The sequence below is a fragment of the Rhipicephalus sanguineus genome, chromosome 3 (genome assembly GCF_013339695.2).
Source record: "Rhipicephalus sanguineus isolate Rsan-2018 chromosome 3, BIME_Rsan_1.4, whole genome shotgun sequence".
In the NCBI taxonomy this organism is placed as follows: domain Eukaryota; kingdom Metazoa; phylum Arthropoda; class Arachnida; order Ixodida; family Ixodidae; genus Rhipicephalus; species Rhipicephalus sanguineus.
This window is the reverse complement of record NC_051178.1, coordinates 11,586,986-11,731,164: the sequence shown is the minus strand read 5'-3', so window position 1 is coordinate 11,731,164 and position 144,179 is coordinate 11,586,986. Positions and strand designations below refer to the sequence as shown.

The window sequence follows — 144,179 nt, the reverse complement described above, 5'->3', positions numbered from 1 at the left end:
ATATACCTAATTCTCAGCGCACTGGTGTTATTGCATGTCGACCCCATCGAAACGCGGCCGCTGCGGCCTCGCAAGCTCCTTTCGTCTCAACACTACGATAGGTACAATTTTTTAACACTCCCGTCAAATTAAACACCGTGCATTCACAGCAAAGTGCCAGCGGTGCCAGTTGTAAACATAGGCAGAAATACGAACTGTTACACCCCCATTCATGTGGCTACGATGCGGTATAAACAGGGCTTCGGCGATGCTTAGAGCTCTTCACAGGACGACTCACGTGGTCGTTTGCATGGTGGTCGCATTGTCGATGAGCGAGATCGAGGTTTGCGCTTCGTGAGATACGAAGGAAGTCCTTCAAAAATCCTTGGAACTGCCACCGCCTTCAGCGTTGGTTTGTCGCATCTCATTAACACGCAGTCGCCTTTGATGTTAAAGTTATACGCAGTGACGATGTCCGAGGCGTGGAAATGGTTCGCACATACACGTGTATACTTCGACTCCAAATTAAAATCGCCACTTTCCTGCAGCGGTATGGCCCGCTTTCCTTTCTCGCGCTGCTGCTTGTCTAACGGTAAAGAAAAGAACGACACCTTTCTGGTTCCATTGTAGCCGGAACGGCACCCCGGCACGCAACATCTGTTAGGCATCCTAGTCCTGAGACAACGTTTCCGCTAACTTAAACATATCATATCCAGGAGCTTGTCTCGCACTGCGCGAGTATTTCAATACGCGGACAGCGCAGACGATCGCCTCTGTGGCGCAGCGGCGGCGCGTTGCGGCATTTTCGAGCAGCGTATGAAGCTCGCCCATAGCATGACGGTGCAGTTTCGTGACCATAAAGATAATCCAATGACTCTGGTTATACCTTACGCTATTCCGTTATTTATGCCCCAGCGTAGGGTAGCCAACCGGAAGTCTTTCTCGTTAACCCTTCCTGCCTTCTTCCTTTCTGTTTGCTTCCTTCCTATGCCTCTCATTAAGCTTTATTCATGCCGGTTCGTGTCACCAGAAAACTATCATCATCAGGAACGGGTATAAGCCACAGAAAGCCGGGAATCGAAGTCGAATTCCCTATGAGGCCAGTGAAGCCCAGCTCAGGAGGATACTAATTGCTACTGACTGATTCGAGATTACTTAAGCCTAGTGTCACTGATCCCGTTAATGGGGATGGCAATCGCCGGGCGGATTCTAAGGGCTCGCGTCACGGCCCTCCGAAAACGCACCACGAAAGTGCGGACAATTTAGAGTTGGTCCTTTGGTGCGCCAGCGAACGCCGGTTGTGGTCCAAAGACCGAGTCAGAGCCGAGAGTCGATAACACAAACGAAAACGAAATATATTCTCAGTTAAGGCAATACAAATAACACAAACACATGCACACTCGGCTGGTACCAGTTACAACTTCACAATATAATTCAGATGGTGTTTACACAACGGGAGCCAAACATACAGATCACACGCTACAAATGCAATCACATGCATTACGACTATTCAACGACAGTTAAAGTCCTGAATAGATAATGGCGTATCCAGTCCACAATACTTGGACGGTAATCGAATGCTTCTCTTCAAGGAAACACTCTCGCCAGCTCCAGCGTTGATCGTCGTAGCTCAACCGTCGTCGTGACTTGTCACGGCTCACACGGTGTCGTCATCGGATTCTTCCAGATCGACGATCGACTGACCGCACACCATCATAACCACGTCTTTGGCTAACGGAGCCACACTCAGCATAGCTTCACCATATCCGGGCCGACGGACTCACTCCTGTCTCGACTTTTCCACTGTGTGTTTCGTCGTCGCACGCTTTTATCCCTTCTCCCCCGGTTTCTAGAAGCGTCGGGAGAGTTCTTCGGTGTGCAGTACAGCTGAGGCTAGAGAAAGGGCGAGAGCTTTCTCGTAGGTTCGAATCGCGGCGGCATCGCTCGGGGACGCGTCCCCCCTTCCTTCTAGAAACATCCAGGTTTTGCCGGGTGTTTGATCGCGTTGTCTGCGTCTGGCTCCAGTGGGTGAGGAGAATGCGGCGCGCCGGCGTCTTTTGATGCTTGTTTTTTCGTTTCTCGCGCTTCTTGGGCGCGCGGCTCGCGCCGTTCTGTCTCGCAGCTGCTTTAAAGCGGCCGCGCGTGCGCTTCATAACACGCTCGTTTGTGACACTGCCCCCCACTTCAAGAATATTATCACATAATATTCAAACAACACAAACGAGCGCGCACATCTACAAAAAAACGTCCCACATACAGAGTCGATAACTCAGTCCACACACAATGCGCGTCGTATTCATAATAGAACTCTCGATACAATTCACAGGGCATCTCAATGTCACGACATATGAAAGATAAACTCAAGTACCTAAGTACAACACACCATCATACCTTTCATATCAACAATGCAAAAGCACAAAACAAAGCTCTTCGTTTACAGCGCTTATACAATTATATCCATAACATTGTACTCATATTGTTACGCAATCGACACTTAGGCTCACTAGCCATACGCACAGGACACAGGGTATAATAACACAACATATTCAAACTCAAAAACAATTCAAACAAATTCAATTCCAACACCCTATCCTGTCATCATGGCGTCGCGCTTGCGCCCCTTCTTTCGGTGCTCGCTCGCTCTCTTTTTGTTCCTCTTCTTTTTCTTTTGAGCCGTTCCATTTGACGGTGCCGAAAAGGGCGTCTCTGCTGCCGTCGGCACATTCGACACCGGCAAGGCGTGGTCGCGTTCATTAGAACGTTCTCGGTGTTTCGTCAACTTCTGCGCGTCGTGGTGCTTTGCCTGGACGACCACCTTCGTCATCTTTTGAGCCGCAGATGATGGTGGCCGCTTAGTTGCAATGTCACCTGCTCGGCGCGTCTTCACAGGCGGTACAGCGACCGTAGGTGCCTCATTGATATTCTGTGATACCTCGGCCTCAATTTGAGCTCGGGCGGCATCCTTCATGGGATTACCTTCCGCGCTTCCTTTTTGTCGCGGTTCCCGAACTGACGAGGGCTCCATCTTCGGGGCTTCTCCCAAACGTTCAGGATCGTATGGCCCTCGAGCTCCGTCAATGTTTCCCACGATTAGGTCGAACAGGGGATTATTCATGCACAGGGCAGTAACTCTCCCGCTGAAGTAAGGGGTCTCAACCTCAATCTTGGCTTCAGGAAGCATTCGAATAGAACTATCAAGCAGGCGAACCGGTTGGGTATCGCCTGTGAAATCACTCTCTCGGACCAATTTCTTTCGTACGATAACAGTGGTGCACCCACTATCTCCTAATACCGTGGCTTCCTTTCCACCAACCTTCCCCTTAAGTGTCGGCATTCCTTTCGTTGTGTCTGTTGTCATTGCAGCACCAATGAAATGCATCTTCTTCCCGCTTTTCAGTTCGGCCAATTCATCATTGGTCGCTTCTGTTTCCTCGTTTGGCTGGGCATATGCACAAGCTGCTTGGTGGACTTTACTCACATCGCTTCGACATGCGTCGGCTTTGTGCCCAGTCTGACCACATTTAAAATACTTCATCACACTGGGGCGTGAGAAGTTGGTCCGACAACTGTTAGCGCGATGGCCCACCCGGTTACACAGAAAGCATCGCGGGACACTCTCCGGTGCATGCTTCTTTTCTTCAGGTGCCGATTTCTTCGACTCCTCGTGAACCTCCTTTTTTACTTTGGCCAAATTCGTGCCACCTTGCGCTTCTAAGAATTGATCGGCCAATTCAAGCATGTCCTCAAGCGATTTAGCTTTCCTCTCTTTCAGATACAGCGACAGGCTCGGGTGGCAACTGGTGAGAAATTGCTCTCTGATTAAAAGCTCTCTAAGCTCACCGTACTCCTGTGCCGTCTCTGAAATTTCGATCCACCTGTCAAAATAATGGCTGAGCCGCGCGGCATACTGCGTTGCCGTCTCGCCATCAGCTGGCTTTCCCGTACGGAACCGATCTCGGAAGCCCTCCACGGTGAATCTAAATCGCTTCAGCAAAGCAGCTTTCACTTTCGTGTAATTAGCTGTATCGGTAGGTGTCATCCTACCGTACACACTGAGCGCTTCGCCACTCAAACAAGTGCTCAAAGCTGTTGCCCATTGCTGCTCCGGCCAATTTTGGCTTCTAGCTATTGTCTCAAACCTGTGCAGGTATGCATCAAGGTCATCCTTCCTCTCATCAAACGCCACAAGCAGTTTGCTTGGGTTCAGTCGGAAGCTATGATCTTCCCTTTCACTGCTCTCGGCTCTAGACTGGACGGGAGTTTCTGCGCGCTGCTGCAAACGGAGCCGTTCGAGTTCCAATTCGTGCTGCCGTTGCCTTTCTCTTTCAGCCATCTCAGCTTGCATCTGTCTCCCTTGCTTTCTTCCTTCAACTGTCGCTCCTTCGCCTCTCGCTCTTCTTTCTCCCTCTCAGCTGCTAGCCTCTCTCTTTCAAGCTCTAGTTTCAATTGTTGCTCTCTTTCTTCCTTCGCCCTCTCAGCCGCCAACATCTCTCTTTCAAGTTCTGCTGCTTTTTCTTCCTTCATCTGTCGCTCTCTCGCCTCTCTTCCTTCCTTGGCCCTTTCAGCTGCCAACCTCTCTCTTTCAACCGCCTCCTTTTCCTTTTGGCTCACCCACTTTCGAAGTTCGGCGCCAGAAAGACCCATCTTCTCACCAAGAGCAACTAACTTCTCGAGATCCATGATGCCAGTCAACAAACCCTAGCCGCGTGCACAAAACCTCTGCCTAACTTCGAATTCCAGAACACTCTATGCACACAGATTCGCGAGAACGCGGTGCAACACTCAAAAATCGTTCGCGAGCACTATCAGCGTCTCAAGGCTCTTTCTCCCTACTTTGGACACACTTTTGCACCAAAAGTCCTGTGTCGCGGACGCCAGAATAATTGTCACTTGTCCCGTTAATGGGGATGGCAATCGCCGGGCGGATTCTAAGGGCTGGCGTCACGGCCTTCCGAAAACGCACCACGAAAGCGCGGACAATTTAGAGTTGGTCCTTTGGTGCGCCAGCGAACGCCGGTGGTGGTCCAAAGACCGAGTCAGAGCCGAGAGTCGATAACACAAACGAAAACGAAATATATTTTCAGTTAAGGCAATACAAATAACACAAACACATGCACACTCGGCTAGTACCAGTTACAACTTCACAATATAATTCAGATGGTGTTTACACAACGGGAGCCAAACATACAGATCACACGCTACAAATGCAATCACATGCATTACGACTATTCAACGACAGTTAAAGTCCTGAATAGATAATGGCGTATCCAGTCCACAATACTTGGACGGTAATCGAATGCTTCTCTTCAAGGAAACACTCACGCCAGCTCCAGCGTTGATCGTCGTAGCTCAACCGTCGTCGTGACTTGTCACGGCTCACACGGTGTCGTCATCGGATTCTTCCAGATCGACGATCGACTGACCGCACACCATCATAACCACGTCTTTGGCTAACGGAGCCACACTCAGCATAGCTTCACCATATCCGGGCCGACGGACTCACTCCTGTCTCGACTTTTCCACTGTGTGTTTCGTCGTCGCACGCTTTTATCCCTTCTCCCCCGGTTTCTAGAAGCGTCGGGAGAGTTCTTCGGCGTGCAGTACAGCTGAGGCTAGAGAAAGGGCGAGAGCTTTCTCGTAGGTTCGAATCACGGCGGCATCGCTCGGGGACGCGTCCCCCCTTCCTTCTAGAAACATCCAGGTTTTGCCGGGTGTTTGATCGCGTTGTCTGCGTCTGGCTCCAGTGGGTGAGGAGAATGCGGCGCGCCGGCGTCTTTTGATGCTTGTTTTTTCGTTTTTCGCGCTTCTTGGGCGCGCGGCTCGCGCCGTTCTGTCTCGCAGCTGCTTGAAAGCGGCCGCGCGTGCGCTTTATGACACGCTCGTTTGTGACACCTAGCCAAGTCTAATTACTGCTAATTCAAAGTAAGCATCATTAAGACTCATCAAGCTGAGTGTGATCGAACCAAGCCTACCTGAGATACTTGAGTTTCATGTGGTCTAATCATGTTAATTAATCCTAATAATCTAGTTAAGCTGGGCTAAGGTAAGTATATTCAAATCTAGATAAGCATAGCTGAGCAGGATGTAGTCTAAAGTCAGGCAAAATTAGGTGTAATTAGGCCAAATCTAATTAGCCTAATTAATCCAATTAATCCCCGTCGAATTCATAATGAGATTAGTGAAGCCAAGCTCAGGAAAATTATTAATGACCGAGTCGAAACTAATTAAGCCAGGTTACGTCTAATTGGCGCTAATATTTTAAGTCGGTGTGATCGAAACAAGCTCGCCCGAGTATCATCTGGCCTAATTCCGCGAATTGAGATTGAGCCGAGCCGGAACCAGGTAGGAAACGACCAGCTCCGCTGTCACAGCTTTTTGCCTCTAGCGCAAGCTGTCCACATTTTTTTGTTTGACACGAAGCGCCACTAACCTCAGACAGATACACTTTTTTTCATATATTGCTGTGGTTAATAACTGACGGCTACTACTGCTACAACAAGTTGCTAGTATATCACGGTCATCTATCATAGAATCAAAATAATTGCATTCATATCTTTTCTCTGTATAAGTGTTCCTTCACACCGACCGCTTTCACCCGCAATATTTACACGATTTTTTTAAATTCATAAGTACATTTGATTACTTATGCCCTATAGAGCAAAGTTCGCATGAGCTCAACTGTCGCTAGTTATTACTTATTCGCTTTCAATTACGAGGAGCCACAATTCTAACTTTAAATCATTTGCTTCGATTACACTACTACTAATTGTTGTTAAAAGGACACTAAAGGCAAATATTAAGTTGACGTTGATTGTTGAAATAGGGGTCCAGAAACCTGGTAGTGCTACTTTAGTGCCAAGGAAGTGCTTATTTTGAAATAAAATGACTTTTTAGTAGTCCGCATCGCGTTAGTGCACTTCAAATCACCAACCTGAAAGCGGTCTTTGCCGTGCCAAACGTTTCCCACCTTTACTGCGTGGCGGCGTGCACTGGCGGCGAGCACCATTCGGGCATCCAGCAACATCAAATGCATGCGGCATTTTGTCGAACTTTCTGTCAAAGCGACTTTCACGAGCGCTCAAAACATACGCGGCACTACGCGATACCGAAACTACCACTGAGACGCGACCGCGTGAGCGAAGCAGGGCGCCGGGCGAAGCGCAGTTCGGCGAAAACGGAACCTTAGAACCACGCGCGCCGTTCCCCATGGCAACGCCAAAGAGGTTCTTTTTTTCATGAATCAGACAGAAACGAAGAAGCAGCATTTTATTACGTCTCTTGATGCACGGAAGGTTCTTTTTTATTGCAGCTAGTTTGATTACGAGTGAATAATTGTAGTCGGACTCTCGCACGTCACCGGGATCATTTCCAAAATGTCCCACTCGTGGCGCTCATCGTGTGATACATTTAGCTTAATTTCTCGGTAAGTAGGGCACTGCTGTTGATGATATTGCCGTTTTAGACGTTGTCCATTGAGCTTTCACTCTGACATAAATTGTTATTTGCATTTAGTGTCCCTTTAAGTATCAATTTTAGACTTCCACAGGATTCATACCATCTCTTTCTTTTGCACCTTCCTGAAAAAGCAACCTTGTAAAAAACTATGCCATTTTCACGCGATTTGGGACAACGGAAAGCACCATAAGTGCTGGCGCCCCTACACGGTGGTTTCACTACAGGGCGCCTTCCTACAAAAGCACCCGTCGAACCTCAGAAACTTTGCCGACAAAAGCCAAACTTCACACCTACGAAGAATGGGTCATCGAGATTATGTCGCTTCAGTGATTTAAGCGGGTGACGCCGCATCCTTTTAGATGCGAAGTATCTTAAGGCGGAGCTCAATCCGGTGGCGGTGTGCGGCGTGACCACCCTTACTGCGCATGCGCATACCCTCTCCACACACCTCCTCTCCACTCCCCCTCACCATTCCCCCTCTCTTCTACGATCTCCCATTTCCCCTCTCCACTCACCCTCTCCCCTTCCCATCTCCACTTTCCCTCTCCCCTCTCCCACACCCCTCTCCGCTTCCCCTCTCCCCTCCCCCTTTCCACTCTTCCTCTGAAACGCGGGCTAGACATGCCGAAATTGTCTCCTGCGCAACACCGCGATGAGCTCGAGCGCATGCGCGTCCCCTCCCCTTCTCTCTCCTCTCCTACGCTGCCCCCTCTCGCCCGCCTGTCGACCGCGTTCCCCGCTCGCCCTGTGAGAATTAACGGCCAGGCTAGATGGAAGATACGACGCGCGTAGCGTCGCTCTTCGCGTTCCACGACGCGAGCTCGGTAGCATGCCCAACGAACGCCAACGGAACGCGATCGTGCAAGTGCTCCGGCTTCGCATCTACTCACGGTCCCCTTTAGCGGGAGATGGTGTAATTTTTATATAAACTTCTAAATTATCCCCTATGAAGCTTCACATAGAACGTAAAAATGGTTTCGAACCCAGGAATTTTAAACGAATGGAACAAAACATCTCACATGGTGAGGTAATGACGCCCAGATTACATAGGCGAAGTTATTTAAGCGAATAATGGAGCGTTGCACAGCAATATATGATTAAACGCAGTTTCCTATTGAGTGACGATAGCCACTCAGCAGCCACGCAACAGAGGGCGCTAGTTGTCGATGTCTCGAATTCCTGGACATGCAAACCAACTAGCCCACCGACAAGCGATAGCTCAATAGGTCTAAGTGGCACATTTGAGACTTGGTCTCGATTAGCTTGCATCCCAAGTCAGAGTAGCCTTAATTATAACTTAATTAGCTTAATTAGCCAAACGCGCGCATTCGAGGCTCGGTCTCGACTGGCTTGCATTCAAAGTCAATCTAAGCTTAATTACCTAATTAGCCTAATTAAAGATAATTAGGTTCAGTATTATTTATTCTTAATTAGATTTGCTCGGCACATCTTGCCGAGCGTGGCATGACTACGCACACCAGAATCTCAACTCGGCTTAACTATGGCTAATTAGCTCTTGACTTAATAATGGCTGGCTAATTAGGTATTGCCCTGCTCAACTAGGCTTAATTAGGGATGGCTATGATTCACTTGGCTTAACTAGGCACAGTTATGCTGAACACGCCGGCATGATGATTGTTTGTCTACATCGCGAGTCGGGCAAAAGGTGGGCATAACAGCTCTGCTGTAAAAATAAATATTGTAATTGTGCTGCACAGCAACATTCTAATTGTGCTGCAGAGCAACTGAATACATTTAGAATGCGTTGCCAATTAGCAACACATTCTAAATGTATTCAGCCTCTCCCTCTATGCTTTTGTTTGATGCATTACAATGATATCGTCCTATTATTTATTGACCACCTACCCCCACTTAACTGCCTACAACGATCACTAATAAGCTGTAAAATATGTTTCTCTTGCATAAAATTTCATTTGACAGCTTTAATCACTCACTTCCATAGTTTTTCCACCAAATCATCCCTGACTACCAATCATCGATCGCTACCACTAAAGATAATTGCGTGTTATTATCTATCTCTGATCGTAATTTCATTCTAAAAAGACGGGGCGTGCAAACAAGGACACAAGAAAGAAGTCAGGACACCACAAACGCCGTAATTTCATACGTTGAATTCCCTATATATTTCATGCACGTATGCTTCTATAGTGAAAGCGTTCTATTATCAGCTTAAAATTGGTGATTTCATAATTACAAGTGATGACTTATATCGTCAGGGTGCAAATATGCATAATGTTGCTGAGTAAAACTCAGTGTGAATTCTTGCGGGTCATTGTCAATATTGTTAATTGTTCATAATAATTAAGCTAATAGACCCCTAATCACAAATTAGCAACTTAAGATTCTCATATCTAATTAAGCTAAAAGACCCCTAATCACTAACTAGCAACTTAAGATTCTGATATCTTTCAACCTCTTCGTCTCCACTGCATGTGATACATTACAACGCGATCCTCCGATTAGTTGATTCTTATTTACCTCTTTCCTATTTAACACTAAGTGTAATTATCAATAATTCCACAGTACAATTACCATATCTTTAATACCTTTGGTTAGTAATTAGCTATAACCGTAGCTACTGCTAGTTACATGCGATAGCCATCTAGTATCAATGATGTACATTGCAACACTCTCTATAAATATATATATTATACACGTCCTTCTATGCAGACCGCTTTCACCAATTAGTTTTAAATAAATTGTGAAATTCATTAGCACTTTTGATTACATATACTCAATAGAGGAAGATTCGCATGCGTATCAATGTCTCCTGTTATTTATTACTTGCTTTGAATTACGAGGAGCTATTCTCGTTTTTCATCATCTGCTCTAATTAACCTACCATTTCTCATTGCTAATTATCAACTGAAGACCTCCACAGTATTCATACCCTCCATATCTTGAGCAGCTTCAAGAAAAACAAACTTGTATAAAAACACTGACATTTTCACGTGTTTTGGGGCCACCGAAAACACTATGAAGCGCATGCACCCCTGTAAGGTGGTTTCGCTGCAATGCACCTTTCTACGAAAGTTCTCGTCGAATCTCAGAAACTTCGCCAACATGAGCCAAACTCTAAAGGTACGAAGATGAATAATGGAGATTGGGTCACTTCAGTGATTTAAGCAGGTGAGGGCGCATTGTTTTTATATAAATTTTTAAATTCTCTCCTATGGAGTTTCACATAGCACATAAAAGTGGTTCTCGAACCCAGGAAGTTTACGGAAATAAAGCAAAACTTCTCGCACTGTGAGATGATGACTCCCAGACTATATGGACGAAGTGATTTAACCGTTTATTGAAGCGTTGCGCTACAATAAGTGTTTAAAGGTCGTTTCCCGCTCAGTGACGCTGCCACTCAGCAGCCAACGCAACAGATGGCGCTAGTTGTCGATGTCCCGAATTCCTGGACATGGTCATGTGGTGGAGTCACGTCATGTGACGTCATCATGCCGTCATAATTACGTGATTTTGGGAATGTGTGACGTCGTAATAACGTCCCGTCGTGATGTCATCACGTGATGATTTTTTGTTGACGCCGCCAACGCCGTGGAAGCAATTGGCTGATAAAGTGTGGCGCTGTTGAGTAGCGAGGTCGCGTGTTCTATTCCCTGCCACGGCGGTCGTATTCCGGCGGGGACGAAATGCAAGAACACATGCTTACTTAGGTCTATTAGATGCACGTTCTAGACGCCCGGGTGTTTAAACCTATCACAGAATCTCCAATTGCGGCTTGGCGATAATGACAATGGGCTTATGGCACGTAAAGCCCCTTAAATTATTATTGTTTACGTAGGCTGCTTGGGGGCAACAAAAATAATACATGAAAAACAACCCCGTACACACGCGTCATCATTAATGCGGGAGTGTCACGCACAGAGTTCTGCCTAAATTATTATTCTGCATGTTCCATCACAAGCATCTGCTTATCAATAATTCGGAAGTATCCATGTGAATGCGCACATGGATACTTTGGAATTACGCATCCTCTTGTCGCAGCATAAAAAAAGTCGAGATAGAAAGGGCTATGATATCCCCCTAGTCTTGCTTGCTTTATTCGCTAGGCCATCTTCTGGGGCTGCTGTCGCATCCGAAAAGCTACAGCGCAGTGTGTCTGTATTTTGGCGGTGTACAAGTAAAGAAATGGCTTCTCCTGGTCTCTGTATATATATTTTTTTGCAGTGAGATTGCAAGTTGTGATATCCACAACCCGACTAGACGCTTAATACGAGTGCGGTTTAAACCGATGCACCGTGGAGAAAATAAAACAGGTTGAATATAAATGCTTCAAGCTTTCATTTGTGGTAATTCAATTTACATAAACCAACACTCTACCAGTTTCATCATCATCATCATCATCATCAGCCTGTCTACGCCCACTGCAGGGCAAAGGCCTCTCCCATGTTCCGCCAATCAACCCGGTCCTGTGCTTTCTGTTGCCACGTTATACCTACAAACTTCTTAATCTCATCTACCCACCTAATTTTCTGTCTTCCCCTCACGCGTTTGCCCTCTCTTGGAATCCAGTCAGTTACCCTTAATGACCACCGGTTATCCTGCCGACGTGCTACGTGGCCGGCCCACATCCATTTTTTCTTCTTAATTTCAACTATGATATCCTTAACCCCCGTTTGTTCCCTGACCCACTCTGCTCTCTTCCTGTCTCTTAAGGTTACACCTCTCATTTTCCTTTCCATCGCTCGCTGCGTCGTCCTCAATTTAAGTTGAACCCTGGAAGTTGTAAAGGAATACGTCTACTTAGGACAGGTAGTAACCGCGGAGCCGAACCATGAGAGTGAAATAACTAGAAGAATAAGGATGGGATGGGGCTCATTTGGCAAGCATTATCAAATCATGAATGGTAGTCTACCACTATCTCTCAAGAGGAAGGTATATAACAGCTGCATCTTACCGGTACTTACCTACGGAGCAGAAACCTGGAGACTACCAGTTTCACGCCTTATTAATTCTACTACTACTACTACTACTACTACTACTTCTACTTCTACTACTACTACTACTACTACTACTACTACTAATAATAATAATAATATTAATAATAATTGTTATTATTGTTATTAGTAGTAATAGTAGTACTAGTGGCGTTTAATGTCCCAAAACCACGATATGATTATGTGAGACGCCGTATTGGAGTGCTGCAGTATTATTGACCACTTAGGGTTCTTTAACGAGCACCAAAATCTAAGATTTCTTCCAGTATTTTTATATACGGTTCGTCGACGCCCAGATTCCGTGTGGCTGAATGACTGCTGCCATCTCGACCGAATCAAATACCTTCTCGTAATCTCTGACGGCTATATATAGGGGTTGGTTATATTCCGCGCATTTCTCTATCACTTGATTGATAGATACTAGTGTGAATGTGTTTATTGTCGAGTAGCCTGTACAGAATCCTGCTTGGTCCTTTGGTTGATTGAATTCTAATGTGGTCATAATTGTATTAGCTATTATATTTTTAAATCACCTGTAGACAACTGACACTAAGCAGATCGGCATGTAATATTTCAAGCCCTTCACGTCGTCGTTGTTATGAATTAAGGTGATTTCAAAATTATTGCAAGATTCTCGTACCTTCATCGTCAAGAGACACTTTCTATAGATGGTGGCCAGTTTTTTTAAAACAATCTGTCCACCGTCTTTCAACAGATCTGATGTTACCTGATCCTAACCAGCGCCAATTGCCTCTTTGCGTTCCCTCTAAGGATTTCTTTACTTCCCATGTCGTTACTGGTGGGTTGTCCGATTCCTCTGGCCTACTAATATACTTCTTACCTTATCGTCTTCGTTGTCCCGGCTACTGTACAGATATTTGTAAAGCTCCTCAGCTATTTTAACTTTCCTATCCATATTGACAGTGACTTTGCCTTCCTCATCCCTTAGTGCATACGTCCGGTTTTTGCCTGTGCGCAGTTTTCTCTTGACCCCTTTGAGGTTTCGTCCGTTCTAGAGATGACCAATAAAAGGATGGGACGAAGTCAGTCACGTGCGAGCCGGGCCGCATGTTTGAGACCCCTGCCCTGCAGCAAAAATTAAATAAAACGATACAACGTGCCTTCCTAGATGAAGTCCAGAAGCGGTCTATACAATTCGCGCATCTATTTGGAATCAACGTCCATCGACACTGTCGAAGAGCGCAAGGTGAGGTTGTGATATTTACAGAGTACTCAAGAGTACTCGAGAGACTGATTAGACCGCGTGGGCGTTGCTCGCACCGCATATACATGTATACAGCAAATGATAAGATTCTAGCGTCCTTCGTTGACACTAACTGCAGTTGTTGCATTTTAGAAACGCTGGTTGTACCTTCACGTGTTTGCTCGCAGGTGAATGCATGCCATAGATATGTGTAGTCATGCGCAAGATGAGTCTCTAACACTGAAACTATCTTTGAAGTAACCATAACGCATAACCATAACGGCTAAACGCAGTGGGCAAGCGCAAAAGTGTTCATGACACCAAATGCTGAGGCGGAAAATTCTATGGCATTTCAATACGACACATTCGCATTAGTACCTTACAAGTACTCATACACTAAACATGAATTCGGTGTTCCGCTCACATTATTGACAAGAGAACGTCGTGACGTCATCGGAACGCGATAACGCACATATCGCTTAACTGCTACGTCGGATATACTTACGCTCGGCAATACCTACACTGAGTGTGTTATTCCTTTCACATTTCATGCGTAGATATACAGGCAGATGCGTTTGGATAAGTGTAGTCTTTTACGATGTAAGAATATTCAACAAGCCGCGACGTGTACCTTCCTTTCGTTTCGTGCTCCCACGGCACCAACGAGCCGCGGGCGACCGAACGGCCGGCTCGCTCGATGTACAAACTTTTCCCATAGTGCCCCACGCTCCCGCGGGGCTTTCTGGGATTGCCTGAAAAGGTTCATTAGCAAGAATATCGCAATGCATTCACCCTGTCTCTTTAGACTATCATCTCATGCTTTGGAATCATATGCCTCAATTTATTTTTATCATATATCTGCACTTTATTATTATTTTCCTAAAACTATCAGCAGATTTAATTACTCCTTTAAATTGCAGAAGGGTGTCTTGAAGGGTCAGCTGGTACATGTTAATGCGTTGCAAACAGCGCAAAAACGGGGCGAAGGCTAAGGAACAAACAACAGAAGCGCTGTTCCCTTGTTCGTTAGCCTTCGTGCCGTTTTCGCGCGGTTTTCAGTGGAGTAACATGTAGCAACTGGCCCTTGAAGACACCCTTCTGCAATTTGTTTCTCTTACATCAGGCTCTTTTGCACTCAGTGTTTTGCAATGTGCGAGCGCTTGTGTTGTTTTTTCCTTAGCCTTCGTCCAATTTTCGCGCCGTTTTCAACGCAGTACTCCTTTAAATCGTCATCTCTCGTAAACGTTTCTCCTGACACTTGTCGGTGATACATGGTATCTATATTAAACGAATAATTATAATTGATTACGAATAATGATATTTATGACTGCTAATAATGAATGATATTCTACTACTTCCCACCATTGTACTGTAACTGCATAGATTGAGATCTACAGCTGCATAGATTAGATACTATCTATCTATTTTACTGATGTCCTACACTGACAGCTTTCACCCCTAAATTGAACATATGTTGAATTCATTGTCGCCATTCATTAGTAATGCACTGTGTACCAAGGTGCGAATGTAATGAACATTAGTAAGATGACGTAATTTTAAAAATTTGCGCAGCTTGCACTGAGTCGCGCAAACCTGGGCTAGAGCAGAGCTGGTCGGCACTTGGCTGGTCCTGGCTTGACTAGACACACGTGCATTCCCGCACCGATGCACGAAGTGTCACATTGGTAATCACGAGTATAGACTAGGTGTTGATCGGGTTCGATTGGGTATCGCTCGGCACTCACAACACCGAATAGGTTAATTAGCTTAATCAGATTAATTGGAATAAATAGCGTAATATGTCTAATGTGCACATTTGGAACTTAGTATAGCTTAACTTGCATCCCTCGTCAAGCTAGCAATAACTATATCTTAATTAGCTTAATTACGCTAATGAGCTTAATTAGTATAATCTACATACTCGAGGCTTCATCTCGACGAGCTTTCACGACAAGTCAGTCTAGACCTAATGAGCTAATTAACGTAATTAACACTAATTAGGCTCATTTATAATGGTTATATCGGTATCGCTCGGCATCTCTTGCCGAGCTCGGCATGACTACGCACACTAGAATCTCAACTAGGCTTAATTAGGGATAATTAGCCTTCTGGCTGTATTATGCTTGGCTAATTAGTTTTCGCCGTGCTCAACTAAACTTAATTACAATTGGCTATGATTAACATGGCTTAACTAGGCACAACTATGCTGAGTGCGCCGGCATAATGATGATTGTGTTTTGTCTACATCGCGAGTAGTACAAAGCGTGGGCACAACATTGCTGTAAAAAAATATTAATATTAATTACGCTGCAGAACCCCTAAATGCCAATTAGCAAACATTCTAAATGTGTTCAGCCTCTTCCTATATGCTTTCATTTGACGCATTACAATGTTATCGTCTTATTAATTTATTGACCATATACCCGCACTTGGCAACTGCCTACAACGATCACCAATAAAGTATAATCGTCATCTCTGGCATATCTTTTATGTGATACTTTTAATTGCTAGGTTTAATAAATTTTCCCTCAAATTATCCCTGATTACTAATTATCGATAACTATCCCTAAAGATAACTGCATGTTACTATCTATCTTGAATGGTAATTTCATACATGGAATACCCTATATATATCATGTAACTACATATCCTTCTACACTGAAAGATTTCTATTATAACCTTAAAATTGGTGAATTCATTACAAGTGATTACTTATATGGTCAGGGTGCAAATGTGCATAATGTTGCTGAGTAAATCTCAGTCAGTGTGAATTCTTGGGAGTCATTGTCAACTCTGTTAATTTTCCATAGTAGTTAAGCTAAAAGACCCCTAATCACTAATTAGCAACCTAAGATTCTCATATCTTTGATCCTCTTCCTCTCCACTTCCATGTGATACATTACAACGCAATCCTCCGATTAGTTGATTCTTATTCACCCCTTTTCTATTTACCTCAAAGTGTAAGTATTAATAATGACAGCGTACAATTACCATATCTCTTATACCTCTGATTACTAATTAGCTATAACAGTATCTACTGCTAGTTACTTGCATGCGACAGGCATCTAATATTAATGGCGTGCATTGCAATGCTATATCTAAATATATATATATATATATATATATATATATATATATATATATATATATATATATATATATATATATATATATATATATATATATATATATATATATATATATATATATTGTTAAGGCGTTTATTGACGGCGGGATTGACGGCGACGATGCACAACGACAGAGCGCTGACTCGCAGACTCTCACGAGCACGAGCACGAGGGTCGTGCTCCCCGAGAAGAGGCGAAGAGGGCGACCCACTAGGAGGCGCTCGAGAGGATGACCCATTAGAGCGTTCCAATGCTTCTCTACAATTACCCCGGGTACGAAAAGGGAGCCGCCTGGCGACCTAACAGCTGGTCACTATGAGCGGGTCATGGTAGGGCTTGAGGCGCTCCACGTTGACAATGTCGCGCCCTCGACGGCGCATGTCCGAAGATGGTTCAATAGGTTCAATCAGGTAGTTGACCGGGGATGTGCGTTCGACGACACGGTAGGGGCCTTCGTATTTGGGTAGTAGTTTGGAAGAGAGGCCAGTTCCAGTGGTAGGAACCGAGAGCCATATGAGCGCTCCAGGGAGGAACGTGAGTGCAGAAGTGTTGGTGCCACTGCGAATGCTCATCTGACGCTCTTGGTCCTGCGTAGTAAAGGTCCTGGCGAGCTCGCGACACTCCTCAGCAAGTCTGGCTGTGGCAGAAATAGGTGCACACTCAGATCGATCCGGCTTGTATGGAAGGATTGTGTCGATTGTGTGCGACGGGTGCCTGCCGTACAATAAGAAAAAGGGTGAGAAACCAATGGTGCTTTGAGGGGCGGTATTGTAGGCGTAGGTGACGAAAGGCAGAATCGAATCCCAATTTGTGTGATCGGCGGCGACGTACATCGAGAGCATGTCGCCGAGCGTGCGGTTAAAGCGTTCGGTGAGGCCATTCGTCTGCGGGTGGTAGGCAGTAGTTTTGCGGTGAACAACGTTGCACTCTTTGAGGATGGCTTCGACGACTTCCGACAGGAAGACACGGCCTCGATCGCTGAGCAGCTCCTGGGGTGGACCGTGGCGCAGCATGAACCGGTGGAGCAGGAAGGAGGCTACATCGCGCGCTATAGCCGCTGGGAGGGCGGCAGTTTCGGCGTATCGCGTAAGTTGGTCTACAGCGACGATGGCCCAGCGGTTACCAGCCGACGTCAGAGGAAGTGGCCCATACAAATCGATGCCAACGCGCCCAAACGGCCGGTCAGGGCAAGGTGAAGGTTGTAGACATGCTGGTGACTGATGCGTTGAAGTCTAACGGCGCTGACAATCGATGCACGAGCGAACGAACTTCTGCACGTAGCGGTACATCCCTCGCCAAAAGTACCGTTGGCGAATGCGGTGGTATGTTTTCGATACCCCAGAGTGCGCACACTGCGGATCAGCGTGGAATGATTCGCATATGTCAGAACGGAGACTGCGGGGTATTACTAGTAGCCACTGGCGGCCATCGGCGTTGTAATTGCGTCGGTGAAGGAGGTCGTCGCGAATGGCGAAATGATGGGCTTGACGACGCAACGCGCGAGTGGATGGTGTTGCCGATGGATCAGTGAGCAAGTCTATCAGTGAAGCGATCCACTGATCCTTGCGCTGTTCGGTAGCGATGGTGTGAATGTCGATGGAAGAAACGGCATTGTGAGACATTGAGCTGTGGGTATTGTCGTCAGGCAAGGGGAGCGCGAGAGTGCGTCGGCGTCAGCATGCTGGCGTCCGCTGCGGTACAGCACGCGGATGTCGTAGTCCTGTAGGCGAAGTGCCCAGCGGGCGAGGCGGCCTGATGGATCCTTCAATGATGACAACCAGCATAGTGCATGGTGGTCGGTGATGACATCAAATGGGCGACCATACAAATAAGGTCGGAACTTCGTAAGGGCCCAGATGATCGCCAGGCATTCCTTTTCGGTGACGGTGTAATTGGTCTCGGCTTTGGTAAGCGTACGACTTGCATATGCCACGACATATTCAGGGAACCCTGGCTTGCGCTGCGCAAGGACAGCGCCAAGACCAACACCGCTGGCGTCTGTGTGTACCTCAGTAGGGGCCGTAGGGTCGTAATGGCGTAGTATGGGAGGCGACGTCAACAAACGACGGAGCTTCGCGAAAGCTTCGTCACACTCTGACGACCACGAATTGAGCGGCCCAGTACTTCCGAGGAGCTTCGTCAGCGGCGATATGATATACTCGGCGACAACTTATCTTGGCATTGGAGCGAAGGCTACGGAGGCGGGACATCCGCACATTTGTGTTACTACGCAAGTAGTTCGGCATCTTGCAGCCGTTTTGAGTTCCAGTTTCGGTTTCACTTGCTCGCATCGCTAGAGCGTTTAGCACCACGTCTACATGCAGAATCGGAACATCAGTGTGCGTAGATGCATCTACCTACTGTACTGCGGCCGCACACGGTTCAGGCCAACGGTTCAGGGGGCATCGCGGACGCCATGTTTACTGAGACTCTGAGAGAGCGGGCGTGAGGAAAATGTGGTGCAGGCGTGAGGAAAACGTGGTGCTGTCCAAAAAATGAAGACAGAAACAAACTTGAAGTTTACAGTAACATTTTTTCACGAATGGCTTCCAATACTCGTTCTCTTTTTATAATGAAGAAATCTTTATTTATTCGAGCTAGGTAACTTTTCGAATTAGAAAATAAATATAGGTACTATTTCTTGGCGCGCGCGCATGCAGGCACTTTGGCTCTGTAGCTTCCACAGTGGTGCCAAGAAAAGTTGTCGCGGAGTATAGTCGCGAAGTTTTGAATGAAGCGCCGAAAGTAGGAACACAGTCCTACGAAACTGCGCAGTTCTTTGACGGACGTAGGTTTGGGGAACTCGGTCACGGCCCGAAGCTTGGCGGGATCGGGGAGAATACCGTCCTTGGACACGACGTAACCGAGTATTGTCAGCTGCCGTGCTGCAAATCGGCACTTCTTGAGATTCAATTGTAGACCGGCCTCGCTCAAACGCGTCAAAACATGCCGCAGGCGTTGAAGATGTGTGGGGAAGTCCGGAGCGAAAACAACGACGTCGTCGAGCAGGGGCGTAGCGAGAAATTTTTTTCGGGGGGGGTTCAACCATACATTATGTATGTTCGGGCGTGCGTTTGTATGTGTGCGTGTATATATACGCAAGCAAAACTGAAAGATTTCGAGGGGGTTTGAACCCCCCCAACCCCCCCCCTTGGCTACGCCCCTGTCGTCGAGGTAGCATAAGCATGTGTGCCATTTCAGGTTGCGCAGAACGGTATCCATCATGCGCTCAAAGGTGGCGGGCGCATTACACAGCCCAAACGGCATGACGTTGAATTCGTACAAGCCGTCGGGCGTGACAAAGGCGGTCTTCGGTCGAGCGTCATCAGCCATAGGTACTTGCCAGTACCCTGAGCGCAAATCGAGAGATGAAAAGAACTCTGCTCCTTGCAGGCTGTCAATCGCGTCGTCTATTCGTGGTAGTGGATACACGTCCTTGCGAGTGATCTTGTTAAGTCGTCGGTAGTCCACACAGAACCGCACAGAACCGTCCTTCTTCGCAACAAGAACGACAGGAGACGCCCAGGGGCTGTTAGAAGGTCGAATAACATCGCGGCGAAGCATCTCGTCGACTTGCTCGTTGATTACACGGCGTTCTGAGGGAGATACGCGATATGGACGTTGCCGCAGTGGCGGCTGGGTGCCAGTGTCGATGCGATGCGTAACGGCGGACGTGCGGCCGAGAGAAGTTTGAGCGACATCGAAGGAAGAGCGAAATTCTTCCAACAGGCCCAGAAGCTGGGAACGCTGGACTGGCGTAAGGTTGTCAGCAATGGAGGAACCAAATGCATCAGCGGGTGATGAACCAGACGTGGAAACAGCACCGAGCGTACTGGAACTGTGGCAGTGCATTTCATCTGGTTCGTCCATAACTTGTGCGTCATCGAGGGGTTCCACGCTACCGAGACATTCCCCTTGCACCAACGTGACACTGTACGGTGATGGATTGATAACAAAAATAGAGGTGCTGCCCTGAGTGACTTGCACGGTCGCGAAAGGCACCAGCAAGCCTTTCCTCGTGCAAACACGGTCAGATTGGCGAGAGGAGCGCAACGGAGTCGGAGAGACTTGCGCAGTAGACTGACACCGCCGTTGACGAGTTTGCAGGCACCTTGGTGTCGTCTTTGACATGTGCCTTGCCCGCAGCCGATGAATTGTCTGCCGGCGTCCAATCAGAGAACGGTGCGAGCTCTATTTCGGCTGGTGCGCAATGAATGACGGCGTCGTGGAGGGAGAGAAAATCCCATCCTAGGATGACGTCGTGAGAGCAGGCAGGAATTATGATCAATTCGACGGCGTAGAGAGCATCCTGAATAATGACGCGGGCGGTGCACACCGCTGTAGGGTGGATACTTTGGGCGCTGGCTGTACGGAGGGAGAGACCGGAAAGTGGCGTCGTCACTTTTCGCAGTAATCGGCTAAGTTTGGCGTCCATGACGGATACGGCGGCTCCAGTGTCGATAAGGGCAGATGCGCGAACACCGTCCACAAACACGTCTATCACGTTCGATGGGCTTCGCTGAGGGCTTTCGCAGTTCGACAGCGTCGCAGCCCTTGCCTCGTGGACTGCGACGACTAGTTTTCCTGGTCACGTGAGACCGGACGTGGCCGCATCGGCGACAGTGAGCGACGTCGTGGAGACGGTGACCGGCGGGTAGATGTTGCGGGGCGGGACGTCGGTGACATAGGCGGCGCTTGGTCCTAATAAGGTCGGCTTGATTGGCTGGGGAGGGCTGATGCGACCCGAGGCGGCTCCATGCGATTGCAGTAGCGTGCGACGTGACCGGCGTAACCGCACGCGAAGCAGATGGGGCGGTTGTCGGAAGTGCGCCAGCGGTTCGCGGGCCCCATCCATGTCGCAGAACGGGATGGACGAGACGGCTGCTGATACGAGGGCATTGTGGGCAGAAGTCGGGGCCTGGGGACGACGTCGACGTACGTAGGCGGCACAGCCGCGTCGAAAGCCTGGGGTCCGACGACGGCTTCGGCGTAACTTTGCGGTGCAGCCACAGGAATCGCTGGGGGCGGCCTGGCTACAGCTTGCGCGTAGCTTAGTGGCGCATGCACTGGAGGCGGTTGGTGGTATTCAGGAATGACCTCTGCGATTTCTTGCTGAATCGCTCGGCGGAGAGGAGGCAGAAGGGCAGTTGGCGGCTGGTCAACATGCTGCGGTGGAGCGAAAGCAAGGAGAGAGACCTGACGGGCAATTTCCTCACGCACGAACGACTTGATTTCGGTGAGCAAGGTGGAGTGGTCGGGAATGGCCGACAAGCCCACGAGATCAGCATCGCGTGATGGCGGTCGACGGGTCATCAAGCGCTGCCGGCGCAGCTCCTCGTAGCTTTGGCACAGCGTGATGACCTCTGCCACTGTGCGAGGGTTTTTGGCCAGCAGCATGGTGAAGGCATCGTCGTCGATGCCTTTCATAACATTGCTGATTCTGTCAGACTCCGGCATGCTCGCGTCGGCTTTTTTGCACAAGTCAAGGATGTCTTCAATGTAGCTCGTGAAAGATTCACCGGCCTGTTGTGCCCGTTCACGTAACCGCTGTTCGGCTTGCAGCTTACGGACGGCATGGCGGCCAAACACGTCGACGATGGCGGTCTTGAAATCGGACCACGTCGGGAAATCGGATGCATGGTTGTTGTACCACATGCCTGCCACACCCGCGAGGTAGAAAACCAAGTTGCTCAGCTTGCCTCCTTCGTCCCATTTATTGGGGACACTCACCCGTTCGTAAATCGCGAGCCAGTACTCCACGTCGGTGCCATCCGCGCCGGTGAAGATAGGAGGGTCGCGGATGCGGGGGACACCGGGACAAGCGGTCGGAGCAGGAGGCGGCGTTTGCTGAGCGGCGTCTTGCGGCATGTTAGATGGCACGGTACGGGATCAAAGCTCCAGGGGCATCGAATGGAGACCGAAGTTTTGGTGACGGTACAGCACTCTCCACCACTTTGTTAAGGCGTTTATTGACGGCGCGATGGACGGCGACGATGCACAACGACAGAGCGCTGACTCGCAGACTCTCACGAGCACGAGCACGTGGGGCGTGCTCCCCGAGAAGAGGCGAAGAGGGCGACCCACTAGGAGGCGCTCGAAAGGACGACCCATTAGAGCGTTCCAATGCTTCTGTACAATATATATATATATATATATATATATATATATATATATATATATATATATATATATATATATATATATATATATATATATAATATACATGACTTTCTATACTAACCGCTTTCACCAATAAGTTTTAAGTAAATTGTTAAATTCATTAGTACCCTTGATTACTTACACCCAGTGGAGCAAAATTCGTATCCGTATCAATATATCTTGTTAATTCTTACTTCCTTTGAATTACGAGGAGCTATTCTCATTTTTGACCATCTGCTCTAATTAACCTAAGACTTCTCATTGCTAATTATCAACTTAAGACCTCCACAGTATTCATACCCTCCATATCTTTAGCAGCTTGAAGAAAAACAAGCTTATATAAAAACACTGACATTTTCACCTGTTTTAGGACAACCGTAAACACTATGAAGCGTATGCACCCCTATAAGGTGGTTTCGCTGCAATGCACCTTCGACAAAAGTTCCCGTCGAACCTCAGAAACTTCGCCGACATCCGCCAAACTTCACAGATACGAATATTGAATCATCGAGATTGGGTCACTTCAGTGATTTAAGCAGGTGAGGGCGCATTGTTTTTATATAAATATTTAAATTATCTCCTATGGAGTTTCACATAGCACATAAAAGTGGCTCTCGAACCCAGCAAGTTAATGGGAATAAAGCAAAATTTCTCGCACTGTGGCATAATGAGTCCCAGATTATATGGACGAAGTGATTTAAGCGTATATTGAAGCGTTACACTACAATAAATGTTTAAAGGTCGGTTCCCATTGAGTGACGCTGCCACTTAGCAGCCAACACAACAGATGGCGCTAGTTGTCGATGTCCCGAATTCCTGGACATGTATTTATTTAGGTTAGTCCGGGTATGAGAAAACCATACGCTATTTCCGTATTCGGGGATCGGCCTGACAAATGTTTTGTAAGCTAGTAGCTTTATTGACAAGGGTGCCAGCTGAAGTGATCTGCGAAAATAATTTTTGCATGGCAGATGAAGTAATATAAATAACAACTAACAGACAATAATGCCAAGGAAAGTATAGGAGATGTTATTTGTAATTTAAATCTGGTGATTAATATTGCTACGTACCAGCGGCATTGCGGCCAAGGAGACGAAGAGAAGGACGAAACAGACGGACTGGTGCGTGCTGTTCGCGTCGGTTGCGCTGCTCGCCTATTGCTGTAAACAATACTGGGATACGTATCCCTCTGAGCTGGTGTCTTTTTCCGTAAGATATTTGGTGGAGTGGTGCGATCCCCTACCTCGCCACGGAACTCCGCAGCGGACGTTGTCTCGAGGATTTCCCCATGGCCTCGCAAGACTCGGCTACATCCCCGCCGCCCGCATTACCTCCTGCCCTACCTGCCAACCCACCGGCCGCACCCACTTTCGTCACGCTTCCCGCCGTGAAAGAGCCTGGCGTCTTCTCAGGCCTCGAAGGTTCTGACGTCGACCAATGGCTGCGCCTGTACGAACGCGTCAGCGCCAGTTACAGGTGGGACCCCACCCTTATGCTCGCGAATGTCATATTTTACCTGGACGGAACCCCTCGCCTCTGGTTTGACACCCATGAGCATGAGATTACCAGCTGGGACAGCTTTAAGGAAAAGATTCGCGAACTTTTTGGCAACTCTCTTGGACGTCGCCTCGCCGCAAAGACTGAATTATCGACTCGCACGCAAAGCTCCACTGAGTCCTACCTCAGTTATATTCAACATGTCCTGGCCCTCTGCCGCAAAGCTGACGAAACCATGTCTGAGCAAGAACAAGTTGCGCACATACTCAAGGGTATCGCCGACGACGCGTTCAACTTGTTGTTGTGCACTAACGTGTCCTCCGTCGATGCGGTACTTCAACAATGTCGTCGCTTGGAACAGGCTAAAAGTAGGCGTGTCTCCCCACTGTTCCCGCGCCTTCCGAATACCGCAGTGACGTCTTCTTGCCTCGCTACATACCGGCAACCGGACGCCTGCGATAACTTGACCCGACTCGTTAGGCGTGAACTTGAAGCAGCCGCCCCTGTTACCGTGGCACCACCATCCTCTGACACACCTCCTTCCGTCCCTTTACCCCTTCTTCAAGCAGTAAACCGACAGGAAATTGCCAGCGTGGGTGTCTGCTCTATTTCGACGCCTCCCCGTACCGACTTCCCGCCGCACTTCACGCCCCCACGTCGACCCCCGTCTGGCTCGCCACCAGCGTTCCGTAATCCGTCCGAATGGAGAACACCTGATGACAAGCCCATATGCTTCTACTGTCACCGAATAGGACACATATCTCGTCATTGCCGAAGTCGCTGGGGTCCTCCTGCACAAAATTTCCCGCCTTCCTTCAATAATCGTCCCGCTCCTCGTTCTGCAACCAGCCCAGACCACTCTGCCCCTCCTGCCCACTTCGCCCCTCCAGCCCACTTCGCCCCTCCGGCCCACTACGCCCCTCCGGCCCACTTTGCCCCTCAGGCCTACTCTTCCCATCAGGACCACTTTGCCCCCCACGATCCCCACTACTCCCGCTCTCCCTCACCCCACCGTCGCCAGTCCCGTTCGCCTCAGCCCCGACGGCCACCTTCCCCCGCTCCCCCACGACGTTCGCCGACGGAAAACTAAATGCTGCAGCCCCTGGAGGTGGCGCTGCATCAATCGGACCAAGCGAAAATCCTCTACTGACCATACCGACGAAACGGAACCTTATTGACGTACAAGTCGACGGAGTGCCTGTGACAGCTCTAGTCGACACTGGCGCTCGAGTTTCCGTTATGAACACTGATTTTAGACGCAAGCTCAAGAAAGTTCTCACACCTGCGACGACTCCATTTGTCCGTGTTGCCGACGGCGGAACAGCATCTGTCGTGGGAATGTGCTCCGCTCATGTAAGCATTGCTGATCGCCACACAGTTGTCCTCTTCGCCGTCCTTGAGCAATGTCCCCATGATGTCATTCTAGGCCACGACTTCTTGTCTGCGCATTCTGCCCTCATTGTCTGCTCGGCCAGTACGCTCCGTCTCCACTTGCCCATGATCGACCCTCCTGTGCCCCGGCCGAGTCGCCTCTGCACTGCCGGATACGCTCGCCTCTCACCCCAAACACTGACCTATGTCGAATTTGTCGCAACACCACCAGTTCCCGACGGCGACTATGTACTGACCCCTATCACCGATGTCCTGATAAGTCGTGGTATTACGCTACCACACACAGGGTTCTTTCTGTCACAGGGAACTCCACGTGCCTTCCCGTTGTCAATTTTAGTTTGACACCGCAAGTGCTCCCGCAAGGCATCTCTTTGGCATTACTTTCGACCTTAGAAGACAGCGTGATGGCTGCTCTCACGGTGACCGCTCCGTCCGATCCCCATGCCCAGCAACAATCTAATCCTTGTCCCGACAGCGCCATGCGGTCGATGATTGCTTGCACCTTAACGCCGCAGCAGACTGAGGAGCTCCACCAGCTTCTGCTGTCCTACGTCGACGTTTTCGATCTCAGCGGCCGTCCATTGGGAAAAGCTACTGGTGTAACCCACCGCATCAACACAGCTGACCAGCCTCCTATTCATAGGCGCCCATATCGCGTGTCGGCGACTGAGCGTCAAATTATCCAAGCTGAAGTCGACAAAATGCTCGCCAAGAACATCATTGAGCCGTCCTGCAGTCCTTGGGCATCCCCTGTCGTGCTAGTGTGCAAAAAGGACGGCACATGGCGTTTCTGTGTCGATTATCGCCACCTAAACAGAATTACAAAAAAAAGACGTCTACCCTCTGCCACGTATAGATGATGCCCTTGACTGCCTCTATGGTGCCCGCTATTTTAAATGCGAAGCATTTCTTAGCGAACCTCTGGCACTTTGAGCGTTTCTATCTACGTATCTATCTATCTATCTATCTATCTATCTAGCCGCCTACGTCTGGGGGCTCTCATGATCGCCTCGTTAACTTGGTGCCGACCAAAATTTGCATGGGAGGGTAACATGATTTCACGAATACGACTGTCGGGTCATGACATGAATAAAGTGAAAATCCTGTCGCGTACGTCGTCAAACCCCTTCCTCCAGACACGTGTGGCACATACCCGCTTACCACCGGCCGCGGTGCATGGGTATGCACCACAGGTGATTGACAGTTTATATCTACCCAGGAACGGCGAGAGCACACATTAAATGCGAGAGCGTTAAGAAAAACCGACATCGGCAGCGTTGACCCGTCGAATGGAAAGAATGAAAATTAGGATCCCAGCAGGAATCGAACCCAAGCATTCTGCGTGGCAATCAGGTATTCTACCACAGAGCCACGCCTGGTCTATAAACTGGTTTGGAAAAACAGCCTCTGCAGGCGTAATGGCAGTGCAGCGTCAGTTGTAGTTGTGGTGCTTGCTATCTAATTTTACAAGAAAGCAATAAACACTATACATGATACTCCTACGATGCGTATACACCTACGATACAGACGTCATATCAGATTAACGTCTGTGGTTCCAATGTTAGCTCCGCTTTTATAGCAGTCTAATAAACATTACATTTGTATTCCTATGATTCAGCGAGCTATATTCAAGCATTGCTCGACTCCGGACGAATACATTAACGAAAGTTACGTATGATATTCACATCATTGCACCGTAAAGTGCACTTAGTCCGCCAGAACGACGCAGTGTCCTCTTCATTTGTTACGAGGCTGGGCGATGGCCTCATGCTGACCAAGGATGACGTCAGATTGATTGACAGCCGCTTTGTAGACTAGGCTACGTAGGCCACATACGCCCAGGTAGTCTACGAATACGACAAGCGCCATCCACTGTTGTTGGTCTACGTAGCACTATCCAGGCCTACCAGCCTCGACGGCCCCTACCTCACGAACGCGAAGGGTGACTTCAGATTCCAACATGTCGCCGGCTCTATCTATAGACAATTTGTCGACGAAATGACCGAGACATCCACGATTTCCAACGGCTGTACTATACCTCATACTTCACTACACATTGACCCCTCGTCACCGCGATCACGACCTGATCCGATAACAAGTCATGACCAGCTGCTGGTGCTCACTGATCACGGGGATGATGACCTTGTTCAAGAACTGCCAGGAACGTCTTCCACACATGCACACGGGTTCGTGAAACGTGCGTTCTCTATCACAAGGGACAAGTATAAGCACTGCATACCAGCTTACGGCTTCTGGTGTTGGTATAATACCCACGTTACCGTTGTCAGCGTTACCCAACTGTAAACAACTGGTTATATAACACATATGCGGCTCTTCAACATATATGTGTGCGGATAAAATTTATACAAATCTCTAGCGTCTTTTTGCAAGGTTACGCTCAGTAAAAAAATTACACCACAGTCACCTTCCCACCGCATGCTTCGCATCACATCGACTCCCCCGGTACGTGGGATCTGCCGAATTTTTTTCTTCCATCGACCTCCGTTCCGGGTACTGGCAGATTGAGGTGGACGATATGGATCGTGAAAAGACGGCATTTATCACCCCCGATGGCCTATATCAATTCAAGGTCATGCCCTTTGGCCTTTGTAACGCCCCAGCCACCTTTGAACGAATGATGGACTCTTTGCTCCGAGGATTTAAATGGCCCACCTGTTTGTGCTACTTGGACGATGTCGTTGTTTTTTCCCCAACATTTGAAACTCATATAGAACGTCTCTCAGCCGTCTTAGCCATCTTCCGTCGTGCTGGCCTGCAGCTGAACTCATCAAAATGTCATTTTGGCCGCGACCAAATTACAGTACTTGGCCATTTAGTGGACGCTAACTGAGTACAGCCAGACCCAGCGAAAATCAGCGCAGTCAAGAACTTTCCCGTTCCACGATCTGTGAAGGATGTCCGCAGCTTTCTCGGACTATGTTCGTATTTTCGACGCTTCGTGAAAAATTTTGCGGATATAGCGAGACCTCTTACGCAGCTCCTCAAGCAAGACGTCCCGTTTACATGGGGCTCAGAAGAGGCTTCTGCGTTCTCCAATCTCATCGCGCTCCTCACTACTCCTCCAATTTTGGTCCACTTTGACCCTGCTGCCCCTACTGAGATCCGCACGGATGCAAGTGGTCATGGCATCGGCGCCGTGCTTGCTCAACGTCAACGTGGCCACGACTGCGTTATTGCATACGCCAGCCGCCTCTAATCCGCCCCAGAACGCAATTATTCAATCACAGAGCGTGAGTGTTTGGCTCTCGTTTGGGCGGTCGCCAAGTTCAGGCCATACCTATACGGGCGCCCGTTTTCGGTCGTTACCGACCACCACGCGCTCTGCTGGCTGAACTCTCTTAAAGACCCCTCAGGGCGGCTTGGTCGCTGGGCTTTGCGCCTCCAAGAGTTCTCCTACTCAGTCGTGTACAAATCTGGCCGCATGCACCAGGATGCCGACTGCCTCTCCCGGTACCCTGTCGACGATCCTGATGACACTGACGCCAACACGATCTGCTCCATATTCTCAGTGTCCAACTTGGTTCACATTGGGGAAGAACAGAAACGGGATCCCGTGCTCCTTGACCTCATCATCCGCAAGAAATCTTTCCCAAACGACGCCTCTGTTCGCCACTTTGTGCTTCAAGAGGGCGTCCTCTACCATCGAAATTTCCGACCTGACGGACCTGACCTTCAAATTGTCGTGCCTAAGCATTTACGACGCAGTGTCCTCGCTGAACTTCACGATGCGCCGACAGCTGGACACCTCGGCGTATCTCGCACATACGAGCGCGTACGCAGCCGTTTCTTTTGGCCAGGCCTTGCTCGCTCAGTACGCCGCTATGTCGCCACGTGCGAGTTATGTCAACGCCGCAAAACACCGTCGCTGCTACCCGCTGGCCATCTTCAACCACTGGACATACCCACAGAACCCTTTCACCGCGTTGGATTAGACCTTCTTGGACCTTTTTCCCGTCTCAACCATAGAAAACAAATGGATCGCAGTGGCTACAGATTACGCTACACGCTATGCGATCACGCGAGCTCTACCGACAAGTTGTGCAACCGACGTTGCTGACTTTCTGCTACGGGACGTTATCTTGGTTCACGGTGCCCCAAGACAACTGATCACAGACCGTGGCCGTCAATTCCTGTCTCAAGTTATCGCCGACATCTTACGTTCCTGTTCTACGCAGCACAAACTGACCACTGCATACCACCCTCAATCCAATGGGCTAACAGAACGCTTTAATCGCACGCTTACGGACATGCTCGCTATGTATGTGTCGCCGGACCACCGAGACTGGGATGTTGCCCTACCCTAAGCAACTTTTGCGTACAATTCATCGCGTCACGACACGGCAGGCTTTTCCCCTTTTTATCTCCTGTACGGAAGAGAGCCGACTTTACCGCTGGACACGATCATTCCTACCTCCACCTCGTCCACCAGCGAGTATGCCCGAGACGCAATCGCGCGAGCCGACGAAGCCCGACAGCTCGCCCGCGCTCGGCTGACGGCGTCGCAAACCAAACAACGACGCCGGTACGATGCTACTCATCGAGACGCACATTTCGTTCCCGGTGCCGTTGTGCTACTCTGGTCCCCTCATCGTCGGGTGGGCCTATCCGAAAAACTTTTGTCTCGTTACACTGGACCTTACCGTGTACTGCGTCAGGTAACACCTGTTACCTGTGAGATTGGCCCCATCTGTCCATCGCCATCTGTTCGGTTCACCGATATTGTTCACGTTTCACGGCTCAAGCCCTACAACACCGCTTCCGAAAACGACCTTTAAAGCTCCGGGACGGTGCTTCGGCCGCCGGGGGTAATGCTACGTACCAGCGGCATTGCGGCCAAGGAGACGGAGAGACGGACGAAACAGACAGACTGGCGCGTGCTGTTCGCGTCGGTTGCGCTGCTCGCCTATTGCTGTAAACAATACTGGGATACGTATCCCTCTGAGCTGGTGTCTTTTTCCGTAACAATATACACGTCCGACCTTAAGTCTGACGTTATCGTTAAACCTAGATATTTATGTATGTGTACTCTGGTCAAAGCTGTGTCATTTATAGTGTAGCAAAAATTTCAAGGGTCTCTCTTCCTCATTATTGATTGCTGATTGATTGATTGCTTTATATCCTTCGTCACAGTACAGTGTAACAGGAGGCGGAGGGAAAAGCCGTAATGACGGCTTGAGGGATCCTCCGCCCCCTTTGTGAACAATGGCAGCAGCTGAAGGACATCACAATATCATACACTTCATAACATAGCATAGCATAACATATAACATAGCTTATACAACAAAGAAACCTGCTGCAATCTTCTGGACCTAAATAAGTTGCTACATAGTTTATACAACAAAAAGAGCCGCTAATTCTACGACACTTAAATGAGACACATCTATACCTTTGCTAATGTAATTATTTAGAATTCGCGGAAGAGTACATTGAAGCATCTGAAAACAATAATTCGTACGAAAGTAAGGAACGTTCCACATTTCTGCATTTCTTGTGTCATACGCCTTTTCCTTTAAGCAAAGATTCGCCATCTCTGTAAAAATGAGTTTGAGTGTTCACAGCCAATGGCGAATTCCACTGGGAGATCCGCAGCGGCCGCCGAAATCCTAGAGCGAGCACTCGGATTGCACCAAGCCAAATCTGCCAGTGGAACACGTGAATGCTCCACGCGAGGTAGCTCTGGAAGTTGTCTATGCATACGTCACGTAACCGGTTCCGAAAACGATTTCTTCTTCCGCTCTTTACGTTTCCATGGCAACTTCGGTCGCCACTGCAAAGCGCGCATTTCGACCACGCAGTCGCGGAAAGCATGGATACCGTTTTCTTGTGTTGCGCTGACAAATATGGACGAGCACATGGAAATCTCTCCGGCTGTGCGTCGGCTGCTGCTGGGCGTGCTTACGAATGGTAGGGATAAGTTCAGAGGTCAGTGCCACGTACCTGACACTGGTCATAAATTCTGCACCAAATGATAATAATTCTGCACCAAATGATAAAGGAGTACGTCCACTTAGGACAGGTAGTAACCGCGGAGCCGAACCGTGAGAGTGAAATAACTAGAAGAATAAGGATGGGATGGGGCTCATTCGGCAAGGATTATCAAATCATGAATGGTAGTCTACCACTATCCCTCAAGAGGAAGGTATATGCCAGCTGCATCTTACCGGTACTTACCTACGGAGCATAAACCTGGAGACTTACAAAGAGGGTTCAACTTAAATTGAGGACGACGCAGCGAGCGATGGGAAGGAAAATTATAGGTACAACCTTAATAGACAGGAAGATAGCAGAGTGGGTCAGGGAACAAACGGGGGTTAAGGATATCATAGTTGAAATCAAGAAGAAGAAATGGATATGGGCCGGGCACGTAGCACGTCGGCAGGATAACCGGTGGCCATTAAGGGTAACTGACTGGATTTCAAGAGATGGCAAACGTGTGAGGGAGAGACAGAAAATTAGGTGGGTAGATGAGATTAAGAAATTTGTAGTTATAACGTGGCAGCAGAAAGCACAGGACCGGATTGATTGGCGAAACATGGGAGAGGCCTTTGCCCCGCAGTGGGCGTAGACAGGCTGATGATGTTGATGATAATGATGATGATAATAATAACAATTGTTTATGACGGCTGGCCACATAACTGGCCGGTATTATGTGCACGTAACAGCAGCCGCAATCGGCGCCTGCAAAAATGCGGCATGTTCTGAGAATAATTTTTTAGGAGCTGGCTCGCCAGGTTCTTAAGCTGGGGCGAAGTTTTGCGCCGTAACCTGCATCCATCCATTAAAGCGTCGTGGAACGCGAAGAGGAACGCTACGCGCGTCGCGTCTTCCCTCTAGCCTGGCCGTTAATTATCGCAGGGCGAGTAGGGAACGCGGTCGACCGCCAGGCGAGCGTCGGACAGTTATTTTTAGGGCCATTTTGTCGTGCGCGTTTCGAGGGCAGTTTTCAGATTGAAAGAACATTAGGAGTGTTGCGTCTGCAAGTGTCGACAATGGAGAATCAGAAGCTCTTAGATATTTCTTGTATGTATACTCGCTATCGCTTAGAGCAAGAAGCAGACCATCAGCTCGTCTAGCAGAGTTGAACAATGCCATTTTTGAAATGTAAACAAGTGCACGGGGTGATCAGATACCGCCTCAAAAAGCGCTGAAGACAACCGTCACGGCCGCTACATAAAAAAACAGGTGCGGCCTGCTGCGTCGCGTCGCCGTCAATGGGCGAGCGCGGGTCGGCTGAGCCGCAGCTGTTTTGGGTGAGGGCGCCACTAGTACGGTACTGAAGGCAAACGCTGGTTCGTGTTACTATGTGGTCGCCTCAGAATTTATGCGTGTCCGTGTGCTTTTTCGTGTGCTTTCTCCTGTCTTTCTTGTGTGCGACCGCGCGTGTGAGCAGCTTGCCTCATCTTTCCTGCGCCTGAGTACGGTTTTTTGGTGCGCGCGTGTGTGGCAGACGGTTTTTTCGAGCGGTGTGATGACGCGAAGCTGTTGTGTGCCGCTGTGCAATTCGAACGTGTGAAAAGACGCTACTGTGAAGTACCACGTTTTCCCATGCGATCTACAGTGTCGGTAAGCGTAATATTCGTAACAGAGCACTTCTTCCAGTCACAAACGAGCGCTAAAACAGGCGCACGCCGCCGCATACAGACGACAGCATCAAGCCACTGCGCCGGCTGTTACCTCCAACGGGTGCGCGCAAAGAAAAAAAAAAGACAAGCATCAAAAGACGCCCAGGGCGAGCCCCTAACCTCTCCACCGAAGACGCCGTCGCGGTCGCGACCGCCTAACACCCGCGCGCAGATCGGGAGAATTCAAGAAATCAAAGTGGAACCGACCGATTCCGCAGACGAACCGGCGAGACGAATCCCTTTCCCCTAGCTGTCGCTGCGCTACGTACGAGCCGAGCAATCACTTGGAATGTTCGCGAAACCGGGAAGGATCCAAACGAGAGACGACGGAGGGTAGGGGGGCGATCGGAGATCTGTTCGTTCCGCGTTCGTTCTGCGGGTAGCTGACGTCACAGGAGCGGGCGGGGTCAGCTCTCTCTCGCCGACAACCGCCGAGAGAAAGAGGACAGCCAATCGTCAAGCGGCGAGCTTTCCGGAAGTAGACGCGCATCGTTTGGGGGACCGTATACTTGAAAACGAAGTGTTTCTCGTCTTCTAATAAATGCGATTGTTATACTAAAAGGTATTGTTTTTCCTTCTCAAGCTCAAACACTCTCTGAAATTGCAATAAATTTGAGTACAGACATTTATTAATGTTAGTTTTCCGGATGCTGTCGCTAGGTGGTGTCGCGAACAAAAAACAAAGAGAAAAGTAGCGGGTAGCGCAGTTTTCAAAATGTCGTCGCGCAGGCGAAACGTGTGTGGTCCGTCCGGTCCGCGGGTGTCCGACCGCCAACGCGAGCTGGCTTTTATGGAAGAGCACCCCCAGGTCGCGACGCCCTCGTACCCCTTGGACTCCTCCTTCACCCGCGAAGTCCGGGACGACCTCTGGAAGCAGCTGAAAACGCTGCTCAACGAGGCCGGCCCGGCGGTAAGGTCTGTCGCTCAGTGGCAGGCCTTCTGGCGGAAGGAGAAGTTCAACGCGGAACAAGAACTCATCCGCCTGCGCGAACAGCAGAGGTGAGTGCAAGCAGTTATATCTCAGTAGGTCATTTTACACTTCCTGTTTGTGCTTTACAGGGGCACCGGAGGCGGCCAGGTGACGGGCTACCGTGGTCGCATCCTCCAGCTGACCGGGACCTCACGGATCGACGGTGCGAGGGGCCCCGTCTTCGAGCGGTCGGAAGCGGTAATAAGCACTGCTTTGGAATATCACTGTTACTTCTTTGCTGCGAACTAGTGTGCTCATTAGCTTCTAGAAATTACGCGCAGTTTTTTACTTTTTGAAAAAATTTCGAGTGGATCATTCGGCCTCTGCTGTGGTTGAGATACTAACATGTTGCGCCGTCGAGAACAGTGTGCGAGGCAGTTACATTCACGGTGATCACGAAAGAACAGTCGCGAACTGTATTTTGAAGCTCATTAAAGGACTGTACGTGTTCCAAATCATTTCTCAGACCCTGCAGTCGACTGAGGGGCATGGCCAGTGGGTTTGCCTTCTCTTCTCCCCAAAGTTTCAGTGGCATAGTATGCCACTGTTGAAACAGCCGTTAAAGAAGCATCATTGTTATGCTAATTGCAGCATAAGTACATGTTAGCACAATACTCACGAATGTTTGTGGCTCTCGGTTGCTGCACTGTTGGCGTTACTGGAGACAAGATTGCAATGTAGCCTTTGTTTAACGTATGCTTACAGTTGGTTCCCCCAGAGCAGAGCCTGCAGGAGGCTCGTGCGCTCTCTGGAGACTTCCGCCGCCCTCAGCCGTTGCCTGCACCGCCAAGGGTCTCGGTCGGGGACAGGCCGGGCACCAGCGGCTTGCAGGTACCTTTCACACCTTGCACTTTATGTTTCTTATTGCACTCAATGTGTCACTAAAGAAACTTCTTACTATAACAGGCCTTCGTGAGCTCTGCTCCGGCTGCCGCTGGTATGGCCGAGGAGGATGCGGCCCCAGCGTGTAAGTTTGATGTTTTCCTGTTAACAGTATAAGTCGTTTAATAATCCATTTCAGAGCTTTAAAACACTTGTTTCATAGGTGTCTGCTGTGAAGTAAAGTAATGTTTTTGTTTTCAGTACCCCAGCGCCAACCTCGGAGGCGCCAGCCATCAGCCGTCCGCGCTGTGCTACCGAGTTTAATGGAGCAGCAGCAGCAGACCAACACGGTTCGTGAATACCAACTTCATTAACTGCAGATGACATTACAGGCTCATAGGTGATGCTCATGCGTGCAGGTGTATGTTAGTACCACGACCTCCTCTATAAACTTCCGACCTGCTCATGCCGCCGCTCCCCGTGTCGCCAGTTTTTTGTAGTTCCCCAAACTGCCACCGCACGCCGCGGCGCCACAACTGACCCCCATCTATGCCCTCATGGCATCGCCAGCTTGCGACTTTGCGGGCTTCGCTATCGGTTGCTGCCTCCGCAGAGTGTGCTTGTTCGGCGCGTATAGTAGGCGCTCGCCTTTGCGACATTCCGAAGTTATTGCATGACATCAGTGACACGCGATAACCTCGCAGTGACTGCGCAATCAGAAGCAACGTTATAGGCAACGGTAGCAGTACATTCCCCCAATGGTGCGCTGCTGCGTTTTCAAAGGTTTATGGTTTTTTTTTTAACTCGTACCAGCTATGTACGCAGAGTTCCCGGTGCATCATTAGGCGACATCCCGATTTTCCTATGTATATATTTGTACGAGATACTACGAAAGCCGTCATTTCTGAAGAACGGGGTGTCGAGCGCTTTTCAGCAATGATAGCGACGAATTGCAAAACAAATATATCGCAGACCTAAACTGAGAACGCGTTAAAGTAGCGTCGAAGATGAATATGCAGCAGACAAAATAATGCTACATGTTCAGCGAAAGAGTGTTCGCGACAGACAACTCGATACGAGAACATGTAGAAGACTCTATACGTCAAATATACTGGAGCCTACTCATGTCTAGCAAATTTACCAAAGAATAAGAATGGGTGCATTCTTAACCCATGGGTGACAACACCACTGTCACAGAAGGGGAAAGTGTACAACTATTCCAGTTTGCCAGTTCAAACATACATTGAAGAAACTTGGAGAGTGACAATGAAACCACAGAAGTAGGGCGGGGTGTGCGAATAGTGAATATTGGAACCGAATCGAATACGAATCGAATAGTGATGACACCGAATCGACTACGAATACTAATCGAATACTTTTCGAATAGTTTTCGAATAGTAAGACAACCATTCTCAAAACGGTCCTAGAACTCCGCAGCGTCTTTTTTTCTTTTTTTTTTTTTGAAAGAAATATTCACGAACTTTCACCAAAGAGCGTTGCGCTTACTTTTAACAGACACAAAATACCACAGTTATGAAATCTGAGGTAAGCTCGTATACAGCAGCGACCACAACCTTCGAAATATTTTCTAACTGTAGGTTGAAATAAAGCAGTGACTGCAGATGCTTTGTCGCCTGCTTTTAAATAAAACTGAGACATAATATCTAAACAATTTTGAGCCGAAGACTACGCATACAGCTAAGGCGGTAATGAAACACATAAACCTGCCATCGCAACATGGTCCTCGGCACTGAAGGCATGTAGACATCGATGTTGAAAGCTGTATCTGCAAAAACAATTTACGCAAACACACCCCTTGCATCTATTGCTATTCATGAAGCTGAATGCAGGTGCACCTTCAGTTCTTACAAGATGAAGACAGGAACTGATTAATGCGATGCAGGGGCAGCATAGTAAAAACTGAGCGAGTATGGAGCTTTCATAAAAAAAAAAAACGCATTCATCCGGTAATCAATATAGCATTCTAAAAAGACAGGGCGTGCAAACACGGACACAAGAAAGAAGTCAGGACACCACAAACGCCGTTTGTGGTGTCCTGACTTCTTTCTTGTGTCCGTGTTTGCACGCCCTGTCTTTTTAGAATGAATACTTACCAACTAGCTCAGCTCTCTGTTATTCTAAAAATCAATATAGCGTCGGTAGTTTCGTAAAAGCTTGGGCTGCATGCATGCTGGTAATTTAGATATTAACAGAAGAAGAATGGCCTTTAACTATTCCAAAGTTTCATTGTTTTGGGGTTCTCCCGTCGGCGCTAATTATTCGAAAACTATTCGAAAAATATTCGGTATTTTGAGTATGTACTATTCGATTCGAGTACCGAATCGAATAGAATGCTATTCGATTCGTTATTCGAAATTTTCGAATATTCGCACACCCCTACACAGAAGTTAAGAACCACGCATGCAATGGAACGAAAAATGATAGGAGCAAAACCAGGGCTAGCGCAGCAAGAGTATTTCAATAGTATTTTAGAGATACTTTTGAGTATCTGTATCCCTGTATCGACATGGATTTGCAAAATATGGTATTTGTATCTCAGTAGTGAAGTATACTTTTACGATATGTACGTATCGATCATATCGCGATACAGCGCAGGACACGGGTATCATATATCGTTACTTTTTTTTTTTGTCGGAACTGAACTCAATGCGTTCAAAAGGGGAAAGGAAGACTTTTATTGTCCTAATCCAAGGAAAGGCACGCCGCCGGTCTGTGACACAGTGCGGGCGGCGAAGGGTTCCCCACGCGTGTTTTGTGTTGAGGTTTAACCGATGCTGCATAAATTACAGCCTATTTGAGTATAGCTGCTGTTCTAAAGTGCAATTACCGCACCAACATTTTCAGCAAAACAGATCTGATGTCTAGAATAAATGTACACTCTAGTATTTGCATTCTTGTATCTGAATTCCTGTAACTGTATCCTGGTATACTTTTTTTCGTCTTTTTGCGAAAGCATTTCGGAAATATCCCGTTATGTCAAAAACACATGTATCTCAGAACCTGTGCTTGAGGCTCCCAGCCCATGTATTTCCATATGTGTATTTAGGAATACTTTTCTGTGTATCTCTGCCCAGCCCTGAGTAAAACTAAAATACAGGAAGACGGGAGAGTAGATAAAAAAAAATATGTGTAACTGATATACTAGTTAATATTCGGGCGACCGCTTGCGTCGAATACAGCCTTTCGTAGTCCTGCAGAAACTCGGCTTTAAGATGAACCCACCATCAGCCCTTGGACGAATTATTTTTGCACATACAGAGAGAACGATAAGGTAGGGCACCATTGCACGAAATAACGCCAGTAATATAAGGACTGCATTCTGCAGGCCATTCCTTGTATATTGTGTTTGGATTTTTTGTTGCCTACCCGTTCCCGCTGCTCGCACGTAGACGGATACAAAATGCAAAGGCCTTCGCGCACTTAGATTTTGGGTCAGGTGGTCGACATTATTCAGGAGCCCTCCACGTACGGTGCTTCGCATAGCCGGAGTGTTGCTTTGAGACGGGTAAAACTCTGTGAATCAGTCAGTCTAGACGCTAGAAACTCGAAAAAATACGACAATTACGCGCTCACTAGTGCGCCAGGAACCCAAGACCAGCGTGCGCTCAATGTAAACGAAGCCGCCGCATCGTCTGCTATGGGGGTAAGTGCTGGCGGCACCTGGCGGCACTTTCGGTCCCTATCCGCAAGCTTTCAGGACCGCGCGCCGCCGTAGGGGGAGCGCCGATGAGCAGGTCGTAAGTTTATAGAGGAGGTCGTGGTTAGTACTAAAGAAGGGTTGAAGGTGAGCTAATTGTTTACATAACTGTCAGACTGAATAAGCAGGTATTCTGCTTTGTAGTTAAGGTGAAACAGTAAATTTACATGAAGAATGTGTAACGTCTCGAGATGGTTCCCTGTAGTGTCATATGCTTCTAAAGCATTATATATGAAAATGTGCTATTGCCTAAGGTTCTGTACAAAAAACGAACTTATGTAACTTATCATACACTACTGCACATTGTGTACCTGTGTCACATCTGCTTGCTGCATGTTTTGCATACTGCAGCAAGTGAGGGTTCGGAAGGAGGTTGTGATTATGTCGGTCATCTCGTAAGGCCGAGCAACGGTTGTGTAGCCCTAAAAAGGGCTGTTTGGTTTCTTCTCGTGCAGAGGTGGTTGGAGGTGCGAGATGCGTTTGACGAGTTGAGCAAAAATGAATTCCGGCACCGTTTCGGTCTGTCCAAACGAAGTGCATTGGTTGTGCGGTGAACCGGCACCATTCATGGATGCCGTTGGGCCAGTGGATTTTCAACAAAGAGGAAATTGTTGTGCACACTGAGACTCTTCACGAACAGAAGCTTCCTGCGAAGAGTCCATAGCGAGAAATGCACGGATGATAATGGCAACACATTTCTTGGTTTCCAGCTCCTGGCACAGCTGCGCGATGTTGGCGATCGGCAGGCCGCGGCGCTGGAGCTGCTCGCTGACAACGCCAGGCGGCAGGGCGAGGCACTGCAGCAGCTCGCTGATGAGGCCAGGCGTCATCGAGCAGCCGCTGAACGTCAGGCTCGGAGTCTTGATGACGTCGTGGGCGAGCTGCAGGGCATCGGTGCCCTCGTCCGGGCCCTCACTGCGGCGCTCCAACGGCAGCCACCTGCGCCATAATTTGTCTTTTGCAGTGGTGTTTTTTTTATCCTATGTATTCTTTTTCTTTCCCTGCATATCACAAGCTGTGATATGTAGGTTTGTTACTGCAGTGCCGTGTTTTTTTATGTATTATTTCTGTTCATTTCATACCACGAGCTGTGATATAATGTCTTACGTATTCTTTTTTTTTCTTTCCCTGCATGTCACAAGCTGTGATATGTAGGTTTCTTACTGCAGTGCCGTGTTTTTTTATGTATTATTTCTGTTAATTTCATACCACGAGCTGTGATATTTTGTCTTACGCATTCTTTTTTTTCTTTCCTTACATACCACAAGCTGTGGTATGTAGGATTGTTACTGCAGTGCCCTGTGTTTTTTTATATATTATTTCTGTTCATTTCATACCACAAGCTGTGGTACGTTGGTTTCTTTTTGAAGCACCCTGCAAATGTTCTCTGTAAATTTTCTTTTCCTGCATATGAGAAGCACGGATGTGCTGTTTTATTGTACATAGCACAGTGCAGTTGCAGTGGTGAATCATGTCATGCCACGTCACTGTCTCTTCAATCTCATCATGTGAGGTTATACATTCAGCAGTTTTGTAGTAAATGAGCATAGCGCAATGAGATTGCATTTAGAATCGTGTTTTTGCAATGTGATTTTTTAAATCTCAACATACGATGTAATGCAATAAGAAATTTTGTAATATATGCTCACAGTGTAGTGTATTTTTATATTTACAGTCTGCAGTAAGTGTTTTCTAGTCATGTTGATACATCCGGATTGCAGCTCGATTTTCTTGCACCTTTTTGCGAGCTTTATACATGCCATAAAATGGAAAAACGATGCTGATATCCGCAAAGTTGGTGATATTAATATTGCCAAAGATGGGGCAAAAAGCGTTACGTCTCGATCAACATCCCAAGAAGCATGCATTGTATGATTCTTAGGAACAAGACTGACAATAGGGCCAAGGCAGACTAGATGCTTTCAGCGCCTGAGGAGTACACACAGCTGTCATTTATATCCACATCATGTCCTCATGTGTACAACCCACCCTTGCATATAACAGTGCATAGCTGACTCTAAACCATGCAAAATGCAAAACAAAAAAGATCCCTACGCAGTGCCGTGACGGCATCTTTCTAACATTATTGCAAAGCAGTTCCGTGAAGCCAACGTACCACTTAGGAGGCAATAAATTCTCCAACAGTTTTGTGTCGAATAGCTCAATATATCGAACCAGTTATAGTCTTTTAGTCAATTCGATATATGTGGGTTCAACTGTACTTTGTTTTCATGAACTGCAATGACGTTTGTGTTGCAAAGTGCACGTGTTGATGCAAAGTAGCTTTATTTTGCCTTATATGTGCATTGCTTGTGATATGTCTTGTGAATGTTTACTTCATGTGTAAAAGCACAATCCTTGTTTCAGTAAAACTAGCCCCTGTTGCTGCGCTAATTGAGGCTGCCTTTTCAGGTTACCACTTTGGCTGTGAATGGCATCGTGTGCCATTTACAGTTGAGCTCTCACTTGTGCTTAGTGTGAAGCACCATATTGTGACAAGCTGGTCAAAGTATTTCATTCAGATGGCATTGCTTGGCAAAGGGGTCATTCATTGTAAAGACAACCCTGTTTCATTAAAAATGTTGCAGCAAGTTGTCAATGTTGTTTCATTAAAAGAGTGCATTAAAATAAAGTGAGCTTTTCTTCAACATGCCAGTGACTAACATAGGAACAAAGAGAAACACGCACCACGCAACGCTGCCGAGGTCGTTGCAGGCGGCTGCGTACCCTACGCAGGTGCGCAGCATGTGGGGTCCGCGGTCCACGGAACAGGTTGACCACGCGGCTGCGCTGCTGCTGGCCCTTGAGATGCAACAGCCGTGGTGCTGGACCTTGTTCTTGTGGCGGCGGTGGCTCATCAGCTGCTGGTGGCACCTCAGAGTCGTCATCGTCGTCGGTGTCGTCATCGTCCCCTTCAGGAACAGGCTCACGTGCCGCCATCGCAATGTTGTGAAGAGCTGCGCAAGCAGCAATGATGGTGGCTGCTTTGTCGGGGTTGTAGAGCAGAGTCCGGTAACGCTGCAAGCAGAATGCGTCTTTAATAAAGCAGTTATAGAACCTTCCAGCGTTATCGCTGGTGCTTGCATAAGCTCTCGAAACTTGACTGTTTGCGTTCTGCGTGTGATCACAACAGATTGATCGAAAAAAAAAAAGATCACGAAGAAGCTTTCCAGACATTGAGGCAGTCTGCACCAAGCATTAACAATTGGTGTGGCTGAAACATGAATACATCAACATAAGGGAATAAACGAACGTGGAAATATCGTCTTGAATGTGGCAAAGATTGCCAGCACTTACCAAGCAAGCATTCGCCAAGCCGCAGTTCAGCTCCCACGTGCCGCCGAAGAGAGCTCCTCCGCCACACCCACGAGTCATGGCACGACCCCGGGAAACATGGATTGATATCCAGAATCCAGAGGTCGGCATCACAGGTCTGCGGAATTTAATTGAGCCAAAATTGTAGTCACAAAAGACCTCGCAAAAGCTGTTATGTTAATGTAACTACATATGCCTGCATTGTTACCTACCATTCAAACATAGCTATGAACACATCGTCGACAAGGTAGGACTTATACCATAAGCGCTAACACATTCACTTGGCTTGATCAAGACAGTGAGAAATGGTATATAGTCTGCATGCTTATTGTTTGGACCAACCCAGCTTCTGGCCACAGCAGGCTTTACCCCAAATTACTACTGTATGTTTAAGCAACTGTATCACAAACTACTTAGAGCATAAAAAGACTCGCGAGTGAAAAAGGGTGATGAAACAATACGTAGGTAATTAAAGCAACGCCCATGACGACAATCAACAATGAGGACACACATTATGCATGGAGCGCTACTCTCAAGAAATACACATCGAGAATCATGGTTGAGGGTACATTTGGCGATCGATCAGCGATAATTTTATGCACCGTCGAGGCCACTGAAGCACAGCGAACTGCGCGTCGCAAGATTTCATCGCTTATACTAAGCGAGGTGCCCCGAGACGAACCCATTACCGTTCTGGATAGTCGATTCAAAATCCCGCTCCCAGAACACTGTCGCAAGTCTCAGTAAAGCGGAAAACTAAAAATGAAACGATGCGTGTTGTGTCGGCGAGCGGTGACCGACGGCGAGGGCCCGACGACTGGTACGAGACGCGCCGCGCGCCGGCACGGCCCGCGACACGAGTGGGAGAAGTGAGAGTCCGGAGCCCGCGGAAGCCCAACAACGACTGAGCCGGCCAGCGGCCGTTTATTCAAAAGATGACACAACGGACACGCGTGCACCCGTGATTGGCCATATGCCATCACGTGTGCCGATACAAGACGGCCTCTGCCGACAACACAGCACAATAAGGCGCACTCTAAGTGCGCACGCCATTCGCAGATGGCGCCACTACACTACATCATCCCCCCCGTCGATAGCGTGGGCGATATCACCGGCGATATCACTAAAGCCACTCCCAGGATCCATACTATGGGTAACACTGAAGCAAGTCCCAGGATCCACACTAAGGGTAACACTGAAGCAAGTCCCTGGATCCACACAGGTAACACTGAAGCAAGTCCAAGGATCCACCTAATAATGCACGCACCACACGAGCGGCGGGGATGAGGTTAGTTGCGCACACCTATAAGTGGCACTAACACAAAACACAACATGTGAAACGAAAAGACAACAGAGCAAGACCGCTGCAACACTTTCACTGGAGCTTGGAAGGAGCCCATGATCCCGATGCCGACTGGAGAAGTTGCACAAGTCATCTACAGCCGTGGACAGGCTGTGCTTTCTGCCGAAATGACGCAGGGAATCCTCTTCAGCATCGAGGACGCATGCTCCGATATCCACCAGTAGTTGCAGGGTACCACCATCGACCACAGCGTGGACGACTAAGTCTTTTCTAGACGAGGTGCTAACTCAGCACGTATGACGAAGGACGATCCGAAGATAACACTGACGAGGTCGAAGCTACGTTCAACTGTGTGGAAACCTACTGTTCTGGTACGACGTCGACAGCTCCCCTCGAAGTGACACGCTGTACAGGAGCAGTCTTGCGGCACATGGACGCGAAATGTCCCCAAGCATTGCACGTATTGCAACGCCGACTTCGGGCTGGACAATTTCGGAAATTTGACTGGTGCCGTCTGCTTCCGCAGCGGTCGCACGATTGAGGTTGGAAGTCGCCTTGGAACTTCTCATTCGGAACTGGAGCACGGAGCCCCGTCGACGGCTTCGGCGAAAAGTCGCCATCTTGGCTTGCCGGAACTTAGTGGCGTTGTAGCCTCCCGGAAGCGTTGGCGTGACGTCACGGCTACGTCACGGCCTCCCCGTCTACACCGGCCATGTTCTCTTCTTCACAAGCCGCCATATTGGGCGCCTTGCCCTACGGCTTGAACAAACGCTAGGTTGGCCAACGACAACGCTTCGAGCGTCCGACCTATTTCTTCCGCTTTTTCCAAGGTCAACTCTTCGCCGTATGCCAGCAGCTTCTCCCGCACCCGCAAGTTGGACGTGCCGAGGATAATCTGGTCGCGGACGCGTTCCGCGTACATCAGCCCAAACTTGCATCGTACGGCTTTCTCTTTCAGAACGGTCACGTACTCCAGGAAACTCTCACCAGGGAGTTGACGCCGACTTGTGAACTCGTGACGCTCAACCAGCGGATTCGTGGACGCGGCGAAAAGCCGGTCAAGCTGCTTGACGAGACTGTCAAACTTGGAAGCGGCCGGAGCCGAGGAATCGGGGGCAAACGCCGGCGCGGACGCCGCGTTGCTTGGAGTCGTGCGGGCTTCTTCTAGTTCTGCTGACGCAAAATATTTCTTCTGTCCTTCCCGTCCCAGCATGCTGACGAGCACGGACGCGCGACGCGCGTCGTTCCAGTCGATGCCGCCGGCCGCCTCAAGGTAGGCATGAAACATTTTCTTCCAGTCAGTCCACGGAACCGGGGGTGGCCCTGACAGCTCGAGGAACACAGGGAGGTGCCCGAAGAGAGCCATGCCGACAGGAGAGGCACAGCGAGGTGCAGCTGGCGGAGCAAGGGCGAAGACCTAGGCGAACGCTTCACAGAGCGCACACAAAGAGAGCGCTAGGCCTCGCGACGCCAGACGCGTCAGACAGGACAGAAAAAGGCGGGAGTCACGGAAACTCACGGGTTCTCTCTGCCGCGGTGGAAACCGAGGCGAAAAACATCCTCGTCGCCATGGTGTTGTGTCGGCGAGCGGTGACCGACGGCGAGGGCCCGACGACTGGTACGAGACGCGCCGCGCGCCGGCACGGCCCGCGACACGAGTGGGAGAAGTGAGAGTCCGGAGCCCGCGGAAGCCCAACAACGACTGAGCCGGCCAGCGGCCGTTTATTCAAAAGATGACACAACGGACACGCGTGCACCCGTGATTGGCCATATGCCATCACGGATGGATGGATGGATGCTATGAGCGTCCCCTTTAAAACGGGGCGGTGACATGTCTGCCAGCAGGCTCGGGAAAAAAAAAAAAAAACTTCCTTGTTTCATGTTGGCCTAATACCTTATCTACATTGATTAAATCTATGTTATTATACCAAAAAATATAAATTCACGGTCCATCTCTCTGCCTCTTAAGGCAGAATGACCTTATTTTTCCCCCATTATTTATTTTTGTTCTTTATCTCTACTTTTCTGCCACCAATACTCTAACCGTCTCTTACTTATTTCTATCGCGGACGTGTTCAGCTTTCCATTGTTGTCCCTAAAACCCAAGGCTTCATGTAGACTCGTGCCCACACGTATACCTGGGTGAATATCGCCACATTCAATCAGTACATGTTCCATCGTTTCCTTAGTTCCCCCGCAGCATGTACATTGTTCTTCTTCGTTACTAAATCTCGCTTTATAACTACGCGTTCTAAGGCAGCCCGACCTTGCTTCAAACAGTAAAGCGCTTCCCCTTGAATTATCATAAAACCTTTCCCTCCTTATTTCGTTTTTTCCTTTTCGGTAGTTACTCAGAGCCGGCTTCTTTTCCATCGCTGCCATCCAATAAGTCCTCTCCGCCTCTCTGACCTTCCGCTTAATGCTCCTTGTTGCCATATCGCCAGCGAGGTGCAGCTGTGCCGATACAAGACGGCCTCTGCCGTCTTGTCACGTGTGCCGATACAAGACGGCCTCTGCCGACAACACAGCACAATAAGGCGCACTCTAAGTGCGCGCGCCATTCGCAGATGGCGCCACTACACTACAATGCGCTACGCTTACAATGCATGAATACTCACGATCATGGTGTTCGAGGCGTAGAAGCCCTTCCGCGACATGTAATTCGCCGTGTCGCCGGGGCTCAGGCCGTTGGGCTTCTGGATGGCGATGAGCGTGCCGTCGACGCACCCCAGCACACCGGGAATCCGCCCGAGCCGCGCCAACGACGCCTTTGTTCGCTCCTTCGCTTGTGATGTTTCGGGAAACGCCACCCACCGTTTTTGTCCGCCAACGACAGCGATGACGTGTGCCACCTCGTGGATCGTGTCGCTGATGGACGGCTGCGACAGGCCGATGAACTCCTCACTGCCGACAGCTCGCTGGAAGCACCCGGTCGCGAAAAATCTCAGCACACACAACACCTTCCGCTCCGTTGAAATTCCACTGGCTCGTCGGCACCCGATGATGGGGTCCAGTTCGCCGCACAACCAGCGTACCGTTCGTTTCGAGAAACGAAAACGGCGCCGGAATTCACACTCGCTCAACTCTTCAAAAGCATTCCGCACCTCCAACACCTCTTCCTCTTCGTCGAGAATCGCCAACGCTGCGACAACACCCGCGGCGAGCGCCATTTTCTCAAAAACTACGCCGTTGCGGCAGCCGAAGCCGCCATATCAATCCAATCTACGCCGTGCAAAGCCGCTTTTACGCGCCGGAGCGCGCGTGCGATCCCCGCGCGAACGGTCTCGCTCGGCGTTCCGTTGTAGCAGACGAAATTCTCATTATGACGCGGCATGACGTCACCAAAAAAGAAAACCTCAAACAAAAAAAAGAAATGGTGACACCCCCCGGCCTTGAGTGGCATCTCCCGCTTCAGCCAATCAGCGCGCTTGTTCTCCCCCAGGAGAACGAACAAGCGGAACGAACAGATCTCCGATCGCCCCCTAGGACGGTATGGTGAAGTCGGCGAAGAAGTTATCTTGTTCGTGGGAGTCGTGTAGTGCGGTCAGTCAATCTTGGATGATCGAGTGATGACACCGTGGGAGCACAGTTTAGAAGAGTGTCGCCGAATGACGGTGACCAGAGCTCAAGTTCGTTTGAGCGTTTCTGGAAGAGAAAAAAAATTGGCCGCGTATCTGCGTGCTTCGCTGCAAATGTCGTGTAAAGACGATAGAAGAGGCGCTGTGTGAGATATGGAAGCCATCTGGCAATACGTCGGGAAACATGAGTGCTGTGTTGCGTGCTGGTAGTCCCGGCGCAGCAGCAGGCAAAGACCGGCGGTGACCAACGCGACCGGCGGGGACGCCAGCCAGCCCGAAAACGCGGTTTGGCGCGAATCGCTGAAGCAGTGAAACGTCCGCACTCAACGAGTACTCTCCACACACTCTTTTATTTACACGTCGCCTGGGTAAAACAGGAACGCCAGAGCGGCGCCCACAACCGGCAGCCTGAAGGCCGCCCACAACGCTGCTCTTTCATTTTTTAAATATTTTTTTTCACCTTCTTGGCCTTCTCAAAACTAAAGTTTTTCAACACCAACCCATGGCGTTCGTACAGTGCAATACAGAACCGAAACCGAAACACAACAATGAGCTCGTGCGAAGGGCACGGAGGCAGGCAAATTTCAGCGCCATCGCATTTTCAGCTTTGTTGAAACAGCGCTCACTAGACGACGACGAAGTAAAAGAAGGCACACGACAGGCAGCGCCTGTCCTGTGCCTTCTTTTACTTCGTCGTCGTCTAGTGAGCGCTGTTTCAACAAAGATGAACGCATACCAACTCGCTCAAGCTTCCATTCTTATGCATTTTCAGCGCAGCTTAAGAAACTAGGGTCCTTAAAATTACGTATGTATGCATTTTCTATTAAAGGAACACGCCACCTAATACTTAACTAGTGATGTTGCACCTCAGATATGCATGATATTTACTTTTTGATCGACAACGTTCACAAGTATGAACAGCCGTACCAGTTCAAGACGGCTGGCCCTTGGGCAAGTGGTTCAACTTTGGCCGAGTGGCTGAATCGAGGGACGTGCCGACAAACAGAAAGACAGACAGACAGAAAGACAGACCAAAATTTCTGCGTTTAAGTTCCCCAAGAAAGACTATCGTCTTTAATATTCCAGAAACGTTCGAATAATTGTGGGCTGCACACGCTTGGTGCATATTCAAGGCCTTTAAGTGTTCTTGGATAGTTTCCAATGGATGAGAGTGCATTTGTAGCACGGTAAGTTTGTTCGCGTTGTTTTAAACACCATCTAAGCGATATTGTGAGTTGTAATTGATACCTGCTGAGTGTGGATGTTTGCGTGATGCTTGTACTGCCTTAAGTGAGAATATATTTTGTTTGTGTTGTCAACTCTTGACTAACTATTGCTTTGGACCACAACCGGCATTTGTTGGCGCACTAACAGGACCTACATTTAAATTTTGTGTGCTTTCGTGGGGCGTTTTGGTGGGTCGATAAGTCAGCCCTTGGAATCCGCCCGGCGACTGCCTGCCCATTAACGGGATCAGTGATTGAGTGACACTTTTCATTTCAGGTGAGTCAAACGGGCAGCATTCATGGAGAGTATTGAGGCCCACTCTACAAAACACTGGTACTCCTAGGGCAAACTGTTCACATATGTGGGGTAATCGGCAGTTCAAATAACGACTTCAATATTCAACCTGTAATGTGCAACTATAAAACGCGTTATCTACGGCCTGATTGGATTAAGTGTCGGGCGTACAAACATGGCTGTCGAAGCGCTTCTCCGTGAACAGCTGTACCAGTGTGGTGGCGCCAGAGCGGGCGCAAGGAGAACTAGGCCCCGGACGCCGTTTCGGCGCCACGCAGCCGGCCGCGCCTGTTTTTTTTTTTTTTTTTAACACGAAAGTGTTTTATGCCGGGGTCCACCAAGACTTTCATGACGTATTTCCGTCACGGAAGTCAGCAAAATGAACGCCATAAGATGGTAAATAAAAAACTATAAGAAAAAGTTCCGTTGACGGGAATCGAACCCATGACCTCTGGTTCCGCGCCGATGGCTGGCGGGCGTTTAGCCCACTGAGCTACCGTCAAACACATTACGGCGGCGACATGAAAGCGCCTTTAATCTTTCACACTTGCCTCTCACAGTGCTCTTGGATAGATATATGCTATGAGCGTCCCCTTTATAACGGGGCGGTGACATCTGCGCCACCAGGCTCGAAAAAAAAAAGAAACAAAAAAACGAGCCGTTGCAACGACCGTCCCATTCGGCGCGTTTCCAATACAAGTTTAATTTCATCAACGCTTTAACACCCCGTGAGGTGGTAGCTTTATCACAAGCCTCGCTCATAGCATCCATCCATATCGACAAATAGCTCTCCGACGCTCGCCTGGCTGTCGCACCGCGTTCCCCGCTCGCCCTGTGAGAAGTAATGGCCAGGCTAGAGGGAAGACACGACGCGCGTAGCGTTTCTCTTCGCATTTCACGACGCTTTTAATGAGTGCATATCGAGCATTAGTGTTTTTTATGTGCTTGTTGATGCCGTCTGTGCGCGAGATTCACCATATGCGGTATGCACGCATGTGTTAAGAACTTCAGCTACCGCAAGGGTTAAATCATGATCATGGGCGTTTATCGTCGGTACGGATATGTGCCACTAGGCGTCAACGTGAGTGCGATGCGTGCACATCAAGCGATGCTATATCTGCCAAACAACAGTAGACATTGTACAAGCTCTCATATACCAATGCACTATAAACAATAATCTACTTCTGTGGCTACACGTTTCACTTTCGTGTTATACCGATTCCTATGAAGGAGGGATCAACCATCTTTTCTTTTTTTATGTAGCGGCCGTGCAACCGTGTTGCCTGACTCCACCGGAGATGACGGCATCGCGTTGTCGGAGTTCCGGCGAAATCCACCTCTGCAAGACTACCACAGCAAGACGGAGCAACGCGGAACGCTCCGTCGTGGAGTTGGCTGCTCTGAAGCTGCCAGTGGAAAACGCGAACTTGCTCCGAATCGACCAGTGGAACGAAGATTCTCGACCGCGGAGCAAGACAACTTGCTCCAGCGAGACCAGTGGAATTCGCCATAAAAGAGTACTATCGTAGTCTCTATTGATATAGGTCATTCACTTTGATTGTCTTATATTTTTTAAACAGTGGGTCGCTAGGTGCTAGAACTATAGCGTTGTCTATCAGCCTCAGTATTTTCTTCTCTATTCTCAGTAATTTTGCTAAGCATGTTTCTTTAGTTGTTCGCCAAACCAAACAGCAATAGTAAAGATAAGAACTAAACAGCGATTTGTATATCAATAACTTCACCGTGTTAGGGATGAGGTACCGGATACGGCTGAATATTCCAGTAATGCGGCTTAATTTTATTTGAATATTGTTACGTGAGTAACGAGTCGCACTGTAGGCTATTCACAAGATATATTTGCAAGAGCGGTTGCAGCGCTGACCAGTCCGGCTCCGAGATCGAGCAGCGAGCGACCTTCGTCCTCTTCGTCGAGCGCACACACGCGTCCAAATATGCATTCCGGCAGCCTACATGTAGCATAACCCCCGGCGGCAAAGGCGCCGTCTCAGCGCATCTAGACGTCAACGTCACTGTGCGAGTGGTACTGCTTCAGGCGTGCGACGTGTACGATGTCGGTGGCCTGCGCAGTGGATGAAGACGACGAGGCAGCAGGAGCGATTCATAAGTGACGGGAGTCACCGCACGAAGCACTCGGTATGGCCCTGTGTACCGAGAGAGCAGTTTGTCGGATAGGCCAACGTACCGGGTCGGCGACCACAGGAGTACCAAAAAACCAGGCGAAAAGTGCACGTCGCGGTGTCGTTGATCATACCGACGGCGTTGGTTCTCTTGGGAGGTCAGAAGGCGAGTACGAGCGGCTTCGCGTGCATGGGCGGCCCGGGTGATGGCGTCCAGGGCATATTCAGTGGGCGGAGCTGCTGGCAACGGAATGACTGCATCGAGGGGCAATGTGGGTTCGCGGCCGAACAACAGGACAAATGGGGAGTAACCAGCCGTGTCATGGCGCGAAGAATTGTAAGCAAATGTCACGTACGGTATAGAAAGGTCCCAGTCGGAGTGGTCTGAGGAAACATACTTTGAAAGCAAGTAAAGTGTGGGATTGGGCTAGTTGGTATTCCATTATTAAACTGCTCAGCGCAAAAAAATTAACACGGTACACATACAAACGACGAGGACATGTCGGTTAGGGTTCGGTTCAGACGCACCGTGAGCCCATTTGTTTGCGGATGGTACGACGTAGTGAGCTTGTGCCGCGTTTCACATGAACGCAGGATGTCCGCTATGACTCTGGATAGAAATGTGCCGCCACGGTCCGTGAGCAGCTGGCGTGGAGCACCATGTTGCAAGATCACGTCCCGGAGAAGGAAATCGGCGACATCTGTGGCGCAGCTTGTTGGAAGAGCTCGTGTGATGGCGTAGCATGTGGCGTAGTCTGTGGCCACAGCTATCCACCTGTTGACAGCAGAAGACAGGGGAAAAGGGCCGAGTAGGTCCAAGCCGACGCAAAAGAAGGGTTCGGACGAAATGGCGAGTGGTTGAAGGCACCCAGCCGGAAGCGTCGACGGTGTTTTGCGGCGCTGACATTTCTCACACGCCGCGACGCATCTTCTGACGGAGCGCACGAGACCTCGCCAATAGAAGCGACGGCGGATCGGGTCCTACGTGCGGGACACACCAAGGTGACCAGCAGTTGGAACGTCGTGAAGTTCGTGGAGTACAGACGAGCGGAGGTGTTTGGGCATCAAAACCAGCAGGGATGGGCCGTCAGGATGAAAGTTGTGGCGGTATAGTGCACCATTCTGGAGTACGAACGAGCGATGAGATCGGTCCGAAGGTGAGGATTCGAGGCGCTCGACGATAGCCCGCAAGGATGCATCACGGCGTTGCTCGTCGGCTTTTTGGGTCAGTTGGGAAACGGAGCACACGCAAGCGTCGGTGTCAGGGACGGTACGCGACTCGCCAACTGGATGGCGAGATAGGCAGTCGGCGTCCTGATGCAAGCGTCCAGGCTTGTACGTCACTGCAGAAGTGTACTCTTGCAGTCGCAGAGCCCAGCGACCAAGTCGACCTGTAGGATCCCTTAAAGGGGTGGTGCCATCAAATTTCGAGGCTATAACAAGCCTGTTGTGGGTTTCCTCTGTATGCAAGGACACTCCATACGAAGGGTCGGACACAGCAAACGTTTAGAATATATTTTAATTCACTTCCAAAGTGTACCTAAATGCCCATTCTCCCGATCGAAACCCATCGCTAGCGCGCCAACACTGACGTAGATCTGTAGGACAGGCAACGAAAGTTGTAGTGACGTCACACCATATCTGCTGTAGTAACGTGAGTGGCCTCCGGACCTCCGCCACTTCCGCAACGTACGTACCGGCTGTAGTGAACTAGAATATATTCCAGTTCACTATAGTACAGGCAAAGCATCGGTTGCTACATCACTCGCTGAGTTTCGATCGATTCCTGGCTATGTGCGTCACAGCCTTGTGTGGTCACGTGACCACGCCTCCTACACTTCTACGTCACTGCCCAACCTCGGCGCCCAGAAACCGAAACCAAAAGTTGTCCACATCAAAAGGCGATATTAAATTATTTAGTGAGAATACATGAATCTTGGTGCGTGCATCATGCTTCCTGGAGCTATAGGAAACGCTTATAGCAAAGAACGCGCAAGCCACAAATTTGGTGGCACCACCCCTTTAATGATGAAAGCCAGCAGAGGGCGTGGTGGTCAGTGACTACGGAGAAGTGAGTGCCATATAAATATGGATGGAACTTGGAGACCGCCCAGACAAGAGCAAGGCATTCTCGCTCTGTGATGGAATAGTTGCGCTTTGCAGGTGTAAGAGGCGGCTAGCGTAGGCGATAACGCGGTCCTGTCCCTGTTGGCGCTGGGCAAGGACGGCTCCAATCCCGTGACCACTGGCATCAGTTCGGACCTCAGTCGGGGCGGATCGGTCAAAGTAGGCCAATATAGGTGGCGTCGTCAAATTTGTGATGAGGTGAGAGAAAGCGGCAGCTTGAGTGGACCCCCACGAAAATGGGACGTCTTTCTGTAGAAGATCAGTAAGTGGTTGAGCGATTGCTGCAGTCTTTCACGAACCGCCTAAAGTAGGAACAGAGTCCCACAAAACGCCGGACATCTTTGGCGGATTGGGGTACTGGGAAACTGGTGACGGCTCGAATTTTCTCAGGGTCCGGCCGCACAACAGAAGCGTCAACGAGGTGGCCCAGCACTGTAATCTGTCGGCGGCCGAAGTGACTAATGGATCATATACAGGGTGTTTCAAGAAATGTGTCCAGTATTTTTAAAAAAATCACAGAAAGGAGGTATCTGCGTGCTACCTGCGGCGTTACCTTTACTGTGGGAGAGGGCATTTTGAGATGCGTACAAACATTAATTACGGCAGTAATTATAGAAATTAAGAAAATTAACTTTTTAACCAGTGGAACTAAGTGGTCGAGTCAAATGGGCGAATGGAAGCCCTTCCTGAGAATAGCCCATAGCCGCTTTGAAGTTTCTGAAAGGCGACCACTGGTAATCACCGCGGAGCGATGAAATCTGGCTCATTTTGCTGGCGATACCGAAACCTACGCACCAAAAAGCGCGTCTGCCATTCACTGCGGAAACGCCCTCCGTGACGACACTGTTTCCCTCGCACGGGGAGAGGGGGAGGAGGATAAGCGAGCGCCGTTATCATCCGTTGATCTAGATACTTCGTTTCGTGGCAACGCTTATCCTTCTCCCCCCCCTCCCCGTGCGAGGGAAACAGTGTCGTCACTTAAGACGCTGAAGTAGCTGGCTAAGGTCATCGTACCCATTTTCATCGCTTTTTCTGAGTTCCCGAAAAGCATCCCAATCAACAATTTTGAAAACCCGCGGCCGCGGTGCATTAATGTCGAGGGAGATAGACGCGATGAAATGGTCGCTTCCCAAGTTCTCATGCAAGTTCTGCCAGAAAGGGCACTCAATGTTCCTGACAAAAGCCAGGTCCGGCGTGGTGTCCCTTGCTACAGAATTGCCGAGACGTGTTGGAAAGTTGTGCCCATGAAGAGTGGTAAGCGCGACTAGACAGGGACAAAGAAAGAAAACAGACAAGGACACAGCGCTACTTTCAACTGATTTTATTTTCGCTCGAACCGATGCAAACCAACTAGCCCGCCAACGTGTTTTAGGAAAGTTGTGATCAGTAACTATTAACATGTTAAGGTTGGTAGTATGCTGCAGAAGCGCCCGCCCCTTAACCGTATTATTGATATAGCCCCATGTCTGATGCTGCGCATTGGAGTCGCCAGCAAGTGTCAACGGAGCCGAGCCCGCGATTTTGGAGGCTTTGCAGAGAAGCGCATTGCAAGTCTCCCGAGTAACAGATGGTGAGCTATAAACGTTGAGTATGAATAGGCGCTCCATAAGCCGAGAGTTTGGGATTAACTCAGTTAATATGTCTTCCACCTTTAGATCTGAGCGTACATCGCGAACTTCAAAGGCGAACTCTTTGGATATGAGGGTGGCGACCCCGCGTTTTCCTTCCCCCGAGCAGGCCACGGAGCGATAACCCTGGAGGGCCACCTCTCCTTTAGGGGTCTCCTGCAGGAGTATTACGGCTGGCTTATTCGCCTGTGAGCTAACGAACTGCTGCAAGACTGCCTTCTTCCTGTGGAAGCTCGCGCAATTCCATTGCCAAATGAAAAATTCCTTATTTAGCTTCGCCATGATCGCTACTTAGGTTTTGCTCCACCACCACCACCCTTGCAGAAAGGGACTGAATGACAGAGCTGACGCCAGCGATGGCCTCCTTAATTTCACGGACCACCTCCGTAATTTCCTGTTTAAAGTCACTGAACTCCTTCTCGATATCTACCGGAGGGTCAGCGGCTTTTCGCTTACCGCGTCTAGGTTGTGCCTCGGCCTGCTGCACTTTTACCGCCCCTTCCGGCGTGCGTTCGCGCTGCCTAAGCTCCTCAACTAATGCTTTAATCTCCTGAAGCTTACTCCTCAGAGTTGCATTCTCACGCTCTATCTGCTGTATTCTAGCCGTAGCTTGCTCTGGCAACTGGCGCTGCACGATATTGCGGGACTCACGTTTTGAGCCCACTCGTTCAGCCCAGGTAGGTTCCTGCTGAGTCAGGACACAGGAAGCAGACCTATCCCTAGAGCGAGAGCGGTGACCCGCACCCCGTTCAGGGGTGTCAAGGCCACCCCCTGGTTGAACCCAAGCCCGGCAGCTTGCTGGGGCACAAACTCCGCAAGCTGCTTGTTTGCTTTTCTGCGTCGTCGCCTTCTACGCCCAACGATGTAGGGGACCTGGTACCTGCTTTTGCAGGCCCGATCCGCCGTCGGATACGCTCCTCCACAGATGGAGCACTTCGGCTGGCACATGTGATTCTCAGGGGGCGATGAGACCCCACAGTCCGGGCAGGTGATGACTGTAGGAGTGGTGCAAACGTCTGAGCGATGTCCCAGCTTTCCGCGGGTTCGACAGGCGTCGATTTGTCGTCAGTAGAGCGTGCACCGGATCATGTTCGTCCCACACATGACGTAGTTTGGAACTTTCATACCGTCCAACAGGACGATCACCGTCGGCGTTTGCTTGATACGCCGTACTCCAAGAAGCTCAGGATTTCTTGCGTGCACGAAGAGCTCACCAAGACGGTCATCAGTGAGCTCAGGGTCGATACCCCGAACAACTCCTCTGCGCGTATCCCAGGGTGGTGTTACGTAAGTAAAGACTTCATGAAGCGTTCCTCCCACCCGAATTTGCTTCACTTTAGCGTAGGCTTCCGCGTTCCTAACGTATGGCGTGCTGATCACAAAAATGTTCTGCATTTCATTGGTACAAACAATATCCTCCTCAGCCTGCGGCGAGCCGAGACAAGCAGCCATCACCAAAGCTTGGATAACCTTGATTCGACTGACCTTGCGCACATCCATGCCTCCCTTGGGACATACGACAACCCGGTAGTGATCTTTAGGCAATCGCGGCAGGCGCGACGCGGCGATGAGCTTGTTTATCGGCCCCTTCAGGTGCGCTGGACGGGCGGTACTATAACCGGCACTGGGCTGTCGCCGGGCGTAAAATCCTGGCTTCTTCCGAGAGTGGGCAACAATCCATCCGGAGGCTTCATCCTCCTGCCTGGAGACTTCTTGGCCGAACACCATCTCCTCGAGCGGCATCCTCGAAGCGTCTCGCTCGGCAGGCCGAGCTGAGCGCCAACGTGGCACGGGGTGAAACACCCCAATAAATGGTCGAAAACTTGACCTACCCGGAAAAGTCGGGTATCCACTCGATCTTTGAAACTCTTCCGCTCTCTTTCTTTACTCTTCTTTCAATCTCCCCCATCTCTTCCCCTTGTGCAAAGTAGCATACCGGTTCTGCCAAACTGGTTAACATCCCTGTCTTTTCTTTCTCTCGTTTTCTTCTTTTTCGTTTTTCTCCTGGCCGTTTCGTTATTGGGATGTATACCGAAGTTGTTACGGCATATGACCGTACGACGAACATAAATGACAGGGAATAGCACGAAAACATGACGGGTATGTCATTATCGGCATGAATTACATGCCACAGTCTTGGTGCTCTTGCGGCCGTTTCGTTAACTTGATATATACCAAAATTGGTATGGCGAGACAAGAGTGTATGACGAAGAGAAGTGACAGATTCCAACATGCAAATCATGACACGCATGTCATGTACAGCATGATTAACCTGACATAGTCTCGGGGCGGTCGCCACTGGTATATACCAAAACTGGTGTGACAAAATAATTCAGTATTACGAACCTAAAGGACAGGTGGTAATACATGCACGTCGTGTTCGGCATGACATATGTACCTGCCAAGTTCATGATGCGCTCGCAGCCGTTTCGCTAGCTTGACATGTACCAAATTCGGTATTGCGTGACGTGACTGTATAACGAATATAAATGACTGGTGGTAACATGAAAGCAATGACATGCATGTCATGTAGGGCATGATTTACATGCCACGCTGATGGTGCGCTCGCCACCGGTTCGTTAGTTTGATATAAACCAAAATTATTATTGCGTGACGTGACTGTACGAAGAGCATAAATGACAGGTGGCAACACGACAATCACGGCATGCCTGTCAAGTAGAGCATGATTTACATGCCACGCTCATCGTACTCTCGTGGCCGGTTCGTTACCCTGAGATACACCAAAATTGGTATTGCGTGAAGTGACTGTACGACGAACATAAATGACAGGTTTACCATGACCATCGTGACATGCATGTCAAGTAGGGCATGATGTACATGCCACGCTCATGGTGCGCTCGCGACTTCACTTACCTGTGAGTGTAGTTCCATGGGGCAGCCGACTCCATCATCATCAGCAGTGTCCCTGTAGGAATCGATGGCCAGGAAAGCAAATAATCTTTGCCGCCATGACAGGAATTCAGCCAGTTTCGAGTGAACTGCCACATTTCTATATGCACAGAGCACTCAAGCTTAGTTCAGATTGCTTTGTACCGTCGAGTACCACGATATGATACCTTAAACATTGCTAATACCTCTCTGTGGCTTCCAAAGGGGGCAGTGGTTACGTCATCCTGCGACCTCTCGGTCTGTGCAACGCAACTGTCCTGGAAAGCAGAACCAATTATCTGTCGCACACACGAAACGTTTGAATTGTTTCACATTGTTGGACGTCAAACACTCGTTCGGACCTTCGTACAGTTTTGTAATGCACAAAATCTCTTACTGCACTTCATCCCTGCAATAGACTAGTGCAGCTCATGAGGTCGACCTCAACTAACCCCAGTTTGGATTTCCACAGTTACACCAGCCGCGTCGCCCTCGATCGCGGTCTCGGCAAGAGCAACCTGAAAAAACGCCAGGCCTGAGCTGAAACCGCAGCACAGTCACAGCGAAAGCTGGAAGAGCGGCGTTTCTAGAGCCCGTTAAGCTCTCCTGGGGCTACAATACAAGTACATTAGAAAGGTACCCACTACGCCATTAATCACAATTTTTGTGAAGTTGGGAAGCACCTACTAAGCCATTATTCGTCATTCTGCGGAGAAGCGAGGCACCAGCTACACGTCTCTAAGGCATTATGTGCACTTCGTTGACGCGACGACTGATGACGATGAAGAATTATGGCTCATCCCTTTGTAATGGGTTGGAATCTTTAAACGGCCCACCAGTTATGTAATTTGCATTGGGTGACGCCCGGTCGCTATGTCCCTCTCCCGTCATGCTGTATAACATACGTTGACGTGGGAGAGAGACGGAGGGTGGGTGGCGAAGAACTTTGCTGAGACCCCGAGGAAATGGATCGTGCGCTTATGGGCTTCCTTGGCAACCAATACATGTGCACTTGCGAGGAACCCACTACGCTATAAACTACGCTACGCTATCTCCTATCTATCACGCTATCATTGTAATTTTTGAGAAGTAGGGCAGCAGGCACTGTGCCATTTTTCGTCATTCTACAGAGAGCGTTGGTACCTGCTAAACGCATGTAAGGCATTATGCGCACTTTGTTGATGCTGTGCCTGATGACGATGAAAAATTATGGCAGAGCCCTTTGTAATGGGTTGGAAGCATTGAACAACCTACTCGTTGCGCAATTCGCATTGTGTGACGCCTGGTTACAGAATTCGCGTTGTGCGACGCTTGGTGCTTATTTTACTCTTCTACCACGCTATATTGCATATGCTAATGTGGTTCCTTCCCGACATGAAGCCTGTATATGACCTTTTTGCAAAGCAGTTTCAAGCACCGGCATGGCTCAGAGGTTGAATACTGGGCTCCCACGCAGAGGGCCCAGGTTCGAACCTCATTTCTTTCTGGAATTTTTTTCTTATTTCGTTTTTTTTTTCTTATTTCGAGCGATACTGGTTACGGACACCGGCGGCGGCGGCGGCAGTGGCGGCGGCGGCGGACAACTACGGCGCCAAAAACGGCCGGTGAAATCTCATAACAGCTTTCGCTGTAAAAGCAAACAAGAGGAAAACATGGCGCGCCTACTCGGAATACGTTTACGGTGGCCATCATATGTGGGATTCGACACTCACCGAGACGCTGGTTTGCTCCTGCAAGGACACCTGTGGAGGGAATGACTGCACGGCACAGCTGATTGGGAGAGGACTCCCCTTTTGGGCACGCCGAGAGCAGGATTGTACACATAATCCGATGGCGAGAATTGCAGAGACGATAGGATCGGTTTCTCTGGCTCCTTCTGCCGTCTAATCATGGGCACAGCGTTGAGCCATTGCGAACGACGGGGCTCATCGCGCGGCACCACATGAAACGATACAGTTGGGTCGACACGGCCGCTGCCCTTGAGCAGACGCCTTGGGCCGTTCGTACAGCCGGCTCACGTCGTCGTCCACATCGTTTGCCGATATTTGCAGAGAGGAGAACACGTTAGCGTATCATCCGATGTTCAGCATGGACGAGGTGCCCAATGGGCTCTACAAATGCACGACGCCATGCCGATGTACAAGTCCCACGCTTTCGCGACTTGATTCCGAGAACCCCCGCCGGCGAGGTACGCGTTGAGTCCAGACAGTGGTCCGGATGGTCGTTGACTTCGGAGATTGTGCATGACGGCCACTGCCTCGAGCACCTGGAAACGCTTGTCCTTGCGTTCATGTGAAGACGGGCCCTGGCGTGATGAGAACCCTTCCAGCGGCTCCGCCTGACGTTCACAACGCCGCGCAGAAAGAGCCGCTCGCGACTGGCCCGTCAGGCTTCCGCGACGACAGGCCGCCTCGCTCACTCAACCAGGTTTACCAAGCGCCTTCAAGGCAAATGGCGGCCTCGATGTTTCCGTGCAGTGCTAACATCAGTGAAAAAGGTTTCCGGCCGACACGTCAACGCACGCCGGTGTCTGTCAATTGCTATTTTCAATCTAAACTTGACAAGCCACGCAACGAAACCAACGAAACTGCAACGCTGGATCGCGACGCTGGCGAAGTGGGCGAAACATGCGCGCTCTGCGCGGAGCTAAACCAAAACCATCACGGCCGCACGCAGCGCCATGCCGTTTTAGATGCGAAGTATCTTATGGCGGAGCTCAATCCGGTGGTGGTGGTGGTGGTGTGCGGCGTGACCACCCTTACTGCGCATGCGCATACCCTCTCTACTCACCCACTCCACTTCCCCTCTCCCCTTTCACCTTCTCCACTATCCCTCTCCCCCTTTCCACTTCCCCTCTCCCTCCTGTCCACTTCCCCTCTCCCCTCCCCCTTTCCACTCTTCCTCTGAACGCGGGCTTGACATGCCGAAATTCTCTCCTGCGCAACACCGCGATGAGCACCAGCGCATGCGCGTCCCCTCCCCCTCTCTCTCCTCTCCTACGCTGCCTCCCTCTCGCACGCCTGCCAACCGCGTTCTCGCTCACCCTGTGAGAATTAACGGCCAGGCTAGATGGAAGATACGACGCGCGTAGCGTCCCTCTTCGCGTTCCACGACGCGAGGAAGGTAGCATGCCCAACGAACGCCAACGGAACGCGATCGTACAAGTGCTCCGGCTTCGCATCGCCTCATGGTCTCCTTTAGCGGGAGATGGTGTAATTTTTTTCTTTATTTACTTATTTTAGTTGCGTTAAATTTGTACTTCCTTGAGTGCCACGGCTTAAATAGGTGCCGAGCACTCTTTATGGACGTTTAGGAGAAATGTCATCGGGCGTTTCTATTAGCAGCATTAAATCCCTGTCGATCAATCGCGGCCCGTCTGGGTTTGTGATTTTCTACGTCGCGAGCGCCTAGTGCGGGAAAGCCGAAGGAGCGTCAGCACCCATCCTTCGGTTTTTTCGCTATTTTCTCGCTTACTTATTTATCTGTGCTGATAAGTGCTGGCGCGCAGTTATCGCGTCTAAGTGGCAATGCTCTGCCTTATCTTTTGTATCTGTGCTCACGGAAGCCCCCGGGCAGTGACGTCAGTGCGTCACATATACGAGTGGAAATAAACGCCGGGGGCTTTTTTTCGGTTGGCAGCCTCCCGGGAACTGCGTATAACCGGCGTGATCTTTTATCGCGCGAGGGGCGTTGGTCGCTGGGTTGCCGCAGCCCGCGCCAACAAGACATGGTGTCAGAAAGTTAACGAGTCGAGACACCCACGTGGGAAAACGAGACGTCGTGAAGCGGGAAGTGCCATGGCTTCTGCATCGCATGGCCTTTTGCAACCTCCGCAGCAGGACTTCGACAACGCGTCGGAGTGGCCGGCGTGGATACAGACGTTCGACGACTATCGCTACGCGTCGGGCCTGAACGAGCGCTCGGAGGAGGCACAAGTGCGCGCCTTGCTCTATACCATGGGCCGGCAAGCACGGGACATCTTTTCAACGTTTCACCTCTCGGAGGACGATGCGAAGAAGTTCGACGTCGTCAAGAAGAGGTTTGACGAGTACTTCGTCAAAGACCGCAACGTGGTGCATGAGAGCGCTCGCTTCCACAGGAGACAGCAGATGCCCGGAGGAACCGTCGACCACTTCATGACAGCGCTACATGTTCTGGCGGACCGGTGCGACTTCGGCGACAGCGAGGAACGCCTCGTGAGGGACCGGTTCGTCGTCGGCCTTCGAGACGAGAAGCTCTCAGAGGCTCGTCAAATGGACGGTAAGCTGAATCTGGCAACGGCTCTAGCGAAAGCGCGACTGAAGGAAACTGTACAGATGCAACAAGAAGAGCTTGGTGGCCCGGAAGGCGCCGGCAACGCTTCCTTGTTCCAGGAGTGCGGCGAGCTGGGAGTTAACGCCGTCGGGCATCAAAGAAGCCAGCAGAAAATAGTCACCGGAAATCAAGGTTCACGCTCCATCTTCTGCGGGGGCCGCTACCACGCGAGGACTGCCTGCACCGCAAAGGCACAGAAGTGCCACAACTGCGGTATCAAAAACCATTTCAGCAAGGCGTGTCTCAAGAAGGCTTCACAACGGCGACAGGTACGGGTCTCTTCAGTACACACTGACTCTAGTGATGTTTTCTTGGGAACTGTCAGTGCATCCAGCCCGAAGTGCCGATTTGTCCTAGTACGAGTTAACGACGCGCCAGTTATGGCCAAGGTGGATACGGGCGCCGAAGGTTCAGTCGTACCGCAGTCTTTTCCAGGTTTACCCACCAGACTAAATAAGGCAGACGAGGTACTCACGGGAGCCAGTGGGGCCCGTCTTGATGTGTTCGGCAAGTTCGAGGCAGAAGTTCAGTCGAAAGGGAAAACTTCTCGCCAGGTGTTCCATGTTGTTAGTGCTTTGCGCAACATTCTGCTCGGTTTGCCTGTTCTTGAAGCATTACGCATAATCAAGTTTGTGGAACCTGTTTGCAAACAGACTAATTATGAGGCCTTCCTCTCACGAGCTTTCAGCAGTCTAGGCACAAAGCCAGGTGAATACTGCATCAGGTTGAAGCCGGAAGCAGTCCCATTTGCTATATGCGCGCCGCCCAGGATACCGATTCCGCTAAGAGAACAGGTGAAAAAAGAAATTGAGAAAATGGAGCACATCGGCGTGATTCGGAAAGTCGAGAGAGAGAGAGAGAGAGAGACATAATTTTATTTGTGTCCTTGCTGGGGTCAAGGGAGGCGGGGGCCGGGAGACTAGCCCTACCGGAGCCCCCCTTCCTCAGGCGGCGGCCAGACCTTGGGTCTTGGCGGCATCTTCGGCCAGCCGGGCTGCCCAGAGTTGGTCATCCGGGCACGCGCTGAGCAGCATAGCCTCCCACTGCTCGGGCGTGGTTATCTTAAGTTTAGGGTTCTTGCTGTGTTTGGTGGTGTGTGTCGCTGCGGGACATACCCAGATAATGTGGTCGAGGTTGGCGCGAGCCATCCCGCAAGCTTTGCACTTTGGTGTGTAAACGTCCGGGTATATGCGACTGTACAGCGTGGGTGTAGGGAATGTTCACGTCTGTAATAATCGCCATGTTGTCGACTGTTGCTTATTTAGCGACATGTCAGGGGTTGGGTACTTCAATCTTGCCCTACGGTAATGCATGACAATTTCACCATACGTGACCATTCTTTCTTTCGCGTGGCCGCACCAGGACTCGACTTCTTCGTCCTCAGCCTGCTGGGCTCGTCGGGAGGGTAGCTGCTCTGATGACGGGTGACGCGCCCGGTGGACGATTTCTCGGGCAGCGTCGTGAGCGGCTTCGTTCCCGGCAAGGCCCGAATGGCCCGGAGCCCAGATTAAATGAACTTGGCGGCGACGAGATGGGGATGTGCTTGCAAGTATGCGGTTCGCTTGCGGTGAAATGAGGCCCTTGGTGAAGTTGCGGATAGCTGTCTTGCTTTCACTAACAATGCAAGAGGCGGTAGTCGTCGCGTAGGCTAAAGGGATGGCAGCTTCTTCGCCCTCTTCGGGTTGTGTGGTGAGTAGGGAGCTGGTGGTGGTAGTTACATGATTCTGTCCCGTGACGACAGCGAGCGCCATGGCCGGTTGTTGCCGGTACTCTGCTGCGTCGACATAAGCTACATGCGCGGCCCCCTTGTAACTCTTGCTGAGATGTTTAGCACGGTCGTCGCGCCGTTCTGCGTTGTAGACGGGGTGCATATTGCGAGGGATGGGGGGAATCAGGAACGTTTCTCGGATGTCCTCGGACAATGGGACTTTGGGTCCGGTCTGCGTAACGTATTCAATGTCAAGGGTACGGAGGATGTGCCGCCCGGTCTGTGTTTGCGAGAGCCGCTCGTAGTGTGAAATGCGCTGAGCCTCAATTAACTCCTCAATTGTGTTATGTAGGCCTAATTCCATGAGCTTTTGATTCTCCGTAGACTGAGGGACGTGCAGGGCTTGCTTGTATGCTTTCTTGATAATTATGTTAATCTTGTGTTTCTCGGCGTTGGAGAGGTATAGGAAGGGCGCGACGTACACGAGGCGGCTGATAATAAAGGCTTGCACCAACCGTAAAAGGTTGTCCTCTTTCATTCCCATGTCCTTGTTGGCGATGCGGGCTATGAGCCTTCCTATTTGAGTAGCGTGGGTCTTGAGGCACCGAATGGTGCGCCGGTATCGTGCCAGTCGTAAAACGCTCCGGGGAAGTCAGGGTGTGCGTCGACTTGACGCAGCTAAAAAAGTACGTTTTGAGGGAAAGGTTTGCGCTACCTACTGTTGATCAAACGTTAGGTTCCTTGGCGGAGGCCAAGTGGTTCTTAAAACTAGACGCAAATTCAGGCTTTCACCAGGTTCGACTAGCAAAGGACTCGGAGGAATCAACCACGTTTATAACGCCATTTCGGCGGTATTGTTTCACAAGGCTGCCTTTTGGAATTACGTCAGCGCCGGAGTACTTCCAAAAGCGCATGGCCGAAATACTGCAGGGCCTCCCCGGGATGGTAAACCTAATGGACGACATCCTTATCTTTGGTGACACTAAAGAGCAGCACGACGCGAGGCTCACAGGTGCTCTTGCTAGGTTGGTTCAAACTAACATCACCTTAAACGAAGCAAAGTGTGTCTTCGGGGTGAATGAAATCTCCTTCTTAGGCCATCTCCTGAGCATAGACGGAGTAAACCCCGAACCTGCAAAGATTGAGGCCGTGAAGAAACTGGAGCCTCCCTGTAACGTAACCGAGTTACGCAGTGTTTTGGGCATGGCCAACCGTCTCGGAAGATTGTTGCCTAATTTGGCGCATGTAACGGCCCCTCTAAGGGCGCTGTTGGCGAAGGAAACCGAATGGGTTTGGGGCCCTGCACAGAACACAGCCTTCGAAAACCTGAAGGGCCTCATTTGCTCAGCTAAGTGTATGGCCTTTTACGATCCTCGACTTCCAACGATTCTTTGAGCAGACGCCCCATCTTACGGACTAGGGGCTGCCCTTTTCCAGACGCAACGTAATGGTGAGCGACAACCCGTAGCTTTTGCCTCTCGAGCGCTCACGAAAGCTGAGCAGCGATATGCTCAAGTGGAAAAGGAGGCACTGACATTGACGTGAGCTGCTGAAAGATTCGATGAATACATTAGAGAACTCGGGGCTGTTTTTGGAACTGATGACAAACCTCTGGTATCCAGAGGAAAGCTTCCTCTGGATGTGCATCCGCCACGTGTACAACGCTTTAGGCGTTGTACACGTGGAAAATCCATCATCACACGGCACCGCTCGCAAAATGCAGGCGCTTATGCGGAAATCTTTCAGTGGCAGAAGTGTCGTCATACGCTAAATCGTGCATTCAAGGCCTGAAAACCGGTAGCGACCTCTTCCAACGAGTGAAAACAGCTCAAGATGCCGATCCTCTCTGTAAATAATTGCGCGAGTTCTGCCGCAAGGGCTGGCCAGCAAAACCAAACCTTCCTTATCATCTTACGCCGTACTGGCAAGATAGAGGGACGATATCCGAGTATGAAAGCTCGCTCGTAAAAGGTACGAGGCTCTACATCCCTCCGTGCTTGCAAAAAGAAATTTTAACAAAGCTGCGCGATGGGCATCCAGGCATTTCGAGAAGCCGAGCGCTGGCGAAGGAGTTGGTTTGGTGGCCAGGCCTAAGCGAACAACTATCACGCCAAGTGAAAGAGTGTGACACATGTGTGCGGTATGCGTCGCAAAATTCTCAGCCTTTGATTTCAGCCAAGCTTCGCATGGGAGAGAGTAGGGGCAGATCTTTGCTTTATCAACAATCGTCACTATCTCGTTGTGGTAGAGTATCTGTCACGCTATCCCGAAGTGGCATTGCTTTCGTCCACTAATGCGGCTGCCGTAATCGAGAGAATGAAAAGTATTTTTGCACGCCACGGCATTCCGGAAACAGTGTTGACAGATAATGGCCCACAATTCTCATGTTCCCAATTTGAGCAATTTGCCAATGATTATGGCTTTGGTCACATCACCGTAAGCGCGAGGTATCCGCAACGGGGACATTGAAAGAATGGTGCAGACGATTAAGCGCCTTGTGCTCAAATCCGAGGACCCATACTTGGCTCTTCTTGCCTACAGGGCGACACCCGGCATTTTTGGGCTCAGCCCGGCAGAAATTCTGATGGGCCGACGCCTTCGAACCCGCGTGGCAATGGTACCACAATTGCGTGACCCAGTCGAGTGTAGTCTTTTGCACGTTAAAGCCAAAGACTGCGCTGAAAAGAAGCGGCAAGCGCGGTATTTTAACAAACGCCACCGAGCGAGACGACTAGAGAAACGAGATCCTGGCGATGCGGTCTGGGTGACCGACATGCAAACGAGAGCCATGGTAATTGCAGCGGCAGCTACACGAGGGCATCACGCTTAGACGTAACAGAAGGATGCTGAACCGTCTGCAAAAACGGGGAAAACCCGAAGGAAGCTACGAGATTCCAGACTCCGTTGATCAGGCTGACCCGCGAGGTGACAATACGGCCCCATCATTAGCGGCTACTCAGGTTTCCTCGGCAACAGGATATGTGACCAGAGCGGGCAGACTGGTCAACTGTCCAATGCGTTGGGGTATTGATGAAGGAGTTGGTTGAACGCATTGTTTGTTGTGCCACGCATTATAGTTGCTCTTTGTAATGCCCGATACAACCCTCAACCTTCCGCGTTCCTCGAAATCACGCGAATTAGTTTGCAAATAAAAAAAGGGGGATGTGCTAAGTGCTTGCGCGCACTTATCGCGTCTAAGTCTCAATGCACTGCCCACTTTTGTATCTGTGCTCACGGAAGCCCCCGGGCGGTGACGTCAATGCGTGTACATATACGAGTGGAAATAAACGCCGGGGGCTTTTTTCTGTTGGGAGCCTACCGGGAACTGCGTATCACCGGCGTGATCTTTTATCGCGCGAGGGGCGTTGGTCGCTGGGTTGCTGTAGCCCGCGCCAACACGACATTATCTGCTCGCCGTAACATTGGTACTGTTGTATTCGTAATAAGGTCATCTACCATCGAAGCATAACTTCCGGTTTCTCATTATTGTCCCTTTAACGCAGACACGGTAGCCGAAGCCCGAACGCTGAAATCAGTGATCCATAATGGGCCGGAAAGTCATTTTCAGTGCCCCACAGCCGTAGGACAGCCGCGACAAGAAATCGTCGCCAAACATGCAGATGTACACATTGATGGCTAGCAGACGACACCAGGAGCAATCAGCACTGAACGTGCTACTGACTGCAACTCCGCTCGATTTCCCTGGGCATTTTGTTTGAACATTCAGTACAAATTGCTTTATGAACTTGCCCACTAATATTTCAATAACTCGAGCAGGAGAGACTCGCCGGTAGCGTCGAGCAGCCTTCACGTAGCGAACGCGCGCGCCGAGAGCGGCATCCGAGTCCCCTTTCTGACGTCACACGTGAGAGGGCGCCACTCAGAGATCTAGAGGCGAATACGGTCACCTTACTTTTTTTATTGCGATAGCAATTATATGTTTTCTTCAAAATTGGCTAGCGTGAAAATCGACAAGGACTAAGAAGGCACACTGATGTACAGGACAGGCGCTACTCGCAACTAAACTTTATTCAGAAACGTCTTCCTACATATATACACAGCCGAGTGGCGCGCGCAGGCGCAATGCACATGACAGTCGACATGCTAATCAGGACCGGGATACCAAAACATATTCGCATTATAACCAAGTGTCTAAGAACAGTCTTTCCTTACTGCGCAGAACAACAGAAGTGTCACTGATACATTCACGGTCTTTCTTTTTAATGTGATAAGCCTCCATTAGTTCTCTGGCCAGCGCATTTTAGATCTTAATATGCTTTTAAGGGGGCAGCATATTTGCTGGAAGTACTCTCCGCGAGCCCAAAAAGAGCTTTTACCCTTTGATTCTGCTCATAGTAAGGTTGTAAAACGAGCTATTGCCTCACAATGCCTTGAATCGGTGCTGGCAAAGTCCTGCGTTCACTTGGCTCAGGATAGTTTTAATAGCCAGATTGAGCGCCTACAGGCGGCTGGGTTCCCCTGCTCGAACTTGACTGCTGTGTCCGAAACCCTCCTTCAGAAACTGAAGGGGAAGAAGAGGCCTGGCTCTGCTCGTGCAGAAAATAGGCCGGAAGTGGTGCCGTATGTGCACAAAGTGGCACACAATTTAAAAAATGTGGCAAATAGGTACAATGTACCTATAGTTTTTTCAGCGCCGCATAAACTGGCTGGGCTATGCCCTCGCATTTCGGGACCACTTAAAAAACCGACGTGCGGAAAAAAGCACGTCCGGCCCTACGTCACATGCGCCGTACGTGTCGTGTACGAAATCCCACTCACTTGTGGCAAGGTTTATATCGGACAAACTGGTCGTTGCGTCAACGATCGAGCACGGGAACACGAGCGCTCTGTTAAGAATAATTTGAATTTTCATCTGCCTACGCATTGTAGGACCTGTGCCTGTGAGCCAGTGCTGTCTAGCATTCGAATTCTGGGCAGAAGTGGGAATGCGCTGGCCAGAGAACTAATGGAGGCTTATCATATTAAAAAGAAAGACCGTGAATGTATCAGTGACACTTCTGTTGTTCTGCGCAGTAAGGAAAGACTGTTCTTAGACACTTGGTTATTATGCGAATATGTTTTGGTATCCCAGTCCTGATTAGCATGTCGACTGTCATGTGCATTGCGCCTGCGCGCGCCACTCGGCTGTGTATATATGTAGGAAGACGTTTCTGAATAAAGTTTAGTTGCGAGTAGCGCCTGTCCTGTACATCAGTGTTCCTTCTTAGTCCTTGTCGATTTTCGCGCTAGCCAATTTTGAAGATTATGAACCAACTAGCCCAACAACGTATACTCTTAAGCAATTATATGGACAGTCTCGGCTGGTTTTTGCGGCCGCCGTCATGCACCGTATATATATATATATATATATATATATATATATAAAGTCCCAAAGAAAAATGATTCAGAAAAATGCTTCCGAAGCGCGGAATTGAACCAGCGATCTCTCGTTCCGCAGCGCGTGGCGCCAATCACTACGCCACAAAACGCAGATCTTTCAGGTAGCTAACGGCGAGCGTTATATACACACCCTTTACCGCATTACTACGAGACGGCAGGCGCTTATAGGCGTTTCTTCATTACCAGCGAGATGGCGCGAGGAGCGCAATGGGCGCACGTAAAGGCGTTGGCCAGCGCGCTCGCTTCTTCTAATATTTGAGCAGGGAGAACCTTGCCCTTCCGCTGTCAGCGTGCCAGTACTCAGAGACGGCAGGCGCTTATAAGCGTTTCTTAATTACCAGCGAGATGGCGCGAGGAGCGCAACGGACGCATTTAACGTCGGCCAGCTCGCTCGCTTCTTCAAATATTTGCGCAGGGAAAACCTTGCTCTTCCGATGTATGCTCGCGCGGTGGTTGCTGCCGGCGGGGAGATCGTTCTGCATCGTAGCAGCGCGTCCATCGCGCCTTTCGCGTCCATCCGCTTTTCTTGCTATCGCATTCATTGCTTCGCCCTTGCGGCGAAACTGTGACTTTTCTTCGTATATTTCCTTGAAATTGCTATTTGACGTCACTGTTATTTCTTTTGATTTGATAGCCTGCTATACTATGGTGCAGCATGCAGGGCGTAGTTTGTTGTTCTATTTTGACACGAAAGTGTTTCATGCCGGGGTCCACCAAGACTTCACTGACGTATTTCCGTCACGGAAATGACGCCGAAAAATTTACACGATCAGATCGCAAAGAAAAAAGTTCCGTCAACGGGCATCGAACCCACGACTGCTCGGTCCGCAACAACAGATGCCGGGCGCGCTATCCACTGTGCCACGGTCACAGACGCTGGAGGCTTCACGAACGCGCCTTTTATATTTACCAGTCTCCCGGTCGGCGAGGTGGTGTTGCCCTCTGGGAGCGGCAAACTAAAGTAATTCGTAATTACTGTGGCCTCCGCGATTAACACCTGCAACGCGTTACACGTCCGTCCCATTCGGCGCGTTTTCAATATAATTTCAATTTGGTCAATGCCTTAACACACCGCGAGGTGGCGATCTTAGCCCAAGCGTCGTAGAGCTACTGTATATGCTACCTTTAGGTAGCAGAGTTGCGCATCTGACTTCCAAACGCTGCTAGCAACCATGTGTTGCGGAGAAGCTGACGCTCGGGCCAATTTTTGTAGTTCTCGATGGCGCCGCTGCAGCGAACTGGATTTACACTAGTCATTCACAGTAAAGCTAAACACCGGTCTTCGACACGCCAAAGATGTCGATCGGTGACCAGGCAGGCATGTCGCCTGAAAAAACGGAGTGCGTATTCACGGCATGGCTGTGGTTACTAGCAAGACCTATGCGCAACTCTGTTACCTAAAGGTAGCATATACAGTAACTCTAAAGCGACGTAAAAGCGTCGGCCTCGCTCATAGCATCACGCTAATCGAAATCAAAAATAGTTCTGCGACGCGCGCCTGACTCACCTGGCTGTTACGCCACGTTCCCCGCTCACGCGCTCGCCCCGAGAAAAATCGCGGCCGGGGGGCGGCACGACGCGCTTTGCGTTTCCCTCTAGTCCGGCCGTGGTGATCAATGACATTTTAACATGCCGCGGGATGGCGACCAAGTTCTGCGTCCAATATGCGACATTCTTCTGGCTATCACATCTCGTTCTCTGATTACGCTTTCACCGTTTACTACAGCTACCACAAGGTTTTGTGCAATCATTTAACATGGACGTTAGTTACCGGGATGGAGATGTACCACCAATCATCAAAGTGGGGGGCATCCACGTTAAACGGTGCTATAGCTGCCAGACATCAATATACATTTTACAAACTCTCTTATATCAATGTACAGTAAATATTCAGTTACTTCTGTAAGGGCACGCTTTACTTTCGTGTTATTCCGATTCCTATGACGGAGGGATCAACCATCTTTTTAGGGGCGAAGCTCCTTAAGGCGGCACCCGTTCGTCCCTCGTAGTCGTAGTCGTAGTGCGTAACCAGTCTTACGCTTTGACCTCCAAGGTGGTGCCGGTGGGAGATTTTTCCTGTGCGTTGTTGAACAATAAAAAATTCGCAGCGTTAGCTAAAAGCCGACTTCTTCTGTCTCTCATTCCCATTAGCAGCCATTCTTTACCTCCAAGGTAGTGCCTGGTGAGATTTCTCCTGTGCGTGATTAAACAATAAAAATTTTGTTCTAAACGCCGTTGATTGATGAAATAAACCAACGAAAGACGCCAGATCTTTTCTAAAAGCAAAACGAAAAGACGCCAGATGTTTCAAAGCAAAACGAAAAGACGCCAGCTGCTTAACGAAAGACGCCAGATGTTTTCTAAAGCAATGGTTTTCTAAACAATGAAAATTCACAGCGTACATGTAAAATTAAAGTGAGCTGCAAGTCGTCATAACTCATCGAACCTTTAGTATAAACGCGCCCGATCTCACGTCGGTGATGATGTACTGGGCAGAATTCACGGAAGATTCACGGTTTACCGATGAACCTCCGCAGCTTCGCCCACTCATCATCATTCACTCCGTGGATATGCTGTGATTTTTATTTTATTCATTCATAACTACTTTCTGCCCGCACAACTCTTTCTGATGAGAGCTCACGAATGCGTTCAGAGCGCTAAACACGCATCCCACCCACGATATGCACGCTCCACGTGCAGACGCTCTCGAAAGCTTCAGCCGCTCCAGTCCCACGCAGTAAAAGCTACGCCGCAGCTACGATAGGCCTGACTGGCTGCCCAGGCGGCGCTGCGGAAACGGTGCTAAAAAGCGCCCCCTACGATAAGTTCTTTGGTTTCGAGTAGTCAGACTGGCGGCCGCATGCAGCACTAAGCTCAGATGCGCAATGGAGCCGCCGCTGTCGGTTGTGCTGCGCTTTGGATCTCGGCCAATTTCTGGCGTGGCTGAGTTCTTCAGGCCAAGCAATCTGCGTAAACGCAAGAAGCTCGTCAACGTCAAGTATGTTTACGACGTGCAGGAGATTGAAGGAACCGTTTCGGCGCGCTGCAACTCGAAGAGCAGCGAATCTCATACGACGCTGAACTCGAGTTAAGTTTTACGAGGCATGCTCGCGCGATTAACGACAGTGCATAAACGAAAAGATTGCTGTTAAGAAAGGCGAAATGATTTGCATTACACGACGAAACGGAATCAAGAAAGGTCCAGTGACGAAGGCTAGCCGTCGGCGGCCCGAATGAGCGCATTCGCGCCGTGTGCCGTTTTCTGCCGCATTCAGTCGCAAACACACTTTTTCCCCATGCACGGTCGTAATTTTCAACATTTGCTTCTAGGGAATTCGTCAAAATCTGTCAGCGTGCGGAGGCACTGGAGAAGCGACGGCGCGCAATGTTTACAGCCGGCCGCTGGAAGCAGCCGGCTGTAACCTGCCGGAAAAATCGTAGGCACGTACGCAGGGTGACTCATGGCATCGTTTTTCTCGTTTCCCACGAAATGCCGGCTGCATATCCTCGTGATCGCCGTCGGCAGCCACGGCGTGCCGTCTGGACTGCAGACAGGGAATATGTACATATATAAACGCGTGCACGCGCGTACGAAAAGTAATCAGCACGTTGCGTGCAAACCACGTTTTGCTCGCGTACTCACTTCACGCGTCGGACGGCACGTATCCAGGGGTTCCGTCGCTCCACTTCGTACGGCTTTCAGGGGAACCAGTAAAACCGCACATCAGGATCCTTACCCCCACTTTCGAGGCAATTAACCACGCAACAATAACGGCGGCGACCGCGCTTCGGGACCGCGCGCTGCTCAGAGCCGTCGCCTGGACCACCTGCTTTCGGCACGGTTTGTTGAAGCAGGGATCGCTCGTCAAACATGTCAGGCTCTGCAGGCACAGCGGACAAGTTCCTGCGTACGTTTTAAGCTCTTTTTGAGCCTGAAAACTAGGCGCAAAATTAAGTAAAACGCTCAAAGCAACTGAGAACTGCGTAACTCGCCGGTCAGCGTCCATTTTTGACTACCCAACAACTTCGGCGCACGCCACCAGGCTCCGCCACAGTACTCAAAACTCCAGCGCGTCAGTACAGACCAGGGCCCGTATTCCCAAAAGGCGACAATCGCAAAAGTATCGCCTTTGGTGCGCGCTGATTGGCTATTGAGCAAATCGGAAAAGTTAGGGCGCCATCTGGTAGTTCCGCCGACGTCAATTTTGCGTCATGGTGCTCGACGGTGCTCTCGACATATTTGCAATAAGCGAAGGCACCGTTAACCGTCGGTTCGTGGTGAAGTCTAGCATTTCAGTGACGTATGCGGTAGCTTCTAGTATTCAATCCTCGGTGGATATACGCAGCATTTTTTACGCTGAAGCTTTCATCGAGCATTACCTTGGGGTGTTATCAGCACTCTTTCTTTGCCAGCGCGTGTTTGTTCGTGGTTTGAACGTCCCAGGAGCATGAACCATGCGTTGCTCGCGTGGCTTATCGCGAGCCGGCAACATGTTGAGATCTTGAGACGATGTCGCTGCGGCTGCACGCTACAGCTGAACTCTCCGAGCACGCCGTGTTAAACTCTCAACGAAAATACGTTTCACGCAAAGTTGCATTCTTTAACTATTATACTGTGCATTAAATAATCGAACAAAAAAACGTTGAAAGCACTTTCAACACGTCTTACACTTCAAGTAGCCACAGCCAAGCCGGCCAAGCCTGGCCACTGCGTAGAAGCAGCAGCACACGCTCGAAAACGCCGTACTCGGGTTGCTCTGCGCTCGTACAGTGCGCTCACTCCCGTGTTGTGAGACGTTCGTACTACCAACGGCCAGTTGCAACAATGACGTCACAGGCAAGTCTTTTTTTTACTTATTGAACGCATCAAATTCTACGTCACCAAACGCGATACTATCGCCTTTTGCGATCGTTTGAGAATACGGGCCCAGAACACAGCGAATTCCATGCGCATCGCCATATTTGCATCGCGCCATCTATCGCACACGCGACGAAACAACATGCGCGGGCTGCCACGCCAGCAGACGCTACACAGAGCAAACGTGAAACTTCCGAAACTCAGCCCGTTGGCGAGCGTGTTTCGCGTCTTTTCTAGCCTGGACATTTTCGCTGATTTTATAACATCAAGAACATCTTCCTCATGCAAGTCCACAATGTATACAGTACGTACTGAGTGGGCTGCGGAAGCAACCTCGTCAGATACGTACGCTGTTACATTTGCAAAATAAAACGTTCTCGCTGTAGTACGCGTGAATCGTAATTGCAGTGCAGCTCGCGAAAGAGTGAAACGGTGTTTTGTTGCCCCATATTACGAGTTGTGCACAAAGTTTTGTGAAAGCTCATCATTTCAGCATGCATCGCGTAATAATTAGAGGACGCTTTACGGGTAGTTTCGCGGAACGTACTTTTAGGGGCGAAGCTCCTTAAGGCGGCACCCGTTCGTCCCTCGTAGTCGTCGTGGTCGTAGTAGTGAGTAACAAGTCTTACGCTTTGACCTCCAAGGTGGTGCCGGTGGGAGATTTCTCCTGTGCGTTGTTGAACAATAAAAAATTCGCAGCGTGCGCGTTAACTAAAAGCCGAATTCTTCTGTCTCTCATTCCCCATTAGCAGCCATTGGCATGTTCCAGTAGGAAACGTTAGTAGAAGTGTAAGTGTTAGCTAAAAGCCGACTTCTTCTGTCTCTCATTGCCATTAGCAGCCATTGTTTACCTCCAAGGTAGTGCCTGGTGAGATTTCTCCTGTGCGTGATTAAACAATAAAAATTTTGTTCAAAACGCCGTTGATTGATGAAATAAACCAACGAAAGACGCCAGATGTTTTGTAAAAGCAGAACGAAAGAACGCCAGATGTTTTTCTTAAAGTGTAGTAGTAGTAGTTCTATGTAGCCACCTCGCCCGATCGTCAACGGGCGAGGTGGACCGGCAACGGCGCGAGGACCCTGCCGTACGAGAGTTAAATCACACTAAAAGACATACTTTGCGGGCGATACACTCTAGTGAGCTTTCAACTTTTCGTCTTAGTGTACATGATAAAGAAATTATTTCTACGAAAAACGCAAGGCACACCTTGAGCAATATGTTTGGTTTTGGGACGCTAAATGGAACCATGAGGCGATGCGAAGCCGGAGCACTTGCACGATCGCGTTCCGTTGGCTTTCGTTGGGCATGCTACCGACCTCGCGTCGTGGAACGCGCGTCCTGTCTTCCCTCTAGCCTTGCCTTTAATTCGCACAGGGCGAGCGGGGAATGCGGTCGCTCTTGGCGCTCTTTCGCTCGGGAGCGGACTTCTTTCTTGCATTTCACCGATCACAAGTGATAATGAAGGGACCACGTAAACCAACAGTACAATAAAAGTTTGATGTTTAATATATACACGATGTTTCACGCTCTTTATATTATGTACTAGGCGCATTTCACGGAAGAGTTTCACGGTTTACAGATGATTCCCTCCGTAGCTTCGCCCCACTCATCATCATTCACCCCGTGGATATGCTGTGATTTTTTTGTTTCACGGGCACTCTTATAATAATGCGTCTTGCTCACAAAAGCATGCTATCAGAGAGTATAACCTGAAGTATCGTTCAGCGATCCCTTTTGGAAGCTACCTGCGCTATATTATTCTTGTAACGATGGTGCTTTACAAGCGAAACTGTGCTACTCTTAGTTAAGCCGGTTAGCTACGCCTGCGACGTAAAGGACACTGGCGCGAGTACTGTTTACTTACGTGCCAATATATGTATTATGTGCAGCTGAATGCCTCGTGTACAAATAAATTTGGGGACATAAAACACTGAAATGAAAGCACGAAATTCAGGCCAGCTGTTGAGGACCACCGTGCCATTTATTACCTCTTGAAGACGAAATCTCGAAGGCGTGAATGCAATCAAAAGCACTAAAGCTTAATACTACGTTGAAAGTGGCAAAGCATGCTGATTGCTTGTGCTTGAAAGCACTACCTTGCACTAGATTTTCGTCAAAGGAAACGCTCAAAGGTATGAAGTGCACGCTCACACAAAGCTCGCGCCTGCCTTCAACCCAGCTTCGTGTCACGCAAATTAGGCTCGCAAAATAAAATAGGTGGGCATCACACTGCAGAATATACGCTGTTAGTGTACTTACTCGCGCATTTTCACTCGGCTCCTAGTTTTTTTGCTTGAATCACGGTTATTCACTCGCGGCGAAGCTGAAAACATTTCCGTGGCGCGTCGTAATCGTCGCAGACAACGCTAATATCCTCTTGTTGCGCTGCTTGTTTTGGCATCCAAAGACGACGCAGTAGTGCCCAGACGAGCTCTTATACGCTGAAGCGGCGTGAACGGGTACTTTTTCGCACTTTAAAGCCTCAGAACTGCAGCTTGCCCTGTTTATTTGGTGCAGCCCGCGCGCGCCTTGGCACCCCGGTCAGCCCGGCATCTGGGTGAGAGAGTATCCGCTCGGCTCGCCAGCAGCCTGGGTGCGAGACAGGCCAATGACAGGCGTGCTCTGGTGTATAGGCCTTCGGCGCGTAATGCGCCGCGGCGGCTTCGCTACATCTTCGCTGGTTCCACTCGGTCGGCGTTCCTGGGAATTTGGCGCCGGACTGCTGCGACGTCTGCGGCGGCCGCCGCGGCGCCGCGGTGTCCCGGATGAGAGTGAAGCATGAGCTTGTCGCGCATACGTTCTCTCGCCAACGCTGAGCGCGTTTGCTACGTTGAGAGGGGCAACACAGACTTGTGCAGAGGACCGGCTTCGATGGTGAGCGAAAAAGTACTTTTTACCGCTGCACGATTCTCTTCAAAGCACTGCCCCGCCTATAGCGCTGTCGCATCATTTAACTGTATGCCTGTTCTGCGTCACTTTGTTCTCACATGTGCGATTGGTTGCTGCAAACGTTTTTTTTTTATTTGCCCTCGACATCGTTATTTACGAACGCCAAACCCAGACATGCAGTTTTGTTGTCGGACGCGATGGCGGTTGTAATATGTGCTGGTAGCTTTCATGGCGTTCGCTGCGCTGACGTTCGACGCTGACTTTCGACGCAGAATGTTCTCCGTAGATGTCAGACTGGACCCACGCAGCAGTGAGAAAAACCCTCATCGCAGCTAACTGGGTAGTGCAAAGAGAGCAAATAGGCAACAATATAACTTTCCTCTGTCGTCGTTGTCGAGGCATGGTTTCCGGAAAATCAAGGACCTGGAAAGCTTCTTCCTCCAGTCCGCGCTTCAGAAACGTAGTAAGCTAAATAAAGCCTTGCTCTTCATGGAGCCAACTGCGGGTACAATGCAAAAGTTTATTTCCGCGCGCTGCAACTCGCAAGTACAAACGGGCATCGCACGACATCGAGCTCGAGGCAAGCCCTGCGATCCGTAGCAGCTAAATGCGTTAAATTTGGGTATATACACAATGTCAAAGCGATTAAGTACGATCAATTTTGTTAGCTGTGTATCTTACGATCAGTGGTACAAAGCTTGCTTTATCAGGGACGAATGGCCCCAGCGATTTTCGCCTTTTCAGTTGCATTCTGTCTTAATGTATCGCTTCCTGCGCGTTGGACTGTTTTATTGCGCATCCTCGAACGCTTTGTTGACGGTTGTCTTCCGTTTGTATATATTGCAAATGGGGATACATGCGTGTCCACTTTCGCGGTGTACAACCGAAGGCAGTGGCCTCCGAGATTGGCTCGGGCAATCGCGGGGGCCACGGACAAAACAAACCTGAAGGTGGTCAGCACCAAAATTCTGCGATTTACAAGCTGGAACTTTGAGCCTTGAAAACGTACGTGCGCGATGCTGTGGTGTGACGACCAGTTTAAATACTGGGAGGTCGCGGTGTGCGTGATGTTTATCACGCGTATTCACTGCTCTAGCTGCTGTTACAGGGTGCGCAGCGCGGTCAGAGACTCTGCTGAGCTTCATAGTCACAGTTCCACAGTTCGCCGTCAGGGCTACGCAAAACAATAAGAGCAGAGACAAATTATCACACTATCTCATGCAACCGGCTATGGACAATGCAAGTTATTTGCTTACCCAACACGTTCGCAACGGCCAGCGTTCTCGCATTTCTGCTTCTTATACGACAGCTATAGAAATCGGTAAAACTTATTGCTGTTACTCATTCCTTTACGCCAGTGGCAATTCACAACGCAGCAGTAGTGTCGACTGCGACGTTTCTTCGTAGCTCGCGGAGCCGTCGCGTTTGCTTTTGTTTTCTCTGTCGTTCTGGCGAGTGATCCAACAAGCACTTCTTGGTGGTTCGGTGGCGCGTCCGACTAGCGGAGAAAAAAACATGGTTGATTCCTCTGTCATAGGAATCGGAATAACACGAAAGTAAAACTGAATCTTTACTGTACATTGATATAAGAGAGTTTGCACAATGTATATTGATGTCTGGCAGCTATAGCACCGTTTAATGTGGATGCACCCACTTTGATGCCTGGTGGTACATCTCCATGCCGACGACTAACGTCCATGTTCAATGATTAAACAAACCCTTGTGGTAGCTATAGTAGTTAGCGGTGAAAGCGTAATCAGAGAACAAGTTGTGATAGCCTGGAGAGCGTCGCATATTGGACGCAGAACTTGGTCGCCATCCTGCGGCATGTTAAAATGTGATTGAACACCACGGCCACACTAGAGGGAAACGCAAAGGGCGTTGTGCCGCACCGAAGCCCGGCCGTAATTTCTCTCGGGGCGAGCGCGCAGACGGGGAACGCGGCGTTACAGCCAGGTGAGGCAGGCGCGCGTCGCAGAGCCATTTTTGGTTTGATTAGCATGATGCTATGAGCGAGGCCGACGCTTTTACGACGCTTGCGTTAAGGTCGCCACCTCGCGGTGTGTTAAGGCAGTGACAAAATTGCACTTCTATTGAAAACGCGCCGAATGGGACGAACGTGTAACGCGTTCAGTCGCGGAAGCCACAGTAATGATGAATTACTTTGCCGCTCCCAGAGGGTAACACCACCCCGTCGACCGGGAGAGTGGTAGACATAAAACGCGCGTTTGTAAAACTCCTGGAGTCTGTGACCGTGGCGCAGTGGATAGCGCGCCCGGCATCGGTTGTTGCGGACCACGAGGTCGTGGGTTCGATGCCCGTTGACGGAACTTTTTTTTGCGATCTGATCGTGTACATTTTTCGACGTCATTTCCGTGACGGAAATACGTCACTGAAGTCTTGATGGACCCCGGCATAAAACACTTTCGTGTTAAAAATCATAGCTATCTTTTGGGTCTTGAACGCGCAAACACACGCAATATTTAGGTGAATTGTTGTTTCGCACTCGCTAGTTGTACCTATTTCCACAGCAAACTTAGCAAGTGAGTCGGATTTTGCATTACCCAATACTGCTCCGACATGTGGCGCTACGCGTCTTACGAAACTCCAGAGCCTGACGTCTAATAGGGGTGGCAAGGACGTAGCCAAGGGGGGGGGTCAACCCCCCCCCCCGAAATTTTTCAATTTTGCTTGCGTATATATACACGCACACATGCAAACGCACGCACGAACATACATAAAGTATGGTTGAACCCCCCCCCCCCCCCGAAAAAAATTTCTGGCTACGCCCCTGAGGGTTGGCATCGTTTCACGGCAGACCCGCGTCCCCTGGAGGAATCCTGAAGAAATTGCAAGCTTTGCGATGCATGCAAAAATAAAAATGAGGCGGTGACGTGCTTCGCACAACGGCCTGCCATTGGATTCCGGCTTTTAGTGGTTGAAGCGGCCCGTATAGGCTCGCCAAGCATCGCTTAGTGGCGCTGCTGCTATTGACAGACAGCGCCACGTCTGGCATAAAAATACAAACTGGGTGCCAACAACGCGCGTTTTCCCTTCCCTCCAATGCGCTGCCGCTTGCTTCCGTGCACGTACATGGAAGCGAGCGGCAGTACCGCTTGCAGTGCGGCTTCAAAAGGATCTTCAAGCTCGACTGGCACTTCCACAAAACGAACTTCATAAAAGGAGAAAGGCTCGTCAATCACGTTTACGGTGAAGAGCACACGATCGACGACAACGACGCCTGACTCAAAGCGAAATGCATTTCCCAAGTCGCGATTACACCGTGTAGGACGTATATTTCGAGGTAAGTCTCATTCTGTCATGTTAAAGATGAATAATGGTCCACATGCACTCCGAAATGAAGCCGTACACACTGTCTATGTTCTGCGGTGTGTACTACGAATCATATAATTGTTGTTTTGATATGGCATGCTTACAGTAGCATCCGTGTACTTTTGTGAACAAACGTGTGCGTCGCGCGAAAAAAAGAAATTACACGGTCATGGCACTGTTTCCTGAGAAGGTTAGAGTCCAGTCCTCCGTGCCGCTGGAGAATCACCCGCCGATTAAGATGCGAGCTGAGCTTTAACCACTGTGAAGCAAGATGAACTGCTCGCCTGTTTTTTTTGCGGCTCTCGCGTCATGCTTGCATTCTCTTTTACTGCGATCATAGGCGTGCGCAGGATTCCCCATAAGGGGGGGGGGGGCAAAGGTTCATCGCAGCGCCCCCCACCCTACTAAGTCAATGTATGGGGCAGATTTTGCGCCGCCCCCCCTCGTAGGTGACTAGAAGGGTCAATGTACGGGGCAGATTTTGCGCCTCCCTCTTAGGTGATTAGGGGGGGGGGCGGCCGCCCCCCCCTGTGCGCACGCCTATAATTGCGATAGCAATTATATGGCCAGTCTCGGCTGGTTTTCGCCGCCGCCGTCATGCACCGTATATATATATATATATATATATATATATATATATATATATATATATATATATATATATATATATATATATACGGTCTCTTCGTCCACTTTACTTTCTTCACATTTATACTCAAAATACTACAGATAACAGCCCCTATACTTTCCTTGGCGCTATTGTCTGTTAGTTCTCGTTATTATTGTGCCTAACAAAGAAAATGAGCCCTTAAGAGTCATCTTCTTTCCTTCGTTCATAGCAAGGGTCTCGTTCTGGCAGACTTGATGCCTTCAGGTAGTATGCGATGGATTATTGGTCAGCTGCCAGCTCGTAAAAAGATCACGTGCTACGTGACGCCAGAAAGGCGGAAAAAGAGTGTTCCACACTCGCCGCCATGGCTGCGATTGGCGCCGACTAACACTCCAAGGTTTAAATGCACATATATACCCCATAAAGTGGACGGGAGGATGACCGCTGCCGTAGCTCACTGGTAGAGCATCGGACGCGTTATTCGAAGGTCGCAGGTTCGGTCCCTGCCGGCGGCAAGTTATCTTTTCGTCCACTTTACTTTCTTCACATTTATACTCAAAATACTACAGATAACAGCCCCTATACTTTCCTTGACGTTATTGTCTGTTAGTTCTCATTATTATTGTGCCTAACAAAGAAAACGAGCCCTTAAGAGTCATCTTCGTTCCTTCATATATATATATATATATATATATATATATATATATATATATATATATATATATATATATATATATATATATATATTACAGTCGCAAAACAAAATGCTTTTGAAGCGCGGAATCGAGCCAGCGACTTCTCGCTCCGCAGCGCGTGGCGCTAACCACTACGCCACAAAGCGCATACCCTTCAGGTATCTAATAGCGAGCGTTATATACACACCTTTTACCGCTGGCAGGACTCAGAGGTGGCAGGAGCTTATAAGCGTTTCTTCCTTACCAACGAGATGGCGCGAGGAGCGCAACGGCTGCATTTAAAAGTCGTCGGCCAGCTCGCTCGCTTCTTCTACTATAGGCCTCCAACGCTCAAGTTTGCGCAACGCCGTCCACCGCCCCAGCGGAGAGAGCGGAAACCTCCGGTAGCTCGGACGGGTCGCTCTTGCTTGGTTTTCCCATTGCGCGCGCGGAGAACGTGCTCCCCGGGGCTTTTATCTCGCATTTTTCACGCTGTGGGTGCCGTTCCTTCGTCGTACTCGAAAGCAGGCATGCAGTCCTGCTGCATTGTGAACTGTCACAAAAGTTTAAAAGTAGAGGATTTTAGTCTGTCCGGCACACCGCTATACGCAAAATGCCTTGCGTTTACCGGAATACCGGGTGTGAACTGCGCATGCGCACGCCCGGTAAAAATGGCCGCGCCGCCGAAAGCGATTGCCGTCCACTTCGAATATATGAAGTGGCCGTCGCGCGCTCTTTCGCTCGTTAGCTCCGAACTGCTGCTTTTATTTGCTTTAGATTCACGTCCTTAAGCTTCGACAGCAGGGTATTCGTGCCGATTCGGCACCGTTTTCGAGAGCCATACTCAAATAATCAATGTGTAGGCTGAGCGAGTGACAATCCCGGAACCTCGGAGGACATACATTACGTGTTTGTTAGTTGTTTTTATCCTCCATAGCTGGCGCCACTTGACGTGGCGGCAGCTACGGCGCACGCTATCCGGTATTACGCTAAGCCTTCGCGTTACCGGACTACCGGACAGACTAAAATCCTCTAGACGAACAGCCGAAAACTGTCCGTCAGGTTCTATACCGTTTCCAACGCAAGCAGTTAGAGGAGCAGAGGCGTCAAGAGTGGATTATGGCAGTTCGCCGCGATGCTTTCGCAGTCTTCTCACCTTGAAGCAATTTTAATCGTACACAGTATTACGAACTATTAACGAGGAGAAACGCGATGATCGTGCTCATTTGAAAGGAAATTCGTTTGTGAACCGAAGTTATAACAAATAGACAGCCGCTGTACGTTTCGAGATTGCGCGCTGGCTTTCCGAGTCTAACATTTGTAATGTGACAGCAGCGGAGCATGTGGGCTTAATACACCACAGTTTAAATACCGTACCGTGAGTACTAATTTGAACATCTAAATAGCGCGAACTTCAAGGACGAAAGACAGGAGAATGCGACACACAAGCGCTAACTTCCAACTGAATTTTATTGAAGAAAACACATGAATATGTAGGGTAACACCACGCCTGCGCAGCTTCACATCCACGTAACCACATTCACTCCTAAGTGATAAGATTTATCTCTCTAAAGGCACACCACCAGTTACATAGAACAAAATAAATTTTTGGGGCGTATTGCAAGATAGTGGTATGTGATTTATTAACTTTTATTTTGTTCTATCTAACTGGTGGTGTGCCTTTAGAGAGATAAATCTTATCACTTAGGAGTGAATGTGGTTACGTGGATGTGAAGCTGCGCAGGCGTGGTGTTACCCTATATATTCATGTGTTTTCTTCAATAAAATTCAGTTGGAAGTTAGCGCTTGTGTGTCGCATTCTCCTGTCTTTCGTCCTTGAAGTTCGCGCTATTTAGATGTTCAAATGGAGTACCAACTAGCCCAAACATGCACCGTGAGTACTAAGTGTTTAATTCAGCTGATTGCAGTACATTTCCCGTCGCGGCTTACTGTAAACAGAATTAAGCTGCATGTTTGCACTGAGTGTTTATATTGGCCTTGCATGCGACACGCCGTGATTGCTTAGCAGGCTGAAATGTTGCGCTGCTAAGATCGTGGTCATGGGTTCGATTCACGCATACGGCAGCTGCATTTCGATGGGAGTGAAATGCAGTAACACCGGCGTACTTGGATATACGTACACGTTGAAGAACCCCAGGCGGCCGAAATTAATCTGAAGTCCCCCACCACGGCGTGCCTCATAATATTGTCGTGCTTTCGGCACGTAATATATAGCCTTGCATGCGCGTGAGCCGCGGGCAATATACAGGTGCCGCTTTGGAAACGAGCTGAAAAAAGATCCCAGGCGGCAATTAAATTTTCGATGGCTTCGCGAAATCCGACGCGCTTATCATCGGGCACAAATCTCGGCATAATCAAACATGCGCGATCCCAGTGGGTATTGTATAGTATGATGCTGACCAAGCGAGCTGTCGAAACAACCAATGCGACATTCGAATCAGCTTCTTTATAACACGGTGCGTGATCAGGCGTCGATATTATTCGAAATGAAACACACCTCTGCAAGAAACATGCATGGTCGAAGTTGGCATGAAATGTTTATTTTTTTTTTTTTTGCGCGTATCATTATGCTGTCAAAGGGAGCTCCAAAAAATCCAAGTGACATTAAACTTGCGATCCGACGCTATCATCCCATGCAAGCCTCGGGAAAAGCGAAAATCCCACCAAACTGAACACTGCGGATTGCGATGCAGCCAGTGACTCAACAGGGCAGATGTAAATTTATGCTCTTCACACTGAGCTCATAATAAATTTAAAGCCGCACGACAAACTTGGCATCCAAGCAATCGAAAAGTTATCAATAGAAAACGCACGCGAAAGCGTGGTGGATGTTTGCTGACAGCTCCGAGTAGACACGACTGCCGCAACGAATGTGCGTTTTACCGGTAACATAATTACAGATATCGCGCAGTCACCTCCCTATTCATGTCAAAGAAATGTGCCCGTTCAGCATCAGCACGCACGTAGCACTCGTACAAACAGCATTGTCTTTGACGACCTGCTCTGTCCCGAAAAGGTGGTCGATCAACCGCCCTCGTCTTGTAAGATTCCCACCGTGAAAACTTCTTTTCCATCTCTGGGATGTTTCTAAACCTTCAGAGCAAGCGACACGTGAAGTTGCACGTGCACGGCGAGCAGGAAACAGCGCGTGCTGAGACAGCGGTGTCAAAAGGCAGGCGCGGGGAAAGGAGCGACCGGTTTTTGCAAGAAAGGCGGCGAAACGCGTGCGACGCAGCGCCCCCTGGCCGAGCTTGGGAGGCCTATTTGTACAGGGAGAACCTTGCCCTTCCGCTGTCTGCTCGCGCAGTACTTGGTGCCGGGGGTAGATGTTTCTGTAGCATAGCAGTGCGTTCATCAAGGGCCGCTTTTCTTGCTCTCGCATTCATTGATTCGCCCTTGCGGCGAAACTGTGACTTATGAGAATATCGACTTGACAGGCGTATAAAACCTGCTGCGCGAATGCCACTAGAAAATCGCACAAAGTCGGAAGGTGGTTACCTCAAGGTTGCAATTGCAAAGCATGTATTAGGTGCCAGTTATATTTTGCGGTTTAAATATATATCCCCCTAATAAAGTGACAAAAACAAAGCAAACCTTCAGAACGATGTCAATGCTTGCTGAAAATGCACAGACGTCCGTTCCGGCGTGATAAAGCAGCCTTCCCGACGCGTGAATTACAAGCGCCGAACTTCTGACAATGTACCAACCAACCGCGCAACGCTAACGGTATTCGCAATGCCCACGAACTATAGGTGGCGCGCCGTGCTTTTCAAGATGGCGCCAGGAGGAGGGTCAACCCGTTTGTTAGCATAGGAACAGATAGGACGTGCGGACGTACGACCCGTGCTGCTTTCACCGGATGAAGTCATGAGCTGCGCTGAAATGGATATGAGACTAAAATGCTTTCCCAAACCATGGAAAGTGCTAAGTACTCGCCACCTAATTATTTGCTGCGGCGTGAAAGGTTATATTTCAGCTCCGTTAGCGTGCATAACGATGCTTTGCGAAATCCTGTGCGTGCTACATAAAACTGCATGAAATAGAACTGACGTATGAGCTGAACGGCACTCCGAGGTAGTACGTGCTGAGCCTGCCTGACGGATTTGTCGCAGTAGTAGGCCGCCAGCGAGTAGCGCCATCGCTGCTACACGGGACCGGAACGTGGTGATGGTTTGCAAACATCATACGCCGTCGTCATTACTTGCGCAGTCGGGAACGCGGAGTTACGTCTTCAACGGAACACAAGCATTTCACATCCCATTCAGTAGCGCTTGCGTCACCGCCATGCTGAGACTCTAGCCGTGTGCATGCAATTCACTTCACTCGCATGTTGCAGGTTCGATCAGCACGATCGAAACATGAATATCGAAAAGAATGCACACGTATGCTTCCGCAACGGCGAAGAAGTTAGCCGAGAGGCGTGCATTGCGGCCGTGACTGCACGTTCTATCGTTATAACCATTTCGCTTCGCTGGTAGAGCTCGAGCGTGTTGGCGGCATGCGGCGCTCCATAATATCCGCAATAATTGATACATGCAATGCACAAGAGGAACTGTGCTTTTATTTTGATCTCGCTCTATGACATTATACATTAAATACAATCAAAGTGACTTACGAGCGTGAAAGAACATTAACGCACGAGGGGACGTGAAGTGCAACTCGCTCGTCGTGAGTTAGCAGCTGATCGTTCATCGTCGCTGTCACTCTCGGTGCTTGCACAGTCTTCAACGTCCAGTGAAAAATCCTAGTCCTCAAGATGGTTTCTTTCAACACCACTGCTGAAAGCAATCTGAAGAATTTCCTCCGCCGAACGACTTCGACCACTCCGCGTCACCACGTTTACAATTAGAGAGGCGTCTGGGCGCGAAGAACACTCTGCTCTCAGACCGGTCAACAAGCAAATCGCTTGCAGTGTGCTGCCACCTACCAACAAAAGTACAAAAACAAGCGGCGCAGCGCTGGCTATGAAATATGAAACCAACACACTGGCGAAGGACGGCGTGGAAAGAGTTCGCTCCACGAAAGGCGTCGAGCAGACGCGTTCTCGAATGATCGAAACGTCGCTCGCACGATTCGTAACAGCGCTTTGCTGACAAAGGATAGAGGTATCGCCAGCTTGAGATCGCTCAGTTATACAAAAGCACATCGCGTGCCCGCGGGACCTCCCGCGTGCAGTGTTATGGGATTCATGCACTACAAGAAACACTGACCAATGCTATATGCAAGTAAAACAGGGTGAGCTTCAACTGATTATGTCACACGATAACATTTAACTAACCTACGTGGCTACAGAAAGCCTCGCGAAGCTGATAGTATGTGTACGCTGTGAGCTATAGTATTGAAAGTGCGAGTTGCCACGTATTTTCACGAAAACTTAGCGTCTCGCAAGAACGAATCAGATTTCCTGTGTCACGGAGGGCCCGGTTTGTTCACTGATGCATGGAACATGCAAAGCCGTAGTGTTCTTTTCTTGCCAGCGCGTTAACACTGAGGCTAGCACAGCTGAACAAGGGAGCGACTGCGTAGTGCTGCCATTTTGTCGTCTACTAACCCTCCTCGAGAGGACGCTTCTGAATTCCGCTTGGCGGCGCGACAGTCTATGGGCATTGCGAATAACGCGAGTGTGAACGTTCAACAACAACGGGTAGGTCTCATGAACACGGGGAATCACAAAGTTGCGGTTGTAGGTGAAACACAAAGTTGTTTCACCTACAACCGTAACTGGACTTTCACAGTGCGAGAAGACAGCGAGTAATCATTACTGTAGTCGCTGCGCGCATGCGCCGCGTTACGTACTGATTCAGGTAGTCGACACGAACGAAAGCGATGAACTCAGACAGCCAAAATAGAAGGCGAGACAGCGCTGTCAGCTATCCACGCTTGCCGCCTTTATTTCTCGTGTGACACGCCGGGGAACCGATACAGTTTCACGCGTGAATCGCGTGCCTTGGTGTTTGCACTGTTGTGGCAGGCCACGACACCGCAATACTTCGGACCTCGCTTGAGCTTCCGCGGGGTCGCTTCTGCCGACGCACAGCTTCTGCGGTCGCTTCTGCCGATGCAGCTTTGCACAGCAAGCCTCTCGGTTCAGCGTGCCAAGCTGCTGGCACGGCGCCCCAGTTCCCCGCACCGACTGAGCTGCGCGCGCGCGCGCGCGTGTTCCCGCTGCCGACGAACAGGTTGAGTCGGCTGCGCTTGCCTCCAGTAGCCTCCAGTTGCGCCAGAGCTTCTTTCCAGAGCCGCAGCGCGGCGCTGTCGCCGCGCCGCAAACTTTTTAGTGTAACAAAATGTGGATTGATGATATTCAATGATCCTTGTGATCAGGCGGTGTCAATACAGGGCCAAGAAATACCGAGGGTGAGCGAATGCAATACCTCGGAGTGTGGATAAATAAGTACAGGAAAAAGCCTCGGCAGCAAAAGGAAAGAGGAATGCTACAATAATGAAGCACAGAGCGTTGCGGGGATACAATAGGTACGAGGTGCTTCGAGGTCTGGGAAAGGTGTAATGGTTCCGGGGCTTACTTTTGGGAACTCAGTGGTGTGCATGAGGGCAGAGGTGCAATCGGGAATGGATATAAATCAAGGAACTGTGGGACGCCTCCCGTTGGGTGCTCACGGGAATGAGGCTGTAAAGGGCGATATGGGATGGGCAGGTTTTGAGGCGAGGGAAGCTCAGAGCAAAATAAGCAAAATAAGCTCAGAGCAAAATAAGCAAAATAAGAGCAAAATAAGTCGTAAATATACGGCTGGTAGTGTAAGCAATATGTCAACAAAGAGCGTAAAGCGAAAAGTCAGAGAGGCGGAGAGGATTTGCTGGACGGCAGCTATGGAAAAAAAAACGGCTATGAGTAACTACCGAAAGGGAAAAAATGAAATAAGGAGAGAGGCATTTTACGATAATTCTAGGGGAAGCGCTTTACTGTATGAAGCGAGATCGGGTTGCCTTAGAGCGCGTAGTTATAAAGCGAGATTCAGTAAAGAGGAAGAACAATGCACGTGCTGCGGGGAAGATAAGGAAAAGGCGGAGCATGTTTTGATTGAATGTGGAGATATCCACCCAGGTGTACGTTTGGGCACGAGCATACATGAAGCCTTGTGTTTTAGAGGCGACAATGGAAAGCTGAACACGCGCGATTGAAATAAGAGACGGTTGCAGTATTGGTGGCAGAAAATGAGAGAACGGACAAAAATAAATATTGGAAAAAAATAAGGACATTCTGTCGTAAAGGGCAGAGAACTGGGCAGAAAATTTAAGTTTTTTTTTTCTCTGTAGTAAGATAGATTTAAATGAAGTAGAGACACTAGGCCAACGCTAGGAAAAAAAAAGAGTAAAGGGATTTTTTTTGTCGAGTCTGTTGGCACACTTGTCACCGCCCCGTTATAAAGGGGACGCTCATAGCATCCATCCATCCATTCAACCAATCTTGAGCTTGGGTTCCCTACACAGTTTTTGTATGGTGGCTAGAAGGGGCAGTGTGACGGGCAGGGGCCAGAAGGTGCACATACGCGCAATGAAACATGGCGGCAGGTCTAGGAGGCGCTGCGCGCGTCGGGAGCGCGTGCAGCGGTGTTGGTACAGCGTGGCTGAGGGCTAAGTATATATGTGTGTGTGTGTATACATATTTTTTGCCTTTTTTGCGTATTTGTTCGTTATGCGGACATGCATTTGTTGCACGCTAAACTTCAACTTGAGCAATTTTATTGAGTTGCCAGTCTCTGCGCGAGATATCCGATACGTACGGCGGAAGGGTGTTGACAGTCGCCCGTGTTATGTAAATTTGTGTTAGACGTTCATCGCGGATACGAGGTGCTCCTCAAGTTATTTTTATTCTTGCTGTTCCCTAGTTACACCCCGCACTCCATCAATAAAGAAAAACAAGCTCCGGTTCGCGCGGAAACCATACCAACTGCTCGGGCGCAACTTGAACGTTTCGAAGAGGGGTGTTTTCAGTCTTCGCACTACACAGTGTAATTAAATCCGAAGCCACTCTTGAAATTGCGCACAGAACGCTGTAGACAAGTTCGGCTTGGCAGGACGAGAATTTTCTGCTTCCGAGTGCTCATAGAGCTTCGGACTCCTCATGCGAAGCACACACTCTAGGATCCAATTCTTCTCATACAGCATGCCACATCTCGATTTTCTTTTAGCTGCACTGAAGCATGCCATAATTGCCACCTGTTGTTTCTGAGGCAACTTTTAATGCATTCATTTAATGCCTCATCTCCATTTTGCTCATTGGCAGACTTCATCATGTCGAGTTCCCTCTGTACGTTCAGCAGCTTTCGTTGCGCAGCTACCAGCCAGCACATAAAACCAGAGAATGTGCGCTGTTCAGCGCCAAATGCGCCTCATCTGGTGAGGAAACATTGCGTTTTAGGTGCAGCTTGCCCCTAAGAAAAAACGGAACAACTGACTGTTCCTACTTGCTCAACGGCCTGTTCAAACTTCACCAATTTCGGCAGCAGTATACATGATCCAACTCGGCATCCTCTAACTCGCAAAGGCCGAAAGTGACGGCCCCTGGTTCAGTGAAAAACGATAGTTTGTTCCAGCTTGTGTGAGGAAGTTCGATGTTGCGGCACACATATATATTCCGTGCTCTGCGGCTCCACTTCTATCGTGTCAGTATGTACAGCTTCGGTAAACTCCGATTCTGCAGCATGTTGTGCTTCTACTACTTGTTCACTTTCTTCCGGCGCCTGCTGTTTTACAGTAGTCCTTTTTTTAGTCATGGGCTCACCTTGTTCACACTGGTTTCTTTCCTTCCTTCTGGTCGGCGTTTTCTTTGTGAGGTCTTTTGGTGCGTTCGGGAAGATTGTAGGAACGGCGTCCTCTGCTAGCAGCGGCCGATCGCGTGGAAGTTCAACCACCTCACCATAAATAACATGACGATAAGTCCTCTAATAAATGTTGCCTCGAAGTGATGTTCACAAACGACGCAGTCGTTGGTTAGTTCCTTATCGCCCCGTTTTATATTACGGGCCCACTGCTGCCGTCTCAATGCATCCTTGGGAGCTCGAAACGACGACACCCTTGGCGGACAAGACTCGTACCCACTTTTACAACCAGACACAAAACACGTACCTGCTTTTGCTGACATGGTAATAGTGTGTCACTATCCGGAATCATTCACATGGTGCGCGTCTAAATCACACAAACACAGTTGCAGGTGTGGAAGTTTGCACACTGTGCTAAATACACGTGGCTGTAGCAGCTGTAGCAGTGGCTGTAGCTGTAGCAGCGAAGATACCGCGCGCCCGCGCCGCCTGCGCGCTCCCGACGACGGCCGCGCCCCTAGCGGCGTAAAAAATGTCATCGAGTTTTGTGCGCCGCTCTCCCACGGCGCGCATATGGCGACCGTCACACTGCCCCTTCTAGCCACCATAGTTTTTGGAATGCAACTAGTGTATTTTGCCGCCACTGCCGTCTGCGTTTCCATAAACTTCCATAACCCGGTGCACATGAAACAATTACGGGGCAAGTCCGACTAAGTAAAGATGCGGGGCTGTCTTGTCTCATGATTTCAAGGCGTGTAAGAGGAAAGAGATATTTTTACGCTATTCGCCTCGAGATCTTTGGTGCTCTCTCGCGTGTGACGTCAGAAAGAGGACTCGGGTGCCGCTCTTCGCGCGCGCTCTTGCTACGTGAAGGCTGCTCGACGCTGCTGGCCAGTCTCTCTTGCTCGAGTTATTGAAACATTACTGGGCAAGTTCATAAAGCAATTTGTACTGAATGTTCAAGCAAAATACCCAGCGAAATCGAGCGGAGTCGTCGTCAGGAGCACGTTCAGTGTCGATTGCTCCTGGTGTCGTCTGCTAGCCATCAACGTGTACATCTGCATGTATGGCGACGATTTCTTTTCGCGACTGTTGTAGGGCCGTGGCGCACTCGACTTTCCGGTCCGTTTTCGATCACTGATTTCAGCGTTCGGGCTTGGGCTTCCGTGTCTGCGTAAAAGCGCATTATATGTATACCGCGTGCTGCGCGTGTTCGGTGTCCAAGCCTGCTCCTTCGGTTCAGTTCGTTTGTTCGGAGTGTGAAAACGATCTGTGATGTCGTTCAAATAAATTAAATGGTCGTTACAGGCAACAACCTTTCATTAAATCCATGTTTTCAGCAGCTGCTGTAAGCGCGCCGTAAGTACTTGAAATTTAAACAAGAATAAAAAGATTGAGAGACCGAGTCAAATTGGGATACAGGACGGTGATATCAAATATTGGTAGGTTGTGCGGAGTTGTTTTTTCATGCAACATGTTTTAATCACTACGTTAATAAATCGACCTTAACACGAAAGTGTTTTATGCCGGGGTCCACCAAGTACATCCGTCACGGATATGACGTTGATAAAATGGACGCCAACGGGTAAGAAAGAAAAAAACCAAGAAAAAGATACCCTGCTGGGAATCGAACACACGACGTTGCGGCCGCGACGGCAAGCGCCCGACGCCCTACCGACTAAACTAACTTGGTAGATGCTACACACGGCGCGAACGTGCCTTATATCTTTCACACATTCTCTTTCGCGGCGGGCGGAGCGGGGCGGTGCCGCCGTCTGTGAGATGTGAAAAGAAGTAATGCTTCACGATCGACACTTACTAGCGCTTACTCCGAGATTGCACGCGATATCGGAGGTCATGGTTAAAGCGTCTCGATACCAGAGAGGTAGACTGGCTGCGCTGGCGTCGCCGAGGCACCCTTGACGCGTGTTAGCGTGCGTCGGCTCATCGGAGTAGTGCAGCTTCTACGTGCACCAACGGGATTTCTCCGCTGCCGACTGCTTCAATCGCGAGAGCACCGACTAACAAAACTGCTGCAATATGCGTTGCAGAAAGGACGCGATTTCGACGGGCGAATGTCGTGCCCTGGTGGAGCGAGAGCAGCGCCTGCGAGACAGAGGCCAGTGGGACGCACACGTTTGTGGCTCAGGCTACGAACCTCTACCTCCCGTGTTGCTGAAGCGCAGTGTGTGTTATGTATGCATGAGCACAGGCGTCAGCTACCCATTACTAGAAAGCGCACACCGTGCCGTTTCTCTCCTTAATTGACGACGCTTTGAAGAAGTGCATACCGGGTACCAGTATTGATCTTGAGCTTGTTGATATCACCCTTACGCGGGATTCACGATTCGCTGTGTCCAAATATATGTTCACACCGTCAGCTACCACAACGGTTTAATCATGATCATAGGCGTTAGTCGTCGCGATAGAGACATGCTGTCATCATGGGTGCATCCACGTCGAACGGTGCTATAGCTGCCAAACACGAATAGACATTGTACAAGCTCTCATACTTATTGTAACTGCGCAAAAAACGGACGGAAACACGAAGGGCAAGAAAAGGACAAACAAGTGCTTCGTTTCTTGCCCTTCGTGTTTCCGTCCGTTTTTTGCGCAGTTACAATAAGTATGGATCATTACCAACTAGCCCAACTTACCACTCTTCTGAAGCTCTCATATATCACTACGCAACAAGCACTACTTCTGTGAAGACACGTTTCATTTTCGTGTTATACCGATTACTATGACGGAGGAATCAGCCATGTGTCCTGACTTCTTTCTTGTGTCCGTGTTTGCACGCCCTGTCTTTTTAGAATGGATCAGCCATGTTTTTTGTGACTTTTTCATATTCGCCTGAAAGTATGCTGAACAAAATTAGTGTGACCATACTAACGTAATTACAAAGCTTTCGCATTGTTAAGTCGTAATATAATGCAATAAAATAGTGGAAATCACTCTCAACGGTCGACTCCTGATAGGGCGTAGTGCGATCACTGTATTAAAGTGACTCACAGGGTCCCTTATGCATTTACCTAAAATTACTCCGTAATATTTTAGAGCAGCGCAAAAGACGGGACAAAGGACAAGAAGTTCACAGACGAGCGCTCGTCTGTGAACTTCTTGTCCTTTGTCCCGTCTTTTGCGCTGCTCTAAAATATTATGGAACCTTACCAACTAGCCCAACTGTCGACCTTGCTGTAAAATTACTCGAAGGCGAAAGCCTTCTTTTTCTTCAGTCGATGTATTGTTCCTTCCCCGCCCCCCTCCGAATGCTTTTTGGACGTAACGTAGTTTTGCACTGCCTCAAGGATTGAAGGCATTGCAAGCTCTCTACACCACCTGGTTTTGCATTGCCTCCGTGATCGGCCCACCGATCACGGAGGCAATGCAGAGCGACGGTCTCGTGATGACGTCATCATATGACGTGCGTTATGACGTCACAAATTTTGGCAGTATGTGATGTCATGATGACGTCATAAGGTGGCGTCATCATTTGATGATATTTGCATGACTCGTGTTGACGCTGCCGACGTGGGACGCCGACGGTCAATTTTCCAGTTTGATGAGGAATCGAAGGCTTTCACCTTAAAATATTCAATCTTGTTACAGCGCGGTGAAGAATAGTAATAACCAGCCAAAGGGGCCAAAAATGTTGGGAAAGAGCTCTTTTTCTCCTCTTCCTGGACACATTCGCCGATTTTTCCTACTGTCTAGCAAGCTGTACTATCGGCGCCAAATGAAACAGTGGAGTGCGTTTCCCAAGCGTTAGTATAGTGCGTGCCGTCCTGTCACCATTGGCAGGCCCGCACACCCGATTAGGCGGCACTGCGTGATCGAAAGCATGAATGTGGCTCACGAGCTGCAACCGCATGAGCGTATCTGTAACCATGACGGTGCGAGCTGTACCTTTTTTCTTGATGGGAACTGATGTGCAGAAATGACAGGGACACAGGAAGGAACATAAATGGACAGACGAAGCGCAAACTGTCTGTTCATTTATGTTTCTTCTTGTGTCCCTGTCTTTTGTGCGCATCAGTTGCCATCAAGATGAATCGCCAACAAGCCAAAGTCGAAACCCTCCGCGAACTGTACCATGCGTACGGCTGGTGGTGTTTCATTCGGTGCCAACAGTACGCGTAACAAGTTTTTAATGTGCATCCAACTCGCCCCATCTACGCTAGTTGTCTTCAATAACCCGCTGGTCGATGAAGTTATCAATTTTATTTTGTCGGCAAACGTTCCGTGTATACAGGTCCACATGACTACATTTGGGAGTTGGTTGTGAATTTTCGTTCAACTCAAGTCTGTTTACACAACGCTAGCAGCGTAGACTCTCTTTATTTCGCTTGGCGGGACGTTCGCGCTTTCATGTAAGCTATTTCAACGCCATCCAGCCCAGTGAGTGATGCTCCGGGGCATGATCCTGACAGTGATGGCTGTGGGTATAGAGAAGATACGTTAAATGTTAACGTTTCTTAACCTCCTGTAATGCTAGCAGACATCTAAAGAACTATCATTAGAAGAAAATACAGCTAGTAGTCGAGGAACGCCGTATGACGTGAGCGAACTATAACGAAAATGCTGCCGTTCTAGCCAGAGCCTAGCAGACGACAAAAGCCGAATCCCCGCCTTTGCGTCACCGGAGGCATGTATCCGAAACATATCCCCTAGGATGGCTGGGGTCCATACTGCGCCACTATTGGCTGGAGATGGTCGCGTGATCTATACGCCGCTTCAGGTAGTTTTTTTTTGTTTTGTTTGTTTTCAAGCGCCCATGTTCTGGTTTGTTTGGCGCTGCCGCACTGAAGCCGTGCCCGCCGTAGAGATGACGCCGAAATGTTTGGGCTTTTCGCTGACAAGCGCCCATACGCGACTGCGTGGATCGTTTTACGATGGACGAAGTGGTGATCAACATTAAACCGGGAGTGTGCTCATGGCATCGCCCCTTTGGAGTGCTTTTAACGCGATCGTGTGTTATTTCTCGTGGTGTTGTCCCTCATTTGCCAGTGGATACCTTCGCATGTGGGTATTGCTGAGAACGAAGACGCCAATCACCTAGCTTCAAGTTGTGCCCACAACAAATGCGACTGCCAAGAAATTCCATGCCTGTTTGACTAAAGCAGCACCCTGACCAGCGTGTAGCAAGCGGATTGTTCCCTCCCCGTATTCGTGGTTGTGCATTGCCTCGTCGTGACAGAGCTCTCTTATGTAAGCTAAGAGTTGGCTCTGTATCAGTGCGTGAGCGATTATACCGTCAAGAACATGTAGACAGCCCGTCATGTACACGTCGTGTGGCTCCTGTGAGACACTAGAGCACATAATTTTTGAGTGTCCCGCATTCGTTATGCAGCGAGAACTGCTCATCAAGGAATATGGACTTATTGGTCTTAAGTATACGAACCTTGATGATTGCCTGTTCGTGGGAGGATGTGCTGCTCGGCGTGACCAGGCCCATCGAACCCTACTAACTTCCTTACACAATACCGATTTGGTCTCGCGTTTATAGACATTTTTCCTTGTGGGTTCTTATTTATGTTTACGTCTGTGTTATTTGTTTTTCCCTCTTTCTTTCCCCCCTATCTTCATTTCCTCTGTTGTGCAGGCGTTGTGCCCCTTTAAGTGGCAGTTGTACTTGTCAGCCTGTTCCCTATTTCCTCTGTCTCTTCTTCATGTTGTCTATGTAGTAAAACATAATAATAATAATAATAATAATAATAATAATAATAATAATAATAATAATAATAATAATAATAATTGACACGGCACAAGAAACACCATAACTTAATTTTGCTCGCGTATGAGTGCATTCTTATTCAGCCATGGTGAAATAAAAAAAAGGACAAAGAAAGGACAGGACGCGCTTTGTCGATATTTGTTCATTTTTCACAAGACGGCTCGATGCCGTTAAAATTAAGTTTAGCGCAATATAAATGTAAAAAAAAAAAACTTGTTTCGAGAATTGCGTTTTCTAAATGATAAACTTCCGAGCTTCTGGTAAGTGTACCTCATTTTGCAAAAGGCAGGGAGTAAAGCATACTCTTTCATGTGAACTAATGCAATGTTAATGGGTGCTCTGCTGCAACATGTAATAAGACATGTTATGTAAATGTCAGCATGCAATGCATGAGTCACAGTGAATTGGGCATGCAGAGCCAAGTAGTAACAATTGATTGCCCATCAGGGCCCAAATATCGAAACCAAAAAAGGACATACATTGAAACGAAGGACGGTTAGCAAACTTAACGACATGGTCAGAAAAAACTGAGCACGAGGAGAAGAAAGTAGAAGTCGATTCAAGAAATTATGTGCTTGGAGAATATACCCATATTTTGCAAACTCTCAATGTGGTGCATTATAGTAGGAACATGTTTACTGTAGGAAATATGCAGACAAAATATACAGCACCCCTAGAACTACCCCCCACCCCCTGCCCTCCAGTAATTACACAAATCAATGATGCACATACCACTTGGATGCACAGTACAGAAATACCATGTCATAAATTAGAGCACAGACTATTCTTCATTAATGTAATGTTCAAGGTTCACTAATGACACTGAAATAGCACGCAAAATCCCATCCCATCCTTAAAGGGACCGACAACTGCCCAGAACATGAAATGAGATGACTGCACTGATGGAAAGATTGTCCGTCGCATTGACTCAAACCAACCCTGTTTATCTCGTGAGACGCGGGTTTATATTTTTATTTCTTCATTGAAAGTCGCGAAAAATGACCTTTGGCGCCTCTGGCGGCAAAATCATACACGGTCCGATGAAGCCGGTCACGTGACCATTGATTTGTGTATGCGTTCGATGACTTTTCTGTTAGTACTGAAATATTGTTCATTTCTTTATATTAAAAGATGTTACTCCATAAAAATGTACATATAGGCCTGCGTTAGTTGTATGCAACAAAGTGGCGCTGCCTCCGCTTGGCGTAATGATCCCATGCCGCGAAAAGCCATCCAGACACAGGCGCAGGCAACCTTGGTCGCAGGCGCGCACAACGCTGTACAAATACCGAGAAGGTGTATAAAGCCACATCATCTCATTGTAACAGCTTGCTATTTTCAAAAATGGCTGGAAATCTCAAAATAAAGGTGGTTAAGCATAGCTACAGTAACTCCTGCGAAAGCAGAACAACGACAGCTTTCACAAGGGCTAGCGGCATTGCTATCAATTCTCAGCGTTGCTGGAGCAAGCCTTCATGCGTGTTTGGAGCCTTTCAGATAAAAAAATACTGCTTATAAAATAACTACGTGCTTTTAGGATAAACCACTGCAGCTACAAACGCTACGAAGGGTAAGCTTCCTGTCGCGCCGTAAAAAACTGGGTCGAGAAAATTCAGTTGTCGGTTTCTTTAAAAAGTGTTTGTTTTCCCTTTGCACTTTTCTAAAAGAACAGTGCACTGTTTATTCTGATGTATACATCATTACCTGCCCAACAGCACATATATTAATTCCTTAACGAGAAACCAAATGCCAGCTAGGACCTCTTCAACTTGTAAACCATGCTGCTATTTTCCTGTATATTATCATTTTGCACTGACTGCGACTTTCCATTCAATTGTATATTGTGCCTAGTTTTTCATCAGGCCCGCTTATCACATCGGTAAGTAGATTGCTAGTACAATATATTGTATGCTAAGGCTCAATACTTCGTTAACGATTTGCTGTTTTATTAGAAGAAGTATAACATATAACAGGTTCTTGATGCAAGCAAATATACCTGTGAAGGTGCTTCAATGAGTATTACCGACGCTTGTTAGAAAATAGGTGTGTGGTTTCAAAGTAGGTTACAAGGTATACGGATGCTATAGTACTTTTGCTGAGAAAAATTGTGACAAATTTTGAATGAAATGGAGAAGGATTGTTAACAGGTCAGGTAAGCTCTTAACTGAATAAATTATACGACATTTGGCATTATTTGGCACTAGTGTATTTAACAGACATATATTGACACGTCTGTATAGATAAAAGAGAATGACGATGGGGAGGTTTTAGAGACTCTGGCTAGTGGGGAAGTAGGTTTCAAAAAAAGACGAAGAAGACGTTTGGCTGTACAGCTGCGTTTTAGAGGCTCGTATTAAGCTTGCTCGGCACAGACGACAATGTGGGGCTTTAGTAACTCTTCATTTAGCCAAGGCATATGATAGTGTTGAACACGTTATTCTCATCAATGCCCTAAAAGACTTAAATTTCCTGCACTATATTACAAATTAGATGCATGAATCTTTAAGATAGAAAGTTTTATTGCTCCCAAAGGGGTGTTTCTACATCTAAATATACTCAAACGAGAAGTGTCCCCCAAGGCTCTGTTCTCTCGCCAGTTTTATTTAATATTTTATTAAGCTCAATACCCCGGTGCGATAAAATACAAATATACGTATATGCAGATGACATTGCGTTTTTCGCGTCTGACTGTAATATACATTTACTCCATTCAACTTTACAGTCATATTTAGCAACATTGGAAACCTGGTTTAATGATATTCATATGAAACTAAACGTTACGAAAAGTTCCATAATAGTTTTTCCTTTGGATGTGCCAGTTAATATTTCTCTTCAATACTATCAAGAAAGAATTCCCGAAGTTGACTGTATTAAATATCTGGGTGTGCTATATGATGAAAAACTGAGCTGGCGTAATCACATCGAACATATTAAAATTAAGGCTACACGCGCTGTTGGGATGATAAGTAGATTTGGCCGGCTCCGTTCCGGTCCACGCAGAGATATGCTGATCATGATTTACCGCACGTACGTTCGACCGATCCTTGAATTTGGTTGTGTACTATACTCTGGTGGAGCAGCGTACAACTTAGAGCGAGAAGCTCTTCGCAATTGTCTCGGTGTGCCAAAATTTACAGCTAACAACGTTTTGTATCAAGAAGCTCGGATACCCACTCTAGCTTGCAGATTCCATATTTTAACAGTCGAAACTTATTTAAAAATTTATGAATCCACTTTAAGAAGGCAGCAGTTCGTATTTTTGGCTGAACCCAGTGTTTTTTTTTTTTTTTTCAATGAGTATTGGTCCAGTATATATAAGCTCAAGTTCTGTTTTTTCAAACCCTACTAGATGCCTTAAATATTAATATATTAGAAATCATTCCATCAGATAAGCCCATCGGCAATGTGCAAATAGAACTCGATGACATCTTTCCAATGAATACTAAACATTTGTCCTCTAAGTATGTGATTGGCTTATTAGAAGAACACCTGTCTCAATTAGGAATTAATGCTGTAATTGCAACAGATGCATCTATGAGTGAGGAGAAAGCAAATGTGGGTATTTTTCTCAGTCATTATCCTGGTCATATTCATTACGCCTCCCAGATTATACACCCATATTTGAAGCGGAATTAACGGCTATTTTTTTAGCTCGACGAAAACTGCCAGCAACTCATTCGACAGCTGTGATAGTGACATACGGATAACGAATCAGTCGACTGAATCGTTATCTGTATGTTCGTCCCTCTCATCGTCGTCTGAATCAGCTGTACTCAATACATTTAAATCATTAATCCCTGCAACATTCGGCTAGTGAGATTGATATGGGTGCGAGGTCATCGGGGTATTTTTATAAATGAGATGGCTGACTCACATGCGCGAGCATCCCTTGATGGTCCGATTTTGTCAGTCATGTCTCTAACAGCTTATGTTACACCGGCGAGGCTCAGGAAATTTTGTCTTCTTGAGGATTCATTAAAGATTGCAATACCGAATCCAGAATTTTCGCATTTGCACTTCGCGTGGAATAATAAATGGTGTCCAACGCGTAAATTGGAAGTCTCCATAACTAAATTAACATGCCGTATACCACCACTTAATTTCTACTTAAACAAGTCTGGTCTGGTGCCATCCCCTTTATGCTCCAACTGTAATGAACATGAAAATATCGATCATTTCCTACTTGGATGTCGCCGTTTCAAAAATTAAAGGAAAAAGTGTTTTGAAATTTTAGAAAGGCAGTTTCTTAGCATTGTTGTAGACGAGGACACAAAGGAAGAGACACTAGACACATGGGCGCTACTCACAACAATAAAGTTTATTCCTTGATCGCTTCGAACAAAATTGCCTTCACTTACACGTCACAAAACCATGTGACCTTCGTGAGATACAGGAAGCAGACAAAACCGGACGAATGAACAAAAACCCTGCAGCGGAATCACACAATAGATAAATGTTTACGGTTTGCGCAGGAAACTAATTTCTTTCTCAGACAGCGTTAGCGAAGTCTTGCTGATACAAGAGCTACCGTAATAGTCAATCTGCTCACTTTCTACTATCAATCGGGTGACTTCGCACTTGCTATTTCTAACAATGACAGTTTTGTCAAACAATGGCACACACGCGCATTCTTGGCAATGTATTGCCAGAAAACCATCTGCGGGCGTCTTATTGCATTTATAGTGGTGCTCTCGAAGACGATCGTTCACGCACCTTTCTGTTTGTCCGATATAAAAGCGCTGGCAGGATAACGGAATGCGATAGACAACACCTGATTTGCACTCAACAAACTTTCTCTTGTGGTTCTTACCGCACTTGTCTTTAGTCTTCGTTGCATTAGTTTTTTTTACACAAACTTAAGAGTTTCTCAGGCGCTGTGAAAACAACCTGAACATTGTCCCGAGCCGCTATTTTCTTTAAGTTGTGCGATACCTGGTGGATATACGGAATTACAGCTACATTGCGTTTGTCAACAGCAGGACTTACGTTGGTGCTACTTACGGCACGACTAGCTTTTAGGTGTCGCAGTACACCTTCAGCTACCGATACTAACAAATCAGTGGGATACCCGGATGTCAAAAGTCGCGACACTTGCTCATTGAAGCTGCTTTGCATCAGATGGCAACATGACTTATCGAGTGCATTATTAAAACATAACTTGGTGATACCACGCTTTATCAGTTTGGAATGGCAGGAATGAAATGGTAAAAGCGCCTTATTCGCCCTGGGTGCGTAACACCAACAGGTGCGCTGATCTTTGAACAAAAAGGATACATCTAGGAACCTTAGGGTTCCGTCAACAGGCGTTTCGATAGTCAAAACAAGGGGTTGAAAACATTTACGCATAATCGATACGATGTCATCGCATTCATATTGGAAAAGCTCCACAGGGCAGTCAACGAACACAATAAAATCATCTATATATCTGAAGATTTTCAAGCAGGTTCTACGTGACGCTAAGCGTAGGGTCAAGGCACGATCAAACTTTGCTAAAAACAGGTCACTTAAAACAGGAGCCAGACAGGAGCCAATGCAAACTCCTTTCTTTTGTAAATGAGGATGACTATTCCATTCAATGAAGGTTGATGAGAGGTAAAATTGAAGCATTTCTAAAAAACCACTGATAGCGACACCAGCTTCACAGGAAAATTTTACTGGCCCATACTCATCAATGCATTCTTCGACGCATCGTAACAAGTCATCATGCGGTAAGGAATAATATAAATCTGCCACATCTACGGAAAAGGCATTGAGGGACACGTTTTCATGAGCCTTTACGAAATCTAACACTTGGTTAGAATTTCTTACGAGAAATGGATCATCGATTTTCAACCGCCTGAGCATGCCATTTAAATAGGACGCGACTTGGTTTTGCCACGTGCCTCTCTCCGAAATAATTACTCTGAAAGGAATACCTTCTTTGTGTGTTTTGGCACTAAAGAATACGTTTAAAGAATTGCTGGCACATTTTACAATACTTTTCCGCAAATTCTCAAGACCGAGGTTCTTACAAAGTTCTAGTGCGCGGGCTTTTACCTTAGGCAAGGACACGGCCCTTTTCTCATTAAAAACAGTTGATACAGCTTTTCCAGCCTTTTCTAAATAAGCATCGCGTGAGAATAGGGCAAAACCGCCCTCCTTGTCTGCGGGAATAACGCAAAAAGAATTATCATTGAGATATGACAAAACACGCTTCACTGGAATGCCGTCAGAGCGGGGCTTACTTCGAAGCAGGACGTCCACTCCCTCAGAGTTCAGCCTTGGTGCCTCGTCTTCGGGAACCCGCTTTGAAACCCGGCGCACAACACTCAGAAGCTCCGCATTTGTCCTTCTGGAGTCCACTGCAAACTTGGGGCCGAGTTCAAGGACACGCCGAACGCTGTCTGGAATCGAAAGGCCTTCGGGAACGTGAACACTGTTGCTGGCTTTTTGGTGAGACTTAGCGGTAAGATTCCGCAACTGTCGCAATTGGACACTCCAAAGGTGCTCCGTGACTTGGTCCGCAAGGTGCCGGAACTGCCTAACCTGTGCGTAGGCAACGTCAGGTTCGAACGCATGGCACAACTGCACACTCAGTTGAGTTCGCAGCAAACGAGCCTGTCGGTGCCACTCAGAACGTAGAATCTTCATAATTCTACGGCCATGGCCCGTAGATGGGATAAAACCCCCAAAAAGGGCTAAGACGTCTTGAGGAATAACGCCGTTTCGAATGCAGAAACTAAGAGCACGAGCTCTGCACATGGCGGTAGCGAGATAGGCAACTGTTCGACAAGGATCTTGGAAAACATGAAGAAAGATGCCCGTTGAACGAGAAATATAGTCTACGAGCGTAGCGATGTGGGCTTGTTGGTGCATAATGGAAAGGCAGTTTCTTAGCGTTGTTGTAGACGAGGACACAAAGGAAGAGACACTAGACACATGGGCGCTACTCACAACAATAAAGTTTATTCCTTGATCGCTTCGAACAAAATTGCCTTCACTTACACGTCACAAAACCATGTGACCTTCGTGAGATACAGGAAGCAGACAAAACCGGACGAATGAACAAAAACCCTGCAGCGGAATCACACAATAGATAAATGTTTACGGTTTGCGCAGGAAACTAATTTCTTTCTCAGACAGCGTTAGCGAAGTCTTGCTGATACAAGAGCTACCGTAATAGTCAATCTGCTCACTTTCTACTATCAATCGGGTGACTTCGCACTTGCTATTTCTAACAATGACAGTTTGACAATATGAATGCGATGACATCGTATCGATTATGCGTAAATGTTTTCAACCCCTTGTTTTGACTATCGAAACGCCTGTTGACGGAACCCTAAGGTTCCTAGATGTATCCTTTTTGTTCAAAGATCAGCGCACCTGTTGGTGTTACGCACCCAGGGCGAATAAGGCGCTTTTACCATTTCATTCCTGCCATTCCAAACTGATAAAGCGTGGTATCACCAAGTTATGTTTTAATAATGCACTCGATAAGTCATGTTGCCATCTGATGCAAAGCAGCTTCAATGAGCAAGTGTCGCGACTTTTGACATCCGGGTATCCCACTGATTTGTTAGTATCGGTAGCTGAAGGTGTACTGCGACACCTAAAAGCTAGTCGTGCCGTAAGTAGCACCAACTTAAGTCCTGCTGTTGACAAACGCAATGTAGCTGTAATTCCATATATCCACCAGGTATCGCACAACTTAAAGAAAATAGCGGCTCGGGACAATGTTCAGGTTGTTTTCACAGCGCCTGAGAAACTCTTAAGTTTGTGTAAAAAAACTAATCCAACGAAGACTAAAGACAAGTGCGGTAAGAACCACAAGAGAAAGTTTGTTGAGTGCAAATAAGGTGTTGTCTATCGCATTCCGTTATCCTGCCAGCGCTTTTATATCGGACAAACAGGAAGGTGCGTGAACGATCGTCTTCGAGAGCACCACTATAAATGCAATAAGACGCCCGCAGATGGTTTTCTGGCAATACATTGCCAAGAATGCGCGTGTGTGCCATTGTTTGACAAAACTGTCATTGTTAGAAATAGCAAGTGCGAAGTCACCCGATTGATAGTAGAAAGTGAGCAGATTGACTATTACGGTAGCTCTTGTATCAGCAAGACTTCGCTAACGCTGTCTGAGAAAGAAATTAGTTTCCTGCGCAAACCGTAAACATTTATCTATTGTGTGATTCCGCTGCAGGGTTTTTGTTCATTCGTCCGGTTTTGTCTGCTTCCTGTATCTCACGAAGGTCACATGGTTTTGTGACGTGTAAGTGAAGGCAATTTTGTTCGAAGCGATCAAGGAATAAACTTTATTGTTGTGAGTAGCGCCCATGTGTCTAGTGTCTCTTCCTTTGTGTCCTCGTCTACAACAACGCTAAGAAACTGCCTTTCCATTATGCACCAACAAGCCCACATCGCTACGCTTGAAATTTTATTTTAAAAATTAGGCATCCCACTTAGTACTCCGAATATTCTGTCCCTTGGGGCTGCTTCATTGGAATTTAGCGACAGGAAGGTCTGCAGGGCCCTCTGCAAATTCTTGGGAGATACAAGGAGATTACCTTGCTAAGTCATTGATCACCTCTCTTCCCAAACCAAGCTTAAATTCAACATTTCATTATTAAACAACATTAATTTAACCTCCGTAAGAATAATGTATTATGAATAATTTTAAAATGATTAGAAAATTTCTATCAATCTTTCCCTTTTTTCTTTTTAAATTTTACTGCGTATCAAAAATTTTCCTATTTTATTTTTAAAAAATAAATCACATTTCCTTTTACTCTGCATAGGCCTTAATTTTTCATAATATACCGCTGGCTTCTTGGCCAATCCCCCGTAGTGCGTAAAAGCCAGTACAGAGGTACAAGCAAGCAAGCAAGAAATGCTTTTGAACACGCTGTCTCGCTGTTGCAAATTGTGCTTGTCCTTTGTTCGCATTGCACCGCGACACTGGTGGAGGTGCTGGACCGAAACCCTGCCTGATGCTCCACACTCTCACTGGGAGCCGTTTATCCAGCCCGGACGCATCTATCGCAACTCCCGTGCATCGCTTCAGTCGTCGGCTGCGAGGCCTCGCTCCAGAGCTCACCCCATCGCAGGAACCCGCCCCAAGGCGCCGCTTACTGCTACCAATGGCCAGCGCCAGCCCGCAACAGGTACTCCAACGCTCCAAGGCAGCGGTTCTCGCAACCCATCTCAGGTAACGCTTTTTCAACCACTGGTGCCTGATTGGTTTGGAAGTGGCGCACATGAAGACGTTGAAGACTGGCTTGAGCACTATGAACGTGTTGCCACGATTAACCAGTGGTCTGCTGAGCAGAAGCTCTCCCGCGCCTATTTCTACCTTGACGAGAGCACTCGTGGAGCGACTTTCAACAGCAGATGATTGACACCTTTGCCAATGTCGACCGACAGGAGCGTGCCAAGCAACTACTAGAGTAACAGGTTCAAAAACCCAATGAAACAGTCGCGATGTTCGCCGAGGACATGGCCCGTCTCTTTCGTAGAGCCGACCCGCACGTGACTGATGATAAGAAGTTGCGCTACCTCATGCGCGGCGTGAAAGAGCAGTTGTTCGCCGGACTTCTGCACAACCCGCCAAGCACCGTAGTGGACTTTATCAAGGAAGTTACGACTATCGAGCGGGCGCCTCACCAACGATGCCGACAGTCGAACGCTTGTCCGGCAGCGCCCAAATTCATGCCGCCGTCATGACGTTTGACAACCATGACTCCTTGCGTGACTTGATAAGAGATATTGTTCGGGAGGAACTGCAGAAGTTACGGACGCCGATAGTAGAAACACCCATGGCGTCTGTCGTTGAAGTCGTCCGCGACGAAATCCGCCAAGCATTCTCGGCGGCTGACACTGCTCACGAGCAGCGTCCCATGAGTTACGCCGCCGCCCTTCGACGCCCACCACCCGTCCCACTGTTGTACCGCCAGACGTCTGCAGCCATTACTTGTTCACCGCCGCACACAGAGGCGCCCTGCCGTCCAGCCGTCTGCTGGCATGCCATATGGCCTTCGTTCCAAGAGGAGTCGTTGCGAAGTCCACAGCTTCACAAGACAGATGCCTGGTGCACTGTAGATAGGCAATGACAACTACGTATCGCGCCACAACGACGCTGGTTCTCAAGAACCTCCATTGTCTCGGCCCCATCTTGATGATTGCCGTACCGACAATGACGAGAGCATGCCTGATTACCAGCCGGGTTTGGGACATCGACCACGGTCTCAGTCTCCTGCCAACTCGCCTTCATCGCACCGCCGCACTTTTTCTGACCTCGAAGGAAGGAGGTCACCCAGCCCACGCCGGGGAAACTGAAGGCGGCGACCTCCGGGGGTAAGGTTGCAGGCCGTCAAGACGACGAAAAAAAGCCCCCATTACTGAACGTAGCGTGTATTAGCGTGGCACGTAAAAGAAAGGGACAGGACACAGACGTAGAGATAGGTAGGCGCTAACCTAGCACCTACCTATCTCTACGTCTGTGTCCTGTCCCTTTCTTTTATGTGCCGCGCTAATACACGCTACGTTCATGGATGACCAACTCGCCCGATCAGCAACCCTTCTGAACCCCCATTACTGTCACCACAGGACGCCGTAAAGCCGACAAAACGTAACACCAACGAAACTGTCACCGCAGACCTTACCGTTTTTGTGGACGGACCGTTTTTGCGTGGACTACAGGAAGCTGAATCAGGTGACCAAGAATGATGTGTACTCACTTCCATGTATCGATGACTCCCTTGACAGACTTCAACACGCTCACTACTTTTCTTCAATAGACTTGAGGAGCGGATACTGGCAAATTGAGGTAGACCCGAGAGACCGGGAGAAAACCGCTTTTGTGACGCCAGATGGCTTATACGAATTTAAAGTCCCGCCGTTCGGTTTGTGCTCAGCACCCGCTACTTTTCAAAGGCTCATGGATACCGTACTTTCGGGGTTGAAGTGGAAAACCTGTTTAGTTTATCTTGACGATGTCGTAGTGTTTCCGGCAACTTTTGACGAGCGCCTCAAAAGGATGAAAGTTGTCTTACGAGCCATACGGTTTGCGGGCCTCACGTTGAAGCCAGAGAAATGTGACTTCTGTTTTGAAGAACTGCAGTTTCTTGGTCATGTTGTCAGCCACGCAGGTGTCCGGCCCGATCCTGAAAAAATTGCCGCCGTTGCAGTTCCCGGTACCGTCCAATAAGAAGGCTGTCAGACGCCTTCTGGGCCTTTGTGCCTATTATCGATGGTTCATCGCGGACTTCGCACGCATCGCGTCACCTTTAACTCGCCTGACGAGAGGCGACGTTGCCTTCGAGTGGAACGATGAACACAAAGCTGCGTTTAATGATCTGTGCCAACGTCTTCAAACACCCCCAGTGCTAGCCCACTTCGACGAGGAAGCCTCCACAATGCTTCACATTTGACGCTAGCAATGTAGGTCTGGGAGCTGTGCTAGTGCAGCGGCAGGAGGACACAGAAAGAGTGATTGCCTATGCAAGCAGAACGCTGACACGCGCAGAGGCTAATTATTCCACAACAGAGAAAGAATGCCTCGCCCTGGTATGGGCAGTTATGAAATTCCGCCCATATTTGTATGGCCGCCCCTTCAAAGTTATTTGCGACTATCATTCACTTTGTTGGTTGACTGATCCTAAAGATCCCACCGGCCGATTAGCGCGTTGGAGTCTGAGGCTGCAAGAGTTTGATATGACGGTCATACACAAGTCAGGGAAGCGACACATGGACGCCGACTGCCTGTCCCGATCACCAATACAGTCATCGTCTCTACCTGATGAGGATGAAACTCCATTCCTTGGTGTCCTCGGCACTTCCATTATCGTCCAACAACAACGTGACAACCCCGAGTTACTTGGTTTAATTAATTACTTAGACGGACGGTCTCAGAGTGCACCAAGAGTTTTTACAAGAATACTGTCGTCGTTTTGTCTACGAAACAGCGTCCTTTATAAAAGAAACTTTTCATCGATCGGATCTCCCTATTTGCTCGTCATTCCTGCAACCCTTCGTACTGAAGTGCTTTAAGCATGCCACAACGAGGTGACTTCAGGCCACTCAGGCTACACGCACACGTTGGCAAGAGTTCGGCAAGGATACTACTGGCCAAGACTCCCGACATCCGTGAGGCACCACATTCGTACTTGCCTCGACTGCCAGTGACGCAAGTCGCCTCTGACGAAACCAGCCGGTCTGCTGCAACCTGTTCAAGTCCCACGAACGCCGTTTGACCAGATCGGAATGGATATTTTGGGTCCACTTCCTACTTCTACTGCAGAGAACCGCTGGGTTATCGTCGCAACGGAGTATCTGACCCGGTACACCGAACCAAAGGCTATCCAAAGAAGCACAGCAGCGGAGGTCGCGAGATTTTTCATCGAAAATGTTGTACTGCGACATGGTGCACCAAGTGTCGTGATAACCGCATTCACGGCAGCCCTTTTAGATGATGTCTTGATGCTAAGTGGAACGACTCATCGTAAGACCACCGCCTACCACCCGCAAACAAACGGGCTAACAGAGCGCCTAAACAAGACGATCGAAGACATGCTTTCGATGTACGTGGATGTCGAACGCAAAAATTGGGATGAAATCTTGCCCTATATCACATTCGCATACAATACAGCTAAACAAGAAACGACTCGATGACACCGTTCAGCCTCGTTCACGGAGGGGAGGTACGGACGATGTCAGATGCGATGTTACTACTTGAATCGGACGACACTGACACAGGCGCCAATATGTTTACTCAGCGCGCAGAAGCAGCTAGGCAGCTCGCACGCTTGCGGATCCACCAGCAACAAGACTACAACGCAGGCCGCTATAATGCCCACCGCAGAACAGTAACCTACGAAACCGGCGACAGAGTGTGGGTTTGGACGCCCATACGAAAACGTGGACTCTCCGAGAAACTTTTAAGACGATACTTGGGACCATATCGAGTATTGCGACAGCTGAGCGATGTCACCTACGAGGTCGTCCCTGACAGTCCCTATTGCACGACGCGTCGCCAGCACCGGCCTGAACTTGTGCATGTAGTACGCTTGAAGCCGTATGCCAGCGACTGAATGTGCGTTCTCATAAAACGGTGGTCCTCGTTTAGCATCGGGGCGATGCTCTTTTAAGGAGAGGCAAGTGACACGTCTGTATAGATAAAAGAGAATGACGATGGGGAGGATTTAGAGAGTCTGGCTAGTGGGGCAGTAGGCTTCAAGAAGAAAGACGAAGAAGACGTTTAGCTGTACAGCTGCTTTTGAACACGCTGTCCCGCTGTTGCAAGTTGTTCTTGTCCTTTGTTCGTGTTGCACAGCGGCAACATGAATGGGGGTTTGAAACAGGGCCGTAACTAAGGAGAAGTTGAGGGGGTTCTGACACCCCCCGAAATTTTTTCGTGCTTTAACTTTTCGAGTGACACTAAAATACTTCCACACCTTCACAGCGACCACCAGTTGCCAAAGCTAGCCGTTCTACACACAAACACCCTCCGAAAGAAATTCCTGGGTACGGTCCTGGTTTAAAATATGCATCACTTCTATTTGTGAAGAAATATGCTTCCTAAAAGGCCCTTGTATCTTTTAAATGCGAAGCATTTCTTAGCGAACCTCTGGCACTTTGAGCGTTTCTATCTACGTATCTATCTATCTATCTATCTATCTAGCCGCCTACGTCTGGGGGCTCTCATGATCGCCTCCTTAACTTAGTGCCGACCAAAATTTGCATGGGAGGGTAACATGATTTCACGAATACGACTGTCGGGTCATGACATGAATAAAGTGAAAATCCTGTTGCGTACGTCGTCAAACCCTTCCCTCCAGACACGTGTGGCACATACCCGCTTACCACGGGCAGTGGTGCATGGGTATGCGCCACAGGTGATTGACAGTTTATATCTACCCAGGAACGGCGAGAACAGACATTAAATGCGAGAGCTTTAATAAAAACCGACATCGCCAGCGTGGACCCAACGAATGGAAAGAATGAAAATTAGGATCCCAGCAGGAATTGAACCCAAGCATTCTGCGTGGCAATCAGGTACTCTACCACAGAGCCACGCCAGGTCTATAAACTGGTTTGGAAAACGGCCTCTGCAGGCGTAATGTCGGTGCAACGTCAGTTGTGGTTGTGGTGCTTGCTATCTGATTTTACAAGAAATCAATAAACACTATACATGATACTCATACGATGCGTATACTCCTACGATACAGACGTCATATCAGATTAATCACGTCTGTGGTTTAACGTCATATCAGATGGAACCACGTCTGTGGTTTCAATGTTAGCTCCGCTTTTATAGCAGTCTAATAAACATTCCATTTGCATCCCTATGATTCAGCGAGCTATATTCATGCATTGCTCGACTCTGGAGGAATACAGTAACGAAAGTTACGTATGATATTCACATCATCGCACCGTAAAGTGCACTTAGTCCGCCAGAACGACGCAGTGTCCTCTTAATTTCTTACGAGGCTGGGCGATGGCCTCATGCTGACCGAGGATGATGTCAGATTGATTGACAGCCGCTTTGTAGACTAGGCTACGTAGGCCACATACGCCCAGGTAGTCTACGAATACGACAAGCGCCATCCACTGATGTTGGTCTACACAGCACTATCCAGGCCTACCAGCCTCGACGGCCCATACCTCGCCAACGCGAAGGGTGGCTTCAGATTCCAACATGTCGCCGGCTCTATCTATAGACAATTTGTCGACGATTTGACCGAGGCATCTACGATTTCAAACGGCTGTACTATACCTCATGCTGCACTACACAATGACCCTCGTCGCCGCGATCACGACCTCATCCGATAACAAGTCATGACCAGCTGCTGGTGCTCACTGATCACGGGGATGATGACCTTGTTCAAGAACTGCCACGAACTTCTTCCACACAAGCACACGGGTTCGTGAAACGTGCGTGCGTTCTCTATCACAAGGGACAAGTATAAGCACTACATACCAGCTTAGGGCTTCTGGTGTCGGTATAATACCCCCGTTGCCGTTGCCAGCGTTACCCAACTGTAAACAACTGGTTATATAACACATATCGGCTCTACAACATATATGTGTGCGTATAAAATTTATGCAAATCTTTAGCGTCATTTTGTAACGTTTCGCTCAGTAAAAAAAATGACACCACAGTCACCTTCCCACCGCATGCTTCGCATCACATCGACTCCCACGGTACGTGGGATCTGCCGAATTTTTTTAATAGATAACAATATTAATAAGACCTAACAGACAATAATGCCAAGGAAAGTATAGGGGGTGTTATTTATAGCAATTAGGATATAAATGTGAAGAAAGTAAAGTGGACGAAAAGATAACTTGCAGCCGGCAGGGACCGAACCTGCGACCTTCGAATAACCCGTCTGATGCTCTACCACTGAGCTACGGCGGCGGTCATGCTCCCGTCCACTTTCTGGGGTATATATATGTGTATTTAAACCTAGGAGTATTAGTCTGCGCCAATCGCAGCCATGGCGGCGAGTGTGGAACACTCTTTTTTTCTGCCTTGTTGGCGTCACGTAGCACGTTATCTTTTTACGAGCTGGCAGCTGACCAATAATCCCTCGTATAATACCTGAAGGCATCAAGTCTGCCAGAACGAGACCCTCGCTATGAATGAAGGAAAGAAGAAGACTTTTAAAGGCTCGTTTTTCTTTGTTAGACACAATATTAATGAGATTGTTGTGGGTGATGCACGCCTCGTTGAAGGAAGCCAGCCGGTCTAACAGCATGCCTTTATTGCATACCAAAGTAACCGGACAGCAGCCTGGCTGCTGGTGGACAACTAAAGGTTAGATTACTGAGTGGCTCGCACCTAGGCCGTCGCAGCGGCTCATGAACGCTTCGGGTGGCGAGGGAGATAAGTGATACGCACAGCGCGCGCGAATTAGTACGTGGCGTTATCACACTGTGTCACTGATATACCACATCCTCCGCACTTAATCACACATTGCTAGCATATGCACGCACTCAGAACCTGTAATGATCAGCCTGTCGTCGTAGTCTCTTCGGGTATCGACAACCATCACCGTTGCTTGCGCCGTTAGCTTGTGCCAATACTTGCACTGTTTCATCGTCACTTGCTGGCACATTTGAATCTGATGCCGGCTGTTGCTGTGTTGTCCCAGTGTGCATGTCCATGTTGGGAAACACAGTTAGGGCTGAGCTGTCCACTCGCACCCACTCGTAAACTCCACGCGGCATCACGACACTAAGTCTGTACAACACTGGTCCCGTGCGGGCTAGCACTGTTGCTTGCAGCCACTTTGGTCCGGCACGAAAGTTATGCACTCGTACTTCATCACCTTCGCTGAACACTGCCTCGGAGCGGCTACCTTGGTGCCGGGACTGCTGGAACTGCCGATGTGCGACGTTCTCCTCAATGGATGGTCTGACCAGGTCCAACCTGGTGCGGAGCCTCCTCCCCACGAGCAGCATGCTAGGCGCTTCTCCTGTTGTAGCGCGTGGTGTGTTGCGATAGGCTCAGGGTGTTGGAACGGAACGAAAACCGAAAACGAAAAACGAAAAAAACGATATTTTTGACCGGAACGAAAACGTAACCGAAACTCTATATATTATTTCGTTCCGGAGTGAAAGCGAAATTTTTTCGGTTGTTTTCTGGTTCACGAGAAAACTTCGCGATCCGGAACAACTGAGCTCGTGCAATGTGAGCATATTTCAGGGTACAGTATTAGCGCGTACCTCAAGCAGAAATTTCAAAGCAGAGATATGTTGAAATTGTGCGAAAAACGAAAACAGTGGCAACCAGAGATGTTTATATTAACGCAAGTGTACTTTTGCACATCTTAAGAGTATACGTTGTTGGGCTAGTTGGTTCATAATCTTGAAAATTGGCTAGCGCGAAAATCGACAAGGACTAAGAAGGAACACTGATGTACAGGACAGGCGCTACTCGCAGCTAAGCTTTATTCAGAAACGACTTCCTAGATATATACACAGCCGAGTGGCGCGCGCAGGCGCAATGCACATGACAGTCGACATGCTAATCAGGACCGGGATACCAAAACATATTCGCATTATAACCAAGTGTCTAAGAACAGTCTTTCCTTACTGCGCAGAACAACAGAAGTGTCACTGCGACATTCACGGTGTTTCTTTTTAATGTGATAAGCCTCCATTAGTTCTCTCGCCAGCGCATTCCCACTTCTGTCCAGAATTCGAATGCTAGACAGCACTGGCTCACAGGCACAGGTCCTACAATGCGTAGGCAGATGAAAAGTCAAATTATTCTTAACAGAGCGCTCGTGTTCCCGTGCTCGATCGTTGACGCAACGACCAGTTTGTCCGATATAAACCTTGCCACAAGTGAGTGGGATTTCGTACACGACGCCTACGGCGCATGTGACGTAGGGCCGGACGTGCTTTTTCCGCACGTCGGTTTTTTAAGCGGTCCCGAAATGCGAGGGCATAGCCCAGCCAGTTTATGCGGCGCTGAAAAAACTATAGGTACATTGTACCTATTTGCCACATTTTTTAAATTGTGTGCCACTTTGTGCACATACGGCACCACTTCCGGCCTTTTTTCTGCACGAGCAGAGCCAGGCCTCTTCTTCCCCTTCAGTTTCTGAAGGAGGGTTTCGGACACAGCAGTCAAGTTCGAGCAGGGGAACCCAGCCGCCTGTAGGCGCTCAATCTGGCTATTAAAACTATCCTGAGCCAAGTGAACGCAGGACTTTGCCAGCACCGATTCAAGGCATTGTGAGGCAATAGCTCGTTTTACAACCTTACTATGAGCAGAATCAAAGGTTTAAAGCTCTTTTTGGGCTCGCGGAGAGTACTTCCAGCAAATATGTTGCCCCCTTAAAGGCATATTAAGATCTAAAAATTGTAAGGTGTCATTGTTAGGAAGTTCATGGGTGAAGGTTAAACCCTTTCCATGTCGTCTAAACAGGTTTAAAATATCATCAACAGCACTAGTATTCGTCTGGAAGGGATTAGTGCTTAAAATCACAAGAAAGTCGTCTACATATCTAAAAATTCGTAGAACTTTCTCGCTGTCCAATAGGTTATTCAAGACGCGGTCAATAGCAGCTAAAAAAATATTGCAGAGCACTGGGGCAACACATGAACCAATACAAATTCCCTTTCGCTGCATGAACGTCTCGCTGTCAGAAGCAACATAAGTTGAGGATAAGTAGTACTCTAGTAAGGTCATAAAATTATCGACCGAGATACCGGTAGAATTCTGGAAAGCGACATCTCCGTTCTTTTCTATACAACAGCGTACGGCAGGTAACAGGGCATCGTGGGAAACGGTGTAGAACAAGTCCTCTACATCTATCGAAAAGGCAGACTTGCAGGAATCAAGAGATGCCAGAAACGTTGTCACTTCTTTAGAATTTTTAACAATAAATGGATCATCAATAACTAGAGTGTTTAAGTTTTTTAACAAAAACTGACTTAGCTGCTGCTGCCAAGTATACATTTTGCACATCTGTCACGCAGGCCAAAGTGGAAGGGTATTGTGGGCACTGTTATGAGATCACAACAGCTGATTTTGGCGCCATAGTTGTCCGCCGCCGCCGGTGTCCGTGACCGCTATCGCATGAAACAAGAAAAAATTGAATGAGAAACAAATTTCTAGGGTCGGATGGGATTTTAACCCGCGCCCTCTGCGTGGCAGTCGGGTCTTTCACCACTGTGCCACGCTGGTGCTTGTAACTCCTTTGCAAAAATACTCTATACAGGCGTCATGTCGGGCAAGGAATCCTGTTAACATATCCAATATAGCGTGGCAGAAGAGTAAAATAACAACCAGTCATCACACAATGCTAACTGCGCAAAGACTGTGGTTTAATGCTTCCCACCAGTGTTGCGGAGTTGCCACTGGAATGACTCCTGAATCATTCCACATTTTCGCGACCCCGGAATGAAATGGGAATGGAATGGAGACAACGCTTGGAGGAATCGAATGGGAATTTAATTAAACGCCTTTTGGACGGAATGGAATGAGAATGGAATTACGTCTTTTTCCGAAAATACAGCACGTTTTCGTCTACGAGCTGTTTTTCGAACTTCAAACATTAGTAAGTCAGAGCCTCGAATTTAACAATAAAGTGGTATTTTTAAAATGGCTCGGCTGATTACAAGCACGGTACATTCATAAGCCACACGCCTACTACGAACCGAGGCATAAGTTAGTGTACAAATAAATGCATTATCCCAGCAGGTAGTGAAGGAAGAAACAAACTACCCCTTCACGTTGGTTCGCATTCATACCCCCACACGAAAGTGGCGAATACTCCATGCACAGCCTGATCTTTATATCACGAGCAGTTTAGTACCTGACACACGTAAATAACCTTTGCGACAAGGAAGACACTGCATACCTGCGCACAGGCGAACACAGAAAGTTCTCCTCACCACCGAACTCACACACCGAGTCAGTGAGCAGCATCAGCCAGAGATGAGAGAGGAGCGCATTGTCAGTTACAATGAAATCACTAAGTATTATAGACTGGCGAGGGCTCGGTATCCCCCTGCCCACCCGAGACTCAATAAGACACAGACGGTGGTCTGGCGCCTTCTCCAAACCAACACTTACCCGAATTCGGTGGCCTACAGCCGTTATTACCCCGACCAGTACGATGGCAAATGCCAGCTATGCAGGGAACGGGTGAATCTGCGACACATTCTGTGGGCTTGCCCTCAGGCGTCCCTACAGGGTCGCAATATAAATAATGATGAGCAGTGGGAGGCCTTACTGCTAAGCTCGGATCCGGAAGAGCAACTCTGGGCCGTCCAGCTGGCCGAAAACGCCGCCAGGACCCAAGGGCTACTGGCTGCCGTTTAGGCGGGGACCTGTTCCCCAAACCGCAGGACCCAATAAAGTTATTTCTCTCTCTCTCTCTCCTCACCACATCCATGCTTGCGAGGCGCACTTGACAACCATCAGTGCTGACGAGCAGTGCGGCCCAGTGTTCCGTATTCGATGCAAAGGCACAAGGTGCCCGAGAGGTGCACTGTTCCAACTAATACCAGCAGATCTAGAGGGTTTTGTAGCATTAACACATTTAAGCTTAAACATTATTAAAACATCACCATTCATTAAAACATGCTGACTATGCAAATACTCTAGGTAGCAGAAGAACTGCCCCTATGGGATTTAGTACGGTGATTGTACTGCACGATATGTCACTAAGCTATTATCCCTCGACCTTAATAACGTGTTTTGCATACTTTTGCAGTTCTTAATACATATGATGGCATCAGCTTTATCGGGCGTTCATTCTTAACTCGATAAAACTATCAAGATGCCTTTCCTACTTTGAGGAATTACTGGAATGTAATTGAACTGCCCGGCCATTCCCGGAGTGGGAATGGGCTAAGTTTTTTAAAATTGAAAGGATTGGAATTGCGGCAAGTCCTAATTCCCCTGAATGGTACTGAAATGGTATGGAGGCTCCCATTCCGCAACACTGCTTCCCACCCACTGCAAAGTGCCCAACCATAATTCCTCATCGTCATCCGCCACAGCACAAAGTGCACTGCCTTACAGATGTGTAGCGGGTACCACGTTTCTCCAAAAAATGACGAAAAATTGCATAGTGGGAACTTCGCTACATGAGAAAAATTACGATGATTTATGGCGTAGTGGGTACCTTGCATGTGTACTTGTATTAGTTGCCCCAAGAGAACCTACAACGGCCTCTACAAAGTCCGCTCTTCCAGCTTTCTCTGTGACTGCAGTCATGTGCTGCGTGTTCCGCGCAGGCCTGGCGATCCTTTTATCAGAATAGGGGCCTCGGATATCAGAGAGTACATTCAGTGATGTGCTGCGTCTGAGATCGTGCTCACTCCCTTGACACAAAGCATTGAGCCCACTAAACAAATCGTATTTGTCTTTTGAGAAAATAAATACTATGACTTTGAAATTAATACTGCTTTGTGCAAGTAGGTATAGAATTCGTGGTAGAGTTGCTTCCGCTCCTCTGAAGAACGTGTTTTACCCTTGTCCCACTTTCCAAACAGGACGGCAAGTAACTACATCATAAATCCAATGTTTTTTATGGTTACCTTAACTTCAAACTTTTGCTTAAAAAACCGTTACGAACAGTTACCGAACATTTTTTTTTCGTTCTGGAACAGAAACGGAATGGAACTTTTTGCGGTGGAACGAAACTAAAACCGAAACGAAAAACATTTCGTTCCGACACCCTGGATAGGCTAGCAGAAAATCCGCTAGCTCGGACAGTGACGTGCCATGGCTTGCTTTTTGGAGCGCAGACTTCAGTGTCTGTGGACGAACCGCTCGGCCAAGCCGTTGCTGCTTGGATGGTATGACGCGGTTCGCACGTGTCTCGTGCCGACGCCCTGCAGATAAGACTGAAATTCAGCAGACGTGAATTGAGTACCGTTGTCAGACACTAGGGTCTCGGGAAAACCAAATCTACGGAAAACATCGTGCGGACATGAAATTGTAGCTTGTGTCGAAATCGACGTTATTGTGCACACTTCCGGCCACTTCGAATGTGCGTCGACAATCACCGAATACCAGAGTCCCTTGACTGGGCCGGCAAAGTGGATGTGCACACGCTGCCAAGGTCGTGCAGGCCAGGCCCACGGGTGAAGTGGCGCTTTGACCGGCAAGTTTCGCGCACAACTTGCATGACGAGATGTAGTGCTCTAGATCTTTATCTATGGCTGGCCACCACACATAGCTTCGAGCTAGTTCTTTTGTTCTCACGACTCCGGGTTGTCCCTGATGCAGTTCATCTAATACAAACCGTTGGTACAATTCTGCGGAACAACAACACGCATTCCTAGCATGATGCACCCATGATATAGAAACAGTTCAAGCTTTCTACAAAAAAATGGTTTTATCTCTTCCGATACTCGGCTCGGCCACCCATGCAGAATGCACTTCACTACTTCACGCAGAACTGGATCTCGTGTCGTTTCTGCCCTAGTTTGTCTGCTGCTTACTGGCATGGTGTTGAAACGCAAAACGAAAAAGTTTTCTTTCGACCCGTCGACACCAGAATGCTGAAATGGAAGGCGTGACAAGCAGTCAGCGTCCACATTGTCAACTGCCGACCTGAACTTCAAGGTGAACGTATACGCCGATAATGCAACCGCCCAACGCTGAAGCCTAGCGGCCGCAATGGTCGGAATGCCTGTCTTAGGACCAAATATGGTTTCCAATGGTTTGTGGTTGGTGAGCAAAGTAAATGGTCTTGCATAGACGTAATAATGAAATTTCTTCACACCAAACACAAGTGCCAAAGCCGCTTTTTCCAAATGGCTGTAGCCTTGCTCAGCCTTGGTGAGGGTACGCGATGCATACGCGACCGGATGAGTCTGCTCATCCTCGGAAACATGAGACAAGAACGCGCCCGCACCATACGCAGAGGCATCACACGCAATTTGCAAGGGGCGGTGACAATCATAGTGTGCCAAAATGGGCTGACTTGCTAACATTTGCTTAACTTGTTGAAAATCTTTTTCGCAAGACGCATCCCACACTCAGACTGCATCTTTTCGAAGAAGTTTGTTCAGAGGAAACAAGATCGAGGAAAGATATTGAACGAACTTCCCGTAATAGTTGATAAGGCCCAGTACGGCCTGAAGCTGTTGCTTGTTACTTGGAGTAGGGGCGTTCACGATCGCGCGTAGCTTTTCATTTGTTAGTTGGACACCATCTTTGGTGATCACATATCCCAGGTACTGCAGCTTATCTTGAAAAAAATCGTAATTTGATGGCTGCATCCGAATCCCTCGTTCCGACAGTCTTTTTAAAAGAGCTTCCACATTACGTAGGTGCTTTTCTTGCGTATGCCCAGTGATTGAAATATCATCAAGGTAACAAGTGACTGATGGGAACCCTTTTAGCACATTGTCCATAATGCACTGAAAGATCGCTGGCGCTGATGCAATACCGAACAGTAACCGGTTAATTGCAGAAAGACCCTTTGGTGTGTTCAACGTGAGGTATTGTCAGGATTCTTCATCCATTTCAACTTGCTGGTATGCTCAGCTTAAGTCAGTTTTGGAGAAATTTTCTGCTCCAGCAAGCACTGAAAATAATTCGTCAGCTTTGGGAAGCGGATACCTTTCCGTGTCTAAAACTGGGTTTACGGTGACTTTGTAGTCTCCACAAATCCGAACTGATCCATCTCGCTTAGTGATTGGCACAATTGGCGTAGCATAATCGCTGCTAGCGACTGGTGAAATTATTCCCAGCGCTTCTAGCTTAGACAATTCTTCCACCGCTGCTGTCAAAGCGAACAGAACGCTCCGTGCTATAAAGAAACGTGGTTTCTTGTTAGCCTTAAAGAAAAGTTTAGCTTTTCACCTTGAATGGTGCCCAGCTCATCATTGAGCACGTCTGCGTAACGGTTCAGGAGGCTTTGCAGTTCGACAGCCATCGTGCTTGCCTTTTGGGCGTGGTGCAGGTTCCAAAGACCTTGCACTTGTGTCCAGTCAAGCTTTATCTGCTGCAGCCAGTTGCGACCAAGAAGTGGTGGACCGCTATGACGCAGCACGTAGAGGCACACGTTGGCATTGACCGTGGTGCTGCACTGTGACGAAGGCGATGCCGGTTGGCTTTACGGGTTCGCCAGTGTATGTTCGCAAGGTTAGGCTGGATCTGCGTAGAGCAACACGCGGAAAGAGTGAACGAAATGACGACTCAGGTATCACCGATACGGCAGCACCAGTATCGAGCTCCATGCGTAAGGGCCTTCCTTCAACTGTGACATCGAGTATAATTGGCTCTTCTCTAGTTACTTCCTCCGTCTTGACACTCTGTAATTCACCCTGACTGGTTTGGCTAAGGTTTGAAATTGTAGCCTCGGTTTTGGCTGCCCTTTTATTGCTTGGCGACCGCAGCATGCACGCTGAAGGTGTCCCTTTTTGCTACAATGAAAGCATATCGCACTAGCATGACGACAAGAGCTCGCCCCATGCTTTGTTGACCCACAGCGAAAACACGGCACGGCCTTTCTGTTTAGGCGGGTGTATCTTGTGCATCTCGAACCCTGCTGCCGCCGTTGCATGCGTAGCCGATGCATTTTTCAGCGCAGTTTCTAACGCTACAGCTCGGTCGACTGCTTGCTGAAAAGTTAATTTCTTGTCTTCAGTGAACAAGTGACGTTGAATATCGACCCGCTGCAGACCGCAACGAAGCGGTCCCTTAAGGCTTCGTCCACAAAGGCACCAAACTCGCAAGTTTGCGCTAACGTCCTCAGGTCAGCAACAAACTGCGCAATTTTTTCTTGTTCTTGCTGTGAGCAGCGATGAAACTTCGCTCTCTCTTCGATAACCGAAAGCCTCGGCGACAGGCGATTGCGCAGCTAAGTTAGCAGTACTTCTAACGATTTATCGGACGGTGCCGCTGAAGCAGTTAGAGACTTTAATAAGGCATACGTCTTCGGCCCTATCACGCTTATGAAAACGTCCTAAGGTGCGTATTTGGGCCGGTTGGTACATGTTCAACGATACGAGAAACAGTGCGACACACAGGACAGTGAAAGAGACGGACCAAGCGCTTGGTCCGTCTCTTTCACTGTCCTGTGTGTCGCGCTGTTTCTCATATCAATGAAAACGTCCACTTTAAGCTTCTCGTCAACCTGGTTAGCTCGCAAGAATGACTGAATGCGGTCTTCGTAACTTGGCCAATCACCGGAAGAGGCTTCGAAAGGTTCTACATGCCCGAGCTGCACAGCCATCGTGGGCGTACTTGCATGCGCTCCACCGCGTCGTCGCTTACACCGGGCTCTTCCTCGCGGGCGTGCTCGTTAGCTCCGGGATCCTTGCTGCCGCGGACGCCCTGAAGTCCTCAGCCAGAATCCATCTAACAGCATGCCTTTATTGCATACCAAAGTAACCAGTCAGCAGCCTGGCTGCCGGTGGACAACTAAAGGTTAGATTACAGAGTGGCTCGCACCTAGGCCGTCGCAGCGGCTTATGAACGCTTTGGGTGGCGAGGGAGATAACTGATACGCACAGCGCGCGCGAAACAGTACGTGGCGTTATCACACTGCGTCACTGATATACCACAGAGACCTAACAGAAAATAATGCCAAGGGAAGTATAGGGGGTGGTATTTCTAGCAATTAGGATATAAATGTGAAGAAGGTAAAGTGGACGAAAAGATAACTTGCCGCCGGCAGGGACTGAAGCTGTGACCTTCGAATAAGGTGTCCGATGCTCTACCACTGAGCTACAGCGGCGGTCATCCTCCCGTCCACTTTCTGGGGTATATATATGTGTATTTAAACCTAGGAGTATTAGTCTGCGCCAATCGCAGCCATGGCGGCAAGTGTGGAACACTCTTTTTTTCTGCCTTGTTGGCGTCACGTAGCACGTGATTTTTTTACCAACTGGCAGCTGACCAATAATCCCTCATATGCTACCTCAAGGCATCAAGTCTGCCAGAACAAGACCCTCGCTATGAAGGAAGGGAAGAAGAAGACATAAGGGCTTGTTTTTTTTTGTCAGACACATTATTGAGACTTAACAGACAAGTTATCTTTTCTTCCACTTTACTTTCTTCCCTTTTATATCCTAATTGCCACAAATAACACCCCCCTATACTTTCCTTGGCATTATTGTCTGTTATGTCTCATTAATATTGTGTCTAACAAAGAAAAAATGAGCCCTTAAAAGTCTTCCTTCTTTCCTTCATTCATAGCGAGGGTCTCGTTCTGGCAGACTTGATGCCTTTAGGTAGTATGCGAGGGATTATTGGTCAGCTGCCAGCTCGTAAAAAGATAACGTGCTAAGTGGCACCAACAAGGCTGAAAAAAAGTGTTCCACACTTGCCGCCATGGCTGCGATTGGCGCTGACTAACACTCCTAGCTTTAAATGCACATATATATACCCCAGAAAGTGGACGAGAGGATGACCGCCGCCGTAGCTCAGTGGTAGAGCATCGGACGCGTTATTCGAAGGTCGCAGTTTCGGTTCCTGCCGGCTGCAAGTTATCTTCTCGTCCACTTTAGTTTCTTCACAGTTATATCCTAATTGCTACAAATAACACCCCCTATACTTTCCTTGGCATTATTGCCTGTTAGGTCTCACTAATATTCTGTCTAACAAATAAAAATGAGCCCTTAAAAGTCTTCTTTTCTTCATAATGGATAACAAGGTGCTTTATAATTGTCATGATATGACAGGCGTGAAATGCAGATTAAGAATGCTTCCTGATTTGATGCTTTTATGTTACGTATAATGAATTGGATGACATTCTTTTAGGAAAAGATAAGTCTGCATGAGCACTACAATAAGAGAGGGCTGAGCTAGTCGGTTCGTATTCATGTTAAAAGACAGGGTGTGCAAACACGGGCACGAGATAGAAATCAAAACACCACAAATGCTGACTAGCAACTGAAAAGGCACACAGCAGCAGAAAAGAAAGTAGACATGAAAACTATACCTGCGCATGCCCAGGCAAGAGGTGATACCTGTCGATAACTGTTCAGGATTTTGATTTCTGCTTTATGCAAGTTAATGAACAGTTGATGCATGCATCTATCTTTACATTGTCGAGAGTATAAATGCACGACGAAATTCGATGAATGCGCAGTTTTCTACAGGCACAGGAATGAAGCAACACATCTAATAGTTGACGCATGGCATATAAATAATAATGGTAGCGCATGCGTGAGCCAACAGTCAGTTAACTTGCGCAAAGAAGAAATTAAATGCTTGAACATTGATCTCTCATGTATACCACCACGTGTGAGGACTGATAGGTGTCACATCTTGCCTGGGCATGCGCAGATAAGTTTCGTGTCTACTTTCCTTGCGGCCACTGTGCGCCTTTTCAGTTGTTTGTCGGTGATTGCAATGTCTCCTCTTGTGTGTCCGTGTTTGCACGTCACGTGTTTTAACTATGAGCACTACCTTGTGATAAAGGTTCTAATCTGCACATCTTCAGTTCGATTCAAGCACGTTGTCATATCTGCATTTCTTAATTGCCAAAATACTCAAAAAGTTGGCCATAAGCCTCCTTTGTATTTGTAGTGCTAGATTCACATACAGAATAAATTTACTCAAGGAATCTTGTAACTAAGTTGTTGCATGTCTCATTCTAGACTGGGCCACAGACACTACTTACTTTTCAGTGACTCTAAGGTCAGATAGCGTATTTTCAAATGCAGACCTATGTACTGTGTCCTTTTGTAAACCCCGTGCTCTTATTATAAAAGTATATGTGCTTTGGTTGCTAAATAGCTATAACATTTTCATAGGTGGGACCAGTCCATCTGGTAGTTAGTATCCTCGCTGTGAATAATGGTGGGTGTTGGGGACAACATCAAGGAGCAACATCAACGAGTCACAAAATAAATGAGACTTTGAAGAAGTTTATTTGCTGTAAGCGCACGACAACTAAATTTTTCCAGTACAGTGAAAATTGTTGTGTGTGATCTCATCATTTATTGCAATAGTGGGAACAATGTCAGAAAATACTCGGGGCCCTTGGGGGCACATCACAGTATGTTCTGCAATATGGTGTTGAATGGAATTTCCAGTGCAGGCTTCTGGCTCTCTGCTGAAAGTAAAAATAGGAGCAAGACAAAGGCAGTTATACAAAAAAACTGCATAGAGCAGACTGCAGGGTCTTTCTATGCTTTCCCAGTACCAAAACTTTGTGAGGTCTTCCTCTTCGAACATTTTTACACAAAAGCAAAATTATTTTTTCATGCTTAGCTGGGGAAAAACAGCGCAATAAAGGACGAGGACACAGGAACACAGTAGACTGGATGGGCGCTTTTTCATGTCATTGCTGGAAGTAACTCATCTACCTACTGGGCCAAAAAAAAAAATATGTTTCCTTCTGAACTATTTTTATTCACAAGTAAACCCGTCCAAGCAATTGGCATATATCCTAACTTGTAGTTTCAAAAATTTCTTCAGGCAGTGCTCACAGCAGGCATTATACTAGTGTTTAAAATAATTACCAGACTATTTGAAGGAAAGAAGATGGCTTTTAAGGGCTCGTTTTTTTTTTTTAGACACATTATTAATCAGAACTAACAGACAATAATGCCAAGGAAGGTATACGAGACATTATTTGTAATAATTGGGATATAAATGTGAAGAAAGTAAAGTGGACGAAAAGATAACTCCCTGCCAGCGGCAGTTATCTTTTCGTCCACTTTACTTTCTTCACATTTATGTCCCAATTATTACAAATAACATCTATACTTTCCTTGGCATTATTGTCTGTTAGTTCTCATTGCCAGACTATTTGTCACTTAATCCAACTGTAAACAGCTGTAAAATTACATCTTAATATTTTTATGTGTTCACTTTTACTGTGCAGTATTTTCATTCTCAACTAGTACACCACAATCACAAACAGCATGTGGCACACTTCAGGTTGGTTCAACAGAGAGCAGCAGGTTAGAACCAACGGTGTAATGAGCTCAGAGTTGACAGCAACAAGTGGACTATGAGTATTCAAGTAACGTCAGCTACATCTAAGACCTTGAGAGCTCTCTATCAGTGCTGATTTCTGTTGACCTGACAAAATGTTGAAAAGTTGTAAAACGATCGTCAGGAAAAAAAGATCACACAAGCACAAGTAGACTAAAAATTTCAAGCCAAAAGGAAAACTGGTCAATGCAGAAAAAAATGTCAGACCTGCATGGAACACGTACCATAGTCGCAGCGTAAGCTGGAGAAGTGGCCTTCTATAGAGCCCGTAGTGAACGCTCACAAGGTGCCTACTGCAAGTACACTTACTAGGTATCCACTACACCAATCGCCATTACTTTACACAGTAACAAGGTACCGACTATGCATCTGTAAGGTGCTTTACGTAGCTTCACACTTTGTTGATACTGTGGCTGATGATGATAAGGATGAAGAATTATCCCCTTTGTGATGCCCTTTGTAACGAGTTATACCTGTGACACACGGGCATGTTTGAAAGGCCATTGAGTCAATGGCGATCGAAATGCTACAACTCCATCGAACTCGATGGAGTTCTCGCGTTGCCACACGACGGTTTTCAATGGCCGTTGAGTGACTCCGGTGTTTGTCGCAAAAATTTTGTGGCGCTACTAATTTTATTTTCGTTTTCATGTCGTCGTAACTGAACTAAAATAAATCCACTTAAATGCTCACATTTGTGCGTTGTTTTGCTCTAAAACATAAAAAAAATTGTTTATACATAATTATAAGTGCATTATTAGTTATAAGTTTGTTGAACAGCGAAACTGTGGCTACGTTAGAACCACTTTACCTGTCCGGCCGCTTTTCTGGGTTTTCCACGAAGTTTTGCGGTTTTGCCTAGTTTTGTGGTCGCGTGTACTCATTTCGTTTCATTATGTGCTTGTTCTGCCGTCATGAGTGACCGCGAAACAGATGACAAGGCCGCTATGGTGTGCTACATGGCTGCGATCATGCAGCTTGATGCCGGGATCGAAGCGGTGAAGAGGAAGCTGACACCATCGAGGATCAGCTGCTGCTGTCATCGCGAGCATGCGCAATTCCTACATTCCAAATGACAAAAATACTTTAGTAAATAAGTTAAAACGCCCATGCACACTACTTTTAATGCATACTCGTTAAATTTTTCCTTTTCTAATCATGAGTACAAGCACACTGGGAACGAGAGGGCGTGGTGACGCTGTTTCCGCTTTCGCCGCTCGATGGCCGTCGAAGTTTCAATGGAGTCGTGGAGTGCTCCGTTGACTCAATGGGCCACTGACTCAATAGCCTTTGAAACTGCCCCTGTGGCAGCGCGTACATCCCCGTTGAGTCAATGGACCATCAGTTCAATAGCCTTCGAAACGCCCGTGTCACACGGGTATTAGAATCTTTCTTGTGTAATTCTACTCTTGTGCCAAACAACATTAATTGAATTGAATTTTATTTGCCAAAAGATACACGAATCGATAGATACTAGAAAAAACATCTGGATCCTTAGCATCAAGCTAGTTTGGATCCATACAAAAAACGTTTACAGATATACATACAAAATCGCAACTTTAACTGTTCACTTATTCATTTTTTATGCGAGTAGCTGACAACGTATTTGAATTGGATTTAAAACATTAATACAGGTAATTTTAATACTGTTTCAGGTTAACAAAGAAGTGTTTACCTTGTTTTATTTCGACAGGTAGATCGTTCCATAAAGTGCAACCAGCGCTAGACAGCCGTCTTTTGCCATATAATCATCATCATCATCAGCCTGTCTACGCCCACTACAGGGCAAAGGCCTCTCCCATGTTCCGCCAATCAACCCGGTCCTGTGCTTTCTGCTGCCACGTTATACCTACAAACTTCTTAATCTCATCTACCCACCTTATTTTGTGTCTCCCCCTCACGCATTTGCCATCTCTTGGAATCCAGTCAGTTACCCTTAATGACCATCGGTTATCCTGCCGACGTGCTACGTGCCCGGCCCATACCCATTTCTTCTTCTTGATTTCAACTATGATGTCCTTAACCCCCGTTCGTTCCCTGACCCACTCTGCTCTCTTCCTGTCTCTTAAGGTTACACCTATCATTTTCCTTTCCATCGCTCACTGCGTCGTCCTCAATTTAAGTTGAACCCTCTTTGTAAGTCTCCAGGTTTCTGCTCCGTAGGTAAGTACCGGTAAGATGCAGCTGTTATATACCTTCCTCTTGAGGGATAGTGGTAGATTATCATTCATGATTTGATAATGATTGCCGAATGAGCCCCAACCCATCCTTATTCTTCTAGTTATTTCACTCTCATGGTTCGGCTCCGCGGTTACTACCTGTCCTAAGTAGACGTACTCCTTTACAACTTCCAGTGTCTCACCACTTATCGCAAAGTGCTCTTCTCTGCCAAGATTGTTCCACATTACTTTAGTTTTATGCATATTAATTTTCAGACCTACTCTTCTACTTTCCGTATCCAGTTCAGTAATCATGAGCTGTAATTCGTCTCCCGCGTTACTCATCAATGCAATGTCACCAGCGAATCGTAGGTTACTGAGATACTCTCCATTAACTCTTATCCCTAACTCTTCCCAATCTAGGGCCCTGAAAACCCCCTGTAAACACGCGGTGAATAACATTGGAGAGATCGTGTCTCCCTGCCGTACGCCCTTCTTTATTGGGATTCTGTCGCTTTCTATACACTTTTTTAAGCAGATGTAAGGAGTTGCCGGCTTTGTAGCCTCGAGTGCGAAACTGGGAGGAAACAAATGAAGAACTTGGAAGTGGACTATTGTTAGTTATACAATTACGAACCATAATTGTAGTTTTTATAGTTTATGAGCAAGTTAAGAGGCATGATTTGAAGTTTGTTAAAGAGTGGTTTGGAAGGAGCTGCATAACTTGATTTCGACAAAAATCAAATTGCTCGCTTATGCAACACTACAACAAAGCTTTAAGTAAGAGTCACACGTGTGACCTATGATTCTATGCAGTATGATAACTGGCTATGGAAAAGAGCAAAATAAATTGTTTAATGTTGGTACATCGAAAAATGGTCTACATTTAAATATCACAAAGCAAACACTGCTGAGCTTTTTAAATAGTGACAGAATGTGCATTTTCCAATTTAAATTGTGGTCTATTCAACACCTAGATATGTGACACACTGGGCTCCCTCCTCTGTCTGAAGCACACGAGTCGAGGACTGTTACTTCGTGTGAAGAATGCGTTAGAATATATTTGTCTTTTTCACGTTTAGTAGCAATTTAGCAATTGCGCCAGTAATACTGCTCTATGGTTTAGAAAAAAATAACTTTGTCTGAAGGCTACTTTCTCAGGAAAGCACTGGAAAACTGAAAGAAACCCTGCAAAGCAGACTACGTCTGGTGCATACGGTGTCGAAGAGACAGTGCTGTGCCGTGGTGGCGACTCCGTCGTCACCTTTTCTGCTTGCGTTCTCGGATTTGTGTCAAGCTAGTGCAACAAGCCTCCATTGAGAAGTACGTGCTGCGCCGATACCAGCTGCCCACTACTGCAGTAAAAAAAAAGTAAGAGGCAAGGGGTAGCTGTGTAAACTGAAAAATTTCAGGGAGGGGGGGTTCAACCTCCCCAACCCCCCCTTGGCTACGCCCCTGGTATTTCTCATAACAGTTCAGCGGCTTCGGCGAACGTGCCTCCGTATGCATCTCGTAGACAGACAGCTTTCCTTCTGAGTAACTGTTTGCAAATAATGTAGACTACCTGCCTATCGTATCATATTCACTGCACGCGGTGGCATCAGAAGGAGCTTGGTGGTGGTCAGATGAAAAGATTGTTACATATGCTGCATGCTGCATAATATGTATGTTTTATTTACGACAAAACACCGATTAAATTCTGCTCGTTGGCTCCGGTTTCCACTAGTGGCGCCCTCACTATCGAATAAATTTTGCAGACACGCGTAATTCGGTTTAAATATCAGCCTGACGCCACTAGACAGGAGAGCAAGAGCAGAATATACTGTGCTCGCCTGACTGCCGTGATGCAACGCTGCATCCATTCTTATTCATATGTTTTAGAAGGAAAAGCATAGAAGGATACGTCCTCCCTCATTTGTACGTATTGTGGCACTTGAATGCGCAACAGTACCGCCAGCATCCTTTAGTTTTGTTTCGGCGATACGCGCTCGCATCGCCTCAACCAGTCGCCACTCTCGTCCGTGGGAGCGTCTGGAGCATGCGCGCTTTGACCGCCAGGGCGGCACTGCTCACACCGCGGAAACTCGAGCACTGGTTCCCTATTAGCCTATGAAAAATATTTATTCCAATAAACAGGTTTTCATTAATAGCATAAGTTTCTTAATTTTAATGCTCCTGAATAAGCAATGTACCTGTACCCAGTCATGGGCATGTTAGCAGTAAAAGGTAACAATGTTACAGATACAGCCATTGGCAGAGGGTTTTCATTTTCCTGGAGGGCACGGGGGCCTGACTTGCTGCTCCACATTTCTCTCACTCTTTCTCTCTGTATATATATATATAGAGAGAGAGAGAGAGAAAGAGAGAGTTCGATTTGCCAACTTTAGTCGTGCCGACACCGCAATATCATTACAAAAATCTCTCGTGGGAGGCTCCAGATTTATTTTTCAATTTACACACAGACATCGATCCGCCTCATAACGCTTGGCTGAAAGCGAAAAAGGCCGCATAAGCTGCTACTAGCTGACTGCATTGTATAAAATCGCTTCCCACAATGCATGTGATCTGCCGAATTTTTTTATTCGTATGCTTTAGTTACTTTGTTCAATCATGTACCAGACAGGAGAGTTGGCTAATGCTGGCACAGGCAGCTTTAATTATCATCATCATCATTTATTAACCCTTAAAGGCCCCTGTTGGAGTATTCCATAAGGGGGGAGCATACCTAAGAGAAAAGGAACGTTCAAACAGTCATTAAAAATACAATAAAAGCAACATATACAAACGACCGAGGTGAAATTACAAGACAGTCAAAATACACAGGTAGAATAATGCGCTCCAAAAAAACAAAAACAAAAAAAAGCTCATAAATGTTATGCAGCAGCACTCAATAAATTAGTTAGTACGTTTCGAAATTTGGTGGGGTCATGTACAGTGACAGCAAGGTCAGGTAAGCTATTCCATTCTGCAATGGCTAATGGCAGGAAGGAGTTGTTGAAGGAATTAGTAGAGCCGTGAATTCTTTGAAGACTGAGGGAATTTGACAGGCGGCGTGAAGTGCGGTTTGGTGGGAAAAGAAGCAGGTCACGTAAGTGTGGGAAGTTGTAATACGGTTTATGAAAGAGGCATAACCGAGAGATTTTTTTGCAAAGTGCTAATGATTTCATGTCTAAGGATGATTTGATGTTTGTGACACTTAGCCGATGGTCGTACTAGGATGTATTAAACCGGGCTGCGTGGTTTTGGACGGCTTCTAGTAGGTCGACAAGGTACGCTTGATGTGGATTCCATATTGGCGATGCGAATTCCAGTTTAGTGCGGACACGGTGTTAGAATAGGTTAGCTGTACCGACGCTCCGCCTCCGCCGGGCAGCCTCCCCGCCGAACACGGAGACGCGCTTCGCATTTTTTCCGTCGGGCTGCTGTGCTGGGTGTATGGAGGCTTCAGGTCAGCCGCTTCAACGGGGGCCGCGTCGCCTAAAGCTGCATTTGTGCAACTCTTCAACTGCTCGCCGTTCGTTTTTTTATCAGGGTAACCGCACATATCACTCTGATTTCAAAGTAAATGCACAACATCAAGAAAATTCAGTGGCGGTAGCCAACAGATGGAAACATGTAGGAACTATAGCTTCTGCGAACAGCGATAATGAGTTTACAGGTGAACACAAATTTCAAAATATCTTAGCTCGTGCACAAGTAAGGCCACTGTGGCAAATTGGGTGAGGCCACCGTGACGAACTGGGTTAATAATCACTGGGTCAGCAGCCGAGCACGTTAGCCACTGATCCACCATGGTGGACCCGAACTGGGTTAATGAAAAAGAAAAGGTGTTGCCTGCAAAAGAAAGCGGGGGCGAGGGGGGAGGGGGGGGCGTTGACGTTTACTAAATGATGGTTGTCAGAAGAAAGCAACACATTTGACAATGGTAGGTTAGAAATTCCTCCCGTGGGTTGTCGTTGTGCATGCAACATATCGGATGGATTCAAGCAGCCGCCTTTGCAACGTTTACACGTGCTGGCTGGCACGTGCGTGGTAATGAAGGTTAACGTCCGTTTAACGACCAATCCATCATGACGCACCATGTGCCATTCTGATTGTGCCTCTCCTTATTCGTCACAGACATGTTCGTTGCAGTAGCAGAAGTAGAACTTTGTACCTGCTCTGGGTGCACAAACGTGAAATGCTCGTGCTTGTTTCCTTTTCAGCATCCTAGCCATTTGCTTTCCAGTTTTTTCTTTCGGGAATTACAGGAATTGAGAGTGACACCATATTCCGTGATGTCACTGTCTGACCAGTTATAACTAACACGCCAAACCAGATGAGGCCCCATTCGTGCACATATGTTTGCCAGTCGAAACGCATGCCACCCAAATGCTAGCCTATTTCAAATAGCTCATCCTTGTTCATCGTGTCCTTATTTACACCCCTTATATTGTCCAAATGGGCAAGAAATGCTTTGTGCCGCGATGCAACTCGGGCTACAAATCGTGCACGGAGAAAGTTTCCCTTTTCGCTGCTCCGAAGGATAGAGACCGCTTGAAAGTGTGCCGACATGCTATTCCACGGAAGGATCGCGAGTTGCGAACAACAGATTTTGTTTGTGTAAAACACGTTGATGCGCGATTTGTCACCAAATCATGGGAAGCGCTATATAAAGGAAACGTTCTTGTGAGGAAACATTCTTTCGTATCATTTAGCCGCACCATACAATACTCGAGCTAAAGCAGCTTTTTCAGGAAAAAAATATGTAAAATTCGTAAATCGCGCCACTACTGCGATAAAATTCTTGGCGCACCATAACGTATATATCTTGCAGTCTATTGATTTTGAATATGTCAAAGAGCGGCTTCGTAGCCATCGGTCACAAGCTGTCGCCCACTTCATTGCATTCTCTTTCAATCCTGTATTTTCCGACGTGGGAGCGGCGCGTCACGTCCTAATGCACGCCCCGAAAGACCTAAATAGACTAATTCTATTCCATTACATTAAAACATTCGTCTTCTCGCAAATGTTCACGGACTTTGCAAATAAGCGGTTCGTAGTAAAAGATTATGAAGGCTCACTTGATCTTATATGAGAAATGCCTCTTAACATGATACCTGCTCCTTATAGTTCGTGACCGCAAATACATCACTTAATCTTTCGAGCGCAAATGAAGGGTGAATTGAACACGCGCCACGCAACTGCAGATTTACTTTTGCAGACAAAATGCGAGCACGATCGCCTGGGCCGAAGGTGGTTTTTATGAGCTTCACTCCGCATGCCGAAGCGTCATGCATAAAACACTTCTAAGCCTTTATATTTAACTTGTGTATATGATATTACAATACCACACAATCCTCACAGGGCCTTGCGATATCGATGAACACGCTAAAACACCGAATGTTAGAAGCGTCAGGTTTGCGCTGGGTATAGCCAGGCGGCCACCGTCTCGCGCAGCCGTCTTTCGGCAAGAAAGGGAAAGAGGTCCCCGATTTCTCCTCATTTCAACGCGCCATCGCTCCACCTAAACTATTCTAACACCGTGGTGTGGATAAATGTATCATATGCTAGATTGCGGATCACAGGTGGTGATGATGATAGTGACCCTCTAATGAATCCCAGGGATTTGTTAGTTGCAATAACCAGATTATGAATATGTTCTGACCATGTAAGCTTGCTTGTGCAGGTAACCCCAAGGTACCTGTACGATTGAACCAGCTCAATAGGAAGAGAATGCAAACAGTAGGAGTATGATATGAGAGAGTGTTTCCGCGATACGTGCATGGACTTACATTTTTTGACGTTTAGTTGCATGAGCCACTGAGTGCACCATTTTTCAATTGTAGGGAGATCACGTTGTAAAAGCATTTGATCGTTATGTGAGCTTACACGGCGGTACAGGACGCAGTCATCGGCAAAGAGTTGGATGGATGATGAAATACCGGTGGGAAGGTCATTAATGAAAATTGAAAACAAAAGGGGTCCAAGGACTGAACCTTGCGGTATTCCTGATAATACTTCGGTGACTGTAGAGTGACGGTTCCCGATCACTGTGAAATGCGAGCTGCCAATTAGGAAACAACGGATCCATAATGTGATTAGTGGATGGATGGATAAGCTATTTATTTTGACCATTAGCCGTTGATGAGGTACGCGGTCGAAAGCTTTTGAATAATCTAGGTAATTTACGTCTGTTTGGAGGAGAGAATCAAGGTTTAAATGGAGGTCTGTGGTGAATTCAAATAGCTGGGTTTCAAATGAGCATCCTGGGCGGAAGCCATGCTGATTACTGAAAAAAAAAGGAGTTAGCTTCAAGATGAGAGGCAACATGAGAGTAGATAATGTGTTCAAGAAGTTTGCAGGCGATATCGTCCGATAATTTGAAGGATCAGTTCTGACACCGTTTTTGAATACCGGGACAACCTTGCTTAAGTTCCAGTCGTTCGGAATTGTACTGGTTGTTACGGACTGCGAAAAGATTATCTGTAAAAATTTACTAGTAAGTACTTTAGCGCTTTCGATGACCTTAGCGGGGATGTCATCCGGACCAGGAGCACTAGATACCTTGATTTTGTCAATCAAGGCCGAGATGCCCTCAGATGTGAAATCAATTGAAGGCATGCAGGGGAAGTTGCAATCAGGAAGCGTACCACTGTTTAAGTCGGGCTCTTGGGTGAAAACAGAAGAAAAATAAAAATTCATGACATCAGATCGATGTTCGGTGGGGACGGGTGTTGCGTAAGGATATGACAGAGTAATATTGTGAGAAGTGCTGTTGTTGGTAGGTAGAAGATTCCAAATTTTTTGTGGGTTTTCATGAAGGATACCAAGAAGATCAATATGGAAAAATTTTTTCTTTGATTGCCGCAACAAATGATTGTACTCTCTGAGGCATGTGAAATACTTTTCCCACATGGAATTACAGTTTGAGAGTTTACCCGCCCGAAAAAGGCGCTTCTTTTTGTTATCGAGCTTCCTAAGGCAGTTGGTGAACAATGGTTTGTCGGCGTCGCCCCAAATACGGACAAGTAGTACATATTTCTCAACAAGATACAGTATTTTTTGTTTATTAAGTAACCAGTTGCTGTCAACACTTCGGGTGGAAGCGAATTCCTCAAAGTGCACAAAAAAGTATCTAATTCCTGATTTATTTTTGAGAAGTCTGCCTTTTTGTAATTTCGGATATATTTGGTTGAAGACTGTCTAGTGGGTACCTGAAAGGTTAGGTCAAATAACACCATCCTGTGGTCGCTTACGCCATCAATACACATTACTGAATGAACAGCGTCGGGGTTGGAAACCAAAACTAAATCAAGAACGTTAGCACCGCGAGTCGACCTAGATACCATTTGTGTGAAGTTAAAAGTTAGAGTAAGGTCAAGGAATTCCCTAGATAGATGAGACGATGCTGACATTTTATCCCAGTTAATGTCAGGAATGTTGAAATCACCACAGAGGATGAAATTACTTTTGTGAAATTTAGCAATTAAGTGTAAGAGCAAGTTGTGCAAGTCCTCGACGAAAGATCTACAGTCAAACCTCGTTAATACGTACCCGCTTTAAACGTACTAGCGGTTAAAACGTAGTTGCGACGAATCCCCGACCGAGTCCCATAGAGCCCAATGCATTCGCTGACCGCTTAAGCCGTAGTGGTTCGCCCTATGCCTACCGGTTAGTGCGTACCCTGCGTATCGCGATAACTTTTTGTGCCATAAAATTTTATACTGCGCCGCTCAACTTCCCGACGCCAGAATGTGCCGCCAAAGGTCTTCCGCCTTTTTGAGAAGTGCGCAGATCAGTCGATCCCCGATTCCGACTTCCGCGCGATTGCGGCGACGCCTTTGCGGGTAATAAGCATCGGGAAAGAATGAAGGCGAGGTGGCGGCCACCGACGAACGCGCCGACATGACTTATCGCCGACAACCTTATCACAATAAGCATCTTCAGCTATCTGCTCGGGCACGCATGCGGCGCAGCGCTACTTTTTAAGCCTACTGCACGCTTTTATTAGGCGACAACCTGAACGCGCTGGGCCGCCGATCGCTGCCGCTTCGTTGTGCGCGGCCGTCTTCAAGGCTGAAGTTGAATTGATGGCACAAATGCTCGGGCAGGGACGAAGAACTTCAGCCATGTACCAACTAGCCTACTACTACGCTACTACGCCGTCATCAGGCGCGCACCGCTTTGTAGAAGCGAAAGCAGATCGCTGTTGCGTAGTTAGCGTTGCGGGTCTCGGGCGCCGAGAAACCTCGCTGCATTGACGCTATCACACTAAACGCACGTGTACAATACAGCAAGCGTAGCGCGGTTGTAACCATACTGCTCGCTTTCATTAGGCGACCACCCAACGCGCCTCCGTCCGCTGCCAGGACCGCTAGAGCATCGCGGAGTGCGCATCGCTTGCATGAAGCTCGTCATCGCTGCGTTAACCGAACAAGCTACTCGCCGCATCTGTGCACGATCTGGAGCGAAGTGGGTACGAACAACATTCCCACGATAAATGCGCGCGTGCGGCACAGCAAGCGGCCCGGTAGTGACGGCGTGAGCCGAGTAGGCGACGCGCTGCACGCAACTAGCCGGGAGACGATCGGCTCCACGCGGCCGTATCGCGTTTCACTGGAACTGTGTCAGTTTTCGTTTAGTAGCATATCGCGGTTAGGCGCACGCACATATACCGCGGAAAGCAGACACTGTCCGTTCTGTCGCTATGTCCGTCACTGCGTTGACCGCGTATCCCGGACCCTGCAATAGTTTCGAAATGCTCTTCGGCGTCGCCACTACGCGCTATCGGGCGGTCGTGCGAATGTGCCAGGATCTTTTCTCCACTTTGGCAAAAAAGAAAGAAAAGGCTTTGCGGTGGGTACTTTAGGCAATATTTGCTGTGGCACTCTATTTATTTGCTGGCGGCGATGGCGTACGCTAGGAGATGCAAATTTGTACTTGGTGTTTAATGCGTACTACCGTTTAGTGCGTAGTTATGCCGCGTTCCCGGCAGGTACGTATTAACGAGGTTTCACTGTATTGCAGTTGGGCGCACGGTAGCATGCGATAATAACGCATGAGCAAAAACGAGAAGACACCTTAACGCAACGTATTTCTTGCTCGTTGTTGGTTGGTATAGCGGAGGAAGATATATTAGATTTAATCAGTAAAAGAACACCACCCCCTCGGCGTCCAACCCTGTCTAATCTGTTGCGTTAAATGCTTCAAACAAAAGTTCGCGCGTGTCTATATTGGCAGTAAGCCATGACTCGGTAAATATTGCAATATCGGCGGAGCTGTCATCAAGAACGGCTTCTATTAAGTCTTTTTTAGGAAGGTAGCTTCGTACATTTGCCAGAAGGAACGAAATGCTATCGTACACTGGGACTTTAGGCTGGCGTGATTGTGGCTGTGTAGTATCGCAGGATAACAGTGAACAGGTTTGTGGTGAACGCTATGACTTTAATTCTCTCACAGTATCAGTCACGAAATCGTAAACAAATAATTTGTTGTTCATCGATAGCTTGTCAAAGCGGAACGAGCCTCTTGTGCATGCGCAAAAAGTTTCTGGCGGGCTATTCTGACACGTGCCGAGTAATCTTCACGAACTGAAAAGGGTGTATCCCTCAACTTTGTCGTTGCAGAAAAAATTGAAGTTTTGTCTTCAGGCAAACCTGGAAAACTTGGCAATAATGGGACAGTTCTTGCCAACCTGAAAGTGTCCCAGTCTGTGCGCTCTTTCAACATCGCTACTGTTAATCGTAATGCCTAGCTTAGTAGCACAGAATGAGACAACTTGCGACTCAGATTGCGTCCAGCTCTCCCCGTTTACATCCGGAATACCAAAAAATAACGGATATGGTCGGCGCAGACGGTTTTCCGAGTCATCGCACTTCTCGGCTAAGGTTTTTACTTCAGCAGTAAGCTTGGAGATTTCAGCGTTAGGGGAAGAAAAAGCGGATTCAGATACGGAGTGGACGTTACTTTCAGCTCGTTTTTCTAAGGCATCAACACGAGTTGACAGACTGTTGACCAAGAGCTCAATGTTACTCTGGGCCGCACGAATCAAGGTTACCTCAGATAGCAAGGTGCCCCGCGATGCTTCAAGCTGCGACAAGGTATTAGATATGGATTCAAGGGAGGGTGCAGTGGTTTGTTTCGGACTGGGATTAAGTTCGACGTCTCCAGACATAATGAGCGGTAGAGTCACAACAACAGCACTTGCGTACATTGAATAAACAAGTTTACACAAATGTCGACTAAAATCATGCATTCCAGGGGGGCACGATACCGCAAGCATGATTGCAGCTGCAAAATGAGGCAGCATGAGGTAGGTAACTAACCTGCGTCAAGAAAGGGACCGTCATGACTGCTGCCTGTGCGGTAGCGTGCCCCGAGTGGGAGCGGAGGGGAGGCGAGCTTAATAGTCGAGAGTCGTTGTCCGCCCACAAAGTAGCTCCAGGTTGCCATATGAAAGCATCAGTCACTGTGGGAATCAGTGGCCATGCCATCTTCGCTTCGCTGAAAACTTGGCCAGGAAAGGCGAAACGGTGATGTGCTATTCCCTTGATGCTTGCAAAGTAGGCGGGAATACTCTGAATGACCAACACAAGGTAGGCCTGCGTCAAGAAAGGGACCGTCATGACTGCTGCCTGTGCGGTAGCGTGCCCTGCTACCGCAATTATGCCAGAGAATTCAATTTAAGATGGCGAAAAATAATTCTCAGACGGTAGCAAATACAATTTGCTACCACCATAGACCTTGTGCGACGCTGGAGTTAAGAATGTTTCTGCCGAAGGTTGTTTTCTGGACGCGTATTTCAGTTGCTTTTCGGTCGCCAAACTGGTACAGTAAAACCCTTTACTGATCAATAAAGAAATCCGTGCCATCTTTTCTCGGCAAATTTATAGGCAGGCAAGTCGAAGGGCACCTCTTCTTTATAGACAATGAAGTCTGTGCGAAAGAATTCTCTGACTGATTGTGTCGGGCAGGGCCGTAACAAGGGCGGGGGGGGCTGAAGGGGTTAGGCCCCCCCCCCCCCAGAAATCTTCATGCTTTATCTTTTTGGGTGATGCTGACATATTTACACGCTAATTCACCGTGACTACCAGCTGCCAAAGTTAGCCGTTCAAAAGTCCTGGTTACGACCCTGGTATCGGGATTGCTTTGTATTTTCAGTAGCATTCTTGTGTTCTGAAAACCAGTCGCTACGTGGTTCATGACTTCTTTTAATTTGTCATAGCTTAAGCGGTCGCTTCAGTTGTTTATCAACACATGTTCTGCACGTACAAATCCGTTTAGGGGAAATTTTCAAGTGAACGTTTGACTTGTCACTGGTCTATGATCTGAATTTTAAAAGCCTAAAATGGAGAAAAAGCGGGCATAAACAGCTGCGGCCCTTTGTGAGATAGCTTACAGACAGGATGGCCAAATATTCTGTTATCAGTGGACGGGGACCTAAGCCAAGCTCTTGGCAAAATATCGCGGGCCGGCGCCGGGAGGGGGGCGGGGGGGCTTGGCCCCTCATGAAGCCGTCCGGGGGGGAGGGGGGCCGAGCCCCTCAGTCCCCCCGTACTCTCCGCCTGTGGTGCACGTTAAAGGTTAGGAGCACTTAAAGAATCCCAGATGGTCGAAATTAATCGTGAGTGTCCGCTATGATGTGACTTTGGTAAGTGATCAGTGATCATTATTACTGTGCTATAAAATTTTCAATATCTATTATCACCAATTGTTGGGTTTCACCTTTGGCACATGCCCGCACACGAAAGGTGTTTGTGGCTACGCGCCACACGTGATGGGGGAAAGGGTTTCATAACGTATGTGACAGGGATGTCATGTTATTCATGTCATGATCTTTCACATTCATAGACACGTATGTCCTCCTATGCGAATTTTCGTATATACCACGTTGGGCACATGACCACAACAGCACTGAAGTACGCAGCTAGATAGACGGACAGATGGAAATGGCTAAAAGTACCTTTGGTTCACTGAGAAATGCTTCACATTTAATAAAGACCACAAACAACTATTTGAAATGTGTCAACAATGTTATCTACAAGATCCCTCTCACGTGCGGAAAATCGTACATATGGTAAACAGGCCGATGTATTAATATTAGGCAAAGAGCTTGTGTTGGGGCTACTTGAAATACCTTACTTAAAAAGCAGCGCTGCCAAGAAACAGACACAGGACAAAACTCCACATACTAAGAATAATGCATGTTGCTGGGCGAGTCGGTCGTACATCATGAAACAAGGTGCTGCGTGAAGTAAACACGGACAAGGAAGTGAACGAAGACGGGCGCAGACTTGCGACTGAATTTTATTGAACAACAAAACGCACATTTATACAACACAAACCGCAAAATCATCTATGCGCATGCGAGGAACCTGCTTTCATTATCGTACAATGTTATGGAGGTATCACTGACGCAAATGTCTCTTTTTTTCTTGATGAAGAAAGCCTCGGCAAGCTCACGTGCCAACTGGTTCTGACTACGCTTCAAAATTTTTATTGCCAGCAAAGGCTGGCACGGTTTGCCACAGGCAGCCGACGGGCATGCGCTGCAGTGAATAGGCAAATTAAAACCTTGTCCGTTCTTTATCGAAAGCTGGTGTTCCCTCAGTCGTTCACTTATACACCAGCCCGTTTGGCCGATGTATACTTTCCCGCACGTCAGAGGGATTTCATATACCACCCCGTCGAGCACTCGACGAACTGAGTGGCGTGGCTTTTAGTGCAAGCTTGCACGCTCCTATTTCCAGAGGCGATGCGGGGGCATAGTGATGCCAGTTTGCATGGGGCAGAGAACACCACCGGCACACCATAACGATTGGCAACATTCTTCAGGTTATGCGACACCCTATGGATATAGGGGACAACTGCCGGTCGCATTTTTTCACGACTTTGACATCCCTGAGTCGCACTAGCCTTGTACCTCTGGAGGAGCTTCTCCGCCACAGCAACCACGACTGCCGTAGGGTAACCAGCATTCATCAACCTGGCAATCTGAATGTTCAGGCTGTCATGTACCAAGTGAACACATGACTTTTCCAAGGCTCCCTTGAAACAAAACATGCCAATGGCCTGTTTAACTGTCTTGGAATGCGCAGAATCGTACAATAAGAAGTCTTTTCTGGCTCGCGGTGAGTACATACAGCACGTGTGATCTGGTGTCAAAGAAAGGTTAATATCTAAAAACTGAATTCTATTCTCGTCCGGTAGTTCGAGGGTGAAGGTTAAACCTCTCCCGTGTCGTTCAAAGATCGCTAAAAGATCTTGCACTGAATTAGTGTGAGTCAAACCAGGTTGTTTTTTAAAAAGTATCAGGTAGTCATCTACATATCTAAAAACTTTTAGCACTATATCCTGGTCCAAAGAGCACACCAAATCACGATCAACACTGGCCAAGAAAATATCAGCTAGTACAGGCGCTACGCATGACCCAATACATATGCCCTCCCATTGAACAACAACCTGGTTGCCAAAAGTAACATATGTTGAATCAAGGTAAAATTCCAGAAGTAACAAAAAATTATCCAGGGTCAGACCGCTAGTGTTCTGGAACTGTACGACACCATTACTTTCGATACATGATCTAACGGCACAAAACAGGGCTTGATGGGGAATAGAAAAGAACAAGTTCTCAATGTCAAATGAGACAGCGTAACCAACAGAAGACGAATTTTGAAGCGTAGTCAGAACCAGTTGGCACGTGAGCTTGCCGAGGCTTTCTTCATCAAGAAAAAAAGAGACATTTGCGTCAGTGATACCTCCATAACATTGTACGATAATGAAAGCAGGTTCCTCGCATGCGCATAGATGATTTTGCGGTTTGTGTCGTATAAATGTGCGTTTTGTTGTTCAATAAAATTCAGTTGCGAGTCTGCGCCCGTCTTCGTTCACTTCCTTGTCCGTGTTTACTTTGCGCAGCACCTTGTTTCATGATACACATACTAAGCATTGAATCTGTGCAGTTTTGCCCATGTCCGTTTCTACTTTGCCAGCACTGCTTTTGACTTACAAGTAGGTGAAGAGGGTGTAAATATGCGACAGAGATGATTCAGTCACTGGGACACTTAACATCGCACTGCACTGCACACAGTGCAGCTGCAAGCCTATCTTCAACAAAACAAAGGCTTTGAATCGATGCAAGTCTTTTTGAGAATGCCCTCTGCAAATGAAATGAGATGCTGGAAATACCGAGCACTGAGCAGCCTTTCAGTTTGAAGGTTGAGTGCTACTAAGATAGAGTGTGGGCAATATTTGCCAAGAGTGTTCTTTAGGCACAATGGAGCAGCAGCTCCTTTAAAGCATGGAGTGGGCGGGCTTCAAAAGCGAAAGTGGTTTGTTAGCGTGCGTCTCAAAGCACCAGCAGGCACCAACACCTTTGAAATGAAGCCACATATCTAAAAATCTGATCCGGCCATTGAGAAGGACTTCATGCACAAGGTCAAGTAAGCCCATTAATCTTTGAGCATAACCAACACCTTTTTGATTTCACTAGCCTGCAGATCACAAATGAAAACATTGGTATGATGTGAAAGTCAATACACACTACAGGCTATCTTATTTCAGCAGAATGACTGACCCAGCAGCAGGCAAGCAAGCAATGTGTTTGCGGCATAAAGCACAGGCACTACCCCTCTTGCACACTGTGCAAGAGGGGTAGTGTACCAAACTTCTCTAAGATGTAGAAAAGTGTACATTGGCCAAACTGGGACATGCATCAATGATAGGTTCAAGGACCATGCAAACATAAGAAATGTGCGGGAAGGTTTCATTTTCTGGCTTGCCACTGTGTAACTTGTAAGGACTGCCCACCAACTTGGAAAACACTTGTCATTGAAGGAGTAGACACACGAATGTTAGAAGTTTTTCATTGGTGCTCTAAAACAAAAACACTGGTGTCGAGAACCCTAGAGAATAGATAGTGGTGCCTCTAAATGCATTCAGTATAGCTTTATTAGCGCTGCCTTAAAAAATCACTCTGTTTCGATATCGAGGGGGCGGTTTCACAGCGACATGTTAACACAGTCTGGTGTAAGTCATGTGGGGACAGCAACTCATGAGGTGCAATGCTCGAAGACAGCTTATCTTGGCAGTGAAGCAAAGGCTACAGAGGCGAGGCTACCGCACATTCATGGTACTCCGCTAGTAGTACGCAGCTTACAGTCGATTTCAATCTGCTTTTTTTTTCATTATGCCACAATGCAAGCACCCTCATCCTAGTGGAAAACTTGCAAAATGCGTCTTGATCTCTGAGGCTTTCATTCTGGTGATAGCGGCCATTCCAGCCCTTACCAAAAAAACAGAGGGCAGCACAGGAAAATGAAGGCAAATTCCAGGTTATGTTTTGCTTGCTCACAGCGTTAGTGCCTTTACAAAAAACATATACGTGAAAAATGTGAATCGGAGAGACATTTCACTTGCTCAGTGTATATTTCAGTGTCATGTTTTGGGTATATTTTTTTCTGAGAGTTTGCGACTGCACAAGGACCATGACAGGAATGCCATTTTTATCTCGAAAAACGGGTGTGCAGAATAAGTACTGCTTCTAAGAAATGAAAAAAAGAAGGAATTTTTGTAAAGTGAGTAATAATTTTACCTATGACTCTTTAGTCTCATAATAAATAAAACAGTATTCGTTAGCACGAGGCTAATGGGAGAATTATCATTAAAGTTATGTAGTATATCCTGGCGTGCTGGCAGTCATGCGTTTAGGTTCGGTAGCATATACAGCACTGCCAAGAAAAGTTGTCCCCGAGTATAGCAGCAGCTACAGTCTATCGTCTGCCATCAGTCTCACGTAAGCAATGATGAGTGAATTTGTTTATCGACACTGACAGTGATTTTGGCCACATGCAGGATGCAGAGTTCGCAGACACAGCAAACTGAGTTGACTCGTCATCCTAATCCCTATCGTGGTGATACAGCCTCTAAAACACAAAAAAAACGTGTTATTCTTTCTTGGTGTTTCTCATCTTTTTGGCACACTTCGTGACACAAGAATGGTGATTCACGTGACGTCATTAGGGTACATACTCTCAACTGGTGTATATACGAGAAATATAAGTTGTGAATTGTCTCCTACCCTGCTTTGCCATGCAGTAGCCCACCCGTGCTTCCTTTGTCTTGCATGATTATCGTGCGCGATCAACTGATTTCACTTAATTTCTCACATTTCCGACTGCACAAGTGAACATAACAGCGTGCAGCCAACAAGCGTGAGATCCTTATAAGCTCAACACTTAGTGTCGACGTTGTATGCATGCTTTACGAAGAAATATGTGGCGAGGAGGAGATATCGCCTGTAGGAAGGGCAAGAAAGTGAAGGCAAGAAAGAAACCACTCCCTCTTCTTTGAACTCAAAGTGGTTTAGGGGCCCTTTAAAATAAACTAAAATATTATAAAATACGTGTTTCCTGCCTCCGATGTTTGGAGGGCCTTAACATTACATGCCAAGGGAATGAAAAATATACCTTTTGTGATGCCTGAAAATCATGTCAATACTCCTTTAAGAAGAGCAAGACTTGTAAGACATGAGAAATCATAGAATCTGAAGCATTCCTAATCATGGCCTCTGTCACATACGCAGATAAAGAGCTTGTTTATTTACACATGGGCAGGTGATGGCACCTCGATTAGACGGCGTATGAAAAGTAAAACCGTATAAATTCAGAAGTTCAGCACTCGTGCTTGTCCTCTTATTTCGCTTGTCTTTTTTTATTGCGATAGCAATTATATGGACAGTCTCGGCTGGAAAATGTCCGTCCTCGTCGCCGTCATTCACCGTATATGTATAAGTATGTATATATATAGAAAGGCCACAAAGAAAAATAATTAAGAAATTCTTTTCGACGCGCGGAATCGTACGGGCGACCTCTCGCTTTGCAGCCCGCCGCTTTAGACGTTAGGCCACGACAGCACAGTCTCTCAGCCTGCTAACGGCGAGCTGTTTATATACACCATGTAATTCAGCATGCTTTCTTAGTGGCCACATAGATGGCGCGACGTGCGCGCGTGTTGCGTGCTTTAAGGATCGTCGCCCCGCCCCTGCGAACGCCGTTGCTGTTCGCTCTACAGGGCGTCGTCGCTTTCGTGCGCTTATCTCAAGGAAAGAAGGGGCGGCCGGTGGGGTGCTTCGCTTCGCTCGCTGCAGCAGCCGCGTTTGCGAAAGGAGCGCGCTGTTCAAAGAGAAATAAATAACAACTGTGACAATTAGTTCGCGCTCGTCTTGTGTGTACCTGTTCGTTTGTTTCGTGCGTCCTGCTTTATGTTTGAGCAGTGCGCTTCAAGTGTCGAGCTGTGATGCATTAGTTCGCGCTCACCCTGTGTGCGTTCTTTTTTTTTTTTTGCTGCAGTATTTTTCAATTATGTACTACCACAGTGCCAGTCTATGTCGTTTGTGTGTCTTCTCTTGTATTCGTTTCATTGTGCTGCACATGCTCAGTATGCACCAACATGCCCAACTAACCAACTGAACCTAGAGAAGGTGTTTTTTCATTGCGGCAGTTTGTTTGCCATGTCACTTTAGGCAGCTTTTTAAATGTGAAGCATTTCTTAGCAAACCTTTCGCACTTTGAGCGTTTTTATCTACATATCTGTCTGTGTGTGTGTCTGTCTGTTTGTCTATCCAGCTAGCTAGCTAGCCACCTACATCTGGGTGCTCTCATTTTTATTTATTTAAATACTCTCAATGCCATTTGCGGCGTTACAGAGAGGAGTGGTTACAAGTTAGAGATGGCAGTCTTGAATGATGCATGATCAGGGTTGCTGGCCTGATCATGCTCGCCTCCTTAACTTGGTGTAGACCATAATTGGCATGGGAGGGTAAGAAGATTTGACGAATGTGACTGTCGGGTCGTGACATGAATAACATGAA

At 48.1% G+C, this 144,179-nt stretch overlaps 2 protein-coding genes across 2 annotated transcripts; one reads left to right on the top strand and one right to left on the bottom strand.

Annotated features, from left to right (window-relative positions):
* Positions 1-39,533: 39,533 nt before the first annotated feature.
* Positions 39,534-41,959, bottom strand: LOC119384833 (uncharacterized). The gene is made up of 2 exons (XM_037652520.2): positions 41,629-41,959; positions 39,534-39,879 (listed from the first exon to the last, which is right to left on the bottom strand). Exons 1-2 carry the CDS (start codon positions 41,844-41,846, stop codon positions 39,534-39,536), a joined length of 564 nt encoding a protein of 187 aa, XP_037508448.1. The 5' UTR covers positions 41,847-41,959.
* A 19,277-nt stretch (positions 41,960-61,236) lies between these two features.
* LOC119384799 (uncharacterized) lies at positions 61,237-102,382 on the top strand. The gene is made up of 2 exons (XM_037652495.1): positions 61,237-62,022; positions 102,245-102,382. Exons 1-2 carry the CDS (start codon positions 61,237-61,239, stop codon positions 102,380-102,382), a joined length of 924 nt encoding a protein of 307 aa, XP_037508423.1.
* The last annotated feature ends 41,797 nt before the right edge of the window (positions 102,383-144,179 follow it).

What these genes read in the sequence shown, in the direction of transcription:
- LOC119384833 (XM_037652520.2), bottom strand. Translation starts at nt 41,846, where the DNA reads ATGACGACACCGACGACGATGACGACTCTGAGGTGCCACCAGCAGCTG. An exon ending in GACCTCGGCAGCGTTGCGTG is followed by an intron (nt 39,880 to 41,628) that starts GTGCGTGTTTCT and finishes ATTATGGCGCAG; the next exon opens with GTGGCTGCCGTTGGAGCGCC.
- LOC119384799 (XM_037652495.1), top strand. Translation starts at nt 61,237, where the DNA reads ATGGCTTCTGCATCGCATGGCCTTTTGCAACCTCCGCAGCAGGACTTC. An exon ending in AGGCTTCACAACGGCGACAG is followed by an intron (nt 62,023 to 102,244) that starts GTACGGGTCTCT and finishes GACACTCCAAAG; the next exon opens with GTGCTCCGTGACTTGGTCCG.